General features: G+C 45.2%; 1 protein-coding gene across 1 annotated transcript; it reads left to right on the top strand.

Moving 5' to 3' along the window:
• Positions 1–42493: 42493 nt before the first annotated feature.
• Positions 42494–111036, top strand: KDELR2 (KDEL endoplasmic reticulum protein retention receptor 2). Its single transcript, XM_085629028.1, has 5 exons — positions 42494–42744; positions 58828–58928; positions 96412–96570; positions 97219–97471; positions 109753–111036. Exons 1-5 carry the CDS (start codon positions 42654–42656, stop codon positions 109785–109787), a joined length of 639 nt encoding a protein of 212 aa, XP_085485154.1. The 5' UTR covers positions 42494–42653; the 3' UTR covers positions 109788–111036.
• The last annotated feature ends 33143 nt before the right edge of the window (positions 111037–144179 follow it).

The following is a 144179-nucleotide window of genomic DNA, read 5'->3' as shown; positions in this document are numbered from 1 at the left end:
ACCCAGACGCCAGATTGCCATACACGAAGCCCGAGATGGACCTGGCGGCTCCAGTACCGCTATGAGGGCTGTTGCCAGCTGGTCTGCCACCCGATAGAGTGGATATCCAAACCGTGTCGAATACCTGCTGGGCCTGGAGAAAACAACTACCACTCACGGGAGGCGCAGAACTATATGACTCCCAAATCCCGTTGATTGATAACCCATGGGTGCCCATCACATCTGAGCCTTTAGTCAAGCGTACAATGCAGAGATTCAGGTTGATTACATTTGGGGATGTTTTCTCAGGGGGGCACATTTACTCACGCACAGAAGAAGCGCGCTTCATGGGCGCTACACATATGGACCAGTTTGTGTTGACCAGACTTCAAAATGCACTACGGAGCTGGATATACACTTACCCCCTAGAGCCAGATACTTTTATACCGTTAAAACTTCTCATAGCTGACACAGAGGGGGACAGGCTAGTGTCTAGGCTGTATCGCAAAAATAAACCCAGAGCCGCTTGGGAGGCGGATCTGGAGAACCCCATTACTGATGTTGTATGGAAACAATGCTGTACCCAAACTCGTAAGGTCTCTGGGAATTATAGACACACGCTGTTAGACTATAAATACCTACACAGGGTATATATGACACCTGCTAAAATGGCACGCATGGACCCCTCCCGCCCTGCTGATTACCCCAAGTGCAGGGCGCCGGCAGCGGACTACATACATATGACATGGACATGCAGTAAAGTGGCGGAGTACTGGTCCCACATATTTCAAGAGTTGCAGCAAATGACAAATATTACAATATGGCTGACACGGAAACAGGTTTTGCTGGGTTATATCGCAGAGATCCCCACAGCTCTGCGTAGGTTTGTCAGTATTACGCTCCACATTGCAAAAAGAGAGCTGGCCATTCATTGGGGCACAGAAGTACACCAAACGTTGAACAATGGCTTAAAAGTTTAATGTATTGTGACACTAATAGCAAATTGTTTGCTGAGTTACAACCGATACAACAAACAAATGATGGACGGAATGCTGACAATGCAAACATTCTCCCCCAGTCAAGAGATCTGGGTTAAATCCATCGTTCTTTTGCCCACTACACCACCCCAGTTTAGACATGGCCATATGCAAATCAGTCTTGACCCTGTGCCTCATGGGAACAGTCCAGCCCGAACTGCCAAGCCATGTCTTCCCTGGACCGGAATCAAGCATCCTAGGACCGGTTTCTGGCTATCAGCCGTCATCAGCCAGGATAGCTTGACTCCAGTGGCGTAGTGAGCACGGGTCCCACGTCTGGGAATACCCATCCCACTTAGGGCGAAAAGCGTTACAACAAACAAATGATGGACGGAATGCTGACAATGCAAACATTCTCCCCCAGTCAAGAGATCTGGGTTAAATCCATCGTTCTTTTGCCCACTACACCACCCCAGTTTAGACATGGCCATATGCAAATCAGTCTTGACCCTGTGCCTCATGGGAACAGTCCAGCCCGAACTGCCAAGCCATGTCTTCCCTGGACCGGAATCAAGCATCCTAGGACCGGTTTCTGGCTATCAGCCGTCATCAGCCAGGATAGCTTGACTCCAGTGGCGTAGTGAGCACGGGTCCCACGTCTGGGAATACCCATCCCACTTAGGGCGAAAAGCGTTACAACAAACAAATGATGGACGGAATGCTGACAATGCAAACATTCTCCCCCAGTCAAGAGATCTGGGTTAAATCCATCGTTCTTTTGCCCACTACACCACCCCAGTTTAGACATGGCCATATGCAAATCAGTCTTGACCCTGTGCCTCATGGGAACAGTCCAGCCCGAACTGCCAAGCCATGTCTTCCCTGGACCGGAATCAAGCATCCTAGGACCGGTTTCTGGCTATCAGCCGTCATCAGCCAGGATAGCTTGACTCCAGTGGCGTAGTGAGCACGGGTCCCACGTCTGGGAATACCCATCCCACTTAGGGCGAAAAGCGTTACAACAAACAAATGATGGACGGAATGCTGACAATGCAAACATTCTCCCCCAGTCAAGAGATCTGGGTTAAATCCATCGTTCTTTTGCCCACTACACCACCCCAGTTTAGACATGGCCATATGCAAATCAGTCTTGACCCTGTGCCTCATGGGAACAGTCCAGCCCGAACTGCCAAGCCATGTCTTCCCTGGACCGGAATCAAGCATCCTAGGACCGGTTTCTGGCTATCAGCCGTCATCAGCCAGGATAGCTTGACTCCAGTGGCGTAGTGAGCACGGGTCCCACGTCTGGGAATACCCATCCCACTTAGGGCGAAAAGCGTTACAACAAACAAATGATGGACGGAATGCTGACAATGCAAACATTCTCCCCCAGTTAAGAGATCTGGGTTAAATCCATCGTTCTTTTGCCCACTACACCACCCCAGTTTAGACATGGCCATATGCAAATCAGTCTTGACCCTGTGCCTCATGGGAACAGTCCAGCCCGAACTGCCAAGCCATGTCTTCCCTGGACCGGAATCAAGCATCCTAGGACCGGTTTCTGGCTATCAGCCGTCATCAGCCAGGATAGCTTGACTCCAGTGGCGTAGTGAGCACGGGTCCCACGTCTGGGAATACCCATCCCACTTAGGGCGAAAAGCGTTACAACAAACAAATGATGGACGGAATGCTGACAATGCAAACATTCTCCCCCAGTCAAGAGATCTGGGTTAAATCCATCGTTCTTTTGCCCACTACACCACCCCAGTTTAGACATGGCCATATGCAAATCAGTCTTGACCCTGTGCCTCATGGGAACAGTCCAGCCCGAACTGCCAAGCCATGTCTTCCCTGGACCGGAATCAAGCATCCTAGGACCGGTTTCTGGCTATCAGCCGTCATCAGCCAGGATAGCTTGACTCCAGTGGCGTAGTGAGCACGGGTCCCACGTCTGGGAATACCCATCCCACTTAGGGCGAAAAGCGTTACAACAAACAAATGATGGACGGAATGCTGACAATGCAAACATTCTCCCCCAGTCAAGAGATCTGGGTTAAATCCATCGTTCTTTTGCCCACTACACCACCCCAGTTTAGACATGGCCATATGCAAATCAGTCTTGACCCTGTGCCTCATGGGAACAGTCCAGCCCGAACTGCCAAGCCATGTCTTCCCTGGACCGGAATCAAGCATCCTAGGACCGGTTTCTGGCTATCAGCCGTCATCAGCCAGGATAGCTTGACTCCAGTGGCGTAGTGAGCACGGGTCCCACGTCTGGGAATACCCATCCCACTTAGGGCGAAAAGCGTTACAACAAACAAATGATGGACGGAATGCTGACAATGCAAACATTCTCCCCCAGTCAAGAGATCTGGGTTAAATCCATCGTTCTTTTGCCCACTACACCACCCCAGTTTAGACATGGCCATATGCAAATCAGTCTTGACCCTGTGCCTCATGGGAACAGTCCAGCCCGAACTGCCAAGCCATGTCTTCCCTGGACCGGAATCAAGCATCCTAGGACCGGTTTCTGGCTATCAGCCGTCATCAGCCAGGATAGCTTGACTCCAGTGGCGTAGTGAGCACGGGTCCCACGTCTGGGAATACCCATCCCACTTAGGGCGAAAAGCGTTACAACAAACAAATGATGGACGGAATGCTGACAATGCAAACATTCTCCCCCAGTCAAGAGATCTGGGTTAAATCCATCGTTCTTTTGCCCACTACACCACCCCAGTTTAGACATGGCCATATGCAAATCAGTCTTGACCCTGTGCCTCATGGGAACAGTCCAGCCCGAACTGCCAAGCCATGTCTTCCCTGGACCGGAATCAAGCATCCTAGGACCGGTTTCTGGCTATCAGCCGTCATCAGCCAGGATAGCTTGACTCCAGTGGCGTAGTGAGCACGGGTCCCACGTCTGGGAATACCCATCCCACTTAGGGCGAAAAGCGTTACAACAAACAAATGATGGACGGAATGCTGACAATGCAAACATTCTCCCCCAGTCAAGAGATCTGGGTTAAATCCATCATTCTTTTGCCCACTACACCACCCCAGTTTAGACATGGCCATATGCAAATCAGTCTTGACCCTGTGCCTCATGGGAACAGTCCAGCCCGAACTGCCAAGCCATGTCTTCCCTGGACCGGAATCAAGCATCCTAGGACCGGTTTCTGGCTATCAGCCGTCATCAGCCAGGATAGCTTGACTCCAGTGGCGTAGTGAGCACGGGTCCCACGTCTGGGAATACCCATCCCACTTAGGGCGAAAAGCGTTACAACAAACAAATGATGGACGGAATGCTGACAATGCAAACATTCTCCCCCAGTCAAGAGATCTGGGTTAAATCCATCGTTCTTTTGCCCACTACACCACCCCAGTTTAGACATGGCCATATGCAAATCAGTCTTGACCCTGTGCCTCATGGGAACAGTCCAGCCCGAACTGCCAAGCCATGTCTTCCCTGGACCGGAATCAAGCATCCTAGGACCGGTTTCTGGCTATCAGCCGTCATCAGCCAGGATAGCTTGACTCCAGTGGCGTAGTGAGCACGGGTCCCACGTCTGGGAATACCCATCCCACTTAGGGCGAAAAGCGTTACAACAAACAAATGATGGACGGAATGCTGACAATGCAAACATTCTCCCCCAGTCAAGAGATCTGGGTTAAATCCATCGTTCTTTTGCCCACTACACCACCCCAGTTTAGACATGGCCATATGCAAATCAGTCTTGACCCTGTGCCTCATGGGAACAGTCCAGCCCGAACTGCCAAGCCATGTCTTCCCTGGACCGGAATCAAGCATCCTAGGACCGGTTTCTGGCTATCAGCCGTCATCAGCCAGGATAGCTTGACTCCAGTGGCGTAGTGAGCACGGGTCCCACGTCTGGGAATACCCATCCCACTTAGGGCTTGGCAGTTCGGGCTGGACTGTTCCCATGAGGCACAGGGTCAAGACTGATTTGCATATGGCCATGTCTAAACTGGGGTGGTGTAGTGGGCAAAAGAACGATGGATTTAACCCAGATCTCTTGACTGGGGGAGAATGTCTGCATTGTCAGCTTTCCGTCCATCATTTGTTTGTTGGAACTCTTTTCGCCCTAAGTGGGATGGGTATTCCCAGACGTGGGACCCGTGCTCACTACGCCACTGGAGTCAAGCTATCCTGGCTGATGACGGCTGATAGTCAGAAACCGGTCCTAGGATGCTTGATTCCGGTCCAGGGAAGACATGGCTTGGCAGTTCGGGCTGGACTGTTCCCATGAGGCACAGGGTCAAGACTGATTTGCATATGGCCATGTCTAAACTGGGGTGGTGTAGTGGGCAAAAGAACGATGGATTTAACCCAGATCTCTTGACTGGGGGAGAATGTCTGCATTGTCAGATTTCCGTCCATCATTTGTTTTTTGGAACTCTTTTCGCCCTAAGTGGGATGGGTATTCCCAGACGTGGGACCCGTGCTCACTACGCCACTGGAGTCAAGCTATCCTGGCTGATGACGGCTGATAGCCAGAAACCGGTCCTAGGATGCTTGATTCCGGTCCAGGGAAGACATGGCTTGGCAGTTCGGGCTGGACTGTTCCCATGAGGCACAGGGTCAAGACTGATTTGCATATGGCCATGTCTAAACTGGGGTGGTGTAGTGGGCAAAAGAACGATGGATTTAACCCAGATCTCTTGACTGGGGGAGAATGTCTGCATTGTCAGCTTTCCGTCCATCATTTGTTTGTTGGAACTCTTTTCGCCCTAAGTGGGATGGGTATTCCCAGACGTGGGACCCGTGCTCACTACGCCACTGGAGTCAAGCTATCCTGGCTGATGACGGCTGATAGCCAGAAACCGGTCCTAGGATGCTTGATTCCGGTCCAGGGAAGACATGGCTTGGCAGTTCGGGCTGGACTGTTCCCATGAGGCACAGGGTCAAGACTGATTTGCATATGGCCATGTCTAAACTGGGGTGGTGTAGTGGGCAAAAGAACGATGGATTTAACCCAGATCTCTTGACTGGGGGAGAATGTCTGCATTGTCAGCTTTCCGTCCATCATTTGTTTGTTGGAACTCTTTTCGCCCTAAGTGGGATGGGTATTCCCAGACGTGGGACCCGTGCTCACTACGCCACTGGAGTCAAGCTATCCTGGCTGATGACGGCTGATAGTCAGAAACCGGTCCTAGGATGCTTGATTCCGGTCCAGGGAAGACATGGCTTGGCAGTTCGGGCTGGACTGTTCCCATGAGGCACAGGGTCAAGACTGATTTGCATATGGCCATGTCTAAACTGGGGTGGTGTAGTGGGCAAAAGAACGATGGATTTAACCCAGATCTCTTGACTGGGGGAGAATGTCTGCATTGTCAGCTTTCCGTCCATCATTTGTTTTTTGGAACTCTTTTCGCCCTAAGTGGGATGGGTATTCCCAGACGTGGGACCCGTGCTCACTACGCCACTGGAGTCAAGCTATCCTGGCTGATGACGGCTGATAGCCAGAAACCGGTCCTAGGATGCTTGATTCCGGTCCAGGGAAGACATGGCTTGGCAGTTCGGGCTGGACTGTTCCCATGAGGCACAGGGTCAAGACTGATTTGCATATGGCCATGTCTAAACTGGGGTGGTGTAGTGGGCAAAAGAACGATGGATTTAACCCAGATCTCTTGACTGGGGGAGAATGTCTGCATTGTCAGCTTTCCGTCCATCATTTGTTTGTTGGAACTCTTTTCGCCCTAAGTGGGATGGGTATTCCCAGACGTGGGACCCGTGCTCACTACGCCACTGGAGTCAAGCTATCCTGGCTGATGACGGCTGATAGCCAGAAACCGGTCCTAGGATGCTTGATTCCGGTCCAGGGAAGACATGGCTTGGCAGTTCGGGCTGGACTGTTCCCATGAGGCACAGGGTCAAGACTGATTTGCATATGGCCATGTCTAAACTGGGGTGGTGTAGTGGGCAAAAGAACGATGGATTTAACCCAGATCTCTTGACTGGGGGAGAATGTCTGCATTGTCAGCTTTCCTTCCATCATTTGTTTGTTGGAACTCTTTTCGCCCTAAGTGGGATGGGTATTCCCAGACGTGGGACCCGTGCTCACTACGCCACTGGAGTCAAGTTATCCTGGCTGATGACGGCTGATAGCCAGAAACCGGTCCTAGGATGCTTGATTCCGGTCCAGGGAAGACATGGCTTGGCAGTTCGGGCTGGACTGTTCCCATGAGGCACAGGGTCAAGACTGATTTGCATATGGCCATGTCTAAACTGGGGTGGTGTAGTGGGCAAAAGAACGATGGATTTAACCCAGATCTCTTGACTGGGGGAGAATGTCTGCATTGTCAGCTTTCCGTCCATCATTTGTTTGTTGGAACTCTTTTCGCCCTAAGTGGGATGGGTATTCCCAGACGTGGGACCCGTGCTCACTACGCCACTGGAGTCAAGCTATCCTGGCTGATGACGGCTGATAGCCAGAAACCGGTCCTAGGATGCTTGATTCCGGTCCAGGGAAGACATGGCTTGGCAGTTCGGGCTGGACTGTTCCCATGAGGCACAGGGTCAAGACTGATTTGCATATGGCCATGTCTAAACTGGGGTGGTGTAGTGGGCAAAAGAACGATGGATTTAACCCAGATCTCTTGACTGGGGGAGAATGTCTGCATTGTCAGCTTTCCGTCCATCATTTGTTTGTTGGAACTCTTTTCGCCCTAAGTGGGATGGGTATTCCCAGACGTGGGACCCGTGCTCACTACGCCACTGGAGTCAAGCTATCCTGGCTGATGACGGCTGATAGCCAGAAACCGGTCCTAGGATGCTTGATTCCGGTCCAGGGAAGACATGGCTTGGCAGTTCGGGCTGGACTGTTCCCATGAGGCACAGGGTCAAGACTGATTTGCATATGGCCATGTCTAAACTGGGGTGGTGTAGTGGGCAAAAGAACGATGGATTTAACCCAGATCTCTTGACTGGGGGAGAATGTCTGCATTGTCAGCTTTCCGTCCATCATTTGTTTGTTGGAACTCTTTTCGCCCTAAGTGGGATGGGTATTCCCAGACGTGGGACCCGTGCTCACTACGCCACTGGAGTCAAGCTATCCTGGCTGATGACGGCTGATAGCCAGAAACCGGTCCTAGGATGCTTGATTCCGGTCCAGGGAAGACATGGCTTGGCAGTTCGGGCTGGACTGTTCCCATGAGGCACAGGGTCAAGACTGATTTGCATATGGCCATGTCTAAACTGGGGTGGTGTAGTGGGCAAAAGAACGATGGATTTAACCCAGATCTCTTGACTGGGGGAGAATGTCTGCATTGTCAGCTTTCCGTCCATCATTTGTTTGTTGGAACTCTTTTCGCCCTAAGTGGGATGGGTATTCCCAGACGTGGGACCCGTGCTCACTACGCCACTGGAGTCAAGCTATCCTGGCTGATGACGGCTGATAGCCAGAAACCGGTCCTAGGATGCTTGATTCCGGTCCAGGGAAGACATGGCTTGGCAGTTCGGGCTGGACTGTTCCCATGAGGCACAGGGTCAAGACTGATTTGCATATGGCCATGTCTAAACTGGGGTGGTGTAGTGGGCAAAAGAACGATGGATTTAACCCAGATCTCTTGACTGGGGGAGAATGTCTGCATTGTCAGCTTTCCGTCCATCATTTGTTTGTTGGAACTCTTTTCGCCCTAAGTGGGATGGGTATTCCCAGACGTGGGACCCGTGCTCACTACGCCACTGGAGTCAAGCTATCCTGGCTGATGACGGCTGATAGCCAGAAACCGGTCCTAGGATGCTTGATTCCGGTCCAGGGAAGACATGGCTTGGCAGTTCGGGCTGGACTGTTCCCATGAGGCACAGGGTCAAGACTGATTTGCATATGGCCATGTCTAAACTGGGGTGGTGTAGTGGGCAAAAGAACGATGGATTTAACCCAGATCTCTTGACTGGGGGAGAATGTCTGCATTGTCAGCTTTCCGTCCATCATTTGTTTGTTGGAACTCTGAGTTACAACCGATTGCACCCAGGCCGAAAGACATTTGGCAATTATTTAAATACAAGAGCACAGGACGGCAGCAGCCAATAAGTATGGTGTGTCTGCACAATGGGTGAGGGTGGTGCGGGGGCTGGGTGGGGTGGGGCATAGGAAGGACAGGGACATTGCACTATTGTAGATAATATTTAACGGATGGCAATGGGGAAGAAATTGGACATTGCAATATGTGTTTTTTTTGTAGTCTGTGACTTATAAACAAATACCTGTGTACTTGTGTAGGTGCGTATACGAACTGATAGTAATGATGTCTTAGGGACAACCTCCCACCTGGTAGAGGATAAGAAGAAATATTGGGATTCATTATCTATCTACCATAAAGCTATCCGCATTGCTCGCAAAACTTATATTGCATCACAAATCACAGCTGCAGGGAACTCTCCAAGGGTCCTGTACCAAATTTTACAAACCTTTGTCAAGCCAGTAGCATGTGAATCCTCTGAGTTAGCTTCTCAACAGCTATGTGATGAAATCTCCTGCTTCTTCACCAATAAAATAGATATAATTTATGATAAAATAGTTTGCGCCAATAGAGCAACTACTATAGATACGGTGCCCCTTGAGATGGATACCGAACTGAAGCAGGACAAATATATGTTAGATACCTTCCCTCTCATCTCTTTACAAGAAACTTCCTCATTAGTATCACAGATCAAAAGTGGTAGTCCAGGAGGAGGAGCCTAGCGCGCAACCAAGATGGCCGCGTAGGTGCGAGGCTCCCGAGGACCTCCGCGACCTCCTATGAATATCCTGAACATATCCTGTCCCAGATGAGGGGACTGTGTTGGTGAGCCCGAGCTGAGGTGGTGCCCGTTTTCCGCTTCCAAATCGGACCTCGGACACCGACTCTAGCACCGATTGAGGTTTGCGGCCTTCTCCTAGCCGAACCCCGGATTTGCGTTGTGGGGCGATCCAGTGACGAAGTGAATAACAGCGGCGGGCAGGGCTTGGTGGCTCGCGTAACCCGCACTTTCACTTTCGCTTTCGCACCCTCCTTGCTGTATATGCGAGGTTGGGTCGCGGGGCTTTGTGTGTTGGTGTGGCCTCGCTGGGGGGCCCTGCCTGCCCGCCGGCTGTGATCCGCCCCGCAGATCTGGGGTGGCACCCCCCCCGGAGCCCGTGGACCGGCTTGCCCGCCCTTCACGACGTGGCTGGTACGATCGGGAGACTGGGACCATGGCCACGAAACAAGATGGCGATCGGGCAAAGGTAAAATCGACCCGGCGTGGCGCAGCCCATCAGTCCAACAGCATGGATCGCTATACCCTCCAGAAGGGATCTCCTGATGTGCCACGCAGGTCCCCTGAGGGCCCTACTGATGCCCCCGATCTGCCCACGGATCTGACTCTGCGGGATGTCATGGGCGCCATCGCCGAGATGAAGGCCTCAGTGGGCCAGCGTTTTGACACACTGGCACAGAAGATCGACTCGGTCCTCGTAGATGTTGGCCTTATAAGGGCCGATCTCTCCAAGACCAAAGACGAGTCGATTCTTTGGCCCACACCGCATCGGGCCTTACGACAGATGTGGCGGCCCTGCAAACGGAGGTGTGCCGGCTTGCTCGGGCGAGTGCGCTGATGGATCGTCGCCTGGAGGACTCCGAGAGTCGGGCCCGGAGGAACAACATCCGTATCATCGGGGTGCCTGAGGGACGTGAGGAAGCGGCGGCGGACCTTTTCGTGGAAGACCTGATTGTCACCCATCTCCAGCCACGGGGGCTGAGTAAATTCTTTGCTGTGGAGAGGGCCCACAGGGTTCCCGGGGGAAGGCCTAAGGTCGGAGCCGCTCCGAGACCTCTCATCGCCCGGATTTTTAATTTTCGGGACAGAGACGCTATCCTCCAATCCTCCAGACTACAGGGACCGATTAGACTTGACAATATGGACATTAATTTCTATCCTGATTTCACCCCTGCGGTCCAGAAGCAGAGACTGAGCTTCCTTGGTGTCAAGCGCCGTCTTCGGGACCTAAATCTCAAATACGCCATGCTTTTCCCAGCTAAGCTGCGAGTGGAGGTGGAAGGTCGCACACACTTTTTTGATCGCCCCGAAGCGGCCGGGGACTGGCTGGATACTCTGTCTGGAGATCGGGATCGGGGTGGCGGGGGGGGAGCGGCCGGGGGGGAGGGCTCGCCGGATCAAGACTGAGGGACTAATATTAGGCCTCGCTCGGGACAAAAATGATGCCACTTTTGACTATACGTCGGATTGCTTAAGTTCCCCTCCTATGGAGGTTGTGTGGGGTCTCTTGGGGGTTCTCCCTCCTCCCCTGGGGGTCTAGTTAGTTTAACTATCTATGGGGCGACAGGCACACTGCACGTTGGGGGGGCTGTCCGGGCTCATGCAGGGGTGCAGGGAGGGGGGAGTTTTGTTGGGGTGGGTGGGCAGGGATGGGGTGTTGTTCGTTATTATCACAAGGCAACCCTTTTTTCGTGTTGGTTCTACTGTGCTCTCGGGGGGACGAAGGATGGTTTCTGTGTATGATGGGGGGTAGGGAATTAACTTTGTTGTCTTGGAACGTTAATGGACTGGGGGACAGGATCAAACGAGGTGTGGTCCTGCAGTATCTGAAGCGACTCTCGCCTGATGTGGTCTTCCTGCAGGAGACACACCTTATTGGCAATTCCTTCTGCGCCATGAATCGGCGTGGCTACCGCCTCGTGGCCCACTCGGGCTTCACGTCAGGTTCGAGGGGTGTGGGTATCATGGTAAAGAACTCGCTCCCGTTGGAAATTGATGAGGTGCTCCACGATGACAGGGGACGTTACACTGTCTTGGTGGGGAGAATGGAGGGCAAAGTGGTTGTCTTTGTGTCAGTGTACGTCCCACCGGGGTTGCAGTCGACCACCTTTGCAGATCTGGGGCGCCTCCTCCTTGGCCTTCCGGGGGGGCTTCTGGTGGTGGGGGGGGATTTCAACGCGGTGGTTTCTGGGACTGTGGATCGTCACCCCCCTAGGGACCTCCCCCGGGCACAGGCGTGGCTATCCGGCCTCTTGGATACACTGGGATTGGTGGGCTGCTGGCACTTAAAACATCCCACGCAGCTGCAATACACTTTCCACTCGGGGGCCCATGGTAGTCTCTCACGGCTTGATTATGTCCTTGTCCCGGCGGCCCATGTCGGGAGGGTGGGGGAGGTACGCCATTTGGCACGGGGTATCTCGGACCACTCCCCGCTATTGTTGCATTTTGATGTCTTTCCGAGGGCTGAGAGCAGGGTGGTCCCAATCAATTCCTGGTACCTGCGCGACCCCACCATTCGCGCTGACTTGATTAAATCCCTCCAGCGCTATTTCGAGGAGAATGTGGGGTCAGTGCCTTCAGCTATCTCCCTGTGGGAGGCCTTCAAAACAGTGCTTAGAGGGGAGGCCCTATCCCTTATTTCCCACGCCCGGAGGCGCGAGCGGGAGGAGGTGACCCGGGTGGAGGCTGAAATAACTGAGCTGGAGGGTAATCTAGAAGATGGGGTGACGGATGCTGCACTGCATGTCCTCCAGCTCAAACAGGCGGCTTATAGGGCCCTCGTTACGGAGGCGGCCAGGGGCCTTAGTAGATAACAGCAGGGGCGACTGTATGATGTGGGTGATAAGGCTGGTAAACTAATAGCGTGGTTGGATAAAAAGGAGAGAGCGAATCGTGTGGTCCCGCTGATTGAGAAAACGAATGGTGTGTGTGTAACTGAGCCAGAAGAAATTGTCTCCTGTTTCGCGGAGTATTTCCGCGAGGTGTATTCCCCGGTCTCTTCTTGCTCGGAAGAGGATTCCCGTGCCCTGCTCAGGGATATCGCGCTGCCTTCCCTGTCCGGGGAGGACAGGGTGTCGCTGGACGCCGCTCCCACCTCCGACGAAATCGCCCTCGCCATACGCTCGGTCGCTTCTGGCAAGGCCATGGGCCCGAACGGTATCCCTATCGAGTTGTATAAGCTGCGACCGGATACATTGGCGCCTCACCTCCGCGCAATGTTCCTCGCGGCCCACTCGCTGGGCTCCCTCCCGCTTGACCAGCGTCTGGCTACAATCGTGGTGATCCACAAGGAGGGGAGACCTCGGGATCGGGTTACTTCTTATCGGCCTATCTCGCTACTGAATGCGGAGCCCAAAATTCTCGCCAAGGTACTCGCCAATCGGCTGGTCGGTGTGGTGGGAGATCTGGTTCATCAGGACCAGTCTGGCTTTATTCCCCATCGCAACACAGCCCTTAACCTGCGGCGCTTGCATGGGGTGCTCGCGCGCGTCCCATTTATACGGGAACCGGCCATTTTGGCGTCCTTAGACGCCACCATGGCGTTTGACACGCTTGAGTGGCCATACATCTGGGCGATGCTTGCGAAGTTCGGATTTGGCCCAGGATTCATCAGTTGGGTCAAATTGTTGTATGCGGGCCCATTGGCGCAGGTGGTGGTGAACGGAAGAGTATCGGCCCCGTTTGAGCTGGGCCGGGGCACGCGACAGGGCTGTCCCTTGTCGCCGCTTCTTTTTGCGCTTGCCTTGGAGCCCCTGGCGGAGTGGCTGCGGTGGGAGCCTTCCATCCGTGGTCTCCGTTGGACCCCCGAGTATGAGGACCGCGTATCCCTATACGCTGATGACATCCTTCTGTACCTAGCCTCCCCACGTAAATCACTTATAGTGCTAGTTGATGTTTTACACTCGTTTGGTCGTAACTCCGGTCTCGTCATCAACTGGTCTAAATCGTGTGTATATGTTCTCTCTGGGGAGACTCCTATTCTCCCGCGGGGCTGTCCGATCCAGGTCGCCCCGCAGGGATTTCGGTACCTGGGTGTCTTCATTACTCTGGACCCTGAGGCCCGGTATGAACGGAATCTGCTTCCCCCCCTCCAGCGTCTGCGGGTAGATGTCGCACGCTGGCGGCGCCTGCCGCTTTCGCCGCTCGGCCGGGCGGCATTGTTCAAGATGATGTCTCTGCCGCGTTTTCTGTACGCTTTGCAGAACACTATGGACTTGGTCCCGGCGCGCTACTTCCGTGAGGTGGAGAGTCTGCAACGCCGCCTGTTCTGGGACGGGAGGCCGCGCATTGCTCTGGCTAAGCTGACGCTCCCATGGTTTGACGGGGGGATCGCCCTCCCGGATATTAAACGGTACTATTGGGCCTCCCAGCTCGCTGCCATTAACCATGGCCTCTACGGGCCCGCCTTAAACCCGGCATTTGAAATGGACAAGATGCTCCTGCCAGGTGGCGACTACAATCGAGCGCTCTACTCTGGCGCGCCCGACGCTCGTCTGACGGGCCCCACGCGTGTCATGGTGCAAGTCTGGCACGTGGCCAATGCAGCTATGGGGTGGAAGGACCGTTTGACCCGGGCATCACCACTATACGCGTCTGAGCGGTTAGGTTCCCTGTGGACCTCTAAGGGCTTCGAGAAGTGGGACATAATAGGTATCAGTAAAGTGGGGGATCTTTGGACGAGGGGAGGATTTAAAACGTTCGATATGCTGCAGACGGAATTTCAGTTGCAGGGCAGTGAATACTTTCGGTATTTGCAGGTCCATCATGCGCTGGGCTCCGTCTTCTCGGACGTTGCCTCCATCCCGGAATATTCCCCCCTGGAGGATAGGATGCTAGATGGGCACGTCCCGGACAGTACGATCTCACTTATATACAAAAAGCTCATAAACGACCGCTCGGGCCTGTTGACTGCCCTTCGTGCGGCTTGGGTTGCCGACGGGCTGGAGTTGGACGACGAGGACTGGACCTCCGCGGTGGCCTCCCCGAAGGAGGTGGCCATACCGGCTCGCCTTCGCTTCGTCCAGCTCAAGATACTCCACCGGGTCTACATGACGGGACCAAAGCTTCTGCGTATGGGCTATGCTGGAGATGGGTTGTGTAAGCGTGGGTGTGGTGCTTTGGGGACCTTTATGCATATTTTGTGGGAGTGCCCGGAGGTAGAGGGGTTCTGGCGTGGTGTACATGAGGTGCTGCGACTGGTTACGCATGTGGCGCTGTTGCCTGAAGCGAGGAGATGCCTGTTGAATGTGTGGGAACCGACTGATTACTCGGCGCCGCAGACGTGGTGGGTGACTCTGGGATATATGATAGCCAGGCGTGATATTGCTCAACTGTGGGGATCCCAGAGGCCCCCGACGGTCTCGGCCTGGAAAGAACATATGGACTGGTGCATGTTTCGCGAAAAGGTGGTGTATGTGGCGAGGGGTAAGCCTGGGACATGGGTGAAAGTATGGGGCCCCTGGAACGCCTACCGAGGGGGTATCTGCGCCCCACCGCTGCTGCCTGATGCCTCGCCAGCCCCATCCCCTTAGCCGACTCATTCCCCCGCTGCCGGGCATTGGGTTCCCCCAGTCCTCGCTCTGTTCTCTTCCCCCTCCTCACACTTCTGTGTATAGTTGGGATCCCCCCTCTTGGGGAGCACGTGCTGCTATTTTTGATTGTGGGTTGCCTTGTGGGTGTGGTTTTAATTTTTGTTGTTCTTAATTTAAAATGAAACCGCATAATGGGGCCTGGATGATGTGGCTTTGACATTGTTACCTACTGAGAAATGCTCCTCCTGTAATGCCACGTGTTCCATAAATGTATGTCGTATGTTCCTACCATTGCTAGCGGCCGGCCGGAAGGTTGTGGGCCCATACTTGTATACTTTTAAGACCTGTAATAAACGGTTTAAAAAAAAAAAAAAAGTGGTAGTCCAGATGATACTATCCCAGCTAGGATAATGCCTGCCCTGACTGAACAGTTCTGCCCCGTGAAAGACTGGTGAATCTTTCACTTAGCTCAGGCAATGTCCCCAGAGAATGGAAACGAGCCCTTGTTAGACCTATCAGGAAAAATACTACCATCCCATGGACCGAACTAGCTAATCTCAGGCCCATATCCTTATTGCCATTTCTAGGGAAACTGATTGAAAAGCGTGTAAACCACCATCTGTTCAGCTACATCGAACTTGCTGGCGGCCTGGACTACTCTCAGTCAGGGTTCAGGCCGAAACACAGCACGGAGTCCACCCTTCTGTCTGTCACTGATGATCTACATATGTACCAGGACAAGGGCTTCTCAGTGATCCTGGTTCTTTTAGATCTGTCGGCAGCGTTCGACACCGTGTCACACACCATCCTGACCGATCGGTTGTCGAACACTGGCATCAAGGATAAAGCCCTTGACTGGTTAAAGAGCTTCCTATCCGATCGCTCCCAGAGAGTCACCATGGATACGTATCGTTCAGCGGAGGTAGAGATTTCAAAAGGGGTGCCACAGGGCTCTTGTTTAAGCCCAACCCTTTTTAACATCTATGTGGCACCCCTGGCAAGAGTGATGCGCATGTATGGTTTCATCCCAGTATCATATGCTGATGATACACAGCTCCTCTTCCCCTTTAAGACTCTCTCCGCTGATTTAAGAAGCTCTTTCTCTTCAGGCATGAAGGCAGTGGCACATTGGATGTCCTCCAATTATCTTCAGTGCAACGTCAGCAAAACTGAGGTAATGCTGTTTGGAGAAGCTAAAATACTATGGACCCCTGATTGGTGGCCACACGACCTGGGAACAGTTCCCAACCCCAAACAGGTTGTGAAGAATTTAGGGATCCGATTGGATCAAGATTTGTCACTCAAACAGCATGTTAACTATATTTCAGGAATATGCTTCCATACCATTAGCCTGTTACGTAAAGTTTTCCCTCTACTACCTGACTCCTTTAGGAGAACTCTTGTTCAGGCTTTGGTTTTAAGTCGGATTGACTATTGTAATGGCCTGTTGCTTTTTGCCAACGAAGGCGTATTGCCAAGCTTCAGGTCATTCAGAACACGGCAGCTCGCCTTGTCCTCAACGTCCCCCCGAGAACTGCTTCTAAGCCCCTCCTTGAGCAACTGCACTGGCTCTCAATCCGGCAGAGAACTAAATTTAAAATATGTTGTCTGATTCATAAATGTCTAAATGGACAAGGGCCCGCCTACCTTCTAAACAAATTTGTTCCCTATATTCCAACTCGATCGCTCAGGTCCAGCAACAATCCTCTCTTAGTGATCCCCCGTGCAAAAAAAGCCAGACATGGGAGCAAAGCACTATCAATTACAGGACCCACATTATGGAACAAACTCCCTCTGTCTTTGAGACAGTGTAAAGAACACCTCACTTTCAGGAGACACCTGAAAACTGTACTGTTCAGAAATGAGATCTAGCCCCATTCTTTCACACCTCTGTTTCGACCGGCTCCAAAAGCGCAGAGATACTCCACCAGGAGTCGATTCCAGCGCTATACAAACCAGCAAATAAACAAATAAATAAAATAAATGTGTGAAAAATACTGCTGCGCTGATGGTCTTGACCCCACTGTCATGAAAAACTGATAAATAAAGGTTAAAAAAAGTGTGTAAAAGCAATTGTGCTCCGCTTTGAGCAAGCGGGAGCAAAATGCTCTTGCGTGCCCGAAGCGGAGCACACTCTACTATGGCTTGATGGGAGCAGCAAAGCTCCCGCCAAGCCATAGCAAAAAAGCTATGTCCCGGGGGTGGGCACCCGGGGACGTAGTAGGAGCCAGCCCTGGGGATGGTGGTCCCCAGGGCCATATTTGGCTCCAGGAGGGGGGGGCACTCTTTTTTTTAGAATTTTCCCCCAGGAGGTGGTGATCCCCAGGACTGCGGGGGGTCCACGTGCCCCCCCCCCCCCCGCATTCCATGTTAGAAAAGCCCTGGGGAGGTGGCGAACCCCAGGGCTGCGGGGTCCGCGTGGGCCCCCACCCACTTTTTTTGTGGTAAAACCCCCGGGAGGTGGTGGTCCCCGGGGCAGGGGGGGTCCGAGAGGCCCCTCCATTTTATAAGGTGTGTCATGAGAGCACTCCTGCATAATATAAAAGAAAACCCCAAGGGAGCCGTAGTCCCCGGGGTTTCATTAAACCCTAGGATGGGGGCCCTATGTGGCCCCATCCTTTACTTTTCATATGCCCCCGGGATTTGGCCCACCCAGAGGCTCGCTTTAAAAGCAGCACAGGAGTTTGAGCTGTTTTTTTTTCTTCAATTTTGCGGCAAATCCACCCACGAATTCATGGCAAAATGTAATTATAAAATGCTTTCAATCCCCGGCAGGGTCCTTGTGGGACACCTCCCCACTACCATATCCGGGCAGTCAAGGTATTCCTACCCTGCCCCCATTTCTTTATTTTTTACATGTTTTGTGGGACTTGACTTCAAACGGAGTCCCAAGATAGCTGCCAACACTTCTTGACTGAAGTGTTGGCAGCTAATCAAATTTCAGTAGGTTCTGAGAGTCCACTGCAAGGAATCGCATCCCCAGATATTTATATTTTTGAAACTTAAATATCTCTAAAACTACTGGATGGATGTTCACCGAATCACAAAAGCACGCTTTCTGGACCAACGTCTAGCTTTCTGCCAAATTTGGTGTAATTCAGTTCCGCTGTTCAGGCTGTAGTCATGTTCAAAATCCCAATGGGAAAATGCATGGGGAAAACATGTTTTGGGTTGCTGGAGCAGAGTTTTCAGTTTGAAAATTCAGAGGCTTTTGAAGCTCTAGCATGTCTATGCGTTTTATTAATTTATTAATAAATAACAATTAATTATTCGTCTTGTGCAAGTGTGTTTATATTAATCAATCCGTTTGTCCTAACATAAGAGAGAGTTACACGAGGGTCAGCATAAATGTGCTGTTTCCGTTTTAAAAATAATGTGCGTGTTTTCATGTTTAAACGTTGCTGTGTGCTGTTTATTTTTTAGCACAAAACGCTTTCCGAATTAATGCTTTTCTATGTCGCAAGAGCTAGATAAATACATACACATAAGGGTATTAGTGGGGTTAACACTGTTTAATCACTATGCTGTAGTAACGATTGTTTTTGTCTCTTTAATTAAGATGGTCAATTATGGCCTATGGTGGCCTAAGCCGAGTTGGCTGATTTATGAGCCTGCCTGTGATTTATAATATGAAGACTGTGACGAGGGAGACCCCTGCTGGAAATGGTCCTGAAGTCAACTGACCATAGTCCTCGCCTGAGAAATTTTCCATGAGGACAGCAGCAGTTTTGGAGGATCTCCAAAAGAAATGGAACGTCCTTGGCAGCCTTGGGAAACAAAGGAGCCTTAGAGAAAGACTGTGAACTATGGCTCGATTGCTGAGGAGAAGTTGAACAAACTAGATACTTTATTGGTTTCTTGGTTCCTGTTCCGTAGTCTTTATTTTGTGAACTTTTCCTGAGCGGAGATTTTCAAATGTAGCGATGTTACATCCTTTCCTTCTCGCTCTGCTCAGTGATTCGGCGGATATTGCAAACTTTTATGTGTCTTTCCTTTGTGTGTTTTACTATAAAAATTGTTAGCCTAGAGAAGGTTTTTTTGCCACTTGCCATTTGCCTTTGCCGCGTACTGAATCTGCGTTGCTGAGGATCGATGCTGAAAGGACTTCGTCTTGAGAGACTTTTACCGAGAGACTTGTCCTGACCCGTTCTGACATTTAGCTAGAATAGGTAACTATGAGAAAAATGATTTACTCTGATTGATTTTCTTTGACTAATTTTAGATAAAGCAATATAATTTTAAACATGGTGTTGGATATTCTTTCTTGTCAATTATTGGGTTTACATTTTTGATCATTATTGTATATGTTGTATAGATTATGTTTATTGATTAAGGACAGTCACAAAAACCAGATCTTATCGACCCCGATATAGATGCAGGGTGTTTAGGTGTTTCTTTCCACAGGTTTATTGCCGGTAGAGTATTTGAGCGTGTGTTAGTGAAATGGGCCCTAGCGTATGATGAATGTATGTGCGTGTAACTGTGAGATTACTCTATCCGTGGTAGTGGGCATATTATAGATACCCTGATCTCTATCAATTTCCTGGTAGCAGAAGTAGGATGGTTTTTGATGGTTGTCTTGATCTGATAAGAGTGCTTGTACATTAGCTTATTGATTATTGATTTTTTATCGATATTGGTATATGTACTAATACTATATGTTGGAGTCGTCATGTTGAGTTATATGTAGTGCTTCTGGAATTTGGAAGCTGGTAGCAGTTCCGTAGTAGGGCAGAGGAAAGTATATGCTGCTCTCGGGAAAGACGGAATTGTAAGGAATAACGTGTGACAATTGAAGTTGCACGTCACATTGTCTGGGTTCGGAATCAGTGACATTGTTGTATGTTACTATTAGAATATATTTCTGGTATATAAGGAGTGTGTATGGTAGTGAAGGTTATCTGTAAAACTCTGGTCTTAAGTCCCAGGGATCCGTAAGGATTTCCGTTAAAGCTTATCGCGGGAGGAGTAATAGGTATTCTCTGAGCTTGTTTGAGGAACTGGGCAGGGAAAGCTTGCTTAGTTAATGTATGTTATAATTCTGTAGTAGGACGGATTGTGCGCTGTTCTCGGGAAGCAGGATTCTGTGTGCAAGTACTATATTTTCCTTGTATGAATGTGCGTGGATGTATATACATTTATTGATTGTAAGACTCTTTGGATAAGTCCTAGAGGAAACAGTTATGAGATGTATGAAAGTTTGTTGATTCTTGAGAAATAGACTCTCTTTTACTATTCTGTGGTTAGCGAAGCAGACAATGGAGATGTTTTTATGTTGTAACTAATAGATTTTGTAGAAATTTCGACACGAAGTCTACTGAGAGATTTTGTAACGGAGGGGTAGACGAGTGACAGAAGACAGGAGACAAGCGACTGCAGCGACTGTTAACGTCAGAAAGTCCGCGCTCTGATTGGATAGTGGATCAGAATAGGGTTCGCGCTGGGATTGGTGCGTTAGTGTGAGTCGCGCAGGGATTGGAAGAGCTGTTTAGTGACGTAGACGCTCCAGGATTGGTGCGTTAGTGTGAGTCGCGCTGCTATTGGTTGAAAAGCTCGTATTGTATATTTATAATACGGAAAGAGTAGAGAGTTTTTGGTAAGCGCTAAAATGTATTACCAAGAAGAGAAAAAGAAGAAAACATTCTTTGGAAAAATGAAACAGTGGTTTAGCAAGGATAAAGAGGTTAAGACAAGAGAGGGTGAGTTGCTACCTCCAGCGAAAACACCTGCATCCTTCATGGCTGCGAAATATGGGTATCATACCTGTATATGGTTGGAGAACTGGGTTAGGTATACTAAAGAAGATGGTGTTCTAGCATTTCCAGAACATGGTTCATTTAATCTGGCCGTGTTGAGAAATTTACGGGAAAAGATGTTATGTTTAGACCCGAAGCCAAGACCTACACAGTTTGAGGCTTTAGTGGAATGGGAAGAGGAAGTTCATGAGCGAGAAAAACAGAGATCTGGAGGTTATTACAGGTACATGTTTGGGAGGAGACATGATCGTGAGACTCATCATGATCGAATGAAAAGATGGCGAGATGCTAGTATGTCAGAAGGATTATATCCAATGAGAACAGTTGAAGGAGGAGCAGAAAGGGTTCCTGAGTCAGAAATGAGAAGATATGGAGAATATGAGGATGAGGTCTTGAATGACATGATTTACAAGAGACCACCTCCATATAGACCAGAACCAGATGAGAGTACACCAGTTGTTTCTCCGATAAGAGATACAGTTTGTAGTATTGAGACAGAAAAAGTGACTCCTGAATCAAGAGGTAGTAATTCTTTCAGGGAGAGAGAGAATCGAAGTAGTGATGAAAATGCCAGACAATTAGCCAGAACCACAACAGAGCTGACTGAGAAAATTAGGGAGTTAACGAAGAATCTGGAAGCCGTTACGGTGCCTGTAACTATAGGTCCGGTTATTCCTGTGTTTGACAGACAGAGGACAGGTGAAAACGGACTGGTGGTTCCATATGTTGCGAATAATTTGACAAATTCAGTTGGTCCTTCAGGAGATTCGAGTAAAAGAACAGAAAGAAATGACCTGAGACAAACCAGACATGACACATGTAGTGAAATATTGGATGCTAGTGAACCTAGTTGTTCAGGGATGCCAATTTTAGAACCGCAGAAAAGAGTGGTTCCAGTGAGAAAAACTGCTGAAATAACAGTTGAAGATTTGAATGATTGGATGAAGGTTCTTCAGAAAAAGGATAAGGATTCACAAGTTATTGATGTGGCTAGGTTACGTATAGAATTAGAAGAGCTTGTTACAGGAACAGTTCCAACAGAAATTCTGAAGAGTCATCATGATGGGGAATTAATGTTCATGTGTAAGAATATCACCTGGAGAGCAAGAAATACACATGATAGGCTAAGAGCGATAGCAAATGAACAGGGAGTTGACATTGATAAAGTGAAAGCTTTACAAAAAACCTACAGGATGGATTTTACGGAGAAGGATATAGAGAATTTGAATGCTACTGGTAGAACAGGACAGATCAAGGAAACGGTAGCATTATTGCGAAGATGGGGTGATGTAGAAAAGTGGAAGGATAGGTGGTATAAGAAAAGAGAGGAATCTGAAGATAGAACAACTTATTCAGCATTTCCAGTGAGAGAAAAGGAGAAACCAGTGGATAATTATCCCATGAGAGAAATACCTGGAGGAGGATATGTACGTGTTCCATGGACCAGACAGGATATTTTATCATTTACGAATGATTTCCCTCGATTGAGAGAAAAGCCCGTCGAGTGGTAAAGGCAGGTAGACAGGTTTGTGAAATTGTCAAAAGTGCTGTGGGTTGACCTGAATAGTCTGTTTGATATAATTGTTCCAGCAGACTTGTGGACTGAGTGTAAAATAGTTGTGAGTTGGCCTACTGAGGAGTATCCAAGAGATCCAAGAACAGGGGCACCAGATCCAGAAGTAATGAGAAAGTATGATAAGGTGATGGTATACCTGAAGAGTAAAGTTCCTCCAAAAGAGACAGACTGGGTTAAAATAGATCGAACACAACAGGAAGCAAAAGAATCAGTTCATGCTTTTTACGAGAGGCTGATACTGGCTTTTAAACAATTCAGTGGAGATGAACACCTGGGTGACAAAGATTTGAGTCATTTTGTATACAGATTTGTATATGGCCTTAGACCTGAAATTGGTGAAAGAATTCGTGAGCATACAGTGGATTGGCAGAGTAAGAAAGTAGATGAGTGTAACGCCCTGAACGTCTCAGGATCGTTTAACAGACACGACAATGAGGACGCAACCACTTGTGAAGGGTTAGTTCTTTTAATGAAGGCAAATAAAATACAAAGAACAAACAAAAGTTATAGTCACTGGAATCCTCCAGGCTAAGTACGTTACCAGCCCACAGCACGGATGGTCCTAACCGTCCTCTGCATATACGCCGATCCCAGCGTATGCCAACAGAGGGCAGAAATGAAATGGCCGACAATGCCAATCGGTAGGCTGTGAGGGGCACGAAGAGTGTTGGGGAGAATCGAGGAGTCAGGGAAACACCCAGCCGGGGTCTCTACCTGAAGGGAGCAGCCGCTCAACCTCTTCCTCAGACTGCACCGGGACGCGGAGTCACCTCCTGGTGATGCGTCACCGATACCCCAATCACAAGCAAGAAGACTGAACCGAGAGCAGCCGCTCGATCGATCCTGTGGACTTCCGAGTCTGTAACGCGGCAAACACCTCCTGGTGTGCGTTACAGCTGGCAGTCCCTGTGTCTCTGGTCGGGCTGGGAGTTACGACTCCAACCAGCAAAAGCGCCACTGCGCTTGGACTCAGCCGAGTCAAAAAGCGAAGCTCAATGGTTGACCGGTAGAGCTTCCGGGTCCTTCACAGGTGACGATGGGGCAAGACACGGCCCAGGGAGTAACGACTCGACCTACCTCCGTTCTTGCCTTACTGGAGCACCACTCCGCAACACTGCTCTTCACGAAGCAGGTACGTCGGTGTAAACACAATATCCGACAGCCTTGTACCTCCCGGTTCCTCCCTTTATAGGGCGTGTTTTCCTTGAGTTATGTAACAGCTCTCCTGTTTACCTAAGGGCGTGTTTCCCTTGAGTTATGTAACAGCTCTCCTGTTTACATACGGGCGTGTTTCCCTTGAGTTATGTAACAGCTCTCCTGTTTACATAAGGGCGTGTTTCCCTTGAGTTATGTAACAGCTCTCCTGTTTACATAAGGGCGTGTTTCCCTTGTATGACAGGAATTCTTGACAATGAGATTCTGAGACATGCAAAATACTTCAGTGATGAAATTGAAGCAAAACAAAGAAAGCTGAAAGAGAAAGCGATGTGGGCACAAGTGAAAGTTGCAGAAAGACAGGAAGCACAGTTAGTGGAACAAGCGAATAATCCAGGAAATAATGCAGGGAATAGACCTAGATATGCAGGAAAAGGAAAGGGAAGTCTGGAAGAAGCGAAAAAAAAGTTTCCTTGTCACAACTGTGGCCAATTGGGGCATTGGAGGTCGGAATGTCCTAATCCACCATTAGTGAATAATGAGGGTAAATCCTTAAATCAACAGGTGCAGAACGAAGGAAATAACCAACAGCAACAACAACAGAAAGTTGTGAGACAGCAGAGTCAAGAGCCAAAACCGCCCTTGCCGCAGAATAGAGGGTTACAAAAGTATAATCAGGATTCAGGATTCTACAATGATGAACAGGTAAACAAACCAAGACGTACTAACAAGGTACAACAGTACTTGTTAAAGAGTGAAGGGAGTGAGTGTGAGGGTGATTATTGACGGTGCCGAAGAGAGGAGGAAGAGTGCATACTTGGTGCAACTCTAGAAATAGACCAGGCAGGACCATTTGTGGATGGGAAAATAAATGAGGAGAGTGTTACTTTTTTGGTAGACACAGGTGCGACAAGATCAACTGTCAGGTCAACAGATGTTAGAAATCTTCCTCTCTCGGATGAAGCAATCCAAGTAGTTGGTGTAGCAAATACACAAATCAGAACACGTCTTACTGAACCAGTAAGAGTACAGATAGGGAAATTTTCAGATATGCACAGATTTATTGTCTGTGATACGAGTCCAGTGAATCTGTTAGGTAGAGACTTGTTATGTAAGATGAACTGCACAATTTTTTGTACACCGGATGGAATAGCTTTTGAGACACCAGATGACGATGTTTTGTACCGAATGACTCTAGAAAATAGAGAAAGTGAGTTAATTGGTGCATTTGCAGTGTTCAATCCGGAGGATTTGCCTCGAGAGCTGAGAGACACAGTGAAAAGGGCAGTTTGGGATTTTACTGGAGAGGATGTGGGATTGATGAATAATGTAGATCCAGTGAAAATTGCAGTAAAAGAGGGAATTACATATCCTAACATTCCTCAGTACAAAATGACACCAGAAATAATTGAAGGGATAACTCCTATAATTGAGAAAATGATTAAGCAAGGAGTCCTGAGAGAACTACTGAGTAGTCCGTGTAATTCACCGATAATGGGACTAAAAAAGCCTAATGGGAAATTTAGGATCGTGCAGGATCTGAGAAAAGTTAATCAAATTGTGGTGGCATGTTGTCCTATTGTGCCAAATCCATCAGTGATCCTGTATCAAATTCCACATGATGCTGAGTGGTATACAGTGATTGATTTGTGTCATGCGTTCTTTTCAATTCCATTACATCATGACAGCCAGCCGATTTTTGCATTTAGGTTTGGCCAGCGTATTTTAGCATGGTGTCGTATCCCACAGGGGTATACGGAGAGTCCTTCGATATTCAATCAGTTATTGAAAAGAACGTTGGAAAGTCTGATCATGCCTGAGAGTTCTGTGCTAGTGCAATATATTGATGACCTACTTGTGGCATCAAAGACACGTGAAGCTTGTGAAGTAGATACCATAGCTTTACTGAATCATCTGGCAGATGGAGGGTTAAAGGTATCTCCAGCCAAATTGCAATTTTGCAAGAAAGAGGTGCATTATCTTGGACACAATATTGAAAAAGGTCTGAGAAAAGTGACTAATGACAGGATCAGAATAATCAAAGAAATGAAAGCTCCAAAAACCCAGAGAGAAGTGAGAATGTTCCTGGGTATGGTGGGATATTGTCGTCAGTGGATAATTAATTTTTCGCTGATAGCAAAGCCACTGATTAAACTGACAAAAAGTGAAATGACAGATCCATTGGATCTGGATGCAGAACAATTGGCAGCATTTGAAGAGCTCAAAAGTAAAATGTGTGAAGCTCCAGCTTTGGGTATGCCTGACTATGAGAAGGAATTTGAGCTATACTGCAGTGAGAGAAATGGATGTGCACTTTCGGTGTTAATTCAGAAACATGGATTACTGAGAAGGCCTATTGCGTACTTCTCATCGACACTTGACCCTGTAGCTGTGGGTTTACCAGGTTGTCTAAAATCTGTGGCTGCAACATGCAGAAGCCTGGAACAAAGTGAGGGAATCATAATGGGATATCCTGTAAGGGTATTCGTACCTCACAATGTGGCAATTCTTTTGACAAGAAGCAGAACTCAGTACATGTCACATAGTCGGTTGACTAAGTATGAAAAGGTGATTCTGGGAGCATCAAATGTGACTCTTGAGAGATGTGTGAATGTGAATCCAGCGACACTCTTGCCGGATATTGAAAGTGTGGGTGTGAAGATGGAAGATGATCATGATTGTTTGGACGTGCTTGAGTACTGTACAAAACCGAGACCAGACATAAGGGATCTTCCCTTACCTGAGAATGACCATGTGTTGTTTGTGGATGGATCATGCCTGAGAAATGATGATGGTGTGTTATGTGCAGCATATGCGGTGTGCAAAGTTTCAGAGGTCATGGAAGCATCACCATTGAAAGGAGTAAAATCTGCGCAAGTTGCTGAATTGGTGGCATTGGCAAAAGCTTGCGAAATTGGGAAAGATTTGAGGACAACTGTGATGACTGATAGTCAGTATGGATTTGGAGTGGTGCATGATTTTGGCCAGCTTTGGCTACAAAGAGGTTTCTTGACGTCGAGTGGAACTCCAATAAAGAATGCTGAAATGATTGGTAAATTGCTTGAGGCGATACAGCTGCCTAAGGAGTTAGCAGTTGTAAAATGTGCTGCCCATGGACAGGGGGAAGATTTCATAACGGTCGGAAACAGATATGCAAATGATGTTGCCCAATATTGTGCAAAAACAAATCAGTCCATTAATCGGGATCGAGAGGGGGAATTGTCTTTTCTCTCTGTAATGTTTACTAATGTCTTAGAGACATGGGATGAAGTGAAACAGTTACAGGATGAGGCAGGAGAGGAAGAGAAAAAAGATTGGATTAAGGCAGGATGTGCTCCAAGAGAAACAGACCATGTTTGGGTCTACAGAGATGGCAGACCAGTAATGCCCAACTCCATCTTGTCGTCAATGGCAAGGATGTATCATGGCCAGGGACATTTGGGGAGGGACGCGATGGTCAGGTCGTTCAAGCAGACCTGGTACAATGCAAAGTTCAGGAAAATTGCAGAGAGCATCTGTCAAAGGTATTTAATTTGTCAGCAATTTAACACTGGGAAAAAGACAGTGGTGAGTTTGGGAACAATTGGCAGAGAAGGAGGTCCTTTTACAAGAATGCAGATTGATTTCATTGAAATGCCCCAAGTGAACAGACTGAGGTATGTTCTGGTGGTAGTCTGTTTGTTTTCAAGGTGGGTGGAAGCTTACCCGACTAGAAGAAATGATGGATTAACAGTGGCAAAGTTACTGTTAAGGGAATTGATTCCTAGGTACGGGTTTCCAGTTACGGTTGAGTCTGATAGAGGTAGACACTTTCAAAATGAACTCATAGGTTTAATTTGTGAAGCATTGAAAATACAGCAGAAGCTACATTGTGCATACCGACCAGAGGCTTCTGGTGTGGTTGAACAGATTAATGGCACAATCAAGAATAGGATTGGAAAAATGTGCTTAGCCACTGGCATGAAATGGCCAGACGTGTTACCTTTAGTTCTGATGACTATGAGATCTACTCCAGATAGAACTACTGGTTTAAGTCCGCACGAGATAATCATGGGACGTGCAATGCGCCATGCATTCGTGCCTATAAATAAGTTGGTGACAATAACTGATGACATGATTTTGGATTACTGTAAAGGCCTGGCTGACGCAGTTCATTCTGTGTTTCACCAGGTTGGAGAAGAAGCTACCACACTTGAGAAGAAGCAAGCCCATGATCTGAGTCCAGGAGACTGGGTGAGGATTAAGGTGCACAGAAGAAGAAATTGCTTGATTCCAAGGTGGGGAAGGCCGAGACAAGTTATTCTGACTACGACGACTGCAGTAAAGTGTGCTGGAGTGAAACACTGGGTACATGCAAGTCATACTCTGAGAGTTCCAAACCCAAAAGAAGGGACTGGTAAAGAGTATTTTGAAGAGTCAGATTCTAGTGATGATGAAGATACAGAATCAGTGAGAAAAGAAGCAGAAAGAGCTTCAAGTGAACCACTGCGAGTATCAGAGAAAAGATCAGATTCTGTGAGAGAGCCTGAAGTTTCAAAAAGCAGTGAAGGGAAAAGAAAAGAAAAGAGAAATAACACAGAGACTACTCCTGAATCAGAAGAGGAGGAGATTGAAGAACCACTTGAGATTATACTTGAAGAAGCAGGGTCAGAAGAAGATAGAGAGGGACAGATTGCAGAAGACCCCCGAGGAGGTGTAGGGAACATTCATGACGAGCTAGGTGAAGGGACAAGTAGACAGCAGGAAGATTGCGTGCCAGAGACTCGAGGAGGGACAGAAGTAGGGAAGTCTCAAATAGTGGTGAAAGAATCTGGGGAAGAAAAGAAAACTGCTAGAAAACGAAAACAGAAGGCACTTGAAACGGAATCGGATGATGAAAATGAACAAACAGAGGGTCGAGTTCTGAGAAAGAGAACTTGGATTGGAGAAAGGAGTGATAAAGAATTAAGGCCGAAAAAGGTTGTGAAAGGAGATCGTTGGCCTAACAACAGAGTTAAAAGGGTGAGATACAGAGTAATAAGAGCAAATTCATCAAAAGCTGAACAAGTGAATGAAATATCGAGTCAAAGTTCAAAGGCTGAAAAAGAAGAATCAAAAGAATCAAAAGAACCAGAAGAGATCAAAAGAGTGAGAAAACCTAACCAAAAGTATAGGTCGCCGGAATGGATGTATGTGACACTGCCTGAAAGTGAAGAGGTGGAAAGTCAAGGAAATCCAGAGGAGACCGTACGAGGAGTGGTTGAGAAAGATACTGGTGAAATCCTGAAAGTACTCTTGACTGACATTGGAGAAGAGTCAGATACTGAGGATTTGGGTGTTGGAGATCTAATACAATTTGATGTTGAAGAAAGTGAAGTGAAGAATGACAAGTATCCAAACTGAATAAAAAGGAGGATTCACTTGGATTAAGTGAACGAAAAGATCATTTGAAGAAACTGGAAAGAAAATAATTTGAAAAGAATTGCTGAAGATTTTTAAAGTTTCAAATTTCAGTAGTGGAGTAGTAGTGGTTAAGTCAAGGTAGTAAAATGGCTAACATAGAGGATAATCAAAATAGATGTGCCTTCTTTAAAAGGTGGTGTAGGATGTGCTGCTGCTGTACTGGATTATTAATGCTTCTATGGGGTATTTTAGTTTTATTAGTGACTTTTAAGGTTGAATTTGGGATGCATACAGAAAATGTGACAAATGTAGAGAAGAATTCACAAAAGGCAGTTCCAATTAGAAGTAGTAATACTTACATACACAAAGATAGGTCAATTAATAATTTTTCCAGTAATGTTTTTTCTAAATTGTTATATGAATATGTGAAAACAATGGAAGTGAGGGATTGCTACGTTTGTATGCAATTACCTGCATCCGTTTCAGAGGGTGTTACTTATCACCATTTACCAGCTACATATGGTATTTCTTGTAGTATTTTAAGTAGTGTTTTTTATTTGTTAGGGAAAATAGATTATAAGATGTCTAATAGAGATAGTATTTTTGGGCACTTGCCAATGAACAAAGAGCTGAATCCAGCTAAAGAAGCTAACACTTTTGGTGAGATTTTTATTGAAGAAAAAGGATTAACATTAGATTACATTTTTAAGAATAATTTAACTTGCAGTCTGAAAGAAGAGGAGAAAGCTTTCCTGGATATGGTAGAGGAAAGGAGATTGAACATGCATGAGAAAGCGGGAAAATATGAAGTGAGTGAGACAATTTGGGACATTGAGATGGGAAAAGAGTTGAAAAATGGGGCTAGTCCAACTTTAGCTCTAGATGCACCGCAGAAGGGTAAACTATGCATTACCAGAAGGAAATCCCAATATGATACATATTTTGTGGGGACTAGTGAGTGCCATGATACATACTTCGTTGCAACAGATTGGGGTTTCAGAGGTGGAGAAGATACAATTTTTCCAGGAGTGTATTACGTTTGTGGGAACAAGGCTTATTACAAGTTGCCTGACCATTGGTATGGCACGTGTTATGTGGGCCTGGTTTTTCCTAAGATCTTTCATATAGATAAAATAGAAGATGTAAAGAATATTAATATACTAACACGTTTTAAGAGAGAAACTTGGTCTGAAATTGTGGGTGATATTTTTGGGGTTTTGATTCCAGCAGTGGGAATTTCTTTAAATGCTTATGGAATTCGGAAACTGTCCACAGTGGTTGATCGCTTATCAACAAATACCGCAGGAGGGTTTCTTTTGGTGAATACGGAATTAAGTGCCGTACGTGCCATGTCTATGCAAAATCGACTTGCCCTTGATATTCTATTGGCCAAGGAGGGTGGAGTCTGTGGAATGCTAAAAGTTCAACATTGTTGCACTTACATTCCTGACGAAAGTAAAGACCTGAAGGTCTATATCAAAAATATTACTGATTTGCATGAAGAATTAGTACCACTTGAAGCTAAAGGGTTATGGACTAAAATAGCTAATAAGATGATAGCTGTTAAGGATTTTATTGCAAAAATAGGTAGTACTATTATAGGTAGAATATTGTTTCCCTTAACTTGTATAATTATTGCTCTACTAATACTGAGATTAGTGTGTGTGTGTTGTAAAAACAGGAGAGGGGAAAAGAAATTAAAAAAAGAAAAGAAAATCAAGAGGTTGAAAAGAGAACCACAAGATATTGAATTAGAAGAATTGAGGGAGAGTGTTTACTTAGAGACAAAGAAGGATGATGAAAGAGTGACTGGTGTGTAATGTTGTGTAAGGAGAAAAGACATTTCCGGTTTCTCCTAAAATGGGATTAAATTTTCACTAATTTTTTTTTTTTTTTTGGGTTTATTTGGTGATAAAATCACCAAAGGGGGGATTGCTGGAGCAGAGTTTTCAGTTTGAAAATTCAGAGGCTTTTGAAGCTCTAGCATGTCTATGCGTTTTATTAATTTATTAATCAATAACAATTAATTATTCGTCTTGTGCAAGTGTGTTTATATTAATCAATCCGTTTGTCCTAACATAAGAGAGAGTTACACGAGGGTCAGCATAAATGTGCTGTTTCCATTTTAAAAATAATGTGCGTGTTTTCATGTTTAAACGTTGCTGTGTGCTGTTTATTTTTTAGCACAAAACGCTTTCCGAATTAATGCTTTTCTATGTCGCAAGAGCTAGATAAATACATACACATAAGGGTATTAGTGGGGTTAACACTGTTTAATCACTATGCTGTAGTAACGATTGTTTTTGTCTCTTTAATTAAGATGGTCAATTATGGCCTATGGTGGCCTAAGCCGAGTTGGCTGATTTATGAGCCTGCCTGTGATTTATAATATGAAGACTGTGACGAGGGAGACCCCTGCTGGAAATGGTCCTGAAGTCAACTGACCATAGTCCTCGCCTGAGAAATTTTCCATGAGGACAGCAGCAGTTTTGGAGGATCTCCAAAAGAAATGGAACGTCGGTGGCAGCCTTGGGAAACAAAGGAGCCTTAGAGAAAGACTGTGAACTATGGCTCGATTGCTGAGGAGAAGTTGAACAAACTAGATACTTTATTGGTTTCTTGGTTCCTGTTCCGTAGTCTTTATTTTGGGAACTTTTCCTGAGCGGAGATTTTCAAATGTAGCGATGTTACATCCTTTCCTTCTCGCTCTGCTCAGTGATTCGGCGGATATTGCAAACTTTTATGTGTCTTTCCTTTGTGTGTTTTACTATAAAAATTGTTAGCCTAGAGAAGGTTTTTTTGCCACTTGCCATTTGCCTTTGCCGCGTACTGAATCTGCGTTGCTGAGGATCGATGCTGAAAGGACTTCGTCTTGAGAGACTTTTACCGAGAGACTTGTCCTGACCCGTTCTGACATTTAGCTAGAATAGGTAACTATGAGAAAAATGATTTACTCTGATTGATTTTCTTTGACTAATTTTAGATAAAGCAATATAATTTTAAACATGGTGTTGGATATTCTTTCTTGTCAATTATTGGGTTTACATTTTTGATCATTATTGTATATGTTGTATAGATTATGTTTATTGATTAAGGACAGTCACAAAAACCAGATCTTATCGACCCCGATATAGATGCAGGGTGTTTAGGTGTTTCTTTCCACAGGTTTATTGCTGGTAGAGTATTTGAGCGTGTGTTAGTGAAATGGGCCCTAGCGTATGATGAATGTATGTGCGTGTAACTGTGAGATTACTCTATCCGTGGTAGTGGGCATATTATAGATACCCTGATCTCTATCAGGGTCACTCCTTTTTTTCTCGGCCCCAGCTTGACGGATCACCCTGAAACTCAACACAACAGCTAAACCAAAAAGGGGGACTTTTTTCTTTATTTCATGAAGATTCATCCAGCAGCGCCAAAGTTATTGGCAAAACAAAAAACTCTTTTCCTATGGAAACATGATCCTAACTATAACTACCTACTGGCGACCACCAGTAGGTAATACTGGTGGTTGCCAGTAGGTAGTTCCATGCTTAAACTTGGGAACTACACAGAATTTTCTGTATATATATATATATATATATATATATATATATAACAGCACTGTCAGCACAGATTGTGTGCTGAATAAAGAGAGCACACTGGCATATCCTTTTTGCAAAGTGCTTTTTAATCCAGACCCCTTGACCCCCCCCCCCAAAAAAATAATATATATCAACCAAATCCTTCAGAGAGAAAGAAACCAGGTCGCACTCCAGCAGTCGTATTTCGCAAGTTAATTTATTCTTCAATCGTTTTTCGCAGCATGGACAGACCAAACCCACGCGTTTCGGTATCATGATACCTTGCTCACGGCTGAATTTTGGCGCAATGTACCTTGTTTTTTAAATTCGAAAAGCAGGAAAGACAGTTTACATCACTTCCTGTGCATTACCCAGGGACCCTCCCCAGACTTCTGGGAGATGTTGTACCCTGTTTATTAGGCATACTCAATGTGGAAAAAAGTGTGAAAAATTAATGAAATTAATAAAATCAGTGCAAAATCATTACAAGATACGTGAATTAAAACTTGATACAACGGGGGAGGAGCCAAGATGGCGACCGGAGCAGACGCTTGAGCGCCCGGCTCCGTCGGCCCTTGGCCTCGGACTATCATCCTGACTCCTATCCTCGCCGATTTTCGAGGTGCAACGTGTGCGACGACGCGCTGCCCGCGCCGCCGCTTTCCCGGAGTCTTGGCCCGCCCGGACGCCGGAGTTCTTGGTGCTTTTGTTCTCCGCACTGGACCCCTGCTCTATTGTGGCCTTGGCCGGCCCCCTGGAAGCTCTGCAGTTACCGGACCCGCTAGCGTAAACCTGAGCCCCGAGGTCCCGGTCCCACCTCACACCACGGACTGTCGCCGGATGAGCCGGGGGAGGGACGCCCGGACACCTCCTGCACCCCGCACCTGATGGGCTGGAGCTATAGGGTAAGCCCCGGTGCGGCGGGTCTCCTGCCCCGTTCTGTGGACCGCGCTGTGGGAGGCTGCAGACCCCCTTCTTCTATTGCCTAGTCGGCTGCAAAGAGAACCCGAGGGAAGGGCAGCGACTGTTGGCTTTTCCCTGTTGCGGCGCAGACCTGAGGGGAATTGCCTCCTTGCTACGACCCCCCCCCCTGGCCACTGTACCGTTCTGCGGTAAAACATGGCGTTGATTGCCTGCTCGCGGCTGGGGGATGCTACTCCGGTCTCGCCCGCTGCCCGCTTCGCCCTCCCTCTACCAGACACCAGCTCCACAGTGCCGTCCCGGATTGCTACCGATGTGGGGGCGCAGCCTCCGCTGACATGCGGCTCCGTTCTGGCTGCCCTGCGGGACTTTCGTCTACAAATGTGTCTTGGCTTGCAAGCGCTGAGTGAGCGGTTTGACTCCATACTGTCGGCTGCGGGTCGTGAGCACCCCGTTTGTCATCAACAAGGCGTGGGTCTGCCAGTGCTTTTGTCCTCTTGCGGGGACGCAATGGCTGTTTATGATCGTGCTACACTGGTGCCTGCATCTGGCTTTACCGGCACCCAGGATCAATCGCTCTCCAGCTCAATTGCGGATACTTTGTCTCCCCGTTCATTGCTGCCTGCTTCGTTGTTGCCTGCCTCACCGTGCCCGCAAGAGTATCCAGCAGAGCGACACCTGACGTCCTCGAGGAACCGTTCATGGTGGCCTACTGCTTCTTTTCTGTGGAACTCCTGTACTTTACATGCCAGGTCTGGACTTTATGTGGTGCACAAGGGGACCTCAATAGATGGTCGGCGGCCATTTTGTGACTCTACTTCACCATCTTCTCCCAAGTGGCCATATTGTCTTTGTCTGCACGGGGTGCGGGGCCTTCATGTAGGGGCTGGTGTAATCTTAAGCCCGCGATCGGGCCAGGGCTGAACTGACTTATATCGCCATGGTTTCACGGATGGGCTGGACTGGGACTGGAACTGTTTGCATATGTTGTGCACACTCGTCGCGGTTTGCCCGTCTTCATTTAAATTGTTGTGACACGTTATCTTCACACGACCGCTTTTGGCGTAGTGGGTTCTCAGTGTGTGGAGGCCATAGCTGGCCGATGTTTTCGGGCGCTCTGGGGTAACGTAGGCTCCTCCCCACTTACCTCTCTGTTCTCTTATTTTTCTTTACTCTATTCCTACTTTCTCTCTTGTCTATATTTCGGGTTCATTGGGCGACAGGCACTATGCTGGGGGGGGGGCAGGCCGTAGCCTCCGCATTGGTGTAGGGTGGGGGGGTAATTCACTGTTTCTACTTAGTTCTATGGGCCTTTTTCTTTTATGTCTCTGCGCTATACTTGTTTCGATTCGGGGTCCGGGTGTGGGGTGGATTGAGGGGGGGCGGCTCTGGAGGGGTGCATATTTACTCATGTGACTATCCTGTTATATAACTGCATCGCCTCAATGCCTGAGATTTTCCTTCCATGACCGTTTTAATGATGCTGCTGCTCTCCCGTGTGGTGAAGCTAGCTTGCGGACTCGAATCTCCTTGGTTCTTATTCTTTACTGATTTTTTCCCTGATAAAATTATTTTGAAAACCTTAAAATTAACCTTCACTTCTCCTTCCTTGGTGTCAAGGATCTCTCCAGTGTATACCTCATGACTCGTTGCTAATCTTGACCGTGGATGCGCAGGGGATGTAATGTTTGTACCAGTGCTTAACCGTACCGTGGCCGGCCTGACGGTTGTAGGCCCGTATTTGTTCTTTTCATATGCACAAATAAAGGTTTTTAAAAAAATAAAAATAAAAATAAAAAAACTTGATACAACGATATCACCATATATGTTTCCTTTACAAACTTGTAAATAAACAATGTTGCCGCCCAGTTTTTTTGTTACATTTCAAAGCGTCTTTTTTTACTTTATCCAATTCAAAACTTCTGCCCTCCTGTGGGATTTCATTTCACAAGCTCAATAGTTCCATTTATTCCTTTTAGGAATGCGCTGTTTCTTTATATACCCTCCAGTGGGTAAAGAAATTCTCATGCGGATCTTGATTCTGTTTAAATTATGGTGATATATTGACTGATGTTTTGTTACACACTAAGGGAGGAAGAGAGTTTTTAAATTTAAATGTGTATGTACAATTCCTCTGATTGATTTAGGCCATGAGGCGTCGTACTTCTGAGATTCAGAATATGGCCTGACTCCTGTCGTCGCAGATTTTTTTCTCTGTTGCCTCCACATGCATTAGCAGGTACAGTCTCTATCCCATAAAATTTCAGAGTTTGCCAGTGCCCGTTGTGGTGTGTTTCCATATGCCTTGCCACTGCATTATTCCTGTCTTTGTTTTTTGTGACTCGGATATGTTCCAAAATTATTTTTTTCAGTTCGCATATGGTACTACCCACGTATTTTAACATGCAGGGACACTGTGTATGTGATTGAGTGTCCCTGCATGTTAAAATATAAAATGGAGAGTGGAGAAGTTAACCACTTCCCCGTCCCGCGAGGAAGAGAAGCGGTGCCAGGAATAGAGCCCGCAGTCTCCAGCAACAGCTCCAGCAGCGAAGCGAAGAAAGCGAAGAAAGCAAGTATGAGAAGACTGCCCCGAAGCGAAGTCAGTCCACAGTCTCTGGCAGCAGCCACTGCCCCCACTTTGAGCAGCGTGTGAGCCGAGAGGCTGCAATGGTAGGGCAGAGAAGGAAAGAGACGGCATCCGGCGAGCGGCTGATCGGAACGGCGAGTAGAGAAGATACAACCGTTTGGCGGGAGAACCTCCTGAGACGCGTGCGATCCCTGCGCAGCCCGTGAAGCAAGAAGGACAGTATGTCAAAGTGATAGCGGGTGAAAATCAGCTAAGGGGAGGAAGCGTTGGGACGTGGCAGAAGTGCCCCCCCGGCAACGCCACTGAAGGACAAACAAAAGGAGAAGAAAGAAGACTCACTGCGGTGAAGAAGGAGGTCCTGCCGAGGCTGGCAGCCAGCACGCTCCCCAGGAGATGTCCGCCTGAGAAGGTGCCCCGTCATGTGGCTGGAAACCCCTAACTCCACAAGGCCGACGTTCAAAGCACCAGGAGGAGCTATGCGAAGCCAGCAGCCTGAAAAATTGATTGGGGTTCTTAAAGCGGCAATGCCCGAGTATTGAAGCGTAAAGCGCAAATGCCACCTGCTGGCTGTTGACGGGACCATGTCTAAGAAAAGAGCTGAGCAAAAGTTGGCAGCGTGGGGAAGCTGCTGAGGAGACAAAACTTTCAATGGCAGCTCAAACAGTGAGACAAAAGTGAAAAGGACTGAGCGACAGTAGGAGCTGACAAAGCAGCCCCTACTGCAGTGGTGTCCCCGTGCTAGATGAAGCTCCCACAGGGCAAAGTGCGAAAGAAAGCAACACAAGTGATGGGAGGAGAGCGCTATAGAAAGACTGTGCACCATAGTGAGATCACAATAAAGACTGCCAGGGCATGCAAAGTCTGCAAAAAAAGAGGTAACTCCATACGTAGATGTTGAAGAGGAAAATACAACACCAAGCAAGTACGCAGCAGCACAGGAACAGCTGCTACAGTCTCAGGAACAGAAGACTGAACAAAAATGTACAGCAAGCGCATCCAGTGGAGAAAACGAAAGGCGCAGTCGGAGGCGCGCCAAGCAGGAGTGACCAGGAAGAGGTCAAAGAGGTGGCTGGACAGACCACCAGAATCACTGTTACCCCGAAGAGGGCAGAAGAGCGCCAGGTCCGAGGTGCACGACAGACGCACCCAGAAGCGTGACTACATGGGCAAGCGCCCAGAAATGCATGACCTCCTCGAAGAGAAGGAGGCATGCAGAAGGCATCAAGGAGAACCTCTGCGGTATCACCGAACAAAGATGGTGCCAATGGAAATTCCCAAGAGGAAGTACAAATCCTACTGACAGGACAGATCCGAGAGAGGTCCACAGGAAAGATGAGACCGTCCGATAAAAGTTCCCAAGAGGAAGTACAAGTCCTACTGACAGGACAGTTCCGAGACGGGTCCACAGGAAAGGTGAGACCGTCTAATGAAAGTTCCTGAGAGGAAGTATAAGTCCTACTGACAACAGTACAAACCTGAGACAGGCTCACAAGAAGGGCGAGACCGTCTGGGCGCCCTGCGAGGTCCACGTGACACCATCACAAGACACGCGGCAGGACGCCACCTCCAAGTGAGATCCTGGTCGAACGAGAGAGAAGAGAGTGACATGGTGCCACTCCGCGGAGAGAGAAGAAACAGTGGCACAGTGCCACAGGGCAAACGACCACCATAGGCGGGCATAAGGAAAGGAGCAGAGCGACAGGGCAGAAGACTTTTACCACCACACCGGAGGAGCACACCCAGAGACACCAGACAGCCACCAGCCAGACCGACGCCCCGGGAGACAGCCCACGGAGAAGACCCAACTGGAAGTCGCAGCTTGCGTGAACCAAGTTTCTCACCAAAGCGTCCCAGTGAGTCGGTCTAGTCCTGAAGCCAGACCAATGTCCCTGGAGACAGCCCAACAAGAAGAACCAAACATAAGCCGCCAGCGCTACGCGAGCATCTCTCCAACGCTTCCCCGCGCGACCAGTCAGTCCCGAATACCGACAGGATAAGTCAGACGACAACCCTGTGCCTCACCGCAGATGACACGGGCAAAGACAACCTCAGCAAGATAAAGGCAAGCTGAGAAGCCCCTCCAGCCCTTCTCGCTCCACGAACTCACCCAAGACAACAGACCGCCGCCTAATGCCCAACTGAGAAACAACTACCGTTCATCATCACCACCAAGGGGCATCGCACCACCAACGCGAATCCGCACACTCCAAACAACCGGAGTTCCATGAGTAAGCCACCCAGGAACCGTCTGTGTGTGCCCCCGTCAACCTGCAGCATACCGAAGTAGAGCGCACCTGGCCATTGGAAGATCCACCCTTGGGACCACACAAGACTAGCCCATGGCCCTGTGGGAAGTTCTGCAGCGACCCCAAGCATGGCCTACACAAAGGCCCGCACAGCCCACGTGGTCACGTGGAAATCCAAGGACAAGGAGCCTCGGTGGAGTTCGCGAGAAACAGGAGTCCGGACGGGAGAAATACCTCGGCAGCGACTCCTCGTCACACACAGGACGCAGGGAGGTCGCAGTCGAAGACCGAAAGGCCTCACACATAGAGATCCTCCAGAGTGGACCTCACCACAGCTCCCAATGCACTGATGCTGGATTCTGTACAAAGACTCCGACACTGCGAGACCAGGCCGGTCTAAAGCACTTAGCCAAGGACAACTAAAACATCATGGCCATGCAGTCCAAATCTCCAGTGACGCCTGGAGAACGGCCTGAAGAAACTCAATCAGTGCTATTTAATGTTTGTTTATTTTTCTTCCAGGTTGGACCTTTGTTCCCTTCTTTTCATTAAGGTGGGAGGAATGTTGTGTCTAGCCAGACACGTTCTAGTATTCTGCCCTCAAGTGTAACACACCTTACACCCACCCACCACAGGCGTCACCAGTCAGGTGACCCTGTCAATAAAAGAGGTGGGCGCACGTGCTCGAGACCAGTTACTACACCAGATTACCTTGTGTCCGCGTCAGTCAATCCCCTCCATGTGGGCCTGAGGCCCAACGTTACAAGTAGGCACGACTCATTGTGGTCCAGCATTCTTAGTGCGTCATCGACAATATGCGTTAGAGCCGACTCTGTGCTATGGCCCGGGCGGAAACCAGATTGGCATTGGTCCAGGAGTTGGTAATGGTCGATTTGGTTGCAGAGTTGGGCCAGCACACATTTCTCCAGGAGCTTTGCCATGGTGGAGATGTTGGAGATTGGGCGAAAGTTATGCAGGTCCGTGGGATCAGCTGTTTGTTTCTTTAAGATCGGGGTAACTTGCCGCGATTTTAGGCAGTCCGGAATATAAGATCTTAGTTCACAATGTTAGTAAGGAGGATCTCACTTCCAGGAGGAAGTTCGATGGCAGAGGGTCAATGTAATGATTGGAAGGTTTCAGAGTTTACAGTGTTTTTGCGTATAGTGCACTCATCCTGGGTTTGGAATAGACTCCAGGATGCATTGTTTTTAGTGGGGTCGGGGCCCTTGAACTCAGCATTCCTCATGTGCGTGCTCTCTTCCTAGTGGAGTAGGGTTTTCTTTGGATATGAATATATATATCTCTATAATATATATATATATACACATATATTATCTACTGGCGGTCGCCAGTAGATAGTTATAGTTAGGACCCTGTTTCCATAGTAAATCCGCAACATTCTATTTGGAATAACTTTGGCCCCGGCGAGGAATCCTCGAGAAATTTTCTAAATAGGTGGGGCGCTACGCTCCGCTCCTACCCTGAAAGTCTCAGGGGGATTCATCAAGCGGGGGCTGAGAAAAAAGGGTGGTCCCAAAACGCGTTTTTCCCATGCATTTTTCCATAGGACCTTTAGACACAGCTACAGCCCGAACGGCTGAACAGAGTTACTTGAAATTTGGCTGAGAGGTAGTCCTCAGGTCAAGGAAGTGCCTTTTGTAGGTTTGGTGTAAATCTGTTCAGTAGATCCTGAGAAAATAGCATTTAAATCAATATATATATCTGAGCCAGCTTACGGTGCGCTTCCCGTGCGCTTACGGTAAGCGCACCGTACGCGTACGGTGGCGTGCGCGAGCGCGATGCCGATTGGCTGTTAGATCTAAGTAAACATTCGAATCGGTCGAAACCAGGAAGCGGCGGCCGCCATTTTCTCTCTCGCACTCTGAGTGGGGCAGCAAAAACAAAGGCAAAAAACATCTAAAGGGGCAGTGTATTCAGTTCCTAACCACCTAGCATAGATGTAGGTGTCCCCAAAGAACCCCCAAGGCCAAAAATTCAATTTTATTTTTTTTCGAAAATTCGCCGATTACGCTTACCGTACGCGTACGGTAAACATTAATTTAAAAAAATAAACTATCCACACTATCCACAACCCATGTGCAAATGGTGCCCGAAGGGCACCAGTTGCGCATGGCTTATCCGGTTATACGAAAATATGAAAGATTACCTTTCACAACGAAGCGCATAATATGTCCTCCATGTGCGCACGGTGCGCGAAGCGCATCGTGCGTACATGGCCCATCCCGCGTAACGTGGGCACGCGGTGCGCGCAGCGCACCGCGTGACCACCGTGCGTGCACGGCACTAACTGCGTAAAGTGGGCGCGCGGTGCGCGAAGCGCACAGCGTGCTCACTGTGCGCGCACGGTGCGCAAAGCGCAATGTGCGCGCACGGAACGAACTGCGTTAACTGGGCGCGCACGCCACGAATGGCGTAAAGTAACTTAGCATTTAAAAAACCGTACAAATTCACTGAAAAAACCATAGGTTTCACACGTTATAGTTAGCTGGACATTTTACTGATAAAAAACCAATGAAATTCCCCCGTTATAGTTAGTGCAGGAAACTATAACTCACGCAACCGCAATCCTCTGCTGATGACATATGTGTCTTTATGAAAAAAAAATATTTGTAATATATGTATAGCTAAAATTTCATGGAAGAAGACATGGGCAAATAAGTGTCTAAATACAGTATTAGCATCAGCAGAGGATTGCGGTTGCGTGAGTTATAGTTGCCTGCACTAACTATAACGGGGGAATTTCATTGGTTTTTTATCAGTAAAATGTCCAGCTAACTATAACATGTGTGAAACCTATGGTTTTTTCAGTGAATATATATATATATATATATATATAACACAAAGGTTAAAACTTAGTTATAGTAAGGAAATGTTATGCTTGCTATACAAACCAAACTTAAACTGCACAAACATTAGAGAGAGAGAGAGAAAGAGAGAGTCTAAAGAGAAAGTAATACATGAAATATATATTTGATACATCTTTAAAGTTGCCAAATTGACTAACTCAAATATTATTCAGTTATACTGTGTTGTAGATAGTATGTTATATGATGCCTGCGTTTTTTTTCTCCATAATTTTGCTATGTCTGAAATATAGAAGTGGATAATTATTTTTTTTAGCCAAAATAAGTTTAAAAGTGATTATACCCCCAAAAATGTTAATTTCACTGAAACGCCCTCATGCTACTCTGCATTTGATTCGTACGGCTGACTCAATTTGCCGCGTCCATTGGCTACGTTCCCTTTCCACTAGACTTGCTGCACGTGTGAATTTCTGAGAGCTCTGATAGACGTCGATGGAGCGAAAGACTTATGCTAGTGTGAACTCAATAAGTTCTTACCAAAATCATTAGGAATTCTGATTTAGGAAAACTAATGATAATTGCTAACATTGAAAACACTAACTAGATGATTATAAGAGCTACAACATTAATTTAGTCGTAATACTGCTATTGGAAATTATTAATTGTAGGTGATGTTTAGCAAACAATCAAAATATGGGAAAGTTTCAAATTGGATCCTTTTTAACAATATACTTTTAGTGAAAATCCTTGACAGTGCAAGATGGCCGCTCCTGTAACTACGATTGAAAAAAAAGCAAGCTTGGTAAATGCCTAGGCATCCAGACGACAGCTCTGCGTATTAAAGTGGCCATTACGAAACAGAAGTAGAGTCCACATAACTGGTAATTTAAATAAAATATACACAAAGAATAAATAATTAAACAATAAGAAAACGCGCTCTTAATAATTCCTCGTTGGTTGAAAAATTGCCGTTTTCTTATAGTATTTTTTATACTGGTTAGTAATAAAATTATAGTCATACGTTATTTCTTTGTCAAGTGATGCTGAAACAAATTGACTCCAGCAAACGTTAATCATAAATACCTCTTATTTTACATTTTATATGCGGTGATTTAGTCACTCTTGAAACCTCATTGGGACAATGGTTTTGCCAATGTGATCCGTTTCAAGATGTCCGCTATGCTGCTGTGCGTCCCGAGGGGGCGGTGCGTTCCAAGAGTCCTCTCTCCACCTTCCTATGTTTGGCCACGTCCCCGGGCCACGTCGCTCGTCGCTCGCCATTTTCAGACCTACCCCAGCTGCAGTACGGAACCGGGCCCTTTCATTGCCAGGTGTGCAGTCAGTCAGCGTTATTTCACCAGGGCCCCGGTTGCAGCAACCCCCTCAGCATGAACGTCTTCAGACTTACTGGAGATCTGTCTCACCTGGCGGCTATTATCATCCTTCTGCTCAAGATATGGAAGACCCGGTCTTGCGCAGGTAAGAAGGGCCAGCAGGTGCAGATAGTATTACTTCGCAGATCCATGGAACCTTCCCAACCTGCAGTGCCTGCCAGTTCCAGGGAACTCCCCTGCTGCAAGGTATTCCCTTCCAGGAACCTCATTGATCTACACTCCCTGCATCATCAAGGAAATCTCCAACACTTAACAGTTTTGTGCATCCCCAGACTGCACTGCCTGCTATGAAAAGTAATACCTTTTCTTTCTAGTAGGGCATTTGGATGCCCCAGACTGTTTTTCCTGCTAGATTAAGAACACCGCAACTTGCTTTACCTGCCAGATATTTGAGTCACCCAGTGTCCGTTGTGTGCAAGATTTCTTGCCAACTTGGATTAAGACACTATCTTTCAGATTGCTTGACTGTATGTCAAATACCCTCTGGTTCTTTCCACCAGTGTTTGTCAGGTTCTTGGGTCCGTCACTGAACAGCATCTTTTTATTTCAGTGTAACCACCCGAGACGTGGGTGTGTTAAAATTGTGAGATCCCTTGTGCGTGTATATTTACAGGAATGTTCATCGTGACCTAGTGCTTCCAATCACCTTGACTGCCTTTTTTATTACACCTTGCTTTTTACTCACGTAGTCTGTCTGATACTCCCGTCTCTCCCATTGCGGAACTTTCCTACTTGTGACCGGTATCTAAAAGATTCCCTCTCTTGGAATTGATTGTGAGATTCAGAATGCACAAAATGAACTGATCCAATATTATATTTTTTACTGTGTCCCTGAAGGATTGTACTTTGTGTGCATGCATCCGGCTCCAGCAGGATTGGGGTCGCGCTTAGTTGAAGTGGGAGCCACACCTATTTTCAGATGTCTGAGCCACTCCCTATGCTGATTGTATTGTTCCTGTTGTGTTAAGATCTTGTGTGACTCTCGTTATTGAATCAGAACACAATGGCTGACCCTAGGCAGTTCTGCGGGGCGTTGTTTAAAACTCTCAGGTTTCCAGGTCCATGCAGGAGTAGCGCATTCATTCTGCTTTTGCTTTGCATTCTGTGACTTGTAGTGCAAACCTTACCATTGTGATAACCAGGACTAGAAGTCCCAGGACGTAAAGTAAAACCCTCTGACTGCGTGAGATAGTCACGTAAGGACCCGCGAAAATTGAGCGCTCTACCGTTGCAGGTAACTTGGGTTGAAGCATAGTAAAACTAGTGAATGCTATAGTAAATTGTGTAGTCTTCTGTTAAAGATCTCATCAGAGTGTGGCAAACGGCCCAACAGATATAGAAGGGATGTCCTACTGTACTTACAGTACACTTAAGCTTGTGTTTACCATCGATATGACAAGTGTCATTCACCACCTTGGACGTTTGCCCTCTTCCTAGGTAGCGCAGGTGTCACGGGAGAGAGCGTGAATACATTCGAGGTCGGCGATCGATTGGTAGGCCTGGTCCCCCTCTGACGTGGCGGCTTCCTCTGCGCTGTAGCCTGCAGGCATTACATTTCAGAGTGGGATGGGAGTAGGAATGCCGTTGTGGCACAGGGGAGCACCATGCTCGGGGCCGGACAAAACCCATTAGCAAGCTTTTTGCTCCTTCCATACACAGCACGTATGTCTTCGGTGGAGGGGTCAGGCGCATCGCCTCTGATGTATCAGATGTTATTATTTTTCTGCTCTCCAAAAATAACTTCTGCCGAGCCTTTCTATGTGAGCAGGGGTTGATGTCTCCATGTCTCGCCTTTGAGTTTGTTTCACTCCTTGGAGCAGGGTTTCACTTTGGAAAGTTGTCATTGCTTCGCCGATTAACAATAAATTATCGCACACGATTCATAGTTGGGTTAAATATGAATCTTGTTAAGTTCAAGGCTATTGCTTTGCTGCTGACAAAGCGAGAGATTGTATTACATTGGGACAGTAGATGTTGCCCACTCGTTACTGCTTGGTTGGGCAGCCCGATCTGTTGAGGGACCACCTGCGAAATCTGTGCTGTGACAGCCCCCCTCTGCGCGGCCTAAAGACATCAGGCAGCCACTTCGAGATTACCTACTGTTTCTGGAGACCCGGAGTGACTTGTGACGCTACTATGTCTATGTATGTGCCACCGATTATATTTGTCATGTCTGTACATATATTGTTGTAACAGTTCTAAAATGTGTCCAGGTCACCACCACTCAATCTCCCTCATTCCCTTTATTTCTTTGACTCACTTATGTTGTGATGTTCTTACTGCTCCTAATGGCCTTTTCTGATACATCAATGCACTACTCTTGTTACTCTGTTACCCACGTAGTGTGTTTATTTGCATGGTTCTGTGGCTTACCTAAAAATGATAAATGAAATAAAACAAAAAAATGTGGATCTTGTACTCCAAACCCGAATCTCCTTCTTGTTGTAGTTTGTTACGTAGCCTCCGTCCATTAACTATCGTGGGCACTGCCAAGGGTGCATTGTTTTTCTGCGTGGGTCCGGCAAGCCTCCTTTGCAGTCGTGGGTGGGTTTCTGACGACCACTTCTACCAAACCAATCTGCATTCTTGATTTGTGTGGTGTCAGACCCATGTGCTTCTAATAATGGGCTCTTGACACTATGCTTTGCACTCGTGGATGAGGGGCTACCAGCCAGAGCCCTTAGCATCTTTGCCGTTTCCAGATCCATCTGCACAGATTGATAGGGTGGTTCCAGACCCTCTGCACCCACAGGTGGCTTTTGCATTAACTTGGATTGAGTTGCACATTGAATTCCTTGCATCATGACAATAGTTGATCACTCTACTTAACTCAGGTCAAAGTAACCTTTAGAGAAGTTTTTTTAGGGGTCTATAACATGATCGAAAAGCAGGAATTTCCATTTAATTAAATGACAGTTGAGAATAGATTAATTTGTGTCCACTTTTTGAATGCTATTATGATTTCTTGCTGTTGGCCCGAAACTGGTCCCAGGACGTTTTTTTCCGGTCCAGGGAAGACATGGCTTGGCAGTTAGGTCTGGACTGTTCCCATGAGGCACAGGGTCAAGACTGATTTGCATATAGCTGTGTCTGAACTGGGGTGGCAAAGTGAGTTAAAGAACGTTGATGGATTCAACCCAGATCTATGACTGGGGGTGGGGGGTGTTTGCAATGTTCAGCACTCCGTCCATCATCTCCTTGTGTTTGCTTTGTTCGCCCTAAGTTGGTAGGGTATGCCCAGACGTGGGTCCCTTGCTCACTTTGCCACTGGATTCAAGCTAGCCTGGCTGATGAGGACTGTTGGCCCGAAACCGATCCCAGGATGCTTGTTTCCGGTTCAGGGAAGACATGGCTTGGCAGTTCGGTCTGGACTGTTCCCATGAGGCACAGGGTCCATACTGATTTGCGTATAGCTGTGTCTGAACTAGGGTGGCAAAGTAAGCTAAAGAACGATGATGGATTCAACCCAGATCTGTGACTGGGGATGAGCGTTTGCAATGTTCAGCACTCCGTCCATCATCTCCTTGTGTTTAATAAGATTTCTTGGCCAGATAAGATTGAAGACATTGCGCACCCCAGCCTCTAAAGTACCCCTGCCCACACCACAAATATTTGAAGTCAACATAGTCCCTCTTGGTAGAGTAGTTCTACCATGAGCATAGCTGAAGGGTTAGGAAGTGGTTGTGGTTTTCGTTGGCAGATTGCAAAAATGCCACGATGGTGGAAGTCTCCATGAGTCTCCGAGGCAGCCCACACCACTGTGATATGATGACTTCCCCACTTCTTGAGCAGGCACTTTACGAGAAGAGTAACCCAAAAAGGCTCACCAGACTATGGCGACCTCCTCAGCATTAGTTTGTTTTTTTAGAAAAAAACACTAAACTGGGGGCTAGCTTGTTATAAACAAAAGTAAAACTCAAAAGTTTCTGGCATGCTGGCAGTTTCCTCCCAACGTAAGACATTTTGGTCATTTTTCATACCTCGGATCACCATCACCAGGCCTTGTGTACTGAACCCAGAAAGAAAGAAAAGATCAGAAAGCCCAACTTAAATAAGCTGAGCTTGGAAAACTGAGAAGCTGGCTAGAGTTTTCCGACAAGTAGTGCTAGCTGTGTGCCCACTAGCAAAAACCCGTAAGTTTTCCTCCACCTCTGAACGAGGTGAGGGAGCTGTGGCTTCGGCGGAGTGGCTCATGCAATGGTTTACAACAGATGTACAACTTCTACCCAACTCTGACCCATCCCCTTTGTAGCTTTCAATGTGTTCTTCCTTCTGTAGCTCGCAAGAGGTTTGACTAGTGGCTTAAGTTTACTAAAATGTCGGATGTTCTGTTTTTAGTAGGCAAAAGTGCATCTTATTTGGAATGATCCAGAAAATGGCTTTGTATCCCGACACCTGAGATTCCCAGCATGTGTTTTTTTTCCATCATGTGAGTATTGGGTTCCTCTCTCAATTACCTTTAATACTTCCCAAAGTGTGAAACCGCAGTGGTAGCAGACCTTCTTAATTTTGAAGCAACATGATGTAATAATTCACAAACCAAAAGGGTGTAAATGCATAGCAGTAGCACCTTTTTCCGGTCACCCCCGTTTTGCAAGATCTGCCGGCTCCATCCGAATTCATGGCAGACGTGGGGTCTGTCAGACTTTTGAATCTTGCCCGCAGTGTGCATGTTTGGGACTCCAAAGACCCACTTTGTCATGAGTTTTGCTTTTCATTAATTTAGAATATCCTTTTCATTAATTTAGAATATCCTTTATCGCTGTTATTGTTATAAGTTCCAACTTTGCTGTCCCTAAGACACATGTTCTAGTGTTGCAGACATCTTTTTTGCTAGTTTGTGGGGCTTCGCATAGTGGAAGTCCTTCCGGACAGTGAAGGTTGCAAACAAAATTTTTGATGAACTGAATACTTGCCTCCTCCATTGTTTTGTAAAGATTAAGTCGCACTTCTTGATGGGTGCGAGTATCCTATTCATTCAGAGGCTCAATACGTTTTTTTATTTTGTATTTTTATTCGTGTGTGTATGTGTGTGTGTATATGTGTGTGTGTGTGTGTATATATTATAGATCTTGCACACATTTTGTCTGCATTTCACAGTTCTATACACTCAAATCGAGAGTAATCTTCTCTTTAACTGGCCACTTAGACTGGCACTGATTTTTCTTGTTAAATTCTTTTTGTTTTTCTTCCACAGTGAGGGCTAATGTTTCAAATCCAACCGTAGTGTCTGTTCCCATTTGTATACTAGCCTCTTAGTATTGATCTTGAATACTCGACATCTTTGAGTATATTCTGTCCCCCTTAATAGTTGTCCTTCATTGTCTCTGTCCTGGTGATGACATAAAGAACGGTATATGAGGTTGAAACATTGCCGACCTCACAACAAACCGATTAGGTCTGTGGTCACTAATGGACTGAGCTGTGATTCATAAAAAAATATTTATACTGAGCTCCATTATTTGGACCACAGTCGTTTGCTCTCTGTTTATAGGCCCACGTTCTCAGTTATACTGTATTTTTTCCCACACGCGTGATCACTTGGCACACAGGTCTGTTTTGCGTTTTTTTTTGTCCATAGTACGTTGCTTTCATAATTAAAAGGCATTTGTTGTTAGAGGCTAGCGTTTCTCAATATCTTTCGCATTCCTTGTTTCCAGCAATTGAGTAGCTATTGAACAAATGAACTTGTGCTTTAATGAGTTTCCGTAGTGAATCCTTGTTTCTCATAACGCATGGTGGCAGCTGAATGTTGTTGACCTCTTCCAGCGCTTAGGAGAAGGTCCTAGCATCCTTATATGAACAGCTAACCTGCAGATATCACTTTTTGTGATCTCCTTTGGCCCAATGCTTTTCCATTCATCAAGTTACGTTATCTGCTTGTTGATTTGGATTATCCTGTTTTAAGTAATTTAATATAGTTCAACATGTTAACTTCTTGCATATTAACTGGCTTGTAGGCTCACTTCTGTTGGTTACAGAGCCCCCATGAGCTCGAGAACAGCTCCATTGAACAGTATGTATGCTTCGTGTTTATTATGTACATATGTACCTTGGACTTGCCTTATAATTCAAGACCTGGGACCTTAAAACGACATGCAACGTATTTGTGATAGGTTTTTTTGTCCTCTTACAGACACTGCAGTTTTGCGCTGTGTTTGTGATGTGAACATGATTTTGTTATTAGAAAAGGAAAAGAATAGTGACAAATAAGCAATGACTTGATCATCCATGTTTGAATTCCATTCAAGAATTTAAGGTTTGTGTTTCCTGTTGCAGACTAAAGCCCACCCCAAACTATCTAAAATAGGATCTTTACACTACCAGGGATAAGTTGTCACTTCATCAAATGACTGATTGCAGCAATTAACTGCTGAAGGCGACTAGATAACTTTCGCAAATTGACGGGCACAGCACTACCCTTCTTGTGTGGCAATCTTAATAACTCATGATTGAAACAGAAACTATTTTTTTTCTTATATCTGCAGAGCATGCCACAGGAGATCAGTTATGTGGTGTGTTTGACTAGGAAAACGCCACAACTGCATATCCTCACTTCACAGTGGCCCTAATATAGTTAATCCTGTTAAAGTCGTGTAAACCACTTTCTGGGCATAGCGCTGGCGGTGCACCAAGATTTAGATTCATGCAATGCTTAGATTCTGTCACATGTACAATAATCTGGAATCTCTATTGCATTTTTAGATACAACACGTAGTTACATCAGGGTTACTAAGATTCACCAGAGTTTGGCATAGACAACCGTGTCCAAGCAAAGTTCAAAGTTTTGTAGCTAGTGAGTGGCTTCAAGTAGTTATCCATTACATGACCTGCCAGCCAGAATATGCCTTTGTAAACCATTGAACTTCCGAACTTAACAGCTTTTTAAAATTTTTGGCAGCTATCCGTTTTAAAACTCTCCACACAAGCTTTGTTTTCTGGCCTGATACAGACAAATTGGTCTTTTGTTTTCATAGCCTCTCAGAAAGGTTTTTAAAACCAACCTCCGACTAGCTTTGGTTTCAGGCCCTATAAAAGATGCCACGGCTGTGCTGGCGTTTTCATAGCCTCTAACAAGGCATCAGACGCTGGCTGCACCTACAGTGTTTAATCGACCAGTGGTAAGCAGGCTACTTCCGGTTCCTGAAACCAGCTGGCCTGGTACACGTTGCACTGCATTTATCAGGGAGAGTGGTTTATTGGAAGGCAGCACGAGAAGGCATTGTGTTAATTTAGTTCGTACAGCGCTGGTGCCAGCACAGAGAGTTACGATTATTTATTTAATCATCTCTTGAATAATCTTCAGAAGCGTCTGTTGAAGCAGGCTCTTAAACCGCATTTTAGGGATTTAGAATGCGATTTACTGTTGTGTACAAAGTGAAGGATTTTGTATCCGTTACTGGAGTTAGATCCTTAAGTTAGATCCTTAAGTCTTTCTGAAAGGATGTGTGAAGAGAAAGAAGAAGAACGTTGCAAAAACTCCAGATGATATGGGAAATGCTGGCAGCATACTACAGTTCAGTGAACGACTATTATTCATCTGAATTATAACCATCAATTAAATCTTAATTTAATCATAAAGGAATAAAATATACAGCACATTTTAATGCAAGAATTCCATGTTAAACAAGAAAGACTTCACACCATGTCAACCATTTGTCTTAAAAATGCCTGATTGGGACACGAGGCACAATAAAATAAAGTGGGTCAAAATCAATTAAAAAGTACATTTAAATCTAAAACTATGGGTCAAGCAGTACCTTTCTGAAGTTAAAATATCCGGAAAAAAAAGATCCTGTTTTAATAGGGAATTGCGAGAAAAAATAAAATGCAGTTACATTAAGAAACATCATTGACTCTCCATTATTTTTCTATTGCGCAGGGGCAGTTTTCTGGAACCCTCCCACTGCATGACACACAAGTGGATCAGATAACATACGAAGAAAATATAAAGCAGGTCTATTTTGGTTAAATCTACAAAATTTTAAATCGGGTGGCAGGTGTTTACGTCTGATAAATTTACAGAAAAAAAGCATACCAATGATCGAGGGTAGGATTCATCAGACGGACAGATCAAGATTGATTTTATATCAAACTGACTTAGCGGGAAGCAAAGATGGCTTCTGATGATACTTGGGCTAAATTTGGTCAGTAGAGCCCATTTCCATGCATTTTTCAAAATGGACCAATATGGTTCAGTGCTCATGTCCGCTTGAATTGCAGCTATATCTCAGACAGTAGGTTTGGTCAGATCTCTGCGTTCCCTATTGGCAGTTGCAAAATTCAGTTACAGCTCCCTCACCTTGGTTTACTTGCCCCGCGTAATAGTGTGTGGTGATGTGAACAGTTCGAGCCTGCCTAGTACTTCTGCAGTTTTCTTGATGTAACCCAGCCACGGGATCCTGATCCCATGATCATAAAGAAAATAATTGGTGGTAACTTCATGGGTGAACAATGCTTTCTGATCACTCCAATCAAGGTCCAGAGGAGGAGTGGGGCGAGCCTCGCCAAATCGGCCCTATTTGGCATGCCCAGTTCCTCATGTAAAAAGTAATGTAGGCTACCATGGCTTACTTCCAGCAGGCGCCTGCAAAAGCGATTTCCCTCCCGTTGTAACCTGAAACAATCCCTGAAGCCCCATATTTCGGCCCTATAAGTCAGAGCAGGTACACATTTGATTATATGTATTTCTGAAAGGGGTAAAACTGGTTTGCTACCAGCATTTCAAGGCACATCATGCAGGGCCCCAAGTGAACGGTTAAAACAAAGACATTGTTTTGAAATGCCGAGTAAAAAAACTGCTTCTAGTGTCAACGGTCTCTCCAAGGTAGGGGAACTCAGTCACTGTAGTAATGAGGTTGCCCTTGATGGATATGGGTCCAACCTGGATACTTTGTTGCCATCACACCATGTAATAGGTTTTAGATCTATTGGTTTGAGGTCTAAGTTTTCCATAAACAGGGCAAAGTTCTTAAAAAGCCCACATAAACCGTTAGGCTTGCAGGAGAGTAACACCGCATCATCTGCATAGAGCAGAACTGGAACTGGTGTTGAATTTACCTTGGGGTGGTCCAGTCCCTTAGCTGTTAGAAAAGGTGTCTGGCCATTTATGTATAAAAGAAACAAAATTCGGCTCTAGGACACAACCCTGTCTTGCGCCTCTGGACAGCCGAAAAGTGTTGGTGCACTCCCCCTCTGGGCCTTTCCTAACCATAGCTGACACCCATCAGTATAATGCAGGTAAAATAAAAAATCAATCTAAGGCTGGGCCAGACCCATCACGGCTAATATGAGCCACAGCTTGGAACGGTTCACACGATAAAAGGCACTGCATAAGTCCATAAATGCAACAAGCATTGGCATAGCCAATAGGTCTCGCCTTTGGGACCTTATAAGCGAGACCTATTGGCTATGCAAAGCGGCCGCGAAAGTGATCGCGATCAAACATCAAAGCGGCCGTGCGGCTGCTAAAGTGAAAGTAATCATTTCGCGGCCGCTTTGATGTTCTCAGTGGCCGCGCGGCTCACTGAACATCAAAGCGGCCGCAAATTGATCACGCAGGCTGCCAAATGGTGCGCGCGCCCGGCGCACATGCACTGTAGTTGGTGGCCTGAAAGCACTGGTTTGCACTTTCAAATCCCCATTTTACAAAAGCTCTCGCGAGAGCAGCGCTAAAGCGGTGGCTCAGGTGAGACCTAAAAAGGGGGCACCCTTTTTGCAGTTGTATACTTTCCTATCTGTAAACTCAAATTAAGGTACTGTTCCTTTATCCCCAATCCTTCTATATGCGCATATTGCTTCCTATTGATAGCACCAGACTGCTGAACCCAGGACACTATCCTAAGCAGGATGATTTGGCCAACCACTTTTACAACCGAATCCAACAGAGAGATTGGTCAGTGGCAGCAGGGGTCCTGTCGGTTGCTTTTATTAAATATGAAGACTAGGACAGCGAGTTGCCATCAGGTCAGGAACCTGTGGAGTACTGCAGCATTCAAGACATTGGGTATAACAGGTAAAGATATGTTACTTATAAAGCTCAGTTGGGAACCCATCCCTTTCTAGAGAGTCTGGAGTAGATAGCTAAGGACACCTCTTCAATAATAAATCTAATATCATGGGAAAACGTAAGGGGTCATCTGCCGGACGTTCACTGATCATGCTGAAAAGAGCAGATATGTTTAAAATGACTAGTCCAACTAGCTGTGCTAATGTCGGTCCCTAGAAAATTACTCTCAACACCCACTGTCCTTTTTTTATTTATTTTATTCACAGTATCCCAGAAGCCCTTTGTCTCTTTTTTTACAGGTTATAAACAGACTTTCACAGGTTACCTCTATGAGGATATGCTTTCTATTTTCAATGGCTGATTTATACTCTTGCCTTGCTAGGGTAGTGATGGTACTATTCCTTGGGTTCCGTTTATGCGTGAGGCGCAATTGTTGGTTGGCCATCCTACACTTCTTTTCAAACCAGCTTACCTTGTTTGATTTGTTGTTCTTCCCTGAGGCAATTAAAAAAAAAAAAATGATGGAACAATTTAGGCTTTCGAAGACTACCATCATATCTGCCTTTGGGCAATCAGTAGCTAAAAGTCGATCAAGAATCTAAATTAGATTGGCCTTAACTGTAACAGTATACAGAATATTCATATTCACCACCTGCCCCTTGGCCTAAGACCAGGGTCCTTAGGAGTTCGTTCATACACACCTTTGTAGGCTGGTAATGGTGGGCCTTCTGGAAGGCGTAGTAATAATTAATTTAGGTTGTGGTCACTAAACCCACTTTCTACGGTGACCCCTGCCTCCACACACTCTGAAATACCCTTGGAAAGAAAAAATATAATGTATAAAGGTTTCTTTTCCCCATTGTACAAAAGTTGGAACTTGTGCCTCTGGGTCACCCGCAATTTTGGACAGGTTGCAAAGGTCCAACCGCTTAAGGTTTTACAACAGATGCTGGCCCCTATGGTCTGCCTTTTGGCTAGATGGAGTGGTATCTAAGACCAAAAAGGATCACATTGTGTTAAATTGTAGCTTGCATTGAAGTCCCCTCCAACAATCGCGTGAAATTTGTTCATCTGGCCCTGGTTATTAAGATTTTCATGACTTCAGATAAGATTAAGATTTGACAACCCATCTCCACCACCGAATTATAAAAGTTAATAAGAAACCAAATTACATCCGTAACAGCTAACTTCTAGGGTTACTACAGACAACTCGAAATACCTTTAAAATGTTTGGAGATTCGAACCATTGTGGCCAGCCTCTCCCCAGTGCTCTGCCCCTGGCCAGACTAGCAGCAAACATTTCAAAACCATCCCAGACAATATTACCTTGATGCCAAGTTGCCTGTAACATTGCAATATCAAATATGGAGCTATGGTTACACCAGCTCTAGTCTGTCCATTTGGCACTTAAGCCGGAAATATTCCAACATCTCAGATGGGTCTGTAAGTCCATGATTTTCCACGCCTGGGATGAAGTCCCAACAGAAACAAGATCTTCCGAGTTGATGGAAACCTCATTTAAGCCTTCTTCTGGTACAGCTGGTGGACAGGCACTAGATTGTCATTCTATCCTCAAGGTTCATTAGGGGTGCAAACTTAATAGTGATAGAGGTGTTTGTGTGGACCATTGATTGAGAATTTTTTGGGGGCAGAACAAACCTATTAGGCTGAGAGCGAGAAAGAGGTCTATAAAAGTAATCCAGTGGTAAAACAATAACAAGTTTGTTTTGGAGATTCCACTGAGCCAGTGGAGCACATTGTGAGATAAGCCGGCCAGCTAAACTCGGGTTACTGCAATTACTCACCACATAGTCCCCATTACATTGTTTGATTAGGGGACCAATCCACTTGAATCTCTGGACGAGGAGGATGTCCTTAAACTCTACAAGACTGAAGTCCGAGTTGTCTGTTAACCAATGACACACCTTATTTTTCAAATTACTGTTTCGAGGCGGGTTGCAGACAAACCAGGAATATTCCTCAAGACTCCCACATATGGGCAACAATTCAACAGAAGGTTAAGATGTAGATTATAGACATCCTCCGTTGGGGGCAATGCTCCTATTAATGTGGCAGGACCAAAATTCCTAATTTTTCGAAATATTTTGCTGGGGTTCCCCAGCCCCGGATGATGAAATTCTGCGCACGGGGCAGTTGTACCTATAGATGGGGTATGGGTAACTAGGCACTGGTCATCACAAGTGATACTGACGTGGGGTTATTGTTTACTCCCATCTGTCTCCCCCCCCCCCAACCTCCCCCCTCCACACACACATCCATCTTTAGGGAATGTATTAATATGGCCGATTAGCTTTGTAATGGTTTTTTTCCCCAACTGACTATTTTCTCCACCAAAGGGGAGATGCAAATAAATTTGAGCACAGTTTCAGTGAAACCCAATTGAAACTATTTGTTGCCCTGTTATGTTCGCCAGCGCAATAACATGATCCTTGGTGCGAGTTAATTAAACTTTGCGCAAGTTCTGGTTTGGTCTTGATTAAGTCCTTGAGTGCCCCTGTTCAGCCATTGGTGATGCCCTTACTTTTTTCATTTCCGCTTAGCAGATGGGTCCCCTTCACTGGTAAGCGAGGAGCCAGGGTTAACTATTACTGATGGAGAGCTCGTAAGTCTCCTGATGGAATCTCTGCCTACTGGCACAATTAGAGCATCAATGACAGTGGGGCGTTGGGTGGATGAATTGTGTGGGGAAATTGGCAAATAGTCGCTTAGGTCCATAGACAGCTGCCTTTCAGCCAGATCTCTCTTTAGGGATGACCCAAACTGCTCGGGATAGAAAGGTATCCAGGGTGGAGCCTACTGGAGCAGGTTAAGTTTTTGTTTTATCCCCACCTCCCGGCAGCTTAAGTTGCCCATAACACCAGTAAAACAATTCAGCTTTTGAAAAAAAAGGAGAGAAAAGGATATATACCGGCAAAACAGGATCTGCAAATAACTACCAGATAGCTTCTATGTAACAGGATAACCAGCCAAATAATTGTATTAAGCACGGAGGCATTCTCTCTTTAGGGGTTCACAGCATTGCTAAATTAGGGAGCCACCCTCTCGAGACAGCTTAACCCTCCAGGTGGGAGTGGTGGCCCAGCCCAGCCTCTTCCGGGTGATGATGGTCCCTCGCAGCGGGGCTTGGGGCAGTGCTCTTTAGCAGATAAAGGCATGGCCCCCTCCTGCCACGTCTGTTCCTCCTTTCACTCGTGCTGCCTCCTGGGACCTTGAGTCCTTGGCCCCCACCCCAGTCTAGTCACTTCTCATTATGACCTTAAGTGGTATGATTTTCATTCCATTCTTTGCTACATGACCATTTCTGCTTGCTGAAAAGATTGGAGGCCAACGCCATGCCTGTTGGCTTTGCCAGTGCTTGTTTATCCTGGACTCTTGATGTTCTACTGGGGCCATAGTCTGCCAATACGTTGAACCTTTCTCATTTTATAGTGGCAAAGGAACAACACTGTGCAGCCCTGCCGCTGTGGTGTTTACCTGCCTTGGTATCTGAACATGAGGCGCAGGCTGTTATATTTGTAGGTTATGTGTGAGTGCGAAAGGCCAGTGCCCCAATGTCTAATGGTCTTTGATGGCTCTGCATGGCAAGTTAAAGGCAGATGGCAATGTTGTAGGGCACTCTCCCAATTAAAAAGCATATCTTGACCTTGACTTTATACCTTCCTATGTATGGTTTGCTGGCAGCCATTAGTACTACCACCAATATATAATTAAGCCGGAAAGCCTCAAAGCCCAAAGCTGCCTTGAGTTCTCATTTAATGAGAGATGAATAAAACTATAATCCCTTTTCCAGCTATGGTGAATTAAAAAAGCGAATGCACACACCTAGCTAGAAATAATTTCAATTAGCACTTGCAAATGACTCTCTTTAACACTCTTCCTCTGATCAGGTTTCAGATGGTTTTTACAGTCGCTTCTAAATTAGTAGCAGGCGCTGGCGTAGACCGCCTGTCTCTCCATCTAGAATTAAATAGGTTTGCTTTCATCTTGGCATGTTCAACAATGCTACTGCCCAGACTGCATGGTTCTCTTCCCTCTGCAGTATAATGTGGGGAGTTATTTAATATGGTGCTGGTATTCTTCAGGGTTCATAAAAGGTGTCTTCATAACTGAGGGATGGGTGCATGATTTGGGGGAAACACTTTCCAGTCGTAGCAGTTTTTTGCACTGTTGGGTGTTTCTTGCTGGGGTCTTCGTGAGGTTTCCACCATACCATAAGCCTTTTTTCAAGGACAGAAATGGCATCATACGGTTTGTAAAGTAGGAGTACAATAGGGCGAATTTAGTCTTCAATTTTTCAGTTCTTAACAGTGGCACAGTAGTTTGCCCATTAAGCACTCATACAGCTGAATCTTCAGAACAAGCCTGACACCAAGAAGAACGGATGAGGCTTTTCCTGCATCATTTTGCTTAAAATAATCTTTGCAGCCTGCCTGAGTAAATCTACATTTAAATGTTCCAATCTATTGCATGAATGTTTGTACCTTTGGGCTTATTCGAAGGACTATGGAAGTTTGTCTCATGATCGACTCAATGAACAGGAGTACCCGAGTCTGCCGTAGACTGATGTTTGCTTTCTGGGGAGTTTGCTGCCTTAAGTTTGGGACTACTAACTCTTGCTTCTTAAAGCAAAGAGAGGCCCTGACTGAGAAATGTTTCCAAATCCACTGGGGCTGGTAGGGTAATAATGAAACATGCAAATGATTTAATGGTTTTGCAAAACTGCTTTTACCTTTTTGAAACCTGCAGCTCCTGAGCATTACATAGTAGAATTGTTAAATCAAACCAACGTTATGTGCAGCTGCACAGAGCTTTGCACTGTAGCTCCATCTGATTTTTGGACTCTTTGAATCGGTTAATCTGTGTTCGTCAAATTGACAAACACTTCTTTCTGGCGGAACCCACTAAGGTGTTGGAAATTTTGAAAATGCGAAACTGATCATGTTATGTCAAACTTGGGTCCTCCAAATATATCTCCCAGCTGGAGTTCTGTTATTCCTAAATGTTGTCCACTGCAGCTTTACATCATGCGCTTTGGCAATCAACTGAACACACAACACATCTAGTTCCACCTGCTCGAACTTATTCAATTAGAATTTTCTTTTAAGAGAGAAGGTTAATTTCTCCACTTACCTTAATTCCTCATCTAGGCTGAGGTAGTGTGTCAGTTTATCTTGGCCACCATGGCTCATTAGCGTTTTTACCATTTTGGGAGGTATTTTAATTTCATGTTCCTACTGACTGACCATTGTAGATTTTGGTCACCTTATTGCCTGCTCTCTCATGACTGTTTAGCAATTGTTCTCGATCTTTGTAACCCTTTTCGTACATCGTAATTCAATTTATTTATACTATGAACTGACCTTTTTCTAAGTTAACCAAGTTTATTGATTCTGGGTAGTTATTACAGATCACCTCATATTTTCTTTTTTGAGACTGCCTTACTGCTTAGGCTGAGTTAAAGCTCAACCAAGATTACCTTAACTAAAATCACTATATCCTTGTGGGTCCCTCTGTTTGGGAAGTGTGGGAACTTAATCCTCTTGCTAAGATGGTCAGTGACTATGTTGCCTGCAGAGAGTAATACTGATGATAAACAACTTGTACCATATGAACGATCTATGGATTTAAGCTATAGAACATTGTTGAGGGGCACAACAAAGAAAAGTAAAAAGAAATAGTTACACATGTTCATACAATTAAATGTTTACAGATGGTACTTCATGATTTAAGTAATTATGTTACATTTTAAGATCATTTGTAAGACTATTTTACAGTGGCAAAAAACTTGATTTCCAATGACCCAAAGCCAGAAGTTTCACCTTCCCAATAAGATCGGATACAGGAGCATAAGGAGATAGTCATTCTCTCTTAGATTTCCTCCTAATTCATTTCAGAAAAGACGTCTCAATGTAGTGGAAAATAGGTTTGTGCCCTGGTAGTAGGTGGTATGTTATTCCAGTGTTTTGCTCTTCACAAAATGGCATACTTATTTGTGTTATCTGTGATAACGCTTGTCTTCAGTACTGCTTGATTCTACTTTGCTACTGGTTTGCTATTTGCCAGTTAAAATGCCGTGTCTTAGTATCGCGAATATCTGATTTACAGTCTGGATTAATCCCATCTGTTTTTTTGCTCTAGGTATTTCTGGAAAGAGCCAGCTGCTCTTTGCACTGGTGTTCACAACGCGCTATCTGGACCTCTTTACTTCATACATCTCATTGTATAACTCTTCAATGAAGGTAAAGTATTAAAAAGGCAATTCTTCTCTTTACTGCATGGTAAACTTATATACCCTCCGCTGTGTATTCTACGCTGGTCAATGTACAAGTCTGCTTGGATAAAGACAGCCCTTCTCCTTGAAAGAAGTTTGTGTCTGAGGCCAATCTCTCGCTGCAGCCTCTGGTCCATGTTAATTTGTATTTCTTAAGAAAACATTGTATCCCATGTTATTATCAAAATTTGTTGCCCTATTTTTAGGTCTCACATGCGTTTCTCTCGCTATTGCGAGTACCTTTTGGAATCGATTCTGCCGAGGACTTTTATGCACGCACCTGCATGAACAAACATGGCTGCTCTTGCCATTTGTCCATAGCAGAAAGCATGCGTGTGTCCGCAGGGACTGTGGACAGTCCCACGCCATTTTGTTGCTATAACAACGAAAATGCTGCTTCGCTCAGAACCAGTGCGCACCCTGCAGTTCCCCCTGGGCACAAGCAGGCATCCACTTCTGTCTTTTTTTGCTGACCTGCAGTTCCCCCCGGGGCACAAGCAGGCATCCACTTCTGTCTTTTTTTTTTATTTTACTTTCAGCGCGAGGCGCGCGCACTTGTTTATCTTTAAGACCAGAGTGAGGGGATTCCTGTTGCTCATCACAACAAATTGACTTGCATCATGACTGAACAGAACGTCCAGATTTTATCAAACAAATTGATGCTGGGAGGCGAGCTGTTTGTAAACGCTCTTTTTGGTAGGAGAACTGCAGTACAGGCGCGGATGCTATTTTGTCAGGCCACGTGTTTTATTTATTTTTTTTTTTTTTCTTGGTGAGGCCTTTTGTTATTAGGTCTGTTGGTTCCAAGGCTGTAACTTAGCACTATACCACCTCTCCAGCGGCATACAGTGTAGAATACATTGATTTTACAGATTGAAGTTATCAGTATCCAGAGATAAGATACATTATTGCGACGCTTTGCTAGAGTTTGCCATTCTTGGAGGGTCACGAACAACTCCATTTCATCTCGATATAAATGCCTGTTACAAAATAGAGCTCCCTGTAAGGCTCAGCAGATGCTCACCTTTTGCTAAAAGAGGTAAAAGTAACATGTAATTTGAAAACAAACCCTACACTTGGTGCTTGTATGCAGATCACTAGCCACTGATAGTTTCTTTGTAAATAAATGTATCGGATGTAAGGTTTCTGGTCTTGGACCAATAAAAAAATAATACTGCAGCCATTCATGTAGGTTTACTGCTTTAACATTGATCACAAACAAATGCTGATTTAATTAGTGGCAGGGGCCACTCCCACTGGGGCACTCGGCCCTTGTTTTCTTTACAGTGGATTAAAGAGCAATAATATCTTCGCCTCCTCACTGGTCGGCTCGTGTGCCTTTCAGTTATGACTTCCTACACCGTATCGACCTGATTTCATACTTAGGATAACGTAGCAAAAATTGAAAATATTGGCTTTGTATTTATTCAGAAACGCAAGTGAAGGAAGATCACTTAACCCAGATTTAATGTAGAATTTTGATGATTATGCAACTTATTGGCGGTTGAGTTTGGCAAAGCCATCCCTCTTCTTTGTACAGGTATGACACAAAATCATGAGATGGATTTCAGAAATAGCCCTGTTCAAATCCTTAAAATAGAAGTTTGAAATGGATTAGAGGTGCAACTATATTCCTTCAGTAACTTAGATTAACTTAGATTATCAAATTCATATAATTCCCCAAAAAGCTTATTTCTCAAAGATTAAATAATTCTTCTGGGCCATAAACAGGATTTTGGAAATTCTAGAACACTTGTATCAAGTCAATATATGAACTATTTTGGATTGTTTTTAATTGTGGTCCTGGAAAGATTCTCTTTTCTTCGAAGAGGAAAAGCTCAGGATCCACCTGATATTATGCCCATTAGGCATAATTAAGGAAATTGTGTCGGTCTCATGTTATGGTAGCCAAAATAGAATATGAATACCTCACTTCCTACTAATACAGTCCATAGTTCCTTTAAGAAGGCCAAAGTGACTCTGATTGATTCTGATTCAAAAACTTTATTCGATCATTGATTATTAATCATAAAAGTACATACATACATAAATAATAAAACATGAGGGTACAGCAGGTTTTAAGTTAATCACATATCAAAAAAGGGTGCTTTTCCTCAAGCGTATCGATTTTAAAATATATACAGCAGTAAAAAAACAGATGTCCTGTGAATTAAGTCCAAATGAAAGCCCCATGGCTGATACAATAGTGGATACATTATATTTTTTGAAAAGCGGTTTCAGATATACTTTTCGAAGATAGAGATAAAGAGGGCATAACAATAAAAAATGCTCCGTACTTTGCTTTGTGGTCCCATCACACGGACAGGGGGCAGTAGTATAGGTCTTCATTACAGGATACGCAACAAGCAAATGAACAATCCCCATCCGTAATCTTGTCAATACATATTGGTGGGATCGGATAGTAACCAATTTAAGGTATCCTGAAAGCCCCATTTCTTCCTTAGTGTATCTGTCGTAAAAAACATGTGAGGAGAACTGAGCAGTAGCTGCGTTACGCTTCACCATGCTAACCCTCAGAAATTCATGTTTAATCTCACTCTTCGGGATATCTAAAACACAAGAAGGGTTATCACGCACCGTGAGATTAAAAACATCATTAAATGTTCGGATATTATAGTTAAGCCAGGGGATGCGGGAACATTTGTCCATGTGAAGACAATCTAAAATAATCTTTCTTGTAAAACCAGTCTGTTTCTTAGCCCATATAGATCTCCATACTAACAGGGGTCTTAATCTGATCAAGTCAGATAGATGTTCTAGACCAACCTCCTGATGGATCAGCTTTGTTGAGGCAGAAGATGGTAAACACAGGAGTTTTTTGACAAATTTTGTTTTCCTCAACCTGGAGCATGTTGTTATTACAATGGCCCCACACTCCTGAGCCATATAGGGCCAGAGCAACACATTTATGGCGATATAGGTACAACATGTCTGGTAATCGTCTAGAGCCTAACTTGGATGCAAACCTAAATATGCCAAAAGAACACTTGGCCATTTTGGCTCTTACATTAATCATTTCAGGTGTCCACATCCCCCCACTGTTAAAAGTGATACCCAGATAACAGAATTTGTCCACCACTTTTATAGTTTGGTCCATAACTGTGAAGGGCCTTAAGTTTTTAATTTTCTTCCCACAGGGCATTATAAAAGTTTTCGAATTATTAATTTTTAATTTTCTCCCATTAATAAAATCTGCAAATTTATTCATAAGTTTTTGCAACCCTAGAGGGGTTTGTGAGAGCAGAACCGCGTCATCCGCGTAAAGCAATATTGGGATGGAAAGGCCGCCAGCAGTCGGTGCATCTGCACTGATGGTCCGTAGTTCCGACTCGATTGCATTAATAAAAAGGGAGAAAAGAAGAGGTGCAAGGACGCATCCCTGCCTAATTCCAGAACCTACTTTAATACTGGGTGTACACTCCCCCGATTGCCCGTATCGTATCTTAGCCGTCAGATTCCTATAAAGTTGGGCCAAGAAATAGATAATATCCTGTGGAGCACCCATGTCCAACAAGGTTGACCACAGAAGGCCATGGTCAACCAAGTCAAAGGCACTGGTCAGGTCGGCAAAGCAAAGAAACAACGAGCCTTGTTTAGCCCGTGTATATTTGCATATAATAAGGTCTAAATTAATGCACTGTTCTATGGTGCCTAACCCCTTGCGGAATCTGTACTGAGAATCCGCAAGGATCCCTTTATCTTCTACCCATTCCTCCAGGCGACTCAGTAATACCCTACTCATAATTTTTAGGGAAGCAGTGAGGAGAGAAATCGGGCGGTAGTTTTTTGCCTCACCCCTCTCCCCTTTTTTATACACCGGGATAATGATTGATTCCCCCCAAGTCTGTGGGGCCGCAATCATTGCAGCAGCATTAAAAACCTTTGTTAACAATGGGCTCCATATGGAAATCTCGGCTTTATAAAGGTCAACGGGTACCCCATCAGGGCCCGGCGCCTTTCCCCCCTTACTGACCCGGATGGCAGCATCCACCTCAGAGACTGTGATATTAAGAGGTATGGGGATAAAAGCCAGGGTTTCCCTATCCCCCCCCCTACAGCTAGTCCTTCGGGGTTAAAAATACTAGTAAAATGAGCCACCCATTGTTCCTCAGATACCTGGGCAGACATTACCGGGACTTCTTCATTTTGGAGGAAGGGACTATTGACAGTGGACCAGAAAAGCTTGGTATCCTTAAGATCCACTGCCTTAGTCAGGTTGTTCCAGGCCTCTTCCCTTAGTTCCTGTTTCCTATCCCTCAGTTGAATTGAGTATTCCCTTCTGAGGGTTTTAACTGCTTCCTTATCTCTGGGTTTACCCTTAAGAGCAACTTTGAGTCTTTGTAAGGATTTAGTACATTCCCTGTTAAACCATCCCCCGTTAATCCTAGGGCCCTTTGGTTTTCTTCCAGTTAAGATTTCTGCAATGTTTTTATTAATGATGTCGAAACTAGCTAGAATATCAGCATTATCCTTTTCGGGTTCGAAACAGCATTCCACCTCATCTATACAAGCAGACACAATGGTACATAGTAAATGTTCCTCATTTTGCCTACCCCATTTAATTCTAGGGCCATTGGGTCTATGTGGAACTACATCTGTCACTGCACCATGTAACGCCTTTACTTTATCCCCCCACAAGGAGAGATACATTTTTAGACAGTTATGATCGCTTAGGGCTGGGTCTGCTATTACGGGTAAGGAACACAAAGCTGTAATACTGGAGGAGACAATGAGGTAGTCGATAACCGTGGCACAATTCCTACCAATAAAGGTCGGTACCGAATTGCCCTCACTGTCTACGCCAGGTAACATAATGCATAAATCCATTTTAAGCATAAGAGTGTTTAGGGATTCCCCATAAACCGAATGTAAAAAATGGGTCTGATCTTCCCCCACCTCATCCCCATGCCCACACACCCTTTTGCCAACAAATGGGCACATGTGAATGTTGAAATCTCCGCCCCACAAAATATCAAAAGACACTTCACTGCGCCCATATAACCTTTCCACCTCCGCTTCAAGTTCATCAACCATATCTGTTTTTGAGTGGTTAAAGACATTGTTGTAGTGGTTTATAACTAAAACATTTCGCCCATTCCTGTGTTGTAACCACAACAACTGAGAGTGCAGACCGACGGTCCGGTGGATTTTTACACGAACCGGTAACCTCACAGAGAGCATTATCACCATTCCACCACTGGCTCTCCCCATGTTGGATGGCTGAGCATGGCAATTATAGGCAACATACCCATCAAGATAGAAATCTTCGGCCGCCCAAGTCTCCTGGAGACACAAGATATCAAATTGGGTTATAAATTCTAACCATCCTAGACGATCTATCTTGTTATTCCACCCAGCAATATTCCAACTCGCCATCTTATATCCCCGTTCTATTAGACTAACAGCCTCAATAGATAGTGGGGGTAAGGTGTGGACATGGGTTACTTCCCCTGGCTCGGGGTCTTCAGATAGTCAGGTCGGACTTGTACTTCCATTGGCCGGGGTAGGAGTATCTGAGTTACAGTGAAGCTGCCCAGAATTACGTGTATTACCCCCAGAGCTACAAGTAGCATTGTACCCATTGGGTGGGTTAATTTCAGTTGAGCCTTTTTCCCCTGTGCCTACACCCGTGTCTCCCCCTGTGTCTCCACAGGATTCCTTATCCCCCTCCCCTGTGGCTCGATGGCATCAGTCACAGTCTTCCAGGCCACTAAACACGTCAAACCTATTGGTGGTATCTAGGGGTGTAAAAGGTTTGAGATGATCCATTCTCCTGTGTGTTAGGGAGTTATACCTTGGGCCTATAGTATTCCACCCATACAGATCTACAGCTATAGGTGGTTGCTTGTCGTTAAATATAGGGCCGTTATTGTAGACAGGTGGACGATATGGGTTTGAGAGCATTTGCCTCAATAACGGGGGCGGGGGGGCTCGCTGTGATTGATGATTAGGTGGGAACACCACTGAGCGAGGATAAAAATATGTTAGGGGACGGGGGGTAATAGATTTACTACCATGGTCAGACGGCCAGTTAAGTATAAAATGGACGGCATTCTGATCTCTAAAATTAATGACCACTATGTCTCCCTCAATATCTTTAGGTCTTCCTCCCAGCCAAGGAAGGCGGCGGACATGGACAATTTCTCCATTAATATTATTTGCAATAGGTCTGTGTAGACTTAACCAATGCGATATTTTATTTTTCAACTGGGCAAAGCCCTCCCGTTTGTTCTTCTCCAGCTCTGGTACCCCAGTAAGGACTACTACAAAGGGTACAGCTTCTGGTGGGAGTTCTGGAAGGGGGCCCTTGTTATTACCTCGAGCCGGCCGCTCGTTTCCTCTCTCTCTATTTTTATTCCCTGGGACTTGACCAAGATTATTCCGCTGTCCATTAGACGTTACAGCCAGGGACAATGTGGGTTTACTGTTAGGTCCAACAGGGTTACTCCCTGATGTACTTCCACTCATATTATTTGAGGATTGAGGCAGAATGGTAGTCTGAACAGGGGTAGGTATAGTAGTTATAGCAAAAATACCTGATGAAGAGGGTAAAATTGGGGTTTGTATAGGGGGATTAGGCAACACTTTATTAGTCACTATCTTGGTTCCCAGTTCATGTTCTATCTTCCCAAGTCTGTCTTCTAATTTACTAAGTCTATCTACGATAGCCAGAGTATAGGTCCTCATTATAGACTCTATGCTATCGATCAAGGCCCTGTTTGAAGGTTCCTGTAACGTCACCACCGTGGGGGGGCTGTCGGCGGTGGAGATGACAGGGTCGGTAAGGGGAGTTACACATGGATGCGTAGGTGATATAACTATCCTTCCTTTATCTGTTACTTTAACCCATCCTTCCCTAGTACTGTCGTCCTTTTTAATGCCAAAGTCTGCATGATTAATTTTCCTCTTTGGAAGGTCAGATTTTTTACGCCTTTTTGTCGGAGGAGGGCCATAGATTTTAACTGGCGTGACTTTTTTTGCCCTACTTTTAACTACTTTTGTTTGTTTAGGGATAGGGGTAATTTGTGCTTTGGTTATAACAATAGATTTGGTTGTACTGGGAGTGGTAACAATGGTTGACAATTTACTAGTAGTGCCTAAGGGTTCAAATTCGCTCGTAGGTATTCCCTCTCTAAATATTAGAGGGATGCTGTCCTGCGAGGGGATGCAGATATTTTCAGTAAGAGTTCCGTCCCCCGTAGAGCTAATTAACACTGGTGACACCGGGAATGGTCTATTCTTTAGGCTTTCAACCGACCGCCGTCGCTCAGCCCGAAGTTCTTCAAGGGTGGGGGTAGTTGGAGAATCCAAGAGAGTTTTCTTAAAGTAATTATCTAATTTCCCATTTATCAAACTCACCGGCTTCTCAGGGCCAGGCAACTCCGGGGTTAGTATTTCGATTGACATAATGATTGGTAATATAATGTACCCCCCAAGCACTTACACAATAGTCCTAGGCTGTTCAGTAATCGACCAGGGATTCTGGCCCAGTCCAGTCTCTGTGGGTCTATGAGGGTCTCAGAGGGTCTGCCCTTAGTCCGGGCTTTGTCCCGGGTGATGTCCCGCACACGCGTCCCGCTGACGCGTAATGACTTCAGGTCTTATGCAGACTGTGGATAGAGGGGGTGGAGTCACGGGAAGAGGCGGCAGGTGTGCTCGATGGGACACGCACAGCCTGCTGGGCCTCGCAGTCCCGTCCTCCTGCACAGCAGCTCCCCACTCGATTTCCAATGCCCAACGGGGCTCCTTGCACACAGGTTCAAAGATGCCAATGCCCAACGGGGCTCCAGAAGACAGCAGGCAAAACGGATCAAAGACTCCTCTACGAGTTGGATTTTGAGCCAAAGTGACTCAAAATCCATAGGTTAGCCATCTGGATATGACCCACTACAGGTCAAAATCTAACTTGCCGTACCCTTCGAAGCTATTGGAGCAGATAGCCAATGAGCAATTCAAGCCCTTTATTGAATTCATAAAAACTGCTTAATACTTCAGTTGGACTTTTGCGTGGGGCATAGCACAGGATCAGATCAGTTATCAAAGCAACCCATGATTGCTTTACGATAGAGATAAATAACAGAAGCGCTGCAGCCACATGTGAGCTCTGTTGAATATTATCATCCCAATTACCTTTTGTAAATGGTCCCGAAGCAGTGACTCAAAGGCCTAAAACTGTCGTGTGATAACACCCCTCTTCCAAGATAGAATACAGGTGGTGAATACAGCAGAGTCGCCTACCATTTTAAATATTTGTATGATATATTATTTTAAATAATATCCTACTAGTGAAACCCTTCTCTGAGAGGAGCGGGTCTTTAATTCTGATGATGGAATGCAGTGAATGGTAAAAAGATTTCTCCTTTTTCCACTTGCTGGTCATTAATCCACGAATGGATGCCAACCCTATAAATATGATTGACGGTAGGTGGCTTTGCATCTCTAGTCTAAAGCTTTTGGTCAAAAACTGGTAAGGCGAGTGTTCTAGGTGAAATAATAGATGCTTACTTAACATTGGCTCCACCAGTATTGTGACCACATTTCGTTTACTTGCAAGTTTTAAAATAGCTTCTTTAAAAAAAAAAATATATATATATATATATATATATATATATATATTACCTACTGGCAGTCGCCAGTAGGTAGTTCTAGTTAGGACCACGTTTCCATAGGAAATCCGCAACATTCTATTTTGAATAACTTTTGCGCCGGTCGACGAATCCTCGCGAATTTTTCAAAATAGGTGGGGCGCTACGCTCCGCTCCTACCCTGAAAGTCTCGGGGGGTTTCTTCAAGCGGGGGCTGAGATAAAAGGGGGGTCCCAAAACGCGTTTTTCCCATGCATTTTTCCATAGGACCTTTAGACACAGCTACAGCCCGAACGGCTGAACAGAATTACTTGAAATTTGGCAGAGAGGTAGTCCTCAGGTCAAGGAAGTGCCTTTTGTAGGTTTGGTGTAAATCTGTTCAGTAGATTCTGAGAAAATAGCCTTTAAATCAATATATATATCTGAGCCAGCTTACGGTGCGCTTACCGTACGCGTACGGTGGCGTGCGCGAGCGCGATTCTGATTGGCTCTTAGATCTTAGTAAACATTCGAATCGGCCGAAACCAGGAAGCGGCGGCCGCCATTTTCTCTCTCGCACTCTGAGTAGGGCACCATAAATGAAGCCCAAAAATGGGTAAAGGGGCAGTATATTGAAATAATAATCACCCAGCAATGATATACGGGCCCCCAAACAACCCACAAGGCCAAAAAAAAAATTTTTTTTTTTTTCGAAAAATCGCCGATTACGCTTACGGTAAAAAAATTAAAAAAAAAAAAAAAGTATCCACACTTTCCCCACCCCATGTGCAAATGGTGCCCGAAGGGCACCATTTGTGCATGGCTTATGAAATAATTGAAATTAATAAACAAAACATTTCACAACGATGCGCATAATATGTCCCCCATGTGCGCACGGTGCGCAAAGCGCATCGTGCGTACATGGCCCATCTCGCATAATGTGTGCACGTGGTGCGCGCAGCGCACCGCGTGACCACCGTGCGTGCATTGCACTAACTGCAAGCACCGTGCGCGCACGGAACGAACTGCGTTAAGTGGGCGCGCACGCCACGAATGGCGCAAAGTAAGTTAACATTTAAAAAACCATACAAATTCACTGAAAAAACCATAGGTTTCACACACGTTATAGTTAGGAATTAGCATTTAAAAAACCTTGCAAATTTACTGAAAAAACCATAGGTTTCACACATGTTATAGTTAGCTGTACATTTTACTGATAAAAAACCAATGAAATTCCCCCGTTCTAGTTACTGTAGGCAACTATAACTCACGCGACCGTAATCCTCTGCTGATGACATGTGTCTTTATGAAAAAAAAATATTTGTAATATATGTATAGCTAAAATTTAATGGAAGAAGACATGGGCAAATAAGTGTCTAAATACAGTATTAGCATCAGCAGAAGATTACGGTCGCGTGAGTTATAGTTGCCTACAGTAACTATAACGGGGGAATTTCATTGGTTTTTTATCAGTAAAATGTACAGCTAACTATAACATGTGTGAAACCTATGGTTTTTTCAGTGAATATATATATATATATATATATATATATATATATATATATATATATATATATATATATATATATATATATATATATATATATATATATATATATATATATAATTTTAACAATAAAGGCAAACTAGTGTATCTAGGAAATGGCTGATATCGTGCATATGGTGAAATTAGTCTATATTAATGTGTGGAAGGCCCAGATATGGGGTCTTGCCGACCAGAGGGGAGCCCTTTTTTTAATAGAAAGAAATAAAAGGATACGTCCTCCCAATACGGTAACTAAAACACAGATGGGTATCCCTTTACCTAAGCAAGGTATATGTGTATTTCACAGAACACCACTAGCTCAAGGAAAATGAATCTTTTTCTTTTTAAATAAAACCTCACCCACTCGAATAGTGGCATGGTTCATCCTGGCCCCTAAAAGCTACGATGGGCTCAACCATGTCACAGGAATTACTTTTGATATTTTGGTCCGGGGGAAGTTAAGTGAAATAAAAATGCCTCATCCAGACTGAGGTATCTTTGTGGTGCAAATGGGCACAGATAAAATCAATCTTGAGGGAAACTTCAGAATATAATTGTCCTATGGCCCTAATTTCGTTATCCTGTTTCTGTCCCTACGTTGTGGCCTAAAAAGTCCAAGGTATTCATCAGGGCAGGTTCTTCTTGCAGTCACTTCTCCGGTGAATTTCTTTTTGCTAAAGTAGGATGCAATGCTAAATTACATGCAGGGAGAGTGATTCACTTGCCTGATTGATAGATGTATGGTACCTATAATAAAAGACACGAAAACATGCATATTATAGTTGAATGCGTGGAGAACAAGTTACACAAAGGAAAGAGAAAAATAGGTTTTCCACTAACTGCCTTATAATAGATTTCACAACATTCACATTTTTAAGCATGGGCTGTGCTTCGTGAAATTTGTGCAAGGGAAACCTATGCGAAAAAAACACACTCCTTCTGTGGCGATTGTTTTCCGTGTAGTCACTGCAGACAATGCGTTCAATAATCTCATGAGCAGTTGTTACACAGATGGCACATTAACAGATGAGGCATGCATACATCATTTATAGTCAAATTCACTTACCTATGAGGGTAATTTGTCAGACCCCACAGGGCCCTTAGGGTGGTTTGGCCCTGTAGTCCAACGCTGTTGCCTGTTAGATACCATTACATGATAAAAACAACACACATACAGGAGTCAGGAAACCATTGTTCAAAAAACTGTCTTGGAGGACCGGCAAAAGCTGAATGGCTATTGCTGAATGAGACTGCTGTCCCGATACTCACATCGTTAAGGGTCTAAAAAAACGTCAGTGTACCTGTTCAGTTCTGCTCTCGACCGACTCTCTGTTCCAGGAACACAGCCATGACCTGACTTTCATCTCCCCAAAGCCGCCATCGGCTGGAAGGAATTCCTGTTACGTGATGTGATGAGTCTTGCGTGACTGGGGGTGATGGGAGATGTAGTCCTATCGTCCCTCGTACAAGTCTCTCTGGAGCTAAATGTTGTAAGCAACCTTGTATATCATCATGGAAAGACCCAGTAAATACAATACACTTTTATTGGAAGGAATTTGCCTCAACTTTGCTAAATATCCTTTTGTCAGTGTTGGGATGCCGTTGTCTGTAAAATGAGGAAAATAAGCAGTTCATCTGAATTTAGTTGGTTCCAAGGGATTTCATCATAGAGTCTAATTCTATTAGTTCCAAGTCTGTACATCCACCTTTTGTTCTTTCTGAAGGAGTCTGGTAGAGACTTCGTCTGTTGTGGCATTTTTCCAATAACCATCCAGTATAAGGCGCTATCACTGTGGTTTTTAGGTCTCGCCTGGCCTTAGCAGTGCGCATGCGCTGCTCTCGCCATGCGAGAGCCTTTTGCGACCGATTCAGCCAAAGCTGAACATGCACGCGTACGGATGGACAAACATGGCTGCTCTCGCCATTGACACGAAGCAAAACATGCACGTGTTTTGCTTGTGCCAATAGCTTTCACACGCACGCGTATGGTGGTGCGCTTTTAATTAGCGTGGCCTTAGCGTGATCACTTTCACGGCCGCGCCAATAGCTTTCACAGGCACGCGTTTTTTTGATTTTTTTTGTTGTTTGTTTTTTTATGAAATAGGGTAGTGCGGCATTAGTTAAACACCAGAGCACGACCCCGTTAAGTTACACTCAAACTTGATTTTTTTTTCCCCATGTTTCTTTTTTACATCTTCGTTTAAATGCCAGTAAATGACACAATAGAAGCATTGAACTGAAACGCGTTTTAGATAAGTTATAGATAAAAATAGTTTCAGTTAATTTGTTTAAATGGGATGGCAATATTATTAATATATATTTTATGTAACACATGGCGTCGTAAGATTGACGACTTTAAGTGTTGCAAGTAGCAGGTGCTACCGTTACCCAATTTAATGGTATTGAATTTTCCGCCATCAGAAGGATGGACGGCTGTGTTGGTGGTTGCCGTATTGGAACTCATGACCTGCATCGACACACACAGCTCATAGGGGTCTGGTGCAACACTTGTGTACGTGCGAGTCTCCGCACAGTAATTCGCACAGAATAGCTTGCATAGACCAGCAAATACGGTAATACAGATCTGGTTTCATGTGTATACTGGTGGATTTGCAGCTGGAAGGACACACGTTACACCGCGTGATGGATGCTGGGCACTCTTGTGCTTCTATACAGATTTATTCTAAGTTGTCGGCATAACTTGCAACTGCAGCGAGGCTCACAATAGTGGGTATGCGATGTCCCACGCATCTTTGTGTACGTGCAGCGATACAAATGTTATATAATGTGTACTCTTATGTACTAAAAAAAAAAAGTTGAAATGAAACACGGGTATTCTGTGTACTTAGCTGAAGTGACGCATACAGCTGCTAGAAGGAATGCGATGACTCAGGCGCTCCAGTGCAGTGATTCACATGACATCGTGAGAACTCTTCGGTACATGCAGTGGTGCACCTGTGCCATTCTATGCACTTCACTGTATCTCCAGCTGCTTTGAAGCACAGAGCTAGATATGTGACCCCCTGTGCTCTCGTGTCGTGTGTACGCGCAGTGATGCACACATGCTATTTTGTGTACTTTGCTCGATCACCAGCTGCGGGGATGTGTGAATGAACAGCAGGAGCAGACAGCGTGGTGTGAATGTTGTCAGAGATGTGGCCTGCGCGTGTACATCCCTCCCTCCGCAGACACGCCGGGCGCTGGCCAAGGTGCTGAAACTCCCTTGACGCTGCTCTCTCTCGACACCTGGGGTTTCAGCTTATTATAATCTCTGGACCGACACTTAAGTTTGCTGCTCTGCTGTATTGACTTCAGTCTGGAAATAACGGCTAGAACTGGAGCATACGTCAGAAAATAAGACCTATGCATTTCAGAAGGAAGGCGCACTGCCAAATCACTGAAACAAAAAGCTAGGTATACAAAACATCAACACCGTTATACGTCATGTATATTTAATTTGCTGAATCAAATCACTTTAGAAATGTAAAAATCATGAAAATCTTTAATATTTATACTGAACAAAACATGGCGGCAAGAAGGATCAGAACAACGGTGCGACGAGCAGTACAACAATGGAGCAGTGAGACCCATGGGGAAACCTGCCTCAGGGCGACGAGGAAGGGGGAGGACTGGGGATAAAGTAAGAGGTTGTAGGGAAAGCTGTAAAGCAGCATGAGTTAAACCCCCTGTAGCTGCGACTGCCGGCTTGCCCTTGGGTGTCCTTAGGAGTCCATAAGGCGGTCCCAGGAGAAAACAAGCAATGAAAATCGCTTTTGATTAAGTTAAAGCCATTTGCTTTGCTATACAATACCGTTAGTAAAGCAAATGACTTTAACTTAATCAAAGGTGAGACCTATTGCATTTTCAATGCTTGTTCTTTAACTGTTTTCCAATCTGGAGGTTAAAAGGTCATGGAAGGCGATTTTGCGTTGTGCCAAGAAGAGGGTTGTTAAGTGTCACTCTGAGAACTGGGGGCTGGTAGCATTCCTCCAGACTCTGGGCTGTTGACTGGCATCTGACATTTCTGTGACTCTTTCCACAGTGTGCTACCAAGGAATTTGCGCCCCATGGGCACTTCAGGACACTTCCACGCTGAACATGTAAATCCTTCAGAAGTATAACATGTGGGTATTTTGGCAGATGCATCTTCTGAAGCTCAATACCCCCTTTCCCAAAAGTAGGGTCTTCGCTCAGGATGGCGTTCCTGATAGCAGTGGATCCACATTTAGTGATTGCGGTCTCTGATGTTCCTTTTCCAGGGGTTTGGGCGAATGTGACCCAAGTGATCTTGGCCGATGTCCGATTTCTCAGTGGTGGAATGTGTTGTAATAATCGTAACAGATTCCCTCTGTTTAAAGTATCCAAAGGGCCATTAGAGATAAAATGCGGGGTGAACGCTAGGCCCGCGTCAACATTGCCCACACCCATGTATGCTGCTCTCATGATTGCGGGGGAGGAGGGGTGTGCAATACCATCCCTTCTTAGTCGTTTTAGCTTGAGCTTTAGCTATTGTGTCTTGTTTAACAGTAAAAGCTGGAGTTGATATTGCTGGGCTTACGGGACTGGTTGGCGTACAATCGCTTCTGTGGGTACCCTCGGGTGCTGGAGTTTGAGCCAGCGACGCTTCCATTTGGGCTTTTCATGAAGCTAGAAACTGATCCGATAGAGCTCCACACTCGTAGTCTGATGTGCTGTGTCTCCTGAGCTCCTTGGTTAACGATTGTGGCTCCGCATAAGTTGATGACCTGGCTTGAGGGCCTATTTTAATGGGTGGATAACTGATTGAAGACAATGAGTGTAGACTTGACTTTGGATGGATTTGAGCAGTTAACATATGGCTGCTTGACTGAGGAAGCACAACCCTAGGCTCAAGATCTTGGCGTGGCGTAGAGTAGAGTTTGATCAGCAGAGTTTTTTTCCCCCAAAGTCTTGAGTCCACTGAGTTCGTCTTGTGTAGGGATAAAGATCGCCTTGTTTGTTCCTTAGGGCATTTTAAGCGTCGGAAGGGGTCTTGTGGAATGTTTTGAAAATAGCATTGGATCCGACCGCGAGATGAGGAATAAGGATGTTCAGTGCGGGGTATTTTCAGGGGCGTGTTCACCCCCTGGCACTTCCTGTGATCACTCCCGGTGAGTGTTTGTCTTTGTGTTTTGAGTGGGTCCAGTAGGCTCAAACCACTTACTCCTACGTCCCCCTTGGTCCAAACCTTCAAGCACTGGGCTTGTGCCAGTCGCTGCCTCCTCAACCCTCTCTTGGGGCGAGGTGGAGCTGTTGTCCAGGGGGTCAGCCTCCCTTTTTCTGACCGGATGTTTTTTTTTTCATCATGGTGTACTATAAAAAAATTAAAGCCCAGTGTGTGGCAGCCCACTGTCGACCTCCTTAGGTGCTGCGAAGCACTCTACCACAAACAACGAGCATTGGCATAGCCGTTAGGTCTCGCCTTTGGGACCTTATAAGTGTTTAGCCATTCAACACTTGATATTGTTGCACCAAGGATATTGTGCTGGATAACTAAACACTTCTAAGTTCCCAAAGGCGAGACCTATTGACTATGCCAATGCTTGTTTTCCAAGGTAGTGAGTGGTTAGTTTGGACCAATGGCATCTGTGACATCATGCCAGGCAGTCAAAAACCTTGATCCATATGACGATGATGATTTCATTACCATACCAGAAACTAAATTAGCCATCGGTTCACAGAAGGCTGGCAAGGCACCTGGATTAGACAGGATTCGGGTGGATTTTTTTTATTTCGGAACCCATCATATGGGCTCCATATCTTTAATAGTCGCTAATGCTATCATGGCGGGTGCTGAAATTCCTGCTTCTTGAAAGGAGTGGAGATTATTTCTATCCATAAGAAGGGTCCTAAGTCCGACCCAGTGAACCATCGTCCCATAAGCCTCATAGATTCTAGCCAACAAATATTCTGCAAATGAATCCTAGAATGCATCTTAACTTGGATCAACTATAATGAGATCCTGTCTCAGTTCCAAGCAGGATTCTGTCCCAAGACGAGTACAGTTGGCCAGGTTGTTGGGTTCCAGCTAATCTGGTAGAAGGAGATAGATATTAACAAGGGTACTCTGTCGCTTTTGTTGATTTGAAGAGCGGCATTTGATATGGTCTCCCGAGGGAAAACTTTGAGGTATCCTCAAGGACCTTGGGCTTCCAGGACCCCTTCTCGATATCCTAATCTGACTCCATAGTGTTAATTTCGTTCAAATCCGTTGGGGCTCCAATGGGGAAAAACAGACCGCTTTGGGATAACTAAGGGAGTGAGGCAGAGCTGTGTGCTTGCCCCAGCATTATTCCTCCTTTTTTAATAATAATTTTGTCGATTACCTTATGGACTGCGACAATGATTCCCCAGTTCTGTTGGGTACTAAAATTCCTGCTTTTTTGTTCGTCGACGACACTGTTGGTATCAAATACCCCAAAAGGCAGAGAGACCTTCCTTCTTGGGTTCAGATTATTTTGCTCCAATCATTGTTTTGGCTAACAATATAAATAAACAAAGTACATGTCCGTCCATCCCCCATAGGGCATTAAAACGGGTGGTGGGGGGAGGAATTGAAGAAAGTAACTGACTTTGATTTTCTAGGAATTCGTCTATCTAGCTCCAACACATTAGTTAGCCAAGTAACAAAAAGCACACTCTTGCACAGGGCAGCAGTTATTTTAAGATTTGCAAACAAGACCTCTTTTCATCAAGCTTACCCACTCTTAGAAGTCTAGAGCACTAAAGCAGTAGCTGCCGCAGCCTATGGTGCTGAACTGTGGGGGCTAGAGTAATATAGAACCATTGAGGGTGGCAGAAAATAAATTCCAGATAGTGGCTTTTAAACTCCCACAAAGTCCTCCGCTGATCTTTTAACCAGACCTAGGCTTCCGGTCCATTTCTCCTTTGGTGCGCCTCAAACCACTGCTCTACTGGCTATGTGGATGGTCTGCCCAGAACAGATACTCTACAGGGCAGTACTGACTGATATTGTGGATAGGCAAAAGGATGGGGTGGCGTTATCTTGGCTGAAATATGTGAAGCACTCACTGGGTCTAGCCGAGTATTGGCTGGTTCCAATTGGCATTCCATCATCCTCTGCCACCAAGCTGAAGTCCTTTTACTGGGAGCATCAGGAGGGGAAGTTGATTAACCAGCAAGGTTGAACCCTTTCCAGCATTTGAGCTATATATGGACGAGATAAATCCACCTTTCACCAAAACTCTATATCACGTTTAGGTTGAGTGCTCTCCCCCGTGCCTCATTTACAGATCAATTGAAGGGCAATTTGGGGAAGGGTGCAGCAAACTTTACCCAGTGTGTGGAGAAGATGATGAAACAGATTATCATCTACTGTTTTTCTGCCCATTCTGTTACAAACAGCGTAAACTATGGTTAGCTCCCTTGTGTCGATCTTTGGGAGTTCGGCAGTTAAGAGTAGCTCTGAGAATTTGCAAGGCAGACTCTACACAATTTATTGTTTTTTTTCAATTGCCAAAGAGCATAGGGCCCATTCAGTATAAATACTGACTTGCTACATCGCTAGTCGTTGACCGAAATAAAGTATTTACATCAAAACGAGTGGTTAGTTTGGTAGATTGTCTTTGACACCGAATGTGATTATCCTGTCAGGTTACTGTTAGAATGGCCGCCGTTGAAAGAGTTTGATCTTTCTTGTTTAGTAATGTTAGCAGGGTGGCTATATAGATCTTGACATTTGTTGGCACACTAAATCCAAAGTGTTCCTGTATGTCTATAAAAAGATGTATTTCCAAACGTGTGGGTAGCTGGTTTGCCCTCCTGATTGATGGTGCTAAACTAGGAAATAGTTTATCACATGTAAAAGTCCCCTTCTTTTACATCTTCTTAAAAGATTAGCATTTATCTTTTGCATCCTGGAATTGCACTTACTCCACCTTTTATATAGAAGTAAATGTGTGCTTGTTTCCTGTGTGGGAAATTATCTGTCTGTTTGTGGCCATATGCATGGGTGTTAATCAAATTTTACACAGGCATCGCCTTGAAGAGCTTACGTTTCCAACCTCTACCCCTAGGATTAGGGCTGAGACAGTATGGGACATTCCCCCTGGTGGTAGACTGTCTACATTCTTAAATGTGATCCGCAAACAAAAGTCTACACTGACCCTGATTCTTTGAACCGTAACCATTTTCCCACACTTTAGTTTGCTTTAATCCTCAAACATGTTTGAGTCAGACAGCATTATGTTGAAGAATCCAGTGGTGTGATCATGAAGGTAGTGTTAGAACTCAGATTCATAAGTAGACCATTCAGTCATTACACCACATCACTTCCCCATACTCTCATTCCTCCTATACAATCTTATCTCTATTAATTGCTAGTCCAGTCTTTTTCATCAGTCTCTGGCCAAGAGGAGTATCATGCTGATAACAGTGCTTTGTTTTAAGCGAAAAAAAGAAAGGGAAAAAAAGAGCGTCAGAAAGCCACTCTGTAATGATGGACTGTTTCTAACATTTTGTCATTTGTATCTTTGCTGGGAAAAGGTGTCAAAGGGGAAGGGACTATTCCCCCCCCCCCATACCCCCCCCCCACCCGGTCCCCTCCCCACCACCATCCCCTTGGCATCTACAACGGGGGTCACAGAACTTACCTGCAATGTTTAAATATGCTAAGACCTATTCAAACATTGCCAATTTAATAGGATTGTAAAAAAAAAAAAAACAGGGGGCGGGGCTGATAACATTTTTTTTTTTAACACAGCACTGAATAGTTTGAAGAGCACTGCTCTAAGGGCTCTTTCTGTCAGTACACCTGCTGAAAACATTGGTATGCAATCGGGTGCTCTCAGTTTGAATTTCTGATGGTGCCAGTTCAGGCTTCCAGGATTGATAAATATTCAAGCTGCATGATGACAGCAGTACTTATCACTGCATTGTGGGTGTATGACACATTCTTTAAGTCCAAAAGGTTTTTCTTTTCCAATCTTAGCCACAGTGTGCCAAAATGTGTTCCTCAATAAGCGCACTGCTGCACTTTTCATGAGCAATGGGTTTCTAAATGACACACACACACACACACACACACACACACACACACACACACACACACACACACACACACACACACACACACACACACACACACACACACACACACACACACACACACACACACACACACACACACACACACACACACACACACACACACACACACACACACACACACACACACACACACACACACACACACACACACACACGCGCGCCATTAATTGTATTCCTCTGTGTGTTCCATCTTAGTCTGTAAATCTGTGAGTGTGGAGCATACGGCGAAGGATCCGTACCAGTAGCTCTGAAGGGCAGGAGGGTGGGTTGGGTGCCATTCGCTCTGTGTCTGAACTTTGTTCCCTTAATGTAGCAGATTATTCCAATTCCCCTATGTGTACCCCAGGGTTTCTTAATACTGTATTTGTGTGCTAAAGTGGCGTATTTATACTCATGTTTGTATTAGACCAACAGACTAGTAGATTGTTTATTCAAACATGTTGGATTACTCCAAGAAAAAGTTCAGATTAAATCCTGCTATGCCTCTGTTAATTCTTTAGCCTGGCCTCTGAATTTGTACTTTAAACCATGCTCTGGTTTGGGAACTTGTCTCTCCACATTCTTTCATGGTTCTTTATCTAAGGAAATGTTGGAGTGCAAAATGGTTTAAACTGGCCTCGTCCACAATCTCTACATTGGATACTGATAGGTTGCATAGCTGTTAAGTACGACTACATTTAAGATTGGCTTCGGAAAGTATTTTTCCTGCTGTTCCAGGGCTTCCATAGATCAGAAATGACTGCAATTTTAAATGCAATGAATAAACATTAGTGTAATGGGGATGTGGGTCATTTCAGTAGGCTGGTAAATTGTGTGCCCTGTATTAGAGGGTTTAAAAAAAATGCTCTACTGTTCTGTCCCCTTGCATGCCTGCAGGTATTTTCAGGACCGAGTTTCGCTGCAGCGGGTGTGCGTAGTTGCCAGTTTTCTCTCTCTCAATTTCAAACTTGCCTTTGCTACTTGTTTGCAACAGAAGTATGCAAAAAAAGTGATGGAAAGCTTGAATAAACGTCAGCTACTGGTAATTAATCGGGGCCGTTGTTATTTTGCACAACTTGCCTCCTCCGTTTGGAACCAATCGGTGCTCCAGTGAGAACAGTCCAGCCCCATCTGACAGGACAGGTCCTTCCTGACCTGGAACACAAACCACCCAGGACGGGTTTCGCCCTTATTAGGGCTCATCAGCCGGGTATAGCTTGGTTTCAGTTCTGCATCCCGGTCCATTGTCATTTTACACGCTATGCTGCGGGTCTGCAAGAGAGCACCGATTTATGTGCTGTGAGTAGTTAGGAAGCAAATGCCAAAATATTATTATATTAATAAAACTCAAACACTCAGTGCCGGCCTGGAAAAATCTACTCGCACACACTCAATTGCCAGTAAACCTTTATCTGGTTGAGCTGTTTTTAGCACCTACTAGTCCCATCTGGCAAGTAAACTTAGGCAGGAAAGGAACAGAGGTTCTGCTCATTCAGAAAGTGAATGAGCAATAAAGATGCCATTAAATCTTTGTTTTTATCTTGACAAATTTTCTGTCTGTTAAAGGAAGAGGTCAAATGTCAGTTTGTCTTTCACCAAATTGCTGCTTGGAAAATGAGGTTTATTTCTCTCTCTTTTACCAGAGTTAGATGTATTTGTCAAGTGAGCTGTCTGAAGAGGTCTGTTATTTTTCTCTAACAAATAACATTTGAATAAATGGCCTGCAAATTATTACAAATATTTCAAAATATGTCCATAATTGCAAAAGCAAATTGTTTTGTAATTAAGAAGTGTGATGCAAACAAAGAGTAAAATATGAGTATAACAAACCAGAACACTTTCCTTGGTGATGTGCAAATGACACATATTTGCAGAAACTCTATTTCCAAACATTGTTTGTACACTATATAGCTTCATCAGTCAAGCCGCATGTCAATAGGGAAGTTTGTGGCCATTTCAATGTAAAATCTGCTGATTACAAAGACAGTGTGCTACCACTTCATGCTTTAGTTATGTATTTATTAAAAGTGATAGTTTTTAAACATGATTTGAGAAACATTCCTGCCCCCGCCCTGATGAAAATGCTGTTAATGTACTAAGAGGCAAGTCAGGGGTCATGTGAATCCTATATGTGGCTAGATTTGCATTATATATGGAAATAAAGTTTAGTCTAAAATCAAACAAAAGTTTTTTTGTACAGCCGAGATGCTGAACTTCCACATTTGAAGGTGTTCTCATATGTGATAAGAAAATGATGGCTCAATTAATTTAATTATTTGCCCACAATCACATCATTTGAATTCAGTTTATGGGTAAAGATCATTACAAATCGGTCGAGTAGATTATTTAAGTCACTAGACCTGCAGGTCTAGTTAAAAAATGTTAAGATTTTTCAGGCCTGCACTCTTCTCACATTCACACACAAAAAAAACTAAATAGAAATACCAGAACTCAGGAAAAGCCAATTTTAAAAACAAATGTATATAACATAAATGATTACACATAAATATTAGAGTAAGAAGCTTCTTTGTAAGACAAAAATGATAGGTCTTTAGACCTACAAACATCCACCAGGTGTATCACTAGGCATTTATGAACTTAATTGATCATTTCTACAAATGTCCAGTGTAGATGGATTGTATTGTACTCAATCATCAATGCGTTTAGGTGAATTACAAATATTACTTCCACCATCTTCAGGACTAAAAGTAATGTATTCTCTTCCAATAATAAAATTGATTTAGTTAAACATCTCATGAAGCCAGGCTCCATCCTCCTCAAAGAGCTTTATGTTGAGGTTCAATTCTGTATATCAGAGCTTTCCAAAGTATGTGTCGTGACATGGTACTATGTCGCCTGACATTCGTGGGTGTGTCGCGCGACGGTGCTCTCTAATCCAGCATGTACGTCTGTCTTAAATCTTTAAGACAAACGTACATGCTTGATAAGATGTACGTACATTCTCGTGCGTCATTACGTCTGCGCTGCATACTTTGGAAAGCTCTGGCCGGGTCTCCCTTTTGCGGGTATCTTTGCTGCGGGTCCCGAGCTCTGGTCCCCTATCCGGCAGGAAGCTGTGGGGGCCGAGGCTCAGGATGGGCTGCACAGTGAGCGCCGAGGATAAAGCCGCGGCAGACCGGTCAGAGATGATCGACATGAATCTGCGGGAGGACGCGGTGCGGGAGGTCAAGCTGCTGTGTAAGGGGCCGGGGGTGGAGGGGGCGAGCGAGCGGTTTTAAAAAGACCTACTTTCAGTGCTGTGGGAGTGGTATTACCGGGGGTTGACGAGGGGTCCATGATCACGGATACTTAAATAAGAGGTCGCAGGCCATGGGGCCATTTTTACCAGCCCTTTTCTACCTTATTCCATGTCCCTCTCTCACTTACACACACCCCAACCCTTTTGGTTAAAACATGTCATCAAACAATCCCTAACGCACCGCTAATGCAACATGTTCACTGCTCTTTAGCAGTCACTGCTGCAAGCTGCTCCAGGCAATACTCTCACCCCTGCACCCTGCTCTATACAAAAAGCTGAACTAAAACCACAGGCTTTTCCCACTGAACGATGAGTTGAACAACTGTATTACTTTTATCACGTAATAACCCGACAAAGCACAATGACAACTATGAATTATTTAATAAATCCTCTCAATTATCTCACAGCTTTAATGACTGCTGCTGAAAACAAAAACTAAAAATCAATATTAGTCACTGCCAGTAGCACAAGAAACCAAACATGAAAGATATGTTTGTTTAGCAGGTCTATCGTAAGTACATTTGAGCTCATTACAATATTTAACAAATTAGATTTTGCTTCGAGTTTGTGCAAAAAAATTATGCAACCCCGATGCAAAATCAGGGCCTTAACATGTATTTTTTTTTTTTAAATCCTGCCACAAAAACTGGCAACAAGGAGAAATGCGGCAGTAAATCTGTCCTACTCAACTGGTTGCAAAGTCTGCATTTTAAAATATCATGGAGTTAAGGCACCTGTGGCAGAGATCTTTGTGTGCTCAGGGAATAATAATAATGGTAAAATAACTATTTGCTGGAGAGGTTTGTGTTTTGTCTAGTCCCAGTTTTGGATCAAAGTAGCATTGAGTGTTAATAGGTCTCCTGAAAAGCACATTATGTAACGCACAGATGACAGATTTTTATTCTATGTAAATGGGCAAGTGAGTTAGCGCTTTGAACACAGAGATCCTTTTGTTACTTGCAGTTCATAAATTGTAATTCTTCTAATATAGCACAGTGAGCCAAGAAGGACATGTGGCTCCTACAACTCTCCCCGTCTTCTATAACACTCCCTTGATTTACACACATCATTTATTGTAAATGTATAATGTGTACGTATAAAGCACTCTGACACTCTGCAATGGGATTAGTAGCACTATAGCGCTGTAAAAGAAACAAAACAAAATAGTGGCATTTAAATTGTTTGTGTAAATACTGGGACAGACTAACAAATATGACATTCCCACACACATGCATATCTCTTATATAAAACGACTGAACAAAGTCAAAAGCATGCCTGCCTCTTGTGTGATGTGATAAGCTGTGTGCCTTTGTTTCTCCTCCATTTCATTTAGATGTGAGGCTCCTGATGGCTCCCAGCCAGGATACTCCAACTAAAGGAAGTCTGATGGCCCCTTAACTTCGACCTTTGTTGTAGGCCCAGCTGGAATCTAATAAGCCCCTTCCCCGCCTGTACGTTGCTGCTTGGAACAAAAGCAAACCATGTGCAGGCACTGTTGAATGTGTCCCGGTGTCTAAAAATTGCACCAAGACAAGTTTACCATATTTCTGTGGGGCCCAATCTCATAGCAGGGTAGACTGCGATCACCCTGTGAAAAGAATGGATAGACGCAGTCTACCCTCAACTTGTGCCCGGTCTAATACATAGTGCCAAGTGATGCATGTGCGTCTCTTGACGCTATGTAGCAGCTATTGCTCATTTTAGTAATGATGAAGTTCACCTGTGTGCCCTAATACTGAAAGCGAGGGCAAGAGATCTTTGCAGTGTAAGTTAGTACATAGGTACATAGTACATTTCCTTTACAACGAACCATGAAGCGGTGTTAAGGAAATGAATAATATGCTAGTTAAAACAGGTGCATTTAAGAAAACTGAGGCCCAAGCTCCTAACTAGCAGGAAGGCCATTTATTTTCTTGATCTGTGCGTAAGTGGATGAGCTCAAAGGGGTAAGTATACATCACTTATCATGTTGCTGGCTGGGTGAGTGAGGTGAATAATAAAGCCAATCTACAAAGAAAACGAATCAACAGGGTTGGGGCGGGCGGGAGGAGATGGAGTGAGTGGAAACACCAGCACTTGTGTGGAGTGCTCAAAGACAAAGAAAAAAGTAGCTCCTATAACTGGAGCAGTGGATGGACCCAAGCACTTGGTCCATGTTCTGGGGGAAGGTCAAACGCAGGAAGAAGCATGACGCTTTTATGCTATGGACTAACGGGAACGACGGATATGAGAGCGCAATGGAGCAAACAAGTGGTAAGCCGATGGGCGGACTGAAGCCCACAGATTGAAAACAACATGCTGTTTGAGACGGCACATGCGCAGCCTAGATGGGACCTAAAAAAAGAAGGACCGAATGTGACAAACCAGGCCAACATGCTTAAAGTTGATTATTATATAATAGCTCACCAGCAACTTAATATTTGGCACAATACAGGAAATAGGTTTTCTTTTGATAACGTGGCAAAACAAACACTCCACAACCCAACCGACAGTCGATCTAATGTACTGCTTTGTTTTTTTTAACTGGGAATTATTCTAATTTGATTCACATGTTTCTTTTTAGTACTTAAGAAGGAAGAAACGTTTGTCAAAACAAACACTCCATATGCTGTGGGGGTGCCCTTTTTGTGCTGTAAATCACTGGGGCATGTGTCAATGTGTGCATGATTATATTCTTGTTTCAGGCACAAACCTCACCTTACTCCCTGTTTTGCCAGTCAGTGTCTTTGTTAAGAACAGATTCACAATTGCTTTATTAAACCTTCCTGCCTTCTCAAATTTGCTTGAAAATGCACCATTTGCCCACTATTTTTTCAAAACCCCCCAAACACCTCTGTGGTGATTCCGGCTCGCTCGCTATGCTCGCTCGCATTACCGTGTCACTAAAGCAGGAATGTCAAAAAAGTGTGTCACCAACATGAAAAGTTTGGAAACCTGTGCTGTATATTGTATCTGTCTCCTAAATAAAAGCCTCCTTCAGTCTGAATCCTGTAGGGAGTTTTGGCTAATAGATTCTGTTGGGTGGGCTGGTCCTTTTTCACCTTGTGCAACTCCAATCCTTTGCCAAATCTATTGTCTGTATGGGCAACTGCAGACCATTCTAGGCGTTTCCACAATGTATCTTCTCAACCTAGGGGTACTATATGCTCTATATAAAGAAGTATACTATTCTTTATCTCACAACATGCCCTCTTTTGTGTATTGTGTACTTTGACACGCTATACACATTTTAGCATTTGTTTCAACAACCCGATCCCCCTGCCTTAAGGGGTTGCTCAGTTTGTATACCCAATAGTTTGGGAGCAATCTTAAACTTGATGCCATAGTTGGCAAGTGGTTGTATATTAACCAGCAGATAAAAGCCTTCCATTCTTTAAGTAAATCATCTCAAACTAAAACGGGAATCGTTTTCTGGGCTGTGGGTTGGAAATAGCGGTTAGTTTCAAGATTGGCGACTCAACTGGTAAGGGATGGTTGGTATTGCTTGAACACTTTTTACCTCAAATCGGCATTCAGTTCCATACCTTTTTTAATTGTATATAATATTACAGAGGGAAGTAGCCACATCGGCTACAATCTAGAAACACACCACAAATTGAGCAGTAAAGCTTCATTTGCTAGGCTACTCCCACTCTGCTTAAGAACCTCAAATATTTTGAGGCTTAGTTGGCAAGGCACAGCATCTGTACCTAAGCACAGCAAGCTTGAGCGTTCATTCCACTTAAGGAGATGTGCAGGGACAGCAAAAAAGAATGGTAATGCTGCTCGGTTGAGCGCTTGGTGACCAATCAATGGAAATTACTCTGTAGCACTCTGATTTTTTATAAATGTATCTGTACCGTCACAGACCAGGAGGGGATGTTGCAACCATATTCAAATGAGCCTAGCAATGGATCCCAGTCACACTCAGATCTCTACTACCCCCCTCAGAAGCACTAAGAAGGCAAAAACACAACCACAAGTTCGACTATTTTCAGAAACTTCACCAGTGCTGTAGTGTAGAATAGTCTTTTAATTAACAAATGTCAGTCTTGATTCACTTTTAAGAAAGAAATGTTGCTATGGAGAAGGCCTTGCTCTTTACTTTCTATGTGCTCAATAGTTGACAGTCGAAAGAAGTGGGAGCGGGTATTGTGCTCATTGGCTGGGGCTGTCTTGACATATTAGCATTGGCAGCATTGCCTAATGTGGCCAGAAGCTCAGAATTTTTTAATAGTCACATGTAAATAGCCTTTAATCTTTGGCGAAAAGATTTTAATTGGGCAAGTCCTCACTTTTCATCATCGAATTAGAAGTCTGCGCTAGAAGTGAACTCTTATTAAATATTTTTTTAGGTCTCGCCTGGCGTAGACTGCGCAGACATGCGCAGTCTCGCTGGCGAGATTTAATGAGTTAGGGTAGATTTCTCTAGTGGGCTTTAAGCCCCACCCCTCTTTTCCATTGGCTGGCATCACCGTTTATGCTAAACGGTGGCCAGCCATTGGACAAGAGCGTCTAGTGACGTACACTTTTCTCTTTTAGAGCCGTCCCAGTTGGACTGGCTCGGTTGCTTTACGTTTGTAGTAAAGGTTTTTCTTATCTTTATGGGGCCAAGTGTTTCAAACATATGGCCCCATAAAGACAAGAGATCGGCTGCAGCGCGGTCCCCTTTCACTTTCAGGACCGCTTTGCTCTGCCTTGTCTATTTATTTTGTTGGTTGCGCGAGAAAAGTCCCCTCTGAAAAAACAGGAACTGCTTTTGAGTGTGACTACGCATTCAATTGCGTTCAAGAGAAGAATGAATTCTTACGGTCTTAGGGAAGGAAACCCATATGAAACCACTTCGGCAAAAGCTACATTACATCCTTTGAGGTTCAGGCGCAGCTGCCCCTACCCTCTCGCGACTTTCCTCTTGAGGAAAAATACATCTTTGATGCGTTCTGCTTTCATTTCACCCTTGAGTAGGAAAACAGGAACCGCGCGTGGAGGTGAGGCGTTTGTGCGCCGTCATTAGCATGCTCCCCGGGCTGGTTGTGCAAGGCTGAGGCGCGTGCAGCGCTGCTGGCTGTCAGTGTGCGCTCTTCTGTCCGCAGTTTCCCGCTGCTGCTGACTCGCGTGTCTGGCACTGCCCTCGATCTACGGTGTCCACCGGTGGCCAGGAAGCACGGGGTGGGAAAATGCGCCGCCTGCATAGGATTTCCAGCCACCTGCAGTCGCTCCACCGTGGTTCCATCTTCCCTTCCCTAAAATATCTCTCTGTTCCCAGACCAGTGGTTTCCTCCCCACGCTTCACCTCAGCCGAGGGAACGTTTCATCATTCTGTTCGCCGCCTCGTACCTCACTTGCCCTCTGCTACAGCTCGTGTTTTGTCGAATTCAGCGCCTTCTTTTATTTTGTTCCTCATTTTTTTATTTTTTTATTAAGAGTGTCTTGTGCACTATTCACTGTTGCGTCCTGCTTTACTGCGCTCTGTTTATTAAACATTGTCTGACCATTTGTTATAACCGCTGTAGCTGGATTAATAAACACCATTCACATTGCAGGTGTTTCTTTTTGTTGTGCTTGTTGCTTGTAAACAAACATGGGGTTTCCTTTCATCCTGATCCCTACAGGTTGCCAGCTGGCTGGGATATTCTAACAGATGTGCCTTTGTGTTGGCTGTTTTTCCAAATGTTATAAAAGTTTTTATGTTTTTACAACCATGATAAATAGCTCATTTCGAATGGTAAAGTCCCCTTTAGCACAGCCACAGAGATGGCAAATATACCTGTCCAAAATTGATGACAAATTTCCCTTGATCCTTGAAAAGCCCTTGTGTTGGCAACACCATGCCGCAATGGTGTTTTGCCTTTTAAAACAAGCATTGGCATAGCCAATAGGTCTCGCTTTTGGACCTTATAAGTGTTTAGCCATGCAACAGTTGATGTTGTTGCACCAAGGATATTGTGCTGCCTAACTAAATACTTATAAGGTCCCAAAAGCGAGACCTATTGGCTATGGCAATGCTTGTTCTTACTTTCCTTATTGAATTAAAGTGTAACATTTTTCACCTCCATCGGTGTATGTTTTTACCCCACCTCTTGTTCAGCTGTATTTAGCTGGTTGATAGACCCAAAAGTAAAATCCAGCTATTCTTTTGCTTAGTAGGTTGTTTGACCCTGTGCTTAGTATAGTGAGCATTTGACTGAATGCTATCTAGCCTTGAACTCGGTGCCGGTCCCTACCCTGTCAACTGAGTTATCACTGCCGGGGATACCCTCATACTGATGCCCTCTGCATGTCTGTTCCTTATGTGAACGCGAGGTCCTAAGTCTGTCATCAATCCATTTCCTGAATAGAAAGGAAACTAAGGAAACTATACGATCTATTAGGAAGTGACTTTTCAGTAAACTAAATCCATTCTGAGAGTAATGAATATACCCGCGTGGAACATCCTAATAAGAGTGCTATAGGCCTACAGTTGGCTTGAAGGTCAAGTGCTATTCACTCTCCATCCTAATTGCTGTATGGTGGCTTTGAGGGAGCAGATAATTGGGAAGGCTGCCTATTTGATCTCATCTAGAGCTGGTTAACCAGTGTATACCGTTGTTGATGACTGCCGCAAAGACCATAACATTTAGAGCCTGGTCACTAGGCCCAGGCCTTTTACCGAGCGCATTTTACTAAACCACAAGCCTCAGCATCTGCATGCTAAGTCGCAATACAACCCATACTCATGCAACACATTCATTCACCTATAACATGCTACTATTGACTACAGGTGCACACTCAAATTAAAAACAAAACCGCTAATAAAATGTGCGTTTCCCACGGCATCGTTTGCACCTTTGAAAACAGTCTCTTTGCACAACCTTAAGTTGATTCGCAAGCTTGTCTTACTAGTATCTTATCCTGTGCTAAACAGTTCTTAGCACAAGATTGTATCCATCACTCGTATTTTGTCTTCATATTGCCCCCCATCTTAGAATGGTTCGCCGAAGAAATCCTTCCCACAGCAACTTGCTCATTTAGTCCTAATCCACTACAGGGAGCAACATAACTTCATTACCTATTCACGTTTATATTGCAGATCAAAATGTTGGAATTACATGAATTACACCAAAACAATAGTCCTGCTTAGATCTTCTTGACTCTCCATCTTCCTTTTGAAACCAATGGCTTCAGTCTCTGGCACTCTTGACCCTCCACACAGGTTTACCCTATAGGAGCGTTGAACGTTGACTGGAATTTCACTGATAGGTGAACTTCCTTGGGGCCATTGCTAGCACACTTGCCTTTATGGGAACCGGACACTGTATTTAAATCACTTTGGGTACTGTGATTGCTCCCTGGCAAGAGCCACCTGCTTCTCGTTCACAGGTTAGTTTCCTTACTACCTCCTACATCTGAAAAATCTCATCCACCGCTTGCTCATTCAAGCTCTGATCAATACGTTTTACTGAATCATCTGCACGTCATTCATTGCCTCAGCAAAACTACTACTCCCGATATGGCAGAACTGTGGCACACAACCAGACTCCTGCAAAACAGAACAATTGATGGACAGAATTCAGAACAATGTCATACATTCACCCTACAGTACAGAGATCTGGGCCTGAATATATTGTTTTTTTGCTGCCTGTGCCATTCCAGTTTGAACCCAGCCATATGTAAATCAGTCTTGACCCTGTACCCAATGGGAACAGTCCAGCCCGAACTGCTAGGCCAGGTCCTCCTTGAACTGGAAACAAGCATTCTAAGACCGGTTTCGGGTTTTCACCCCTCATAAGCTAGGATAGCTTGGCTCCAATGGCATGGAGAGCACAGGACCCACGTCTGGGCATACCTGTCTCACTTGGGGTGACAAATGCATAAAGAACAACTGATGGACAGAATGCAGTACAATGTCGTAACATTTACCCAAGTACAAAGATCTGGGCCTAAATTCATTGTTTCTTTGCTCCCCATGCCATTCCAGTTTGAACCCAGCCATAGGCAAACACACACATAATGGACGGAATGCAGAGCAGTCAAACATTCACTCCCACTCGAGATCTGCTTAAATCCATTGTTCTTTTGCTCTCCATGCCACCCCAGATTAGACCCAGCCATATGCAAATCATTCTTGACACTGTGCCAGCCGAGAACCACACAATAAATGGTTCACATGCAATACTCTCTTCCTCACAAAAGAAAGGCCATTGAATGAACCCAGATACTACTCCATCTGACTACAGTCCTGCTTTATAGGTAGCATGTGAAATGATTGTTTGTAGTTTGGGTTATTATGCAGCATTTGGGTCAAAAGAGGTTAGTTCGGAATAGCATCAGACGTCCTGATGCATCTGTTTTTTTGGGACGATGTTACGTAAAAGTTCTGCAGTTTTCCAAGTGTCAAACTATTGCCAACTGGCTGTTGCTCCTAGCAACAAAATCTTCAAGAGCCTACACACCAGTTTCTTCGTATGCATGTTATCAATGAATAGTAGATGCCTATCCTGGATGTTTAGTAAGTTTTCAGACTGATCAGATTGACGTGAAGTCTCCCCAAGATCCTTGCTTTTCATTCATGAAGTGTGTGTTTTATTCACCTTATGTCTTTTGTTGTTTAGTTTAACAGTTCTGTAAAATATCCAGAGACACCAATATCCTTAAAGTTCTTAGCCTATACTAATATGAGTTGTCTGTTATTTTCCAGAGTCAATTTACTAATTGAAATATGTCCATTTTTGAACCACCCATAAAGGCACAGGATGAGTGGGACAATAGAAATATGGAAACTGAATATTCAATATAGGAATTCTATAGAGGCATTAGAGGGATATGCAGTGTCCTCTTTTGGAGAAGACACAGTAGCCTTCAAAAGATTGTTTTAAAGTTATTGGCGTAGAACAGTGGTTATCAACCTGTGATCCGAGGACCCTAGTGGGTCTGTGAGGCCTGCTCATGGGGTCTGTGAATAAAAAAAATACTATTTAAATTAATAGTGTACATACAAATGAAGAAGCAAAATTGAAAAGTTGAATTGTTTTCTGAATTACACACGATTTTTCAATATTTGTGAATTTGTTTGGGGTATACTTATTTGTATATTTTTATGTATGATTCTGAGGTTTAAATCATATAAATTGCTTAGGCAAGGGCTCCCTGACTTCCAATAATGACTGGGTGGGGGTCCCTGGATTTCAGTAATGATTCAGTGGGGGTTAAGATCAGCTGGCGTAGAACACTCGCAAAGTTTTGCATTTTTGTTACGTTCAGAATTACACTGCCATAGAACTTTCGAAAACAAAAAGTTCCCCTAACAGATGGGCCAATTAAGAAAGTGGGTAAAATGAAAATAAGTGAGCCGGATCAGAGTAGAGCGGGCACATAATTAGCAGTGAAAATAATTTGTTTGGATATATTGCAAATCTTATTGACCGTGCTGTGTTAAAAATTGTTACGTTCATGCTGTAGTTCGCAACCCATGGCATATTGAAAGAATGCAACAGCCGTTCTGTGTGCATGTGGCTTTACTGATTTATGGACTGTTTGAGGCATTGGATCCAACCTGTTAGGCTTTTTGTGTCATTGGATGCAAGGCCTTTTCAGGTGCTAGTGTTACTTTTTGATTGTCTTTACTGTGTCTTGTTGAATTCCACTTACTACCTTTTGTGCTTCATGCCAGCCTTTTATGTAATGCCTAAGACCTATTGTGGGTTTGTTTATAACCATAATTATGGATTTACTGTATTGTTTCATTACCTGCTGCATAATCTACAGATTTAAACAACTGTGCAATGTTTGTGTGTGGTGGAAAGCCCTTTGCAAAGGTCAACTCGTCATCTTTCAGTTGCTTATTTCTGTATTTGGTTGTTAAACTGGTACTAATGTGGCAAAAACTTTGCCCAGACAGTTTTACCATGTGCAAAAAAATTACAAAATAATGAAGTAATACTATCACAAAATGTGCCGCATAATTTGCCTTCTCGTTCTGCATAATTTAGTCAACCCTGCCACATAATTTGGTGCTCCTATGCTGCATAATTCACATGGCCCTGCCTATAATCGAATCGGGAGACTAATTTTAGTCTTCCTACTTTGTTGTTGCCGCCTTGTTAACCACTGCACGCTGTATTTTGTTCATTTCCTCGACAAGTGCCCAGAAAGCTATGCTAAATATTGTTCTAGTGTGAAATTTGGCATTTAAGTGTCTTAATAACTTTGGACTGAACCTGTTTGTTGGATTACTGCACCTATGTTTACACAAGACTCAAATGGCGAGCAGTCCAGCACATGGTTGGGACTTGGACTCGCAGAATCTGAGCATATAATATACCCTCCTGAATCCCATTGGCGCTAATTGGGTAAACATGAGATTGCCCTCAATCTACTGTGCATAAGCCTGTTGGCCTTTATTAAGTCCGATAATCTTCACCTGCGATATCTCCAAACGAGCACTTTGAGAGCCTGAATGGCAAACAAAATTACAGGTCTGCAATGCACACGTCTGGGAGGCACTCTGCAGCTGCCATAGCCCAAGTGCTTTGATCATCCTCAACCCTAAACGAAGAGTACAGAAGGTCTAGAACAATTTTAAGAAGCTCTTTAAAATGATGCTCTTTCAATCGGATTTTTGCTCCTGGGGCCCTCATCACTCAAGCCTCAACCACCATTGACAGTCATACAGGTTTGAGTATTTCTGTAACTATTTCCCTGGCCAGTTTTCTACTTCCCTACTTGGGGCCCGATTTCGATGTCGTTAGGAAAGGCTCCAAATGGGATTCGTATTAAGCGAATCCAATTCGTAGCCTATGTTTCCAACCTAATTGTCCACCTTTCCGGATGACCGAGTACGATGAAAGGAAGCCGTCCTGGCTGACCAAGTCAGTTCCGAACGCATTTCAGGCAGTCCGACTCGTTCGGAGCCGAATCGTGCAGCTCAATGGGGTTTTCTGAACGAGCGAGTACGATGACTGATTCTGATAGCAAATCGACTTGTTTTTGCTGAGACAAAACAGCTGTGAGAATCGAACCTATAGCAGGCCTCCCTTCACCCGAGGCCCTCCGAATCAGTCACGGGGGCTACCCATGGGTCACCTCTTTCCATGCATGCTCAGTGCGACGGGCACCATGGAGTGCCCGCCACAGGGTACACGCTTTTACCCACCCACCCCTTTTTAGGTAGAGCCTAGTGGCAGCGCGTATTTGCTGCTCGCCTTGCGAGGTATGCTGTATTAGGGTATGCAATAGAAGCCTCGCCCACTCTCCGCCCATATTTTTAATTGGCTTGTGCCATTGTCCTTCTTGAACGCTGGCTTCCGATTCATTATGAGGCTTGTTAGTCCCGCCTTGGTACCGGCTTGTCTCCTTTAGTTACCGGCCATAAGGACTGGACCTTTTACTGGTGGTGTTGCATGCTCTGCTTTATAAGTTGTTTAGCACTATTTTCCTTAATGCTCTTCCCTTATTCCACACACTACATAGCAGCAGGCCTACTACTGTATTTATTTAATTTACGGCGCGATCCGCTTTCAGTGTAGCGGCCGCACTTATTTAAGTCAATATTTTCCAGGCGGCCACTTTCATATTAGCGGCTGCGCTTATTTATTTTATTAACTAATAGCGCTGGCCACTTTCACTTCAGCAGCTGCGCGCAACGTTTTTATTGATGTATTTTTACTTTGTGTGAAAGCGCACCATGTGTGTTTTCACTTTAATATTGTCCGTGCCCCTATGTTTAGACGCTGCTCACTGTAACCTGAATACCGTGAGCAGCGTCTAAATAAATGGGCGTGGCCAACTTTAAAACACTCGCATTTGCGAGAGTTTGAGCGATTGGCATTAAAAATAACAATGCCTTTTATATATGCGTTTGGTTTAAAACACATAAATAAAAGGCATTGTCACTTACAATGCCAATCGCTTAAACGCTCGCAAAAGCAAGACTTATTCCATTGAAAATGCTTGTTAGAGTAAGTTTGTACATTGGTGATCTGTTGTTGCATCGAGAAATTTCAAACACAATAATGTTGCAAAGCGTTTTAAATTCTCTACAATCGAGCCTCTTGGCGTGATGGTTTTTACAGTTTAAAGTCTGTAGAAGGATTAACACCGAAGTGCATTTGCGAAGTTTGCACTGCATCGGTCCACTCCACTCGCGACTGTCGGCCGATGTTTGCTGTTTTGAAGCCGCCATGTGACGCGTCTCTCTGGTGATGTGTGGTGTGCCAGTGAGTGCGGCAGGTGTTTCCTTTATGCTGGGCACGCATGGCCGCTAAGTAGATTGCCATTAGGGTTGCAAGCAAGGCGCCTAAAGCTTTGTGAGTGGCAGTTGGTCCGCAGTCTGTTCACTGCTCGGAGCCCTGACTCTGCCAATCACTGCTCATTTGATTTACTTTCTGCTGCTTCAACTATCCAATGCAGAAGCGCCCTCACTAGGGTGAGTGACGTTTACATTCTGTCAGACACGGAAGCAAATATTGACTTTAGCCTCCTTTCTTGCACCTATTTACATAAAACATGCAAATCTTGTTTAACACAACTCCTAAAAGTAATTGTCACCCCTTACAATAAAAACTGAAAACAAGTTCATCACGGCTCCCCGCGTATCTTGGTGCCACATATCACTGTGGCCTGTGAGCACCGCATAGATTAACTTCCAGGTTTCACATTTTCCTTCTACAAAACACTTGCTATGGCTACATCCATGAACTTGAAATGTTGAAGAGCATATTTCATTGGTTATCTGGCAGATGGAGTTACCATCACCTTTCTGGGGAGTCAGATATCTCCCTTGATAAAACTGTATTTCAATGACTCCGTGTAAGGTTCTTTCAGACTCTTATATATGCATGTTAGCTGGGCAATTTTTAAAGGTCATATGAGGTCAGAGCCTCAGCAATGAGTCAGCATGCAGTCTGAACTTGAGGCCGCCACCAGAGCTTCTTGTTGCTTTTCTTCGTGGCTTTTCTACAGCAGATGGTGTCTGCAGGTCTGGCCTTGCCAGACATGAAGTTTCATAGCTATGCATGCCTTATCACTGGTGTTTGCTAATGTAATGTTGTATGATCTTATTAGTTTTCTTCTGTAAGTTGTGAAGCTCTATGGTGGAGCAAAGCTGGATTCCACTGTGGAATAGTAATCCACCGGTGGAAGGATATTTGTGAGGAGAGCCACAAGCAAACCAGTGCTCCCTGTGGTACTCCAGGTGTGTGTGCAGGCTGGTAAACACCGCTAATTTTTTCCTTTGTGAATAGCAGGGAGAGTATCCTTCAAGGGACAGTTAGATTGGTTTTTCAATTATCAAGATGCTGTTCTACATTACTGTAAACTGCTCCCACATACTTGTTTTATAGTATTGATTGACTATCTGATCAATCATATCGTATCATTTGGTTGTGCTCCATCATAATACAACTTGGACACACACATTTTCATGCCAATGGTTATTTTAACATAGCCATACTCTAGTGTCTGGGATGTGCAACTCTGGCTTCACTGTAACCATTAGAATAAAATATAAACACATTGGGCAGTTGAAAGTATTGCCTCTATGCAAAGAGCAAAAATTTAACACTTGGAAGGGACTGGACTAATAGGGTAAAAAATAGAGCCGCGCCAGAGGAGCATTTATCAATGACTAATAAATAAAATTTATATATTCGCAATAGAATCCCAAAGTTTGCAGAATCTGTCTGATTGCGTCTCAAAGCACAGTGAACATTTTTGACAGCTAAACTAAAATGCCATCCAGACTTGAAGGCTATCCAACCGTGGACTGAAAACATGGTTGTTTTTAGCTGAAGATGAATAAGGTACTCTGCGTTTTTTTGGGGGGGGGGTTGGCTTTCGACAATGGGTTCTACAGTTCCTCAATTGGACCGTGGGCACGTCTCCTTGTCTGTGTTGTTGAATGATGCTATTTCTGTAATGTGCTTTTTAGGTCGAGCCTGGGCAGCGCATAGGATGCTCTGCGAGGCATGCTGTATTAGAGTATGGACTTGAAGTTCTGCCCATATTTTTCATTGGCTTGTGTCATTGTCATTTGTAAATGCTGCCTTCCGAATCGTTAATAGGCTTCTTAGTCCCTCCTTAGTACCGCCTTGTCTTCATTTGTAACCTCCAATGAGGATTGGCCCTTTTAGTTCTGTTACACGGTATGTCTTATGTATGTCTGTGAGCACTATTTTCTCCTACTGCAGACAAAACATTCTTTCCTGCAACATTCAGCGTGCCATGCGCGCTTTCATTTTCCAAGAGGGCAATGGCAGACACTTCTTGGAAGTGAAATAGGTCTGGCATTTAAGAGTTTGAGCTACTGGCGTTGCAAAGGACAATGACTTTTATTTGTGTTATCAAAACAGATAAATAAAAGGCATTGTCACATACAATGCCAATAGCTTAGACTCTCGCAAATGCGAGACCTTTTGCATTGGAAATGCTTGTTTCAATGAGAGCCTCTGTTCACGCCGGGTACACAGGCTCCCATTGAATTCAATGGGAGTCCTACCGAACGAGTCCATAAACATACGGACACATCGTAATCGGTCAGTGGGAATTCCTAACGAGATCGTAATCGGGTCCTTAGTATGCTTCCACAATTACTGGAAAATCTGTTCTGTTGCCCACTTTTAATGTTTCACTTGTGCAAAGCAACCAAATAAATGCGGGTTTTGGAAGCTTTTATGTAGAATTTGTTAATTTGCACACTTTTTTCACTTAAGACACATGCATACAAGTTAACAAAGGAACACATATTTCCCTCTTGACTCAGTGACTCGTTTCACAGATATACCGGCTTATAAACTGTTGAAAGGCCTGTGTAGGGCTAGTACCCTTATCTTTGACAAAGGACTATCTTTTGCTGTTGAAGAGGAAAGGGGAATATTTTTAATGAGGAGTTCTAAAGGGAAAAGGTTGTTTCTTTTAACTTTTCATAAAATTCTGTCCAGGTTTAAGTTTAATTTTCTCTCGACTTTTCAGCTAAGTTGCACGTGATGAAAACCTGTTTTGTGATGCATGCTCACGCCTTATGTTCTTTTTGTTTTCTTAGGTCATCTACATTGGTTGCTCCTATGCTACTGTGTACCTAATATACATGAAATTCAAGGCTACCTATGATGGAAACCATGATACCTTCCGGGTGGAGTTTCTGGTGGTCCCAGTTGGTGGATTATCTTTCCTCGTCAATCATGATTTTGCTCCACTAGAGGTTAGTTCTGCAAGGCTTTTCTTGCTCATGTACACTCTGCTCCAACAAGGACCAATAAGCTGCTTGGAATGCACCACTATGCCAAAGGCAACCCTTGGCCAATTGGCTAGTAAAAAAAAGTCTTCACGTTTTCATGCACCCAGATACTGCATGAAAAAAGTTTTAAAAATACCAGAATAATTGGCGGTTTTAAACGGGTTATATTTATCTATTATGTTTAATAATTGCATTCTTGTGGAGTTCATTGAAACTATAGCATAACTTCAAAGCTGTGAATGTTAAGAATTTGTTACTAGCAATCAAAACCTACTGCTACTGTGCTCAAAACTGATGATCCCTGAATTGTGAAACATGCTGATGCATGAAGTTGGAATGCATAACAGTTTTGTTTTTCACCCACAGCATTGTGCAGTATGTAACCAAAGATGTTCAATAAAAAGACACATTTTGTCAAACATGCTATAGGGAGGCTTTATCTGCAATAAAATGAAGTTTAATTTTGGTGTGAATGAAGAAGTTTTCTGTATATAATGTTTTTTGAGGATGAAAATCAAAGTCTTAGTCGAAATATGCAGTTGTGTCCATCTTACATGGACAGATGTTGGAGGACCGGAGTATGTTTTAATTGATCCATTTTTTGTTGGTTAGATCCTGTGGACTTTTTCAATCTACCTGGAATCTGTGGCCATCCTTCCACAGCTCTTCATGATCAGCAAAACCGGGGAAGCTGAGACCATCACAACTCACTATCTATTCTTCCTCGGCCTGTACCGTGCCTTGTACCTGATCAACTGGATTTGGCGTTATTCCTTTGAGGGATTCTTTGACCTCATTGCAATAGTCGCTGGTGTGGTGCAAACTATACTTTACTGCGATTTCTTCTATTTGTATGTCACAAAAGGTAAGTGATGATTTGCTGTGAATGGAGTAATTGTAAACAAACAAGTAGCTCTCTAAAATATCCAATTTGTTCTTCGTGATAAACATGTAAAGGCAAATTTGATTTCAAGATTTATAAAGTGCCTATATACAAAGAGAGAACAACCAAAAGTTAAACTGTGTAAAGCATAATCTGCATTCAGGTTTGTAGCCACCAAACTGAGATTTTCCCCATTATATAATTGTGATATCTGTAAGGAAATCAAGTCCAGTTGTCCATTCAGAATCTGCCCTCTGAGCATTTTCTTGCGACAGTTTTACTTTCTACCTTAGTGATGCGCTAAAAAACTGTACTTGCTTATTAGTAGTAGATGGTACAGCAAACCTGCACCACAAGTGTCCAACAGGAGAAGACCCAAAATGTTTTAGCAAGCATGATGAGGTGTGGTGTTTTTTCCCCTGAAATTATTCTTTTAGGAGTAGTAGAAATGAGTATTCCGTTAAGCATCCCCTTCAGCAGAAGACCTGTATCCATTCAGACAACCACTTAGACGCTTTTCAAGAACAAGGATTTCTTGGTGGAAAAGGGCTTGAATAATGAAGATCGATAGTAGACCGCGCGTAGAAAAGTACTAGAAGCTTACAAAAAGTGTCCTTAAATGGAAAACAGTGCAAAGTCTGTTATGCTGGAAGAGTAAGAGCTCTACTTTGACTCCTCTTAAGCTGCCCAATTAAGCACAAAACCCAGACTTGTACAGATGCTGGCAGGTCAGTCTCCATGTATACTTACTGTTGTGCTTGATGCCATACTAGTCTTAATCTCTTACATTCTCAATTTTTATATATTTTCATCAATCCCCAACTTTATTTCCTAATGTAGGAATTCCCCACATTAAACCAAAGGGGAGGATGTTGTAGTAACATTGTTCGTAGCGCTGTGCGCCAGGAGGAAGTTTCAGTACTTTCAGTTTGTTCCCCCACTAACCACCATATAAAACATTTCCACTGTTCCTTTACTTCTCGGATGGTGACTAGTGCTTCATGCGGCTCATTTTCTTGACCAATCAGGGCACCTTCATTTACCCTACTGTCCCTCACCAAAACTGCAAACACTTCTTCTTTGCGGAACACCGTTGTAGGGTGGAAAACCTCACCATATTTTGAGTCACATCTTCTGCAATACCCAAGTCAGCCGCTTGCAAAAATAATTACCACTATAATAAACTTGGTAACATCTTTTCCTGCTTGGACAAGCCTTGTTATGTCCACGGCACCTCTGTTTATTCTTGGCCATTAATGAGTCCCACTCTTTTGCTTTTGTTAAAAGCAAGGCGTTACTCATTGTAGAATGATACTAGACTTTCTCTGGGAGTGGATGCACTTTCTTGTGACCCTATAACAAGAAATCTTGCCTGACCACTCGCCTCTCAAAATCGCTGCACACTATGTTGACGTGTACACTTTCTCAGCCATCGTGTCACCATGTGTTCCTTAACCTTGATCAGCACACTATTTCAAGTATCTTCTATTCTTCTGGAGTATTGGCCCTACAAACCTTCCCACTCGTTATCCAGGGACTCTCAGCTGAGATTAGGACACAGTGGTGCTTTAAACCTTTGTATGTAATTAACTACAGAATGGCACACTTGCAGTCTTAGACTTTCCTGCTTTGCTGTGCAATTCCTCACAAAGGAAACCAGTTTTGTGAAGGGTTAATGGTTACTTCTCTAGTAAATTGATTTTCGCACCCATATTGTCTGTATAATTGACCTCACCCTAGTGACTAGTTACATTACACAAGGACACGTTAATTTTTAAAGGGACAGGGAAATTAAGTGATTTGCCAAGAATCACAGGATGTTGAGCCGGTGCAGAGATTCTAACCCGTTTCCCCTGCTTCAAAGTCAGCAGCTCAGGCTGTAACGTCACAACCTCTCCATGCTCCGTGTTCCAGCTAGCTACACTTTGACACTCTGTCAACTGCAAAGGGCATTTGATCAAGAATATAAACTGCATTTTAAGTATAGGGAAAATAACAATTTTAACTTTATTCTTGCATAGCTTTAAGTTTAAAAAAAAAAACAAAAAGCGCTATGGCGGTCTGGTCGTGTCATATTGCTTTTATTGAAAACACTTTTTACTTCTATGTAGCACAGCAGCTCGCACCGCTGTTCAACATTAAAAAAAAAAATTTAAAAAATTGACAGCCAATAGATCTTGCATAGGCGAAACCATGAGAAGAATGAAGCCAGCGCAATTTTCTTTCCAGAAGGTGCTACGATGTGCTTGCTGTAGGATGCAACTTTAAAAGCCGTGCTACTGCTATCTGGGAGGCTCAGAATGCAGGCGATTACATCCGTCTTTAATTGGCTGCATAGTGTTCATCAGCAGGCCCCACTGCATAAAGTTCCTTAAAATTAACAGTTGGGATTTCTCAGCCGGGTACAAAACAGCTGTTTGATACAGGACCAGTTTTTCTTCTAGAAAATATTACAGAACAATACTAACTTTACATAGTATATTGGAATCTGTCACATTCTGGTTTTAGCTGTAGTATTGAATCAACTGATTCTGTGGAAGGCACACTAGATGCCTTCTCTCCTAGTGTTTCCCTTAACCCTGAGCTGTCTTGTCAAACACATTGGCACAGCATAGAGCCCTGTCGGTAAACCACTAATATTCAAGCAGAAACCCTGGAAAGAAGCCACTAAAGATGACACATAGCTGCAACCAAGCAGACAGATAATCCTACCGTGATGTGGGCGACCTCTACCAAGGTCCAAGGCCGTCATCCCCTATTCTGTTGCTGCTGCATCACACAGCTTGGCATGCCTTGGTAAGAAAGGAAAGTGAAGTCCACAGTCAACTACATTAAAGAAAGAGGATATGTTGAGGCCACCTACCATTCCCAAAAGGATCAAAAAAGCCAATACTGACGGGCCCAGACTTGATTCATATGAGCAAGATTTGACATGCTCTGATCAGGAAGGATTTGGATGGGGTCCCAGATCTCTTTACCCACCTCCCTGTCAATGTAGACTGACCAGACATCACTGAATCCTTGAAGTGAGACTCATGAGCACCGAACACATCTGGATAAACCAGCAACAAAGTTTTCTCAACTTTCAAATGTAATCCAGGCAATGCCATGATCCCTGAGGAGTACAGCAGCATAAAGTCAGATTATGGCAAAAATTGCAGCTGACTTGGGCAACAACTCTTGGACTATGGAACAACAATATTCTGCATTGGCTGCTTGCACAGCAGAGTTTGAGATGAGACCAGGTATGCTGGATGTTAAGTCGAAGGCTACTACCCATTATGAGTCTGCTCAAACAGGTAGTTTTTATGTGCAAAGCGGATAAACAAAGTAGTCACAGTATCAGAATATGAAAAGGTAACAAGATAACTAACACACTAGAATATACCAAAGCTTCCTGGGAATCCCTTTTCCAAATTAGAGCTTTGGGACTACTCCTAAGAGATCCACAGTGGCTAAGGAGGTTCTTTCAGGAATCAAGCTAGTTTTAAAAAGCCTCTGCTTAGTTTGGTTTGTCTTGGCAGTTTCTCGTTGTGCTGAAAGGTCCAGCAAACAATCAAATTGACTGCTTTTCTCCCAGCTCAATCTTAACTAAAAGACCTTTGAAGATAGGTGGCAGGCCAAGAGATATTTTTCAACCTTTAATAAAAATAATATAGCATTGTGCACCAGGGCAATCTCTCTTTGATCATTTTACTCCCTTATTCATTTCCCTAATTATTTTGTTAGATATGGAGAGGGCTGGTTACTCTCCCCCAGTAATGTAGTCCTGGAAAAGAGATCAACAGAGACGATCTAAGGTGCCGAGCTAGTTCAATTGGGAATGCTCACTTGGAAATGCCAGACATGGAAATAAGACTTGAAGTACAATAGTAAAATAGAAATAGAAAATGATTGCAGTTGAGTAAATGCATTATTCAATTATCTAGAAAACAGCAAAACCAGTTCTCAAAGGAAATACATTTTTAATTTTTATTAGTACTTTTATTGCTATTTATGATAATAAAGAACAGTACAAGAACCATTCAAATGCTTTATTTCGGCTAAACAAACCATAAAAGAAGCAACCATACAGATCACGAGTGTGTCATTTTAGACCAAAAGAGCATTTCGGAAGTCAAGTGTGCAAATAAGGAATAAAAGCGCTTAAGTTGACATAATATAAAAAATTACATTGACATCATATCAGTAAAACAGTGCCACACAATTCATAACTTTGGTCTCTCTAACATGATTATGGGGCTAAAGTGCAAGTGCATCATCAAAATTTGTGTAAATCAGTTTCCGGGTTAATATCCCGCACATTAAGCAGAAAGAAGAATTGCCCCTTCTCTAAGCAAGGCACTAGTCTCAATAGACAGAATAAAATACATAAAATGCAACTATAAAAACAATTATTTAGGAGTATAAAATAGCAGCATTAATTGGTCAGTACAGTCTGTTTTTATCTATTCACACCAGTCGATCCTGTTAATTGTGCCCTCCTTCTAATCGCCCAGAAATGGCCTAAAAAGTTTGCAGTGTCACAGGCAAAAAGAGGTCTAGCATCCGATTTTAATATTCGTAGGACGTCTTTAGAGCTTCGTGTCCCTAATTGTCTGCACACAGGAGCTAACCATTTGCTTCTTGGCTTTACGTATGCTTTACAGGACAAAAGTACATGCCCAATAGATTCACATGGACAGGAAGAACAGCCCTTAGGTTGGAGTTTGTTATTCTGCCAGGAATTAGTAAAAGCATTAATTGGTAAGCTGCAGTGTCTAATTACCTGTCGGCTGGCACCTTGATGATATCGAAATAGCTTTCTAGGTGGCAATTAGATTTCAGATCAGTGAAAGCATCGGTCAGGATCGCTTTTCCGAAAGTTGTTCTCGTCAACCCACGCCCAATACAGAAGTTTTACTTTGTTTCTTGAGTATGAAGGTGGGTGGCTAATAGCCTGAATTGGCAAACCAATACTAGGCCGTAGGGCGTTTACTTGTTTAATCCAGACAATTTTATTTGCGGTGTCCAAATTAGAGATGTTGCAAAAAGCAGCTGCATAATGTGCCAAATCAGGGGTGGAGGCCAATCTATGCCAAAACAACAATAGGCGGAGCCTCGCGATTTCGTTGATGGACTTAATACCCAGATCAAACTTGAGAGGGAGAATTGGTGTGCTTAGGGGAAGGGATATCCGGTTCCTAAGGAACTTGTTTTCCACAGCTACGAGCTCCTTAGAGGGTGCTGTGCCCCACAGCTCCGCCCCATAAAGGGCACTAGTCACAGCCTTACAGTTGTACAATTTAAGAGCAGGAGTTACGGGCCTGGTATGCGACAAGCAATGCTCCCTCCTCAAAGCCCCAGTAACCTGGGTAAATTTCAAGAAAACCTTCTCTAAGTGTCTCTTCCAAGCTGTTCCCTCTGATAATTTAATACGCAAATAATCGAAGGAGCGGACCCTCTCAAGCGGGACATTATCCAGGAGTATGTTTCCCTTGAAAGATTAGTGCGGGTTGAACATCATTAGCTCGGTTTTGGTGGTGTTAATGACCAAGCCCCTCTCCTCGCAAACTGTCTTAAAGTGGTTTAAAAGTTTTAGGAGACCCATTGGAGTTTTGGAAACCAATAGGGTATTGTCGGCGATTTAGCAGTGTAGCAATTGTTTTTGTTCGCCAGAGATGGTGTATCAGCTGGTAGGGTGCACAAAAAGTCTGCTACCTGGTTGACTTACAGGGAGAAAAGGGTTAGAGCTAATACACATCCCTGGCGGACCCCCTGCTGGATCGTGATGAGCTCGGTAAGTTGTCCCTGGTTTCCCCAACCTCACCCGGGCATAGTTTCCATCATGCAACCTAACTAATATTTCCAGGATCTCCAAAGGCATCCCCATATCCCTAAGCACCTGCCATAATGAGTCCCTGGGCACAAGGTCGAATGCGGTTTTTAAATCCATGAAGGCAAGGTATAGACTTCCCTTGCCCAAGACAACAACCTTCCAGTATAACATGACTAAGCGAAATACTTGATCCATTGTGCTGGTCTTACGCCAGAATCCTGCTTGGAGTGGAGAGAGGATGTCCTTCTCATCCATCCAGTGCTGGATTTTAACCAGGACAGAGGGACAGAAGACCTTTTGGGCACAATCGATCAAGCTGATCGGTCGGTAGTAGTACGGCATCGGTCTGTCCCCTTTCTTAAAGATGGGTACTACTTCAGCCCCTTTCCACAAATCTGGGAATTCCGAAACACCCCCCCTTCCCTCCCCTCCCCACCAGCTATATTGTTGGACTATATCATAAAATATGTAGCCCAGTTTTCCCTGTCTACTCGAAAAAGGTCACCTGGAATGCCGTCCGGGCCTGGGGCTTACGCAGGTACAATTACGTCCAGGGAGGACAACATTTCCTCTCTAGAGAATGAAAGAGTACGCGCTGGGAAGCCTATGTCCTGGAACAACTGATTTGTCATACGTTCCAATGAGAGAATAGAGGTCGCTAAAATGTTTATGCCACTCTACGGCTGGAATATTGTTGGCCGAAGGGGGTGATCTTTCAAAGTTGCCCTTGGGCAAAAGGGTCCAGAACTTTCTGCTGTCTGGATGATGGATGGCCTCCCCAAGATCTTCCCACCTCCTTTCGTCCCATTCTCTCTTCGCTTTGGCCTGTGCTTGTTTGTATTCCTTCCTGCTGTCTACGCGAATGCTTGGTGCGTCCCTATTTCTAATGGCTATGGTCAGTCTCCCTCTCGACGCTCTACATTCCCTATTAAACCATAAATTGGAACCCAATAGTCTACCCTGTTTTGACCCGGTCTTGTGGCCATTGACGAGCAAGAAACTGTTCAGGTGGTCAAAAGTCTTTGTGAGCTGCTACAAGCAAATGTTTTGGGAAAATCGTCGAGCTCAACACCCAAGGTCTCTAGGTGCTTTCCTAGGTCGTTTATGATCAATGTAATCTTGGTTTCGTCTGCCATGACGGCAGGCCATTTAAGCCAACGTTTGTTATTGGAGCGGATTACCTCTTTGATACTCAATGCAATCAATCCGACCTTTGCCGTCTCGCTCCATGGATGTTCAGCAGTCGGGCTAAGGGGATTATTGTCACTGTCACAAGGCGGGATGTTAACCATGTCCTGTACCAGGGGCCATAATCTGAGGTCTACTAGGGGATAGTCAATCCTACTCGCCCCTTTAGGTCGGCTAAAGGTCATCCCTCCTCCTTTGTCGGAGCTGGTTCTCCCGTTTGCGACTCTTAGCCTGTGTTCTAAAGTAATGGCGTTCAGCTGTAATGCTGCTTTCGACCATTTTTTAATGGGGATAAGCACCAGAGGTGGCTCCATCCATGTTTTGTCCTCCTCACTCACATCATGAGACTCTGCCCAGTCTAGTTGTTCAAATGTCACATTAAAATCACCATCGACTATTAGGGAGTGGCCATCCTGTCTAGCTTCCAATAGTTGATCCAGGGCATGCAAAGTTGGAGAGCTACCTCCTCTGGTGCTTCTGGCATACACGTTGAAAATGTCAATGGACTTGCCCTTGCCATTGTTTAGCCTTACCCCTAAAATGTCAGGGCTGTTAGTGTCCAATTCCTTAAAATCTCAGTTAAGTGAGATAAAACAACCATAACAGCACAGAAAAAAGAAAAAGGGGAGGGGGTATATGGTGGTGTGGCAGAGGGAGGGAGGGCGTGAGGGGTAAAGGACCCACAGAAACAGAGTAGTACATACAGCAATGCAATCGTACAGAACATTTCCATATGCTTTACCACAAAAACGACGAGGCAGTTGCGACCGGATCCCTCCAGTAAGGAAGAAGTCACTTATTTCAGCGTGATGCACAAGTACATACAAAACAGTCTACAAGGTGTAGCCTTGTGGAAGCCCACTCAGTTCAGTTGAATAGACAAACCAGTACGAGCCTGGACGAAAGTGTCTCTGGAGCATGCCTCTTGCGATTCTAAGAGAGAGAGAGGGGGGGGGGGTTTGGAGTAGAAATGAGAGGAAAGGTTCCCAAATGTCCTAGGGGCAGGATTGCAGCGGCGGTGAACAAGGCACGTTTTTCTATGATCATTGAGTCTGTGAATATTCCAAATGAGGCATTTTGTAGACTGTGTCACGGTGTGGCAAGGATATATGAATGATTTGAGAATGTTTTGCGGAGTATACAGTGTGCAGACGGGTGGGAATGTGATCGCAAACCTTGGCAGGGACCCTGTGAGGAGAGAAAATAACAAAGTCAAAATAAGTAAAACCCACCCACCCCTCACCCCAGCATCCCCACATAACCTCGGTAGCAAGTCCCGGAAAGCTCGCGGGAGGTGGAGAAGAGCCGAACAAACATCCCTACCAAAGTATCTCAGGGTGGCTGAATGAAAGTCATTATCCCAAGGGTGATACACAGTGGGACTTCAGTATCTGTTTGACTAGTGGGGGGAGTGTTGCGGCCCCTGCCGGATCCCCAATCTCTCTTCATATCCCAAGGCTGATGGCGCGTGAGTGGTGGGCACATCGGCCCCCATAGTCCTGCAGTGCAACCTCAGGCCCTACGGTGCACCAATATATCAAACCGTTAGTCACGGTCACTAAGGGGGATAGTGTCGGAGTAGTGCGGCGAGCGTCTAGGTGACCGCTCTTTCATGATAAAATATTTGGCGAATTTAAGGGCTGAATTTGCATCCGTGAAAAAAGGTTTACCGCCATAGGGGATGCGTAGTTTGGCCAGGTAAAGGAGAGCATACGGAATGTCAGCTTTTTGGAGCAGTCTCTTAGTAGGCAGGAATTCTCGGTGGACAGCCTGGGCCGACAGGGTAAAATCAGGATAGGAGAGTTCATTTCCCTGATATTGAGTCAACCGGTGCTCATGTGTTAGCTATAGACCAACATCTTGATCCTTGTCATTCAAAAGTGATGCGATTATGGGGCGAGCCGGTGCACCCGGTGGGTGGGGGGGGCATGGCATCAGTGAGCAATTTGCCCGCTCCACTATGAAAACCAGGATTAGGGCTTCACTGATAGTTCACGGACCATGGCTTCTACAAAGTCTTCCATTTTGTTACTGCTGTAGCCTCTGGGATCCCAGTGATTCTGAGGGTATTTCGCCTGGAACTCGCTGTCCATGTGCTGCTTTACTTGATCCAGGCTGGTAAGTATGTCGAACTTCGCATTGATGGCTTTAAGGCTGTTCTTTATATCAACTAAGAGTTCCTTGAGGTCAAAATATTGCTGGGCGCCTGCCCATCCACCGCCTCCCACCACTCAGAGCGGTCTGGAGAGATCTCTGCTCTTGTTCCACCGGATGGTTAAGGTGATTACCCTCAAAGGTATGTTTTGATTGTCGAGCTTCATGTTTCCCCATTATTGTGCCGTGAGAGGAGTGGGCCTGAAACCAGCTGGATGTGCAGGCAAGCGGTGAGCAGTGTTCATTTGTAGGCGACAGGAATCGAGACGCACATGAGTGCCAAGACTGAGGTCTGGCAGATGGCGCTGAAGAGCCCCGCCACACTTGGGATAGGGGGTGGGGGGGGTTCAACAGGAGGCTCAGGATCTCTGGGCAACCTGCGTGAGGAAAGGGGGCTCCAGTGATAGCAGCACAGTGATGAATAGCAGCAAAGCAGATCAGAGTGAGCAAGGCCGCGTGCAGCTCTGTGCAAATGGCAAAGCCCCTCTGAGCGCCAGATCAGGGGGGGAGTGAGCGGGACCTGTAGCATGAGAAGGGCAGTGTGCCCTGTCGTATTGTATATGTGACCCCCGCGGCAGACCGGATCAGGGCACACCCCGGAGGGCCTGCTTGAAAATGGAAGTGCCCTCACCAGGCTTTGCAGGGCAGGGGCCCCTCCAGTCGGGCTAAAACTCCACCTATAATGCGTGTCGGCGCCCAGGCAGACTACCTTGACGATCCCACGGCAACACAATATCATATGCGTTAGGGGGGCTGGTCTCCTCCGGGGGCACCCGCAGCTGCCTCGGAGCGATGCAGGCTTGTCCAGGCCGCACACGTGGCCAGCCACAGTGCAGCTGACCAGGTATGAGAGCTTGGCCGCGCCTGGGGGTCCGGGGGAGGGGGGCAGGCACCAGGGAAGCAACAGCTAGGCAAAGGATAGAACAGTAGTCAATACCCCCACCCTCTCCGTGTATCTGCCACTGAGCGTACAGTGACGCCCACCTATAACTCCCCTCGGAGGCTGCCTTCTTGCCCATGTGGCCCAGGCCGCACCCTGGTGTCTGCATGCTACAGTCCAATCTCCCGAGATGCCAGGAGCAGACGCGACCAGAGCGCTGCCAAACCCCACCGGCAGGTGCACCGAGGCGTCACACAGCAGCCGCTGCGGGGAATCTGTGTATGAGGCCGCTATGGCCAGGATCCTTGGAGGATTTTGTTTTCGGCCGGCAGAGCCTCTCTAATGCGTGTACCATCTAACAGTCCAGCTAGGCTCTACCCCCCAAAAGGAAATATGTTACCATCAATCTTTGCAACTGATTTTGGGTACTTGTGAAAACACTTGAAGGGTAAGCAGTGAAAATTGTTAGCTCAAGACAATTTACGGTTCACAAACTTAATTCCAGAGTGAATACTATAATCCTTTTCAATACTAGTTTTTTGCAGAAAAAGTGACATTGCCAGTCTTGGCAGAGCTGTCCTTCAATGTGAAGTCAGCGATGATAATTAAAGCTTTGTACGTTTTGATGTCTTGCCTATATGGATCAGCCTGACGATTGAATTAGCTCGTTTTTCAGACCCTTTATCTCGAGGGGTTAACTTTATTATTACAGTAAACTTTAATCTGGATAAATAACAAGCACCAAACTTAATTGCAACTGACACACATCAAAGGGCTAGGGCCGAACTAGTAGAATTTACTACATATATCTTTGTGACTTTGGTGTAAGGAACCCCTGTCAAGAAGTTCCTGAATCTCTCCATTCTTTCATGACATTTATAATTTATATATATATATATATAATCTTTTTTTAGTCAAGTCGCCCACATTATAAGAACACTGACTGATATTCTCCTTTGAAGGATAATTGTGTTTTCTGACCACATCAGATTCACTCATTCTTTCATGGGTGACAGTTTTCTTTTTCTTTTATACTTTCGCAAGACTTTATTATGACCAGTTTTGAGAGTGTCCAAAGAGGATTCAATTTATCCAACTAAATTAATGCAATATTTTAAAATCTGTAATGTAATATCTCACATTTCCTTGGAACATTTCTCTCCCTCACAGGCCAGCAGGCTCAAATCTTTCTGTAACCTCCAACGATTAGTGACTGTTCGTAAAAGACTTGGACAATGTAGCAAAAACAATCGTCTCTCCGCGAGAGTTTTTTTTTCTTTTCAAGCTCTCTAGATAAAATAATTTTATGGATGAAAAATGCTTCTGAAAATACCAAACCTTCCGCTACAGGAGTGCCAAACTATTTGACTTTTAAAAATCATCTGATAGAATGCTTAAGCATGGCATAAGTGCATCTTTTAGTTGACCTTAATGCTGCTCTGGCAGTGCTAATTTAGCCTACATGCTGGTTTAGTACTCAGTGCTTCCAAATACCTAAGAGAGGGTATTCCAGCTGACAAATGAGTTTTTTTTTTTTTTTTTAATATGCAATGGCAGTCAACCTGTTGTCTTGGGTGATGGGTTTGTTCTCAGTTTGGAAACAGCTTTTGTATTGTCAATTGGCTGCTATTGGCAAGAGCGGTATTGGATAGATGTCCTCAGGCTGCTGATTAATGTTGTCTGGCATTGCTCAACTTGCGTCTATTTAAAACGTGTTAAAATGGCACAGATGTTGCTTGGGGGAGAATAGAAAAAAAACCTACCACTTACTAACCTGTGTAAGATCAGGTTTACACTTACCCCGGAATTGCCAGGGGGTCTTGTGTATTCCATCTGTTTTATTATGTCTCCTTTCTACCTCTGATTTCTCTTTATATCGCTTTAGTTGTCTCTACATTCATGTACATGTTTTTTATAGGTCATGTTTGATATTTTGCCACTTTCTTCCTTGGCTAGTTGCTCTGTCCAATGATTTTTATCAATTTTCTAATCTTGTTTTTAGTTTGAGGTTATTGTTCTATTTTTGCTAAACCGAAGAAAATTAGTACAGCAAACAAATGTAGTCCATTTTTAGGGAAAATGAAATAGTTCATGTGAAGAAATTGGAGTCTTCATCCTTACTCTTTATAGTCAATTTGCGCTACTGGGTCATGTTGAATATTTAGTATGAGGATTCCGACAGTTTTATACTCTATATTGAATTGTTTTATGTTTTTATTTTAGTATTAAAGGGAAAGAAGCTGAGTTTGCCAGCGTAAGTGCCAAAGATCCTCGTCGCCAGCCTCTGCCCTTTGAAGGGGCTTGGACAGAACTATCTTTATCACGAGCAAGGTGCAAGATGCCTGAGACAGAAAGTCAACTTCACTACTATTTTTATGGTGAACCAAGTCATCGGCGGTACTGTACGAACACGAGGCAACCAGCAGCTTTCTGTGTTTCGCATCTTGCCTTCTCACATTTTTATTACAATGTATAAAGGTTTTTTTACTTAAGAAACTTGTGCTGTATTGATAAAGTCAATGTGCAGTTTCAGTTGAATAATTCCGAAAGTGAGTTTTTGCACAGTTTACACCCAGGATTAAGTGCAAACGTATTTGCTTTTGTCCTCTGCAAACACACTATTTCAACATGGGTAAAATAAAAATCACCTATTGGACGCCATTGTTCGATAAGTCTTTCCAAGTTCCTACGTTTATCCATTCCACTGTATTTATTTTAGTTTCTTCTCACAAAATGTTGGTCTATTTGCCTGTAATTTTTTGAAAATTACCAAAACATTTGCCGTAATGTGTGGTGTTTGTTACTGAACGCTTCTTATGCTGTCCGTAAAGGTATCAAAACACGGTCCATTTACGCGCATAGTTTAATCTGAATTCTTCACCCTCTCCTTTAAAATGTTCATCTTAAATTTGCCTTTCAGAGCTAACTGAATTTAAAATGAAAAGGTAATGCCTTGCCACCATTTGTGCACTTCCCACCTTTAAGGTATGTCATAGCAGCGTGACAAGAATGTGTCTGCGGTGGTGAGAGGTTTCAGGTTGCTATCTTTGCAGCAGTGATAAAATGGCATCGGTGACTGAGTGTTATCCTTGAATGACTATTTTCACTTTGAGAATTATTTTAGATTTTTTTCTTCTTATCGGGACCTGTTTCATTATTATCAATGATGTGTCGTTCTAGTCACAGGGACATTAGCCTGGGGTAGATGTGACTTGCAGTAATCTATACGAAGTGATGAGCATTGTTAAACATTGTCTGAGGCGTTGAAATTAATGCCTCTAACGTGATGTCTTCATGTTCAGCTTCATGTGGTTTTTGATGATGTGCCCCTTTTGAAGAATTCATGATTTTTGTTCCCATTTCAAATTCAACAGCACCAGTTACCATTCTTTATATTTTACAAATCGTTTTTTTTTTTTTTTTTTTTTTTTTGGTTTGTTACTGAGCTGTTGCATGATTTATCTTGTTAAAACCCCCTTCCCACTCCGAATAAAATATTTTATGAGATGGTGTAGTTTGTCATTTATTTACTGTTAATTGGGAAAAGTGAATGATATGTATTGTGTGAAATGTAATTCTTAAATATAGCAGGCTTGCGTTCCTGTTGCTGCAGTGGGGTCGAGGAAAGAAAAGGTGCCAGCAGGGCTTTCCTTTATCTATATTATTATGAAGATTAATAATCCAGTCTTCTGGGTATACCTGAAGCACGCAGTTGGGGCCGATCATACTATTGTGCTACCTGCATGTGAGGCTGAAAATGTGTGTAAGACATTCTAAGCGTAAAAGCATATCTCCTCTGGTTTGGGAAATTTTTGAATCTGGAATGGAGTACAATTTTTAAATCTAAACTTATTACTAAGGAGCTTGGTTGAATTAGGCATTTCTGAATCTTCCTTTCTTACTAACATCTCTGTGTTTGTAACTGACACTACCTTTCCACAGTAATATGACCAGAGGTAAACCAGGATAGGTCACTCAGTTTCTGCCACTATTTTAATGCACGCTAAATTAGACCTTTCGAATTCTGGATCCGATATTCTTCTCCACCAGCCCAGGTGGTGCTGCAGGAGTTTCAGTCACCGATTCATGACCTAACTGTAAGTGGCAAAATAGGTCAATAAAGGTGCCACCTCTCCCCATTGAGGCGAGTTGTTCACGTTTTATACAACTATTTTCTGTTTAATTTCCTGAGATTAGGTGACCTGTCTGTTTGTCTTCAAATGTCCAGTACAGACCTTTCCTATTAGTAACTGTGGTGCTTTCGTTAGTATGACGCATGACGCAGCCTACTGGGATTTTTCTGCCAACATGTCGCCAAGGGCCATACGAGAGCGAGGCTAGACTTTTTCGACCTCGTAAAGCAGTAGCATTAAAAATTGGAATGTCTGTGACCTGTGAGAAGCAGTTTGCCAAGATCTTTGTGTAAGGAAGGATGGGCATCCCCACCATAAAAAGCAGACGAGTACAAAGATGTCTTACAGGCTAAATATTAATCTGTATCAAACTGTCCCACTGATCTGTTGCTACTTGTAGAATTGCTCTCACCCACCTTATGTGAAGATTTGAAGATTTTATTGATGAATATAGCAGTAGCTTGCAAGGAGGCTCTAACTGTAGATTTCTGGTTCGTATGTAGAAAAGTTTAAAAAGTTTGTTAAAAAAAAAGAAAATACTAAAAGATCTAGTGAAGAACATACTGTTTTTATATATAGTCTGAACAAGTAACCCTTTAAGCAAAATGGGGCTCAGTGGGAATGAGTCCTTCTGGAGCTACACAAGCGCAAATTCAATGTTTTCAAGAAAACATGTTGGCAGTCTTTACTACCAACCAGTCGCCCCTGGCCTGCAGTTCTCTTGGTGCAAGCACCTCAGACCTGGTTTATCGGGTGTCTCTGGCTCCGATGCCTCTGCCTGTAACATAAGGGTTGGTACCAGTGGCATCACTGCTGGACTCTAATGACCAACCTCTATAAAATTAATCATTTGCAATGCAATAGGTCACGCATTTCCATGAGTTACGTAAATGCGACACCTATTGCACAAATACTAGTTAGTGAAAATGCCCATGCGTCGCTTTAACTTAAATATCAGCTCTGTCCCTTTCTTTAGACAAGCCGTATCTAAGGAAAGGAGCGTGGCTGCCATTAAGGTGAAAGCACAGTATGGGGTGCTTTTACAAAAAAGCATTGGTTTGTCAAGTTGACAGACAAATTGTTTTTTTTTTTGTTGTAAAAGTGCCCCATGCTGCGCTTTCACTTTAATGGCTGCCACGCCCCATTCCTTAGACTCTGCTCATTTAAGGAAAGTGGTACGGCCGACACATAAGTGTAAGTGCGTCATGGGGCAATTAAAAAAAGTTTTAAAAAATCAATGCGGCTGCATTTGGTGAGGCAAGTAAAACAAAGGCACAGCCGCCACTATCGGCGTTGTGTGCTGTGCTATGTAAAAACAATGTATAAAGCTGTTGCGAGCGTGTCATGGCATGCAGAAAACCATTAAACGAAATGCTGCTCGGCGGCTGTAATAAAAGCCTACCGAGCAACAACACATGTAAAATGGGGTGTCCTCATTGGAGGTTACAAATGAAGACAAGGCGGTACTAAGGAGGAACTAGCAAGACTATTTACAAATCAGAAGCCAGCATTTATGAAGGACAGAGACACAAGCCAATGACAAATCTGGGCGGTAGAGGGGCTTCAAGTGCATACTCCAATGTAGCATGCCTCGCAGAGCAACGCATGCGGTGCCCAGGCTCGACCTAAAAACAACAAAAAAGTGAGCTACAGACTATCCAAGATAAGGATATGCCTGTTGCACAGATCACCGGACGCAAGACCTTCACTGGATTAAGTGATCCTCAGTAGGTCATAAAATATTGGGAATTGGCTCATAGCCAGTAGGATAACATCAATATGGCCCACATGCTCCCATCTGATCACTCAGATGGGGCATTATTTTATACTCCATACAATTGTGTGGGGACTTCCACAGAGGCAATTTTCTTAGTCTCTGACGGCCCGTTATGCGAGGAACATGCCACATATACACAGAAAATAAACAGTACAAACGTCTACTAGCAAAAACACAAACCTAATCCTCCCTCTTTGGCATGTGGAAGAAATGTATGTCCTGTCTACCGGTGCACCTTCAGGGTTGGGGCAGTTACTGCTTCTTACTTTACTGATGGCAAGTAGGCAACTAAAGATACAGTGCACATTGAACTATGCAGTGTGGTCATTCGGGCCTGGATTAGTTCTCAATGAGCATACCTGTGGTTATCAGGTGAAGTTTAGTCACATAGATGAGCCTTTTTATGCCATTTGTCAAGTAGAAATCTGGTAACTTAATAGAGGACGTTAAAGAAGAGCTACAGGTTGAACACTTAGGGCCTGGTTTAGATCTCTGAGGACGGATTACTCAGTCACAGCTGTGACGGATATCCTGTCCGCCGAAATATAAATCCCATAGGATGTATATATCAGCGAACAGGATATCCTTCACATTTGTGATGGAGTAACCTGTCCATCGAGATCTAAATCGGGCCCTTACTTTGGCTTCTCCAGCTGCAATCGTTATTGCTAATTGAGGCAATAGTACAACTTGTTTCCACTTTAATGGTCTCTGTATTGTATGAAGTTTGTAGTATTTTAGGTCCAGCACCGGGATTTCCGGATTCTGCACTTTATAAATACCATAAATAAATAAATTGCCCCCCTTAGCCGTTACCTGACCACAGCAAAAAAATGATTGACCAGTTAGGTGCCGATGCTGCCTGCAGCGTCTACAACCCTCTTTCTCCTTCCAGGCACTTCAAGTGTGTTTTCTGGAGGTGCCAAGACATCTGTGGTTGGGTGTGTGAGACTTCCTGATAATACATTATGGATCAGTCCTCACGCTCCAGGTTACCCTCAGAAATGTATCTGTCCGTGTGTTCTGAGGAGTAGATTTGCTAAACCATTAATTGCTGTTTTATGACTACCTATTTACCATAGTTAGACTCTAGCCATCTGTAAGAGGGCCCCCTGCATCCCAATGTTCTGATGTACAGCACACTGTCAACCTTCCGGTTGACCTGCGCTTTATACAAATGTGACCCATCTAATGGGTTTAAGGCAACTTGGCACATACACTCTATAGGGCTCAGAGACTTGTCCTTATGGAGGAAAGTCTCTGATGCTCCAGTCGTGTTCGATAACCGTTCTAATTCAGGATGATGGTTTAGTGGCAGATCCCTGGTCCGTATCTTTCAACACAGATGCTTGCCTTTTCTTGGACTTAAAATAAAAAATTAAGTGGCGTGTTTATATCTCCATAAGGGAATGTATCTTTCCTTTCTGGAACACCATTGATAAGGAGGTCTCTTAGTTCACTTTGGTACAATAAGCAGCAGAAGCATTGTAGTCAACTGTGCCCACCATCGAGCCTAAATAGTAACGGTTTGATGGAGGTCTTGCAGTCTTCGTTCACATTTGCAGAGCTTCTGCTACCCTTTAGCAATGCACAATTGGAGCCTGTATTGGCTGCCTGGAAGTAGCCTTTCTCTGGCCCATCACCACACAGGCAAATAACCGGATGGCAGTCCTGCACCTTGTGACCCCAAATTATTGTTGGACAGAGCCTAATGGTCCAAGTTTCCTCTGCTAAGTTAAACCCAAATGCATTTCATAGGCCCCCTCCAACCCAAGAGTCTTAAGAGACTGTACTCTACAAAACAAACTTTTTTTCATTTTGGCAGCCTTACACTATGACCACCACTTGCCTCTGTGATGCTTTGTTCATGCTGTGGCAAGACTGATAATTGTCAGTTTCCCTCTCCACATAAAATGTCCTTTCTCTGACCTGGTCATGGTTGTTTGGATGCTTCCAAACAAATCGATGAGCACTGTCTGGATTCTGTGGGTCCATTGCTCGATCATTTGGCACAGCTGTTGCACTACGTCACCGTAAGTTGATGTGTTTCATTGCTTTCTCTGGAGATTTCCAGGCAGCCCCCAAGGACGCCCTCTGATGGTGAGCAGCTGTTTGAAAGCATGGCAGCTTCCTCCCAGAATGCTTTAAAAATGGGGACAGCACACCTGCTGGACCTAACTTCCCCAGTAAAACAATTCCACAAGCAGTACAGGACGTTTAATGGCTATTCTAGGGTACAACAATCCCAGCAGCACCAACCCTCGTAGCTGATCCAAGCACCCCTAGAAATTACCAAATTGCTTAGGGCCGGGATGATTTTAGGAGACCTAATCGCTGGTATCAGCTGCTCCCTCCCTGCCTTCTTCCCTTGGCTCTTCTGTCTCAAAGCCGCTTTGATGGCCTCCCTCCCCCAACATGCTGCCATCTTTGGTGCAGGTAGGTCTCCCATTTCTTCACCAGTTGAAGACTTATCACAATGGATCACTAGGACATCAAGCCACAAGGACTATGCTCTAGAGTTTGTCCTCTACTCTGAACCACCTTCCTTCCAGAAGGACGTTCTCTTCAGCAAGTGCCTCAATTTTTAGAGGCTGACGTTCCTACCCAGTTAATCAAAGCGGTCTTTGATTGGTGTCCATGGAGTAAAGGGCATAGGGTATTATTCCCTTTTCTTCTTGGTATCAAAAAAGGGCTAAGGCCTGAGACTCATACTGCACCCTCACTCGATTGCCCGCCACGCAGGGCATTAGCTGTTGTACCTAATCCTTAAAGACTCCTATTTTCATTTGCTGATCTTACTTGCTTACATGCACTACCTAGGTTTACTACGGGGTGTCGGTACTCCCAGTTCATGGCTCTGCCACTTGAACTAATGACTACTTCTGACATCAACCAAGAAGTGGTGGCCTGAGCGGCAAGGAAAATGGGCACTTAAACCGGAGCTCTGATGGCCAAGCCCTGCAGGCTCAATCATCCTGATTCCTCTGAACGTTGAATGTCGCACACAGAGGTGAGACAGTGACTTGGGGCCCAGGGGGGCTCTTTAGGATGAGCTGCTGTTGGCCACGGGTTGGTGACTACAGAGAACTCGGAGAGGCCTGCAACATGTCAGTTTGCTATATGGTGATGACCGGCTATAGCTGGGTGGGGGGGGGGGCAGTAATAATTGGAGCGCTGTGGGGGGCTATACATCCAAGAGGAGCCTCGAAGTAGTCTGTGCTGCGAAAGTCAGGTCGCAGCCTCTGCAACCTGGCAGTGCCACTGCGAGGGTTGAAGGAGCACCCCTGAGTCGGACTTGCTTGGTGTGAGAGAGGGAAACACAGAAGGAGGTTGCTGGTCTTCCCTGGCTGTGGAAGTTCTTTAAAGAGGAAGGTCTGGCAGCGAGTGATGAGACAGCACTTTGGCACAGGCAGTAAGCGAAGACCCAGACCTGGAATGTTGGTGAAGGAGCGGTTTGAAGACCTGTGGACTTGCACCACTTGAGCTGCCCAAAGAGCGTCTGCAGGTACAGCCACGTACATAGTAAACACTGACTTAGCGGAGGCAACAGATCTGGGGCCCATATTTCCCTTGAGTGGGTGCTGCAATTATCGAGACTGCTGGCCAAATACTGGGTTGCCCCCCCCCCCATGCGTGGTGGAATGGTGTGCCCCAATCATACTAAAATGGCACAGGATAACTGCACATCCTGCCAACCAGGCAGTAGTGGCTGAAAAAGGGGGGGGGGGGGTCAGAACTGGTAGCCCACAGGTAGTGTCCTAGCGGTCATTCACGTAGCTACACTGACTGCCCTGGAGAACAAAATGGAGGTGGCCACTATAGATGTGGGGCTGCTCCACATAAGACCATAAAAAGTTAGCGGACAGAGTGAAGGAGGCAGAAGTATCGGTAACGCAGCCGAAACTCGTAGTTGAGGATGGAGCTGCCAAACTACACCAATTGCGGATTGTCATTCTGATGGCCAGGCTGGACCATTCTGAGGGCTGTTCCCGATGCAATAATGTGCGCCTTGTAGGAAACCCTGAAAAAGCTAGAGGCCCCAGCACCAAAATATATGTGGAACAATGGTTGCTAAAGACAATAGTCAGGACCAAGCATCACACCTTTTTACAGTGGAATGGCCACACAGGAGTGACTGTTGGCATATCCTACCGGTGGCTTAAGCTCTAGGGCCTTGGCAAATTGTGGGGAGTTCTCTAAATCTACCCTGCCTACACCAATGTGGCCAAAAGGCAATGAGAAACCTTTGTTGCAGTGAAGAAGCACCTACAAACTTTGATTCGAAAATGTGCATTATTCTTCCTGGCGAAACTGAAGATGACCGCTCAAGAGAAATTGCACTTACTCACAACCGTGTCTGCATTGTGAGACTGGATGGAAAGCGTAGGGTACCTGATGCCGAATAATCACAAATGGAGTCCATCTAGGGGCTTGCAAGGGGAGATATCAAAACGCTATATCTACTGATGTCGGAAGCATTCTCCCTCTAAAGATCAGGCCATCTCATAGAGGGCGGGAGTTGTAGAGGACGTGCAGAGGGGTTGCTCATGGATGGCTGGCAACAGGTGGTCACCACTGACTGGAGACTGCGCACTCCAGGCAAAGCAGAGACCTTTGGTGAGGAACTGAGAATGGCGGATGATATAGCCTGAGGAATGCTGCAGCTCCAGGAGCCACAGGGACGGGCCTGGAAGGCTGAGATGGCTTCGGAAAGTGAGGCTGACGAACAGACTGAATGCTAGGAAGAGCCTAACTGGTCCACCACATTTCCTTTGATTACAGTAGGTGATGTGAGATTGGTTATGGGGGTGGGGGGTGATGGGCATCTCAGGCATTGGAGTTATGGCTAGTTCTAAACCCATTGCACGAGGTGGTGGGGGGAGGGATTACAGGGGTTCTTATGACAGTATTTAATGTATATAACCTAAGATGTTTTTAGGAGGAATTTTGGATGGCGTACCTAAATCTTCCCATACAATCCAGGTGCAACGGGACGAGATGACTGGGGTAGACCCATCACTCAAGGTTTTATCCTGGAATGTGAATGGGCTGCGCAACTAATCGAAGAGACAGGTGGTTATGACCTACATGAAACTTCACTAAACGACTTGCTCCTTTTTTTTTTTTTTTTTTTTAGGAAACTCACCTGAGAGGTACAATCGCAACATTTTGGGCAGGGACAATTACAAAATGTAGGTGCACTCTGCATACTTTGTGGGCCAGGTGTACTGGCTGCACAAAACCCTGTCATTTAAGGTGTATAAGTCATAGTCCTTCCCTCAGGGATGCTGGGTGGCTGTGCAGGGCACATTGGCAGGGAGAGGAGATGGATGTATCTTTTTGATAACTGCCTCATGGTCTGCAAACACCCAGACTGATGGTACTAGGAGATTGGATTATAAAAGCACCAGAGGCCCTCCTGATAGTTGGAGGAGATTTAAATTTGATTCTGCAGATTGATGTGGACAGAATGACCACAACAAGTGTGGGGGATTACAGACTAGAGGGGACATGCCGCTCCAGTCGTTCCTCAAGCGATGGTGCTGCAAGATGCCTTGCGAGTCGCCCATCCTGGAGTGCGACGAACTTGATGCAATCCTTGTCACGTTTGGATTACTTCATGGTGCCGGCACACTATGTGCACAGGTTCAGTATCTGACCACTTGCCATTAAGCATGACGCTGCTGCAGCCAGCACCACATCCCATCATGGGCTGGAGACTTGGGTATTTACAAACTGGGCAAAAAAGCAGTTTACCCAGGAGTTGACAGACTGCAACTTCAGGGAGAACAAGGGATAAGTAAAGTTGGGGTGGTCCTCTGGGAGCCCTACAAGATGTTGGTGAGGGACCAATTGATTTCCCATACGGTGGGGCTCAAGCAAGAGAGGGATAGGGAAGGGAGAGTGCTGATATAAATTTCAGCTTGGGAAACACAATGTTCGAGGCATATGAGCTGCAGATTGTACACTTAGCATAGATCGCCATCTGGTGTTGGGCCCATAGATCGCCATCTGGTGTTGGGCCCGGATGTTTGCAGTTTGTTTTTCTTCTTGGACAGTCTTTGGAAGTCACGAGTTTGGTGACTCCTCCTTCGGTCCGTACTGCGCATGGGCTTCGGCTCCATCCTCAGATTGTTTTTTTCCGCCATCGGGCTCGGATGTGATACTTTGTGCTCCGGCTTCGAACTTCTACGGTTCCAGCCTCGACGGAAAATCCTCGTCTCTTCGAGTTTCTTCATCATCATCTTCATCTCTCGAAGCGGCACTTTTCTCCATCCCGTACATCGGCACCGGCCTTCGGGCCCTCCTCGACTCCGGTCCCGGCCGATGGAAAGGACTCCGTTCAAAAAGTGCCCAAAATGTGGGTCTAAATTTCCCCACACCGACCTCCATCAGGTGTGTAATCTTTGCCTCTCTCCAGAACACGAGGCCAGAGACTGCCCCGCCTGTAAGTCTTTTCGATCGAAGAAAACCATCCGGGATCGAAAAGCTCGACGCACCATGGCGCACTCATCGTCTGCAGCTCCACCGGACATCTTCGGAGACGGCGCCGAAGCTTCGGGGCAAACACACACCGAGCAGGAAGAAGACGTCGTCAACGCTTCCGAGGCCGACGACTCCGACGTGGAGGACATCACACCGGCGCAGCGGGCCGTGAGTACTGTGCCCCCTCCCACCCCCGCGCCCAAAACCAAAGAGACTCAGGTTACTCCCTCGCCTGCCGGCCTGGGCAAAACCAAGACCAAAGCTTCGATCACCCCACCTTCGGGCTCGGTGTCGAAGCATCCAAAGTCTCACGGCAGCTCGGGATCGAGCCAGCCGACGCCCGGTGCCGAAAAACAGCATCCGGCACCGAAGAAAGCAATATCCAGCTCGACTCCGAAGCCACCGGTGCCGAAGCCTGGACTCTCGGTGCCGACCAAACACAAACATAAATCTGTCGGCACCGACGCTCCGGCGCCGAAAACTCCTTCGACGCCGAAAAAACAGGAGGCCCCAAAAAAGCATGGCGCACACAAACCATCGAAGTCCTCGGTTCCGAAATCACCGGTGCCGACGGACGATTCGACGCCACTGGCTCTGTTTACACCAGACCCTCTACAAAAGACTCTGTCCAAAGATCCAAAGACTGGACTATTGACTTTAATTATCAAGAAAAGACGCCTTGATACTCCGGCTCCTCCTCCACCACCCAAACGGAAGGACTCTGCTACTTCTCCCCTCAGAGTGCCCTCCCCACTACCACCTCCCCTACCTCCTCCACCTCCTCCACCCCCTCCCAGGTCTCCGCCACCCTTACCTCACTACTCTCCGGCCCCGTCCCCAGATCCGGACGACGGGGACCCGGACAATTATCCGGCGGATGCCCCCATGGATCCCACTCCACCAGGGACCCCAGACCCGTGGGAGGATTACAATAACCCTGATGTACCCGATATTCCTCAGGACGACCTATACCCATCCAGGCCGTCTCCTCCAGAGGACTCCTTAGGGTTCCATCATTTAGTGCAGAGAGCAGCACACTACCATGGGGTGGACATGCACACTGAACCAGTGGAAGACGACTTCTTACTGGATACATTCGACATACAGGACAAATCCACCTCCATCTTACCCATGCTTAAGGGTGTCACCAAGCATGCCGCAGAGGTGTTCAAAGACCCTGTCAGGGCCAGGGTACTAAACCCTAGAATAGAGAAAAAGTATAAGGCGGCACCCACAGACCCTGCATACATTAAGGGCCCTGCTCCCTTAGATTCCCTAGTTGTCTCTACAGCTAGAAAGCGGGCTAACTCCCAGTCCTCAGGAGAAGCCCCACCGCCAGACAAGGAATCCAAACTCCTAGATGCGTCTGGCAAGCGCACCGCCTCTCAAGCTGCAAACATGTGGCGCATTGCAAACACACAAGCGCTACTTGCGCGCTATGACAGAGCACACTACGATGAACTTGAGGCTCTTATGCAGCACCTCCCCGAGAAACACAAGCGTAGGGCTCATGAGCTAATACAGGAGGGTAAACTCATTACAAACACCTCCATTAAGTGTGCCCTCGATGCAGCCGACACTGCTTCTAGAGCCATAAATACCAGTGTCCTGCTTCGTCGCCATGCCTGGCTCAAGATCTCAGGGTTTAAGCCTGAAGTCCAGGCGTCCATACTCAATCACCCCTTTGACCAACAAACGCTCTTTGGGCCCAAGGTAGACGAAGCGTTGGAAAAGATGAAAAAGGACACAGACACAGCAAAGTCTATGGGGGCACTCCAAACACAAGCCTCTAAACGTTCCTTTCGACGCTCCTCCTTTCGTGGCACAGGCAGAGGCTTCTCCACCGATAGCACCTCTACCTCATACAAATCCCCTCCTCAAAATACCTTTTCAAAGGGCAACCAAAGGGGTGGTTACAGAGGCAACAACAATAAGGGCAGGGGCAAAACTAACAACACCCGTTCTGCCACCCCGCCCACACAATGACTTCCCTCCGCTCCCCCCAGACCATTCCACTCCGGTCGGGGGCAGACTACAAAACTTAATCCACGCATGGGAGTCCATGACATCGGACAAATGGGTGACCCAAATCATTCGGTCAGGGTACTGTCTCGAGCTAACATCTACCCCACCCAATATCCCACCAAGGCACCGCCCAATGTCTCAAGAACATTCCACACTGCTCAAACAGGAGGTACTCTCCCTCCTCCAAAAACACGCTATAGAGCAGGTCCCCACCAATCGGCAAAATCTAGGGGTTTACTCCCTATATTTCCTAATACCAAAGAAAGACGGGACCCTCAGGCCCATTCTGGACCTCCGGCCTCTAAATGCCTACATACATTCAGACCATTTCCATATGGTCACCCTACAACAAGTCCTCCCACTCCTCTGTCAGGGAGACTTTCTCACAACATTGGATCTGAAAGACGCATACTTTCACATTCCAATACACCCCTCTCACAGGAAATACCTCAGGTTCGTGGTGGACGGGCAACATTACCAATTCACGGTTCTCCCCTTCGGGGTCACCACCGCACCACGGGTGTTTACCAAATGCCTAGCGGTAGTAGCAGCACACCTCAGACGTCAACACATTCACGTCTTCCCTTACTTAGACGACTGGCTGATAAAAGCCGCGTCTTACCACCAATGCGTGCAGCATACAAACAGCACCATCCAACTGCTCCACCAGCTAGGCTTCACGGTGAACTACCAAAAGTCCCACCTCATACCATCTCACACAAAGCAATATCTCGGGGCCACTATAGACACCTCCAAAGGTATTGCCTATCCAAACACAGCCAGAATCACAAGCATTCAAGCCTTACGCAAAACATTCCTTCCCCAACACTCTCTTCCAGCAAGAGTGTTCATGAAGCTCATAGGAATGATGGCGTCTTGCATCATTATAGTGCCCCATGCAACACTACACATGCGTCCACTTCAAGAGTGCCTAGCACAACAGTGGAACCAGGCCCAGGGTCAGCTGACGGATCTGGTGTTGGTGGACGGCCGCACACATCACTCTCTGCAGTGGTGGAACACCACAAACCTTTCCAAAGGGCGGCCGTTCCTGGACCCGGTTCCTCAGGTGATTCTAACAGCGGACGCATCGCTCTCCGGCTGGGGAGCGCACCTCCTACACCTCACAATGCAAGGTCTATGGACGCCACAGCAAAAATTGCTCCACATCAACCATCTGGAGCTCTTGGCGATCTTTCTAGCCCTAAAATCTTTCCAAAAACAGATTTCGGGCAAAGCAGTCTTCATTCGCACAGACAACATGACTGCAATGTATTATATCCAAAAACAGGGGGGGACACACTCTCCCCAGCTCTCCCGCTTAGCCCAGAGCATATGGAGATGGGCAATTCCCCAAAACATCTTTCTCCTGGCACAACACATCCCAGGCGTACAAAACACCATGGCAGATCTGCTCAGCAGACAAACGCAACAACTACACGAATGGGAACTGCATCCGCAAGTTCTTCAGCCATTCTTCCAACAGTGGGGGCATCCTCAGATAGACCTCTTCGCCACCCACGAAAACAAAAAATGCCCAAGCTTCGCCGCCAGATACCCACACCCATTGTCCAAGGGCAATGCGATATGGATGAACTGGTCAGGCAGATTTGCATACGCCTTTCCACCTCTCCCACTAATTCCATTAGTGGTCAGGAAGCTACAACAGCACTCCCTCACACTCATTCTGGTAGCTCCGACGTGGGCCAGGCAGCCGTGGTACACCACGCTACTACAACTATCAGTGGTACCACATCAAAAACTGCACCTATCCCCATGCCTCCTAACCCAGAACCATGGAGAAATCAGGCACCCGGACCCAGCTCAGCTCAACCTGGCGATCTGGCTCCTGAAATCCTAGAATTCGGATACCTTAACCTTCCCCCTGATTGCATGAACATCATCATGGAAGCCAGACGTCCTACCACTAGAGCATGTTATGCCGCAAAGTGGAAAAGATTTGTTATTTATTGCCGTAACAATACAATCAACCCTTTAGATGCATCCATACAGCACATCATATGCTATCTGCTCCATCTTCACAGGTGTAACCTGGCATATTCATCCATACGCCTACAACTAGCAGCGATCGCTGCTTATCTACAAAACAGACAGCATTTATCTCTTTTCAGAGTGCCCGCTATTAAAGCCTTCATGGAAGGCCTTAAACGAGTAATTCCTCCCAGGGCACCACCTTCCCCTGTATGGAATCTAAATTTAGTTCTTACACGACTAATGGGTCCGCCCTTCGAACCAATGCATAAATGCGAGCTACAGTTTCTCACCTGGAAAACAGCTTTTCTCGTAGCTATCACTTCCCTTAGAAGGGTTGGTGAAATACAAGCGTTCACTATACAGGAACCCTTCATACAAATACATCACAGCAAGGTCATACTTCGCACAAATCCGAAGTTCCTGCCCAAGGTCATTTCCCCCTTCCATCTCAATCAATCGGTGGAATTACCTGTCTTCTTCTCGCAACCTCAATCTGTTGCAGAAAGAGCCTTACACACACTCGATGTAAAAAGGGCCTTGCTATACTACATACAAAGAACACAACCCTTCAGGAAGACTAAACAATTGTTCGTCTCCTTCTCTCCACCACATAAAGGCAACCCCATTTCTAAATCAGGGATAGCTAGGTGGATTGTAAAATGCATACAGATTTGCTACCAAAAGGCTAAAAGAACATTATCTGTTCCGCCTAAAGCCCATTCTACAAGAAAGTTAGGGGCTTCTATGGCCTTTCTAGGGAATATACCCTTAGATGACATCTGCAAAGCAGCCACATGGTCTACACCGCACACCTTCACAAAACATTACTGTGTAGATGTGCATTCCAAGCAGCAAGCTAGAGTGGGCCAGGCTGTACTAAAGACACTATTTCAAACCACTGCAACGGATACCGGTGGTCGCCGCTAGGGTTGGGTACTGCTATATAATCTATGCTAAGTGTACAATCTGCAGCTCATATGCCTCGAACGGAATATGCTACTTACCAGTATGCATCTGTTCTTGGCATGTAGAGCTGCAGAGTTGTACACGCCCACCCGCCTCCCCGGCTACCTGTATCCGTTCCAGTACATCTTATTTAGATACTACACACATGGGTTTCTCACTGTGATTACCAAGCTCCATCATTTCCCTGTTGGCGAAAAACAATCTGAGGATGGAGCCGAAGCCCATGCGCAGTACGGACCGAAGGAGGAGTCACCAAACTCGTGACTTCCAAAGACTGTCCAAGAAGAAAAACAAACTGCAAACATCCGGGCCCAACACCAGATGGCGATCTATGGGCCCAACACCAGATGGCGATCTATGCTAAGTGTACAACTCTGCAGCTCTACATGCCAAGAACAGATGCATACTGGTAAGTAGCATATTCCATTTGGATCCCCCCCCGAAATAAATTCAGCCACCCAGATAGAACATGAGAGATGTGTACAGGTGATTAGTGCAACAGGAGGCAAAGTTGCTCTGTAGGGCCAAACAAGTTAGGTTGTATGAGGTTGGCAACTAAGGTGGAAAATTCCTGGCGAAGAGAGAACAAGGTCCGCAATGGATGCAGAAGGTATATACAGAAGAAGGCCATTCAGTGGAAACGGCAGGGGAAATTGTGCAAACGTTTGCAGGCTTTCTGAGCGATTTATATGCCCCACACATTGGAGGCCTTCCTTCATGATGTCAGTCTGGAGAGGCGAGGAAACCAGAGAGCAAACTTACAGAGGCATTGGTATAGTTAAAGTGTTGGAGGACTCCAGGCCCAAATGGACTGCCTCCGGAATTCTTTAAATGTGTGTGCAGCCAGGTGGTGAAGCGGAGTAGAACAATGCTCTATGATTCTAAAGAGCAGGCAAACCTCCTCGAGACCTGTGGCAAGTGACTATAGTACTCATTCACAAGCAAGGGAAACCATCAGAGCTATGCTCCTCATATAGGCCGTTATCACTCCTCAACATAGAAACAAAAATCCTAGAAAATGTGCTAGCTAACCGCTTGATGGGAAGGTGATGATCTAGGTGTGGTTCCAGCTAATTCAAGTGAAGCTCCTTAATAGTGCTTATTAAACCAGGACTAGATAGTAAGCAATGGTCAGAGACGATAAAGGATTGATGCCTGAGGGAATGTGCATTGAGAGGTACGCTCGTGTATACAGTGTGATAGTACTGTTGTAAATTTAAATTACCTAGACTTAATTTATGCGGTAAAATTCAATAAGAATAACTCAGTAAAAATAAGAGGCAGAATCCGTGGTATTTGAGGTTATAAAAGGGAATTTATTCCTTACAAAGGAATGATGGTTCGAACCAGGCTGGCGAGTTCCGTCACCACGAAGGTTCAGGAAGGGATCAGCAATACATTATTGACAGGTTATCATATTTATAGGAAAATGCATTACGGTAAAGACCTATGCAGAAGGCGTTACAGTTGAGAAGAGAGATAAGAATACACATACGTAATGAAAAAGGCGTTACAATAGGCGTGCATAAAGGCGTATACTAGAAACGTCATTATGATGATGACACAAGTGGGTGGATCCATAAGAGAATCCTGCAAAGTCAGCAAAAATACATGGCAGAGATGCGCGCGCAGCCGCATGACGTGTGATTGACGTGTAACTAGAGGGTGAAGGGAACTTGACATTTAGCCCTACATGAGGAGACAGAAGTCTGGGATGTCAGGACAACCTAATCCCAAATCATATCTAATATCTTGTGTTTAAGGAACTATATTATCTGGAAGGAAAGGTCTTTCGGACAGAGTCTATTCTATACTGACTGCTAGTGCGTGTACAAGCGTCTAAGTGTCTACATGAGATGCGAGGGGGCATGGGCCTACCATGGTAACGAAAGTCATGAATTACTTGCACGGAGACAGTAAGGCCGGGCCCTTTGCTCTGCAGCTGGAGGGATGTTTACCTAAGCTACTAGACAGGAATGCATTTCTCGAGGAGCGGAGCAGATAACTTGAAGGCTGAATACAGTTTTGGCAGGCAACAGGCCGGGCTAGGCACCGTTAGCCGCACAGGAAGTAAGACAAAGTTCATGGATACAGATACAGGTCCAGGCTGGAGCATTCAGAGGCAGAAGCAGGAAAAGCTTGATGGCAGAATTCAGGGCCTACCTTGCCAGAGCTGGAAAACGTGAAAAGTATACCATATAAAGACGGTGGCAAGGCATACTTAGGAACGGAATATCTGACCCATTCATGGCAGATCTGAAAGAGGACATATTAACGTTGGACACAATTGTATTTGCGTCTTCATAACTTGAAGTGGAGGGAACATACATGTACTTGTAGCATGTACATGGAGCCGTTGGGGTCTAGATAGGGGACACAATTGATCATAAAAATTCATATTTCCTCATTCCCTCCTTGTCCCCTACGGACCCTTCATGAAATATCGATCTTCAGGAATCCATCAATCTGTTCATGTAACATCATTTGCTCTTCTTTCTTCTTCCGGGATTTTGAATGAAAACTTGAACGTGGAATACACGATGTGGCACACAGGCCGCAAATCGCCGGTCCACATTGTAGACACAGGCAACAACTGAATACTATGAGAAAGCCAATACCTAGGAAGGATAGGACTTTCCATCCCCAGGCTGACAACACGCTCCAGAACCAACCGGACCATGTCCAGGTGCCTGGATTCTGATGTATCTGGTTTGCGATCTTGTGAAGACGAGTTATGGCTTTATATACGGATGGCGCGTTTTCTGGGATGAAAACACAGCAACTTGATCCGATGATCCTACAGGCTCCGCCCCTATCGGCTAGGATGACGTCAAGGACAAGACGATTTTGGAGAACAACAATCCACATCGCAGACTGCTCCTCTGTTAAGTTGCCTAGGGCGGAAGTAGTTTCATTCACTACTGCTTCAAGGGTTCTGGTTAATCTACGTATCAGTTTACTATTTGAGACCACACCTATGTAAGGAAAGAGACCTTTATTGAAGTCTGTATATTGTTCCCATGCTGTTTCAGTGTAGTCAACAATCGGGATATCTCTCTGGGGTCTATGGTGTACTAGATTGGTATTTCTATGATAATCAGGAGGGGCTAGGAAAACAGGTGGCAGAAGGAATGCAATGTAACAGGTACCATCCCAATCTAGAGGTAGGCGTATATATGCGGTATGACCACATATGAAGTAGGAATGACGGGAAGCTCTAAATGTAGACTTGCCTTTATCACTGAATTCGATCACAGTAGTACATTTACTATGACCCAGGTGTACTGAACCATTCTTTCTTACACATAATTCACCTTTGACTGGAAATACTGACATAGCAGGCAAGACTAGTGCAGCTTCAGATTCAACATTCAGAATCATGAGGTTAAGTGTAAAATTACCTAATCCATATACTTCATTTTCTAGATCAGTTCCTGTTCTTTTGGGAAGTCCCTCCTTGTTAGGATAACAGGCTTTAAGCAAAACTAAGTTCAGGTTTCCCCATACCCAGTTGCTCTGGTAAACTACAGTGTTTGAATCTAAAGAGTTAATCAAACTAAACCATGCTCCACAGGAACCATTGTGTGTAAACGGATACGGAAAGAGAGGCAGAACTCCTTTGTATTTCTGAAAGGGAGGAAGTCGGCCACATATCCAACAATTTGTAGCATTGCTGGTCTGATGGGAATGATGTAACATACTAATGAATGTGTTGTTGCGCAGCGCAAATCTATAGGACAACTCATGTGGAGGTAGTTCACTAAAAGAATGTTCGGCAGTAACATTGTAAGCAGAATGAGCACGCTTGAAAATAGGATAGTACATGTGTAACAGTATACTTGCAGCAATAATAAAAAGACTTAGAAAAAACATAATCAACAATGTCACTATACAGTGACTATGAAGTGATTTACAGTATGCATGTTTCTTGAGCTGTTTCTGTCTATTTCTCTCTCTAATTCGGTCTAGAGGATACATGTCAGAGACTTAATTCAACCGATTCACCTTGGAGAGGACTTAAACAATTGAATTGTCTGACTTGCTAGACCTTAGTTTCAGTTTATAGTCTTGAGATTCGGTCCTTTCAACCAGGGGGAGTTTTGAATCAGTCTGTGGGAGGGGGCAAGGCTGAGAGTTCAAATCAGATGGTAGTCCATGAAATTTCTTGATATGGCTCGAGTGTAACCAACCCTTGCGACCCTCGACCTTCACTGCTGTCCTCGTTGTTAGAAGTACCAGCTTTGGCGTTTGCCAGCGAGGCTCCAACGGGCTCCTCCTGTCGAAGTTTCGTATGAAAACAAGGTCTCCAGGAACCACTTCATGGGGCTTTACCTCGGTGTTGTCGGGAAAGGCTGCAGCTACCTGTGAACGGCAAGATTGTAGTGCAGACATCAAGGAAGCAAGGTAATCTGTCAGCATATTACAATCAACATCAGTGATTTTACGAGGTATAGGCGTCCCCCACATATTTGGTGGCCTACCGAAGACCACCTCGTACGGGGATAGCCCTGTGCGAGAATGTGCTACCATTCTCATGTAAAAGAGTGCAACTGGTAAGGCTACTATCCAGTCGACGCCTTTCTCTCTACAGATTTTTGAAAGTCGTATTTTCAGGGTCTGATTATGACGTTCCACGAGACCTGCTGCCTCGGGATGTCGGACACAGTGGAATTTCCATTGATAGCCTAACAAGAGTGAAATGTGTTTCATTAGCTCGGATGAGAACGGCTGGCCATTATCTGAGTACACGATACGGGGCAAACCATACCGTGGGAAGAATTCACGAACTAACTGTTTGGCAGTAGTCGGGGCAGTGTAATCTGAGACGGGATATGCCTCTGTCCAACGGGAAAGAGCGCATACAACTACGAGGACATACTTGAATCCTCGACATCGTTCCATCTGGATATAATCCATCTGGAGGACTTCAAAAGGATGATCGGGAGGTTGAAATCCACCCTGTTCTACAGGTACGCCTTTACCTGGATTGAACTGACAACAAATCATACAAGTTCGGACTTTCTGTTTGGCTGCAGCTCGTAAGTGTTTGTTGAACCAAATGTGTTGAATACTGTCTAACATAGCTTTTTCTCCTAGATGTGCTGGACTATGTATTGTGTTAATGATAACTTGAACCATTGAGTCGGGGAGAAACCATATAGATTTTCCCTTCATCATCCATCCCTGATCTGTTTGGATCCCTCCTAATTCAGTCCATTTCTTTATTTCCTCTGCTGTAGCATGTGTCTGTATGTCAATTACATCAAGGGCGGGATCCCTAACTGTCATGCAGTGTGTCGGCGTCGGAACTATTGTCTTTGTCAAGTCAGTTGCATGAGTCCTATTCTGTGCTGTTTGCTTAGCTGTTCGGTCTGCTAGGTCGTTACCCTGGGAAATGATATCGGTGACTTTTGTATGGGCTTTGCACTTCATGATAGATATTGAAGTAGGTAGATGTATTGCATCTAACAGAGCTTGAATGAGGGGACCGTGTTGAATGTTGGCACCGTGAGACGTCAAATAACCTCTCTCTCGCCAAAGGACTCCGAAGTCGTGTACAACTCCGAATGCATAACGTGAATCTGTGTATATGTTAACCTTTCTATTCTTGGCTTGAATACAGGCTTGTGTCAGAGCAATAAGCTCTGCTGCTTGAGCTGATAATGTGTCAATACAATTTGTTTCAATGACTTCGGTGTCTGTCGTGACTGCATAAGCGGCCACTAACTCTCCTGTACTTGTTCTCATACATGAACCATCCACATAAAGTGTCAGGTCTGGGTCTGGTAATGGGACATCTGTCAAGTCTTGTCTGGGTTTTGTCGTAATAGTAATGACTTCGATGCAATCATGTGCCAGTGGGTCTGTTCCACTTAATGGCAAAAGTGTGGCAGGATTTAATGTACTACAACGTCTGATTTCTATGTGTGGTTGAAACAATGTTAGTTCGTAACCTGTCAGTCGTGCTATAGTCAAGTGTTGTGTTTGAGTCCGGTTCAAGAGAACCTCTACTGCATGTGGTACTTGTACTGTCAATTGATGTCCTAATACTATGGAATCGCTTTGTCTGATCGCTAGAGCTGTCGCTGCGACTGATTTCAGACACGCAGGAAGAGCTTGAGCTACGGGATCTAATGTGCTAGAAAAGTAAGCACATGGTTTGTGTGATCCTGCTTGTTCCTGAGCGAGTACTGATAAGGCAGTACCTTCACGTTCTGTAACAAAGAGTGTAAAAGGCTTACTGTAACATGGTGTCGCTAAAACAGGTGCTTGGCATAAAGCTTTCTTTAAGTCTTCAAAAGCTTGTGTATGTTCTGGAGTCCAAGGGAGGACAGTCGATGTCGCTGCCTCCTGGGTTGTCAACTGAATGAGTGGTTTTGCTAGAAATGCGTACTGGGGAATCCACTGCCTACAGTACGAAGTGAGGCCTATGAAGGCCCGTACCTCCTTTTGTGTCTTGGGTGGTGGCATGTTTACAATTAACTGGATGCGGTCAGGTGTGAGCTGTCTCCCCCATTTGGACAGCAAGTGCCCTAGGTACACAACTTGCTGGGCACAGAATTGCAGCTTCGAAGGGGACACCTTGTGCCCCTTGTCGGCCAGAAAATGTAAAACCGTCAGTGATGCTTTTTCACATTCGGGTTCGCTTCGGGCGGTGATCAGCAGATCATCGACATACTGAAGCAGTGCAGTGTTAACTGGCATGTGGATACTGTCAAGTTGTCTTTTCAGTGCTTGGCTGTAGATGCTAGGACTTTCTGTAAATCCTTGAGGTGCGCGTGCAAATTTAAAGCTTCGTCCATTTAAACTAAATCCGAACAAATATTGGCTTTCCGGATCGATTGGGACGCTAAAGAAGGCGTTCTTGAGGTCAATTACAGTAAAGAACGTTGCTTCTGAATCAATAGCTGTCAGTAATGAAGAGATATCTGGGACCACGGGATATTGTGGTACAATGCATTTATTCAATTCGCGCAGATCAATAACTAATCGATATACTGGGGGTGCTTTTGGATCAGTTCGTTTAAGAATCGGAATGATCGGAGAATTACATACATTGGAGTCGGTTTCTAGAACCACTCCTTGTGCAATGAGCTCGTTAATGATTTGCAGTAAAGCCACTACAGCATCTGGAGGTAACTTGTATTGTCGCATTCGTGGTAATACCACTCCTGCTTTGAGTGTGACTCGATATGGTGTAATGTGCATACAACCTACATCAGTGGGGCCTTTTGCCCATAAATGTGCAGGTAGATTCTGTAATCGGTGATCCATGTCTCTTGTCACGTAGTGACCTTTAAAGTCACGCAAAAATAGTCGTACTCCGTCCGGAGAACAACATATTATAGCTCCTAGAGCTTTCAATGTTTTTATACCTAACAAGTTTTCTGGGCATGATTTTGTAAGCAATAGATCTGTAGTCCGTGTCAATGGACCAACTGTAAATGCAAGCGGTTGCGATACTTCGTTAATAGTAGGCTTTCCTGAGAAACCAAGGGAAATATTTTGTGAGCCTGAGAGGGGTGCCCCTGGGACTTCGTCGTGACTTATAGTTGTTCTGCTTGCCCCTGTATCAAGTAGAAACTTTCTGTCTTTCCCTAATACTTGACTCTGTACATAAGGACCCTCTTGATCTACAGGAACCTCAATAAGGGGTAAGCCAACTTCCCTCTCTAGGCTATTTCATGTGTAGCGCTGATAATCTGGATAGTCATTTTGTGCATACTGGTACATCTGTTGTGTCGTGTTTTGTGTTGCGGCAATAGGCTGTGGCTGTGGTACCACTACGGTCTGTTGTGGAACCGGCATAGGCTGTACATGTTGAGGTGCTTGTTGTTGGATCTGATCCTGTCTAGGCGGACGTGGTCTCTCCTTGGTTTTACCCGTAGAGATATTATGTTTCAGAACTGCACAATCGTTTATATAATGACCTGGTTGTTTACAATAGTTGCATGTCCCTTTAACGGGAACCGCTGAATTACTGGACTGTATCGTACCCTTTTTATGACCGTCAGCTGGAACTGACTGAGCGACGAGCATTTTCATTTTCGTGTCTTTCATACGTCTTTGTTCGTGTTCTTGTTCTCCTCTAATTCTATTCTGGTGATACTGTAACATTTGTGAAGGAGTGTTAGCTTGCCAAGTGCTCTCAACTTTCAATACTCTGTTTTTAACCTGTGGCAGGGAATTCTCGACTAGTTTTGTTACAAAAAGATGTGGATATGACTCGCTACTCGCTTTCAGGCCGCTATTAATACCAAAACATTTTTCAAATCGGGAATAAAAATCACTAGTGTCCTCATCGGGTTTCTGTTTACAAGCTGAGATTGCTCCCCAGTCTTCCTTTTTCGTAGTTAATAAACGTGGCAATACTTGTACTAATAATCCTGGCAATGCTTTTGTTTTGTCCCCAAGCCCTACGCCTGCAGTTCGGGCATTTTCTTAGTTTTCTAATACTGTCCAATCAATCTTTTGGTCTCCCACTTCCCACTCTTTTTCTTTGAGTTTCTCGTAAATACCGGCAGGCAATAATACTTTCAATATTTTCATAATGTCAGGATAGGTATAATCACCCATGAGTAACATGTCCTTTAGTTCACGGTGAAAACCTGCTGGATCTTTGTCATGGCTGGGCACTAATTTTTTCATTTACAATAGTTCTATTTTAGTTATGGGCGTGTACACAAACACGCGTCTAAACGTGTTATCATCATTTCTAACTGGGTGTACTTCGCGTAAGGGATTCTGTCTGTCTATGTAATACGTTTTTCTCTCCATGGAGGGAGCTGGATCATGTTCTGGACACAAAAAGGCACTATATCTATGTCGGTATTCTAGAATTACTTTAATTAGATCGGTACCTAGACTTCTCCATTTATTCAGGAGTCGTTCTATCAGTATATCAGGTAGGGGACCAGGATCGGAGTGTTGGCCTTTATATAATATAAGGAGATGTTGTATCATGTATATACTAGCTAAACGCTGTTCATCTGGGGCGAGATTCAGAAACGTGTGTGCTAGCGCATCATCACTGTATTTTTCAGAACTGTCAGCCCATTGTATTGCTGACCTGGCTAATTCTTGTTCATCCATAGAATCGAGCACATGGTACCCCCTTCGTTCTCGAAGTAATTTATCAGTAGCCTGGAATAAGTGTTCAGGGGTCCTTGGATTTGAGATAACTGTTTGAAAAATTCTGTTACATTCTGGACGTATCGGACGTATTGTTTTATTAAAAGATCTTCCTTTTCCTACATAAGCTATCGTTTGTCTAGCTGGTAATTCTAATTGTCCTGTGTTCATTTCTGACTGTTCCTCCTCCTCTTCCTCTGATTCAGTTTTATCTGCTTCTAATCTTCTTTCATGTATTCGTTCTACTTCTTTTCTGATTTTTCGGCACATGACTTCTATATACTTCTGTTTATCATGTTTTCCGTCTGCTATATTCTGACCCCATCTGGTAAGTACTTGCATTTCCTCCGGATCTACCTCAGGCCTATCTCTGTTTCTGATCAAGCAGTTTATGAAGAAGCGTAATAATAATTTTTGCATATCTACTTTCTGGTATTCCATGGCCTCGCCAATACTTTCAGGACCTTGTCCTGTTTGGACAAAGCGATATATTTTGTCTAGATGTTCAACCATTCCTGGTAATGTCATTAAATAGTTTGCAACTCGTCGTAAACGTACTGAAGATAGCAACATTCTGTCGTGTTTACCTGGCACTGGATCATATCTACAATCTGTAAGGGGCTCATTTAATATATTGTCATTAGCTCTTTGGGGTGTACGTTGGTGTGCTAAATCCCTATAAGTCAATCTAGTTGCTGGCGGTGGCGTGGAAAAACCTCCTGTCGCACCTCCTGAGGTGCCAAGTCCAAAAGGATTTGTTGGGTGTAGGGTAGAGAGTGTGGGTGCAGGAAGGACTGTAGAAACAGATGGAATGTTTAAAACGTGAGGAGGAGTTCGTTGCTGCGGAGGTGGGTGCAGCTGATCTTGGGGTTGAGCGTCGTTAACAGGTGGTGTGCGTGGCTGCGCACCATTAGCATATTCGGGGGCTGCATCATCTAAATAGGAAGAAAGGAAAATGTCCTTTGCGGTCTTGGGATGTACTTTAATCGGGAGTAATGGAGGTGGCAGATCTTTTGGTACCTCCATGGTGGCCTTAGGCAAACCCTCGGCCAGAAGAGGATACATACCATTCATAAGAGTGTTTCGTTGTCTGTCTACTTGTTCTGTTTTTACTCGGATACCTTCGTCAATTAATATGTTTTCTCGGGCTCTTTCTGAATCTTCCCTACTTTTCTCTTCTTTTCTGAGCGCTTTCTCTGTGCGTCTATGCGATTCTTTACGCCATAGTTCAATGGCATCTTTCTGTGACTGTCTGGCTTTCTTTTTCCATAGTACTTCTTCTACTCTCATGATGCAATCTGCATCCCATGTCCCAGTAGCGGGCCATCTCTGACTCTCTGCTAAATCCTTCGTGTAGTCCACCCATAGATCAAGATATAATACGGCATCTAGGCCATGTTTATGGTACATAAAGTACCCCGGAGTGTCCCTAGGTGGAATGGGAACAGCTTCCTCGAGTATCCCTTTTCTAGTTTTTATCTGTCTTAATTTTGAAAATAACGGCATCTTGAACCTTGCTACTTAATTCTTACTCGGTCTTGAACACAATAATTACAATAAACACAATAATGAAGATCGAACAATCACTCATACCACGACATTTAAAACATATCACAAACTGTTTAGAAACGAACAATAATAATTAGAATAAAACTAGTTAACTGCATAATACTAAATATACTGTATGTACTGCTAAACAGTACAGATACACTGCTAAAACAGTGCAGACCAGGTCTGTGTACCCAAACCCGTCTTGACCGGCACAAACTAATGTGCACGTCTAGATGCGTCCCCAGCAACGGTACTCACCGGGAAGCACGGAACGGAAGGCCTCGGAAGTCTGGACTGGACTAGACCAAACTGGACTGGACTCGACTCGTGACTTAGATACTTCGGAACTTCGGAATCTGGTGGGCCTCTGTATACCTCGGATCTTGCTCTCTCAGCTAGGCTCTGGTCGGGATTCTCCGCACTCCTCACCGCCTCGTCTGGGTGTTGATCGCAGCCTCAGTCGCCCCCGTTGGCCTGAGGGAGATACAGGAAATCCTGCGGGTACGCGTAATTGTCCGTCCGGCTGTGGCAGGAGACCGGGTCTGCAACGCACCTCCGGCGCGTGGGGTATGAGAGGTGTCCCTATTCGGGCGCCAATTCTGTGGTAAATTTAAATTACCTAGACTTAATTTATGCGGTAAAATTCAATAAGAATAACTCAGTAAAAATAAGAGGCAGAATCCGTGGTATTTGAGGTTATAAAAGGGAATTTATTCCTTACAAAGGAATGATGGTTCGAACCAGGCTGGCGAGTTCCGTCACCACGAAGGTTCAGGAAGGGATCAGCAATACATTATTGACAGGTTATCATATTTATAGGAAAATGCATTACGGTAAAGACATATGCAGAAGGCGTTACAGTTGAGAAGAGAGATAAGAATACACATACGTAATGAAAAAGGCGTTACAATAGGCGTGCATAAAGGCGTATACTAGAAACGTCATTATGATGATGACACAAGTGGGTGGATCCATAAGAGAATCCTGCAAAGTCAGCAAAAATACATGGCAGAGATGCGCGCGCAGCCGCATGACGTGTGATTGACGTGTAACTAGAGGGTGAAGGGAACTTGACATTTAGCCCTACATGAGGAGACAGAAGTCTGGGATGTCAGGACAACCTAATCCCAAATCATATCTAATATCTTGTGTTTAAGGAACTATATTATCTGGAAGGAAAGGTCTTTCGGACAGAGTCTATTCTATACTGACTGCTAGTGCGTGTACAAGCGTCTAAGTGTCTACATGAGATGCGAGGGGGCATGGGCCTGCCATGGTAACGAAAGTCATGAATTACTTGCACGGAGACAGTAAGGCCGGGCCCTTTGCTCTGCAGCTGGAGGGATGTTTACCTAAGCTACTAGACAGGAATGCATTTCTCGAGGAGCGGAGCAGATAACTTGAAGGCTGAATACAGTAAAGTGTTGGAGGACTCCAGGCCCAAATGGACTGCCTCCGGAATTCTTTAAATGTGTGTGCAGCCAGGTGGTGAAGCGGAGTAGAACAATGCTCTATGATTCTAAAGAGCAGGCAAACTTCCTCGAGACCTGTGGCAAGTGACTATAGTACTCATTCACAAGCAAGGGAAACCATCAGAGCTATGCTCCTCATATAGGCCGTTATCACTCCTCAACATAGAAACAAAAATCCTAGAAAATGTGCTAGCTAACCGCTTGATGGGAAGGTGATGATCTAGGTGTGGTTCCAGCTAATTCAAGTGAAGCTCCTTAATAGTGCTTATTAAACCAGGACTAGATAGTAAGCAATGGTCAGAGACGATAAAGGATTGATGCCTGAGGGAATGTGCATTGAGAGGTACGCTCGTGTATACAGTGTGATAGTACCACCAAGTGAGGCCGTTCTGGATAGGGGTGCGGAGTAATCCTAGACTCTAGAGGAGCTGCTGGAGCTGACCCCATGACTGATCATGCTTGGACTGTGGGGAGACCATACCCTAGACAGATATTCATTTATCTTTTGCAATATGACACTAATGGTGCCTAGATATGACATTTTCCAAAGGTGGGATAGTGCAGATATTACGACTGTGGGCTGATGGGAAGCACGCATGAACTGGTGCATGTGAGTTGAGTAAATATATAAAGCATGGACAGGCCTCCAAACATTCACTACAGTTTTGGGACCATGGAGAAACCTGACGGCTAAGATGACCTAAAAGGTTAGGTATGGGGTCCGATACCTGGCGAATAAAGTGGGTACGAGCAAATGGGAGTAGAGACACTGAACATTGAAAGTAGACAGCATTGCAACTGGGAGAGTGGACCCGGACTCCCAGAAGACACAATCTGTTGGATAGCGGAGATGTACTCCTGTTTCTAGGGTTGCATATGATTGCTGTCAGAGGGAGGGGGTTTATAGTGTTAAAGTTATGTGTTGATTGTACACAAATCAAAAACAACAGTTGATGGACAGAATGCAGAACAATGTCATACATTCACCCCAGTACAGACATCTGGGCCTAAATCCATCGTTTTTTTGCTCACCATGCCATTCCAGTTTGAACCCAGCCATAGGCAAATCAGTCTTGACCCTGTGCCTCATGGGAACAGTCCAGCCCGAACTGCCAAGCCAGGTCCTCCCTGGACTGGAAACAAGCATCCTAGGACCGGTTTCGGGGTTTCACCCCTCTTCAGCCAGGATAGCTTGATTCCAGTGGCATGGAGTACACGGTGCCAAATAAAACAGATTTAAAGAAGAACAATATTTACCAGGATGTGGCTGTGGTGGCAGCATCACTGTTGAAATCAACAGTCCATGTAGTCCTGTACTGGGATGACTTTACTGCCTACTTTTGACTTTGCCAGTGTTTGTGAGTAAAATTGTACAAGTGGACTTCTTATTAATAATAATCTTTATTGTGCGGTTAATTACATACCATTACAATTTTAGTAAGTACACAGATAAGTTAAAAATCAACATGAGGAGAGAAAATGGCAAATGTTTAGCATCGTGGCAGGAAGACTAATGTGCAAAGAACATCAATCCATAAACATAGATGCAAGGACATTAAAAATCAATTTGCAATCATATCGAGCCATACGTCAAGATAAAGCAGCAAGGTCAATATAAGTGCTTTGAAAGCATTTAAAACCATCATCAAGTTAAAAGGAGGAGTGTTGGAATTGGCCCTTTTTGCAGGGTCATCCCTGAACTTTTTGCCTTCCTCCTAGTCTTTTTTCTGACCTGGTGTTGGTGGTCTTAGGACTCTGGGCACTTCAGCACTGCTGTCCAGTGTAAAGTGCGTGTGCTCTCTGTGGTAAATATGGTAAGATTGGTCTACACCTGTTTGGCGTATTTAATTTACCTTTCAGTCCCTTGTATCTCAGATACCCAGGGCCAGTAAATTAAATGCTACTGGTGGGCTTGCAGCACTGATTGTGCCACCCACCAAAGTAGCCTTTCAAACCTGTCTCAGACCTCTGCCATTGCAGTGCCTGTGCGTGCAGTTTACTGCCGCTGGGACGTGACACCTAAAGTGTGTGCCACGTCTGTGACCCTGCTTTTACTGCATGTCAGTCACCCCTAAGGTAGGCCCTACCTAGCCCTATGGGCAGGGTGCATTGTAGGTAAAAGGTAGGACATGTACCTCAATTGTGCGACATGTCCTGGAAGTGACAAACAGCCATTTTGGGTTCTCGCTGCTGTGAGGCTGCCGTCTCATAGGAATGCATTGGGGATTCCCTGATAAGTGTTTCAGTCGTAGTTCCTGATATGAAAGGAGCAGCGGTGTTAAGTTTGGAATAGTGATAATAAATGCTGCGTAATGGTGTGCGCAGATTTATGATCACCATTTTAGAAATGCCACTTTTAGAGGTTGGCATTTCTGTGTGCTATGTGTCTCTGCCTGCCTGATGTGTGTGCATGTCTGGCTCTGGAGTGACAGGGGCTGCTGAGGTGTGTGGCTCCAGGGGGCAGGGTGAGTCAGCACGAGGCTGAATAGGAAGATCTGCATTTGGAGTAGTGGGAGTAGTAGTCCCCGGACCCTGAATAGGTCTGTGCCTGCCTTGTACAATGCTGGCTCTGCCCCCCTGTGGTGTGTCTGATGACCGAGCCCAACCTGACAAAGGAGGGTGGAAGCCCTGTAAACAGAGTGCTTCAGTACCCCCCCAGAACCATTTGGGAGTGGTTCTCCAAGCCCTGTGCCAGGGCAGAACAAAGAAAATTGGAATATAAATATTGGGGCTGTGACCCCATGTGACCCCATGTGGCCCCATGTGGGTGTGCTGTCTTGGGTGCTTGTTTGTACCTGCTGGGCCCCAGGGGGAACCGCCACGAGGGACTGCCCCTCTGCTGGAGAGCCCTGTGAGCTGGCCTGTGTGGGCCCAGCTTTGCCCAAGCTCTGCCCTTGGTGATTGTGGACCGCGAGTCCTAGAGAGCGCACTTGGTGCGAGGACGGCACTGCCAAGACCGGGGCAGACGCAAGGAGTGCCCCAGGGTTCTTGAGGTCGGCAGCGCTGTCCTGCAAAAATTTTCCCAGGAGATCCCAGCGTGGGGATGCCCCATGCTGCCTAGCTGTGGAGCGGGAGCCTACCCCGTATGTTGATGCACAAAAGAGCCGCCGCCACAAGCGACCCGGAAGCCAGGCGCCCATTGCCTGACTGTGGGCGGGGCCAGGAAAAGGAAGCGGACGGCTGGCCGGAGGCCAGGCAGCATAACGCGGAAGTCAGGCAGATCGTGCCTGGAGGAAGGCTGGCCCCCCGTGTGCCGGTGGGAGCCCCGCGTGTTGCCAGAGAAGTCTGAGCCTTGTGGGCTCCATTTCTGCCTCCCCCCCCCCCCCTCTCGTAGGGAGAGAGGTGGATCCCCAGGGATCGCCGGTCCCAGTGAGAGGACCGGGCGACGTAAGGAGAGGTCCCATGAGCGGGGTCTGCCAGGAACCTGGTTGGGGCCTGATCCAGCAACCCAAGAAGCCCCGGTGAGTGGGGCTGAAGTTTGAGCATTGTTAGTGCCGTGAGTGGCACTGGAAGAGCCCCGGTGAAGGGGGCTCTCAAGCACGGTTGGTGCTAGTGCTTTTTCTTTCACAGCTGCACCGCAAGAGCGCGGGCAGCTGCAATGAGGAGGCACTTTGTTTTAGAGTTCTGGAGTGGGGCTTGAGAGGCACTGTGGTGCATAGACTGATTTTCCCAGTTGCACCACGAGAGCGCGGGCAGTTGCAACGATGGGGGCATGCATATTTTGATAACAAGGAAGGGGTGAGATGCAGCCCCGCCCCCCTGTGCATCATGCACATTCCCCTGCTGCATTGGCAGCCAGAGGGCCAGTTGGAGGGCCCTGTGATTATCGAGCCCTGACTGTGGGCATTTGGGACTGCCCAGACGAGCCCCCAAGGAAGGCTAATTGGCCTGGGGTCATTTTTGTGGTGTTAGTAGGGCGCAAGATCCTAAAATTATTCATTATGTGGTTTATGCTTGAGGTGATGTATGCACCTAGGGAGTGTTACTACGGTACACTTCTAACTGTGATTTATGCCTAATGTGTTTATGCATAATATGGTTCCGCTAAGTACAGTATTTTACCAGTAGTCACTGGTTGTTTCATTACTTACCTGTTCTTATGGTTTTGACAGTGGCTCGATTAGCCCTGTCCTGTATATAATCCCCTGTGAAGTATTGCCTAGTGCCAGGTGGCACAGTGTACATTTGTGATTATGATTCTAATGTGTTTACGGATAATACAAAGGCTATTTTTGATATAACCTTGAGTGGAGTTTCATTTGTGGTGTGCCTAGTGTGTCGCTGCTGTGTGGGTGTGTTGCGCAAACGCTTTACACATTGCCTCTGGGATAAACCGGACTGCTCGTGCCAAGCCCCCAAGGGGATGAGCAGGGGTTATCTTCAGTATGTAACTCCCTTGCCCTGACTAGAGTGGTGGTTTCTGCCTGGCCTAGGTGCATACCCTAGCCAACCAGAAACCCCATTTCTAACAATGAGTAAAAAGAGAATATAAATTCACAGCAAAGTGGCAGGAAGACTAATGTGTAAAGGGTATAAGTGTAGTATCTTCATGTCATGTTTATAATGTTCCCTTATAATAAGTCCATGAATATAGAAGCAGAAACATTAAAAATCAATTTGCAATCATGTCGAGTCAAACACCAAGATAAAGCAACAAGGTCGTTATAAGTGCTTTCCGAGCATTTAAAACCATCATCAAGGTAAAGGGATGAGTAAAAAGAGAAAATATATTCACAAGAAAGTGCCAGTGCAGGGGAGGGTGATAGCAGCAGTTTTTCACAGTCAGACCTAGGGCATTCACCGGGGCAGGGTGGCAGCAGGAGTTTTTCACAGACAAATCTGGGGTGCCCGACCGATTGACTTTGATGGGGAGCAAAGTACATTTGACACCCACTGAAATGACAGAAAACTAAAGTCAGGGGAATGGGATTGTGGAGGATGGGTCCGTAAAATTCCTTTGATCTGATGAGCGGTACAGTCTTCTAGCATCCGATGACCGAGGTTTAGGAGACTGATCCGCTCAGAGGCGAGCACAGCGGTGACTCTTCCACCCGGCAAGTCAACAGTTGGACTTGGGGGCCAGCTGTGGGTTCGCTAAGAGTGAGGGACCAGAGCCACTAGGAGAAGGCCTAGAGCAGCCAAGTTAAATGATGACTAAAACAACAAACTTGGCCAGCAGAATGTTTAGGGTGGGATTGCCTGGGTTAAGGGAGGCAATAATAGCCTGCAAGAGTGACCGAATGCCCAGTTCATTCCACTCTTGTTTCAAAGGGGCTTTACGTTCCTTTAGGTAGGCTGGGTAGATGCAGACGATGTGTTCAAGTGATCTTTCACACAGACTACAAGCCCGGCATGTGATTTCTTCTGAGGGCTGATTCCATCTGGCAAGATGTTTTAAAAAAAAAAAAGCCTGTTCCCCAAGCCTAAGGTCCTTTAATCTTGCCTTCTGGAGTTTAGAATAGGCACAAGACAGGTAGGATGGAGGCGGCGCTGGCTAATAGGAGTTGATGACTGCCCAGGCATTCTTGCGCTTAGCTAGATTGGCCTTGTCAGAGTGATATGAACAGAGGCGTACACATGTTTTTTAATGCATTGCTTAAAGGCGGATTACTCCGATTGGAAGACCAGAGCTCCTTCACATTGAAGGTACTTCGCCAGTCCTCGAGGTACAGATGATGCGGTTTCCTAGGGCCGCCAGATTTAATCTCGTCCCATAGTGGTGCCTCTAAACTGCCACCCCTGGCAGCCCTGAGTTTGTGGCACAGATTTAGAAAGGCACCAGCTCTAGTGGCCTGCTGATCATAGAGACCCAGTTACAGCCTGATCTGGGCAGCAGACGCGGATCTCAGTAGGCAGTGGATGAATTTATATATCCTGGTGACAAGTTTGTTCAGTAGTATTCAATCTTTTCCCAGTAGAATTTCACTACTGTAGGTCAATGATGGTAGAATGTTTGTCCTAATAACCAGGAGGGGGTAGAGACTTGGCCCCCATGTTGTATTTGATAGTTTTGACAGAGTCATCTGAAGGGCCAAGGCCTTTGATTCAACTTCCTTCTGTTTCTGAGCAAGGGAGCCTCTTGCATCAATGAAGACCCCAGGTATTTGTATGAGTGATCCTTTGTGATCTTAATGCCATTGTAGAACCAGCCACCCCCCTGGTACGATTTACTTCTGAGCGTTTCAACTTTAATTTTCTTTAGATTGACCTCCAAACTGTTGATGGAGGTATCGGAGTTCAGCAAGTTTACCACTCTTTGCAACCCTACTCTTGTGTAGCTAAAGAGGGCAAGGTAATCCGCATAGAGCAGATTGCTGCTATGTGCCCCACCAATCTTTCGGGAGTGACTGTTGATGGTGTCGAGGGATTTACACAGATCGGAAATAAATTGAAAAGTTGGGGGGCTAACATGCTTTACACCCCTCATGGTGGGGATTTTCCTTGACACGCAGGCTCTGTCGCCCACTTTAATGCTAATCCCGGCATTAGAGTATAACTGAATGATGGACTCCAGGAGCATGGATAGAATGCCCCATTTCCTTAGTTTTGACCAGAGTGCTCCCCTTGGTACTCGGTCAAATACCGCCTTGAAGTCTACGAAGCAGCAACGCAACAAGGTGTGCGAGGTGATTGCTTTGTCCGATAGAATTGATATGGCTAACAGATTGGATAATGTGCTAGATTTTACTGTAAATCTCGTTTGATTCTTTGGGATGAACCTCCTCGTCTCCACTCAGTGCTGAATTTTGCTATGTGATTACCGAACTCCTCAGTCAGTAATCAAACAACATCAAAAGCTTGCCTGCCCAAAAGGAAATGTCCTGCTTGAAGGGAGCCTGGGGCAGGCCTTTGGGCCCAGGGGCTCGTCTAACCTGGCCTTTGACATAATCTGTTGCAACTGACTGAGCAGAGATGATAAGTTTGCATGGGGAGGAGACTGGTAGTTGTGGTCTTGGGAAGTGACAAGGGTGGTGGTTACGAGTGGACTGGCGAGACCCCCATCCATTAGGCAATCTGAGTCACCGCTCAACATAAAGTGCCTGGAAAGAAAGGATACCCATTCCAATTCAGTGATGTTCGTACAGCTGGTCCTGCCAGACGGGTTCACCTGCC

This window comes from Triturus cristatus, chromosome 10, assembly GCF_964204655.1.
Source record: "Triturus cristatus chromosome 10, aTriCri1.1, whole genome shotgun sequence".
NCBI classification, from domain to species: Eukaryota; Metazoa; Chordata; class Amphibia; order Caudata; family Salamandridae; genus Triturus; species Triturus cristatus.
The sequence above is the reverse complement of the archived record's forward strand: the minus strand, read 5'-3'. Positions and strand labels throughout refer to the sequence as shown.

Excerpts from the sequence above, each read along its gene's own strand:
- KDELR2 (XM_085629028.1), top strand. The coding sequence starts at position 42,654 with ATGAACGTCTTCAGACTTACTGGAGATCTGTCTCACCTGGCGGCTATT. Across the intron at positions 96,571-97,218 it reads ATGATTTTGCTCCACTAGAG|ATCCTGTGGACTTTTTCAAT; the intron begins GTTAGTTCTGCA and ends TTTGTTGGTTAG. Across the intron at positions 97,472-109,752 it reads CTATTTGTATGTCACAAAAG|TATTAAAGGGAAAGAAGCTG; the intron begins GTAAGTGATGAT and ends TTTTTATTTTAG.